The sequence below is a fragment of the Lonchura striata genome, chromosome 5, assembly GCF_046129695.1.
Source record: "Lonchura striata isolate bLonStr1 chromosome 5, bLonStr1.mat, whole genome shotgun sequence".
Lineage (NCBI taxonomy): Eukaryota > Metazoa > Chordata > Aves > Passeriformes > Estrildidae > Lonchura > Lonchura striata.
This window is the reverse complement of record NC_134607.1, coordinates 65,453,270-65,575,165: the sequence shown is the minus strand read 5'-3', so window position 1 is coordinate 65,575,165 and position 121,896 is coordinate 65,453,270. Positions and strand designations below refer to the sequence as shown.

General features: G+C 38.6%; 1 long non-coding RNA gene across 1 annotated transcript; it reads left to right on the top strand.

The window, feature by feature from the left end:
• Nucleotides 1-11,380: 11,380 nt before the first annotated feature.
• LOC144246345 (uncharacterized) lies at nucleotides 11,381-64,735 on the top strand. Its single transcript, XR_013340043.1, has 4 exons — nucleotides 11,381-11,523; nucleotides 14,253-14,317; nucleotides 62,009-62,056; nucleotides 64,714-64,735. It is a non-coding gene; the product is annotated as an uncharacterized LOC144246345 (long non-coding RNA).
• The last annotated feature ends 57,161 nt before the right edge of the window (nucleotides 64,736-121,896 follow it).

Genomic DNA, 121,896 nt, shown 5'->3' with positions numbered 1-121,896 from the left:
GACGTTTGGCCAGATGAACACCTCTGTAGGTGCTGTAATTGATGATGTCTGTCTGGGCCCTGAATGTGTCTGAGCCCTAAATACACCTGGAGAAGGGGTCAGAGGGGTCTCAGAGGGCTCCCTGCGGCAATGCCCACCCTCTCTTGATGTCACCTCAGCAGCCCCATGGTTTCCAGCCCTGTAACTCCCATAGCACAGCACAGAACCTTCCTTTCCTCTGCAGTGCTGCCAGTGCTGTCAGTCACTGAAACTGAGAGGATTAGAAAAGAATAAAGAAAATCCCTTCTGCTTTTTGCCTTGGGGCAGCAGAGGACTGCAGGAATGGACACGCCAGCATCACCTTGATTTATAAAGTTGCATCCTAGTTGTTCTCATTTATTTAATCTTTTTGAGCCAGCTGGAAGTTGAAAGGTCTGCACTGTAAAGTTGAATTGTATACTTATAAGTCTAATTAAAAATAAAAAAAAGGAGATGCAAAAAAAGGTCTGGTTAGGATTTGTAAAATCTAAAATCTATTTTCATGTGACTGTAGATATTTCTATAGGAAGTGTGAGAAATAACAATGAAATGGGAAATAAAAGATACAGATAGGATTTTTTTCGAGTTTTTTGTTTTATTAGTGTTAGAGAAATATCAGAAAATATTTTTGCATGCTGTTTTTCTCTGACACATTCATGTTCAAGTTTTAATGTTGCTAACAGCCATTCTCTCAGCAAAAAATATTGTTGTGAATAAATTCTGTTGATGTTATTTCTTACAGTGCTAAAAGTCTGTCAAATAATTATGTTAAATACATACCTGTGATAAAGGATGAGTGGGATAGAATGCAGGTGACTGCATGGAAAATGAACTTTTCAGACTTTCACTCATACTGTTTCCTAAAAATTTTCTCTCAGACACTAGTACTGTAAACCTCTGAGATGCTCCTTATACAGCAAACACAGCAAAATAAAACTGAACACATCTCAAAAATAAGTGACTTTCTATTTAATAAGCATTCTTCACTTATTTCTCTGCCCCCAGAATGACACTTATCTCAAATGTAGAAAAAGTGAGATCCAGCACGACCCCATTTTACCCTATTTATGTTTATTTACACATGCTCCCCTACACAAATCCTTTCAGTTTCATACTGTCTGTTTTTAATGTGAAAGTTGCTACCATGGGAAACATGGTAAAATGGTATGACTTTATGATAAAATTTACCATTCCATAGAATCATAGAATCATTTAGGTTGGAAAAGCCTTCTAAGGTCAGAGTCCAACCATTAACCCAGCAATGCCAAGTCCTCCACTAACCCTTGTCCCCAAATGCCACATCTGCACATCTTTTAAATGCCTCCAGGAATGGTGACTGCATCACTGGTCTGGGCAGCCTCTTATTTTAGTATAGGAGACTTCTAATTATTTAAGTTTTTAAGGCCTTGACTTATTCAAATGAAATTAATTTTGTGTGTTTTGGGGATTTGGGGATGAGATTTGCAAGCAGATATTAAGGCTTTGAAGATATACAAATGTTATCTAATGCAAATTCCTCTGGTATTCATAAAATCTCATCTCACTGCACCTCATTTTGGATGTGTCTGGAACCTGCTGCTTCACAGTGTGGAATAAGCCTGGGGAAGCACCAATGAAATAATTATCTGCTTGCTAAACATTTCCTGCCTTAGCTGTGAAGCCTCATCCAAGTCTGCTTTGCCTGTGACCTTTCACAAATCCGTTTCTCCAGGGCTTTTTACACCTGATGGATGCTCCAGGGAGCTTGTGGCATGTTCACTCTGCACCTGCAAATCCTGCAGACAGAGAGATGGCAGCTCCCACACCACTGAGAGGTGCAAAGCCTGATTTCCCCCGGGTCCCTGGGTTTTGAGCTCCTGTTTGAGGACACTGTGAGAATAGGCAGGATTAACCTGATTAAAGACAGATATTTCTAATGGAGGCATATTTGTGAGCTACTCACCTGAATCTTCCTTTCTATGTGTCTGCCTAAGGATGAGGTGAAGAGACTTCTGAGGGTGCCTTTTCCTCCCCAAGGCTTCCAAAGGCAGCCTCAGGCAACCAGCTCAGGTTGAAATGTCTGTCCTGCAGGATTAGGAGAGGTGGATCCCATCTCTTCTCCTGTGTATGGGTCACTCTGTGGGGCTGCTCACATTTTCAGGGTTACTCATGTGCACCAGTGCTTCCTGCAAAGGCACGCAGGCAGATCTGCCCCTCTCGCTAGAAATGGGCTCATTTCTGCTGTGTTCAGGGCTGCTCAGAGAAATTGTGCAAGTCCCAAGCCTGGAAGTGTTCAAGGCCAGGCTGGGTGGGGCTCTGAGCAGCCTGGGCTTGTGGAAGGTGACCCTGCCCACAGCCGAGGGTTGGAACCAGAGGATTTTTAAGGTCCCTTCCAGCCCAAACCATTCTAGGATTCCATGTGGTATTTCCAATTTCTTCAGAGTGACCTTCCTTACTCTGAGAACTGCACAGAAATCTTAACCACCCAGAGCAGCTGCTGAATTTTCAGATTATATATTCAGTGCCTGATTAGATGTCTCAGATCTTGGTGTCCTCTTTCCTTTCTTGTCTGTCCCAAGATGATCCAATTTGACCTAGAATTTTGGGGCTTGCCTTTAAGGTCAGGCATTTTAAACTTAAGCATTGAATGCTTGCTATTCAAATCCCCCTGGATTGCCTGAAAACATAGTTTTTCAGGCTTCCCTGTAAGGAGTACAAAAGGTGGAAGAACTATAAAAAATGGCTCTTTTATATAAACTAGTGGATCAAACACAGCAATGGGTACATCAAAGTATTTGCATGCCTGATTTCTATTTCTCTCAGAACGAATGCAAGCAGGTAAACATTTTCCTAGATCTGGCCCAGAGGCTAAACAGATTTTCAAAGGATATATAACATTTAGGTGTTTTGTAAATAAACGGTCTTTATGTGCTGCTGCACTGAAGCAGCCTGTTTTTAATGTTCACATGTAAGAAAATTTCAACTCATCTTTTTAGTCACAACTGTGTGTGGTGGTAAGTTGGACAAGATGGCATCCCAAGGAGTCTAAATTACACAAATATTTCTAGTATGAAAGGCAAGTGGAAATAGAGCCAAGACACATCCTGGCACACAGACAATAAGTTCCAAAGTGACCTCGGAAGTTTTTTCATTCCTATTTCTGCTGCAGACAGAAACTATTGTGTTTAGATCAAATAAGGCAACTTAATGATATCTAATCAACAAAGAAGATAAGGAGCAGGCTACTGTACTCTTTCACCTTAAGACCTTTTTTTGATCCTACTACTGGAATGGAGAGGCCACATCAATTCGACTTAGTCTGGGATTACAAACTGAGTTAGTTCAAATTGCAACATATTTCTACCTTGTCCTTTCCCCTGCTCCGTTTGTGGTCAATGGCAGCTGTTCTTCATGGGCCTCAGCAGAAAAACGACTGTGTCCAAAAGCCAGCACACCACTTTATCTGTAGAATTATTTCTTGACACTTTTGACTTTAAAGTTTTGTGTGAATAATCCCCTATTCTGTACAAGAGGTTTCACAGGAAGTGTCTGAAAATGCCAGTACCTAAACCCTTATTTCCTGAGTTTTATTCCAAAGCCTGAAGTAACATTTTTCTAAGCACTCACCAGAGTGAACCTGCCTCAGGTCCTTCACTCTTGAGATGAACTGTTTTGCCAGGGGCTGTTTTTGCTATACTTGCAGTCAGCAGCATCCCAGGCTGGAAGAGTGGCAGCTTTCCAGGCTTCCAGCATGGATGGCTACACCTGATTGTGCAGCCTGTTTATAGGGAGGAGATGAGCTCCTAAGAGGTGTTTTTCTGACTGTTTGCAAAACTCAGTGATGGGAGGACTCATTTCCTAGACTTTATGAGTTAATTTGACCTCCTTTTGGAGGGGAGATATCTGTTCTGAATGTAGGCACCTGGGGTGTCAGACACCCAAATGCAGGCATGGAGCTGTTATAGGACGCATGAAAGCACGACGTGAACCACTGCTATCGCAAGGTGAAAAAGAGGAAGTTTATTTTTTGACTCTAGGATTTCTATTTTTCCAAAGGTAACAGTGGATTGGAGAGCGAATGTGTCACCTCTCCAGTGACATTGGACAAACTACTAATCCATCAAGTTTCTCTGCCTCTATGGAGGAATGCAAAACAACAGGTTGTTTATAGAAAGCTGTATGAGAAAGTCCTCTACAAGAATATAAACTTAGGAGGCTTTAGAAAATCCTAAGAATCAGGGCAACATGGAGCGACCTTTCAGATGCCCCAGAGCATCTGAACTACCTGCTTATATGCAATACATAGGAATTATCAGAGTCTAGAAGCCAGTCAGAATACTACAGAACTTTTTATTCATTCATTTGATTTTCCCCTTATCCTGCAGATATAACTCACCTTGAAATTAGTCAAGAGGAATCCTTGTGCACCTCTCTACAAGTTAGAACTATTATATAAATACAAAAATTAACTTCTGGTGTTCTTTTAGCAATGGAATGGACAGATGCTTTTGCTTTGGTTTTGGGATGTTAAAAAAAAATAAATCTCAGCCAACCAAAGGAGAAAAGCTCTTACCTATCTCTTTCTACCTAAGGCCTAACTCTTGGCTTCAGCCACATATACTGTTATGCCTTTGGTAAAAATCAATGAAGTCATGCCAGTTGACTTGATGGGGATATGCCCAAAGCTTAACTAGATCATTTACCTCAAATACAAGAAGACAAGGGCTGCATCTGTATATTTCAACCTTAAGTTCCCCAAGCACTAAATTAAATCATACAGCGACTAAGAATAGTTGTGCCATTAAAAATGTTCAGAGACAGTTAAAAACCCAACTGCTACCCATGACCCAAATTCAAAATGGCTTTCAAATTTATTTTAGGATGCAATATGATGTTTTTGATTCCCCCTTCCCTTGATCTGTTGTGTAAATTAGACCTGTGGTGGAGGAGCAGTGGAGATTTTGGTGACAGATGATGTTCCCAGAGAAGTCTCTGGGGTAAATTTCCCTCTAACTTCTAATGGTGTGACGTCAAAAGTAACCCTTAAACCAATTAATTGAATTACACAAGTAAGCTACATTTATATGGGAGTATAGCCTAGTCAAAATTACTTCTTAAATTGCACCTGGATAGCAGTGTTAATGAGGGCAAAAGAAATTTGTGGTACTAACAAGGGAGAAGCTTGATTAATAACTCATCCATAAAATGTGCATGCTATGAATGATAGTGAATTCCTTACAAAATTAAAACACAAATAAAAATTCCTCTATCTCTGCCCTCAGGGATGAGACCCATGACATTTAATCTATGTAATTGTCAATCTACCATGTAAACATTCTTTTAAAAGTCTTTAAATTTGAATTTAATTGCTACCAGCTCTTGATTACATAGAGACTACATAATCTATCATTGAATCAAATAATTATTATTACTGTTGGGAAACAGGGAATTATGCAAGAGCCTGAAGGAGAACTGCATGACAGGTGAGAAACAAACAAATGAGGGTGGGGTAATCAATCTCTGTACCATAAAATGCTAATGTTGTCCTAATAAATATGAATTTTCTTCCAATGCTTGATATGCTCCCTACCAAGCATGTCACTTAGCCTGTGGCATGCTTTAGTTTAGTTTAAAGTGGCACTACTATTAACACTTTAGCAAAATTATAATAGTTCCTTTTCATTTTCATAAAAGTAATTAAACTTATCAGTTTTCTTGTTATGCAACAAGCCAACCAATAAATGGACAAAAGAAGTTCAATTTGTGGTATTTTCGAATTAGCATCCTATGCACCAGGGATTATTCAGATATGAGATTCTGAATTAATGATTTTTTAAAAAATAAATTAAAAAAAGAAGAAATAAGAATGATATTGGAAGACAAGCATTCCTGTCAGTTCCTGCATTGATGAAATTATATTAACTATGCGATAGCTACTAATACTTCATTGCAAGCTCACAATTTTTTCAGATAAAGCTAACCTGTTGACTCCAGAAGGAGACAGAAATTTAAATTGCATTTAAATAAACAAATACCTTACCATGGTGAGGAGTAAATTGTGTGCTTGGATGGACTGGACTTTTCAAGGTACACTGAACCTAGAGGATGCACTGAATGGAAGGCTTCGTTCTTCTCGTGGAATGCAAATTAAAGAACTCTGAAAAGAACTGTGCCATGAAATCTGCTCAGAGATAAAGGAATGAGTGGGGAGAGGAAATAATATTCTTGGTGATTTCATAATTCATACTGGCCAAATTTCAACCTCCTCATGAATAGAAATGCTAAATATGTTTTAAAACCTGTCCTAATATATTATTCAGAGGCAAGCGTTGAAGTCTGAATTTGATTTATGATCACAAAGAATGAAAAGACAGAACGATAGGCAGCCCCCAAGGCTATTTTGTCCAGGCGATACATACCCCAGTCTGACTTGTAGTGCTCCATATGATGAGATTCCCTATCCTTTGAAGGTCAGGCTGGAACAAAAGTCCAGCAGGGATGTTCTGCTTATCTTCCAGCCATATGCTGGCCTGCAAGGGGGACACCTGCAAACTCAGCTGCCCCTCTCTATAACCAGGAGATGAAAAATAGAGAGGTGTGTGTTAAACTCTGTTGATTTCACCTCATTACACCTTGCTGCCAGAGGGGTTGGTTGCTCAGATGTGCTGTCCCTGTCCCTCTGCTGGCAGATTAGGGACAGGGACAAGGAAGCTGGGAGGTGGAAACCTACCAAACAGTATTTCTGATCCCAAGCTTCTGAGAGCTAGGAAAGCTCATGTGAATGTTGCCAAGTTTTCTGAATAGATTCTTTAAGACCTTCTCACTCAGGAAAGTGATCAGTGAAGATTTTCATTGTAGCAAGAATTTATTTTTCCTTTTTGTCCATGACTTTGTCATAACTCTTGATAGTGCTGTGGTAAGATGTGATATGGGTAACACAATCTTTCTTCTGTCACAAACTTGGTCTAGGACTAGATAGTCATAAAGGTTTAGACCTCTAAGTGTATGTTCCACCAAAATTTTCAAGTCTACTAGCTTGAAGTACTTTTACATCCTTGAATTTATTCAGGCCTGTGTACTTTAGGTGCCCATATATATGCACAATTGGACATCTCACAAGGTGTCTATTGGCCTGCTTTGCCCTTATTTTCTCAGTATAACAGCTGTTTTTAGCTGATCTTAGTCTTTAGAAAATGAGCAGGATAGAAATGATCTTTCTCTTTTTATACACATATGCAGGCAACACAGCATGAACAGGCAACAGGGCTTCTGTCGTTAACAGTGAACACAGTTCTTACACTTAATTGGATGATCACAATAATTGAAAGCAAGATTCTCTCCAATCAATACAATTTCTAAGCAAGTATTTTCTACTGCATTTTCAGATTTAATGAATTGGAAATGAAGCGACCCCTCTCCTTTGGGGATCTGCGATCTCAGTGAATACTGAAACAAAAGCACACGAAACACTTAACTTTTAAAAACCTTTATGGAGTAAGGCTTTGTTTTCACTCTCTGGCCACATCTGATGGCAAATTGCATTTTTATTAATTTATGTTCTTTAATATTGTGGGCAGGAAGACAAATAACTGTCTCAGTATATAAACACTTTCCTGGAAATGAACAGATGAACAGATTTCAAACCCAGTTTCCCTCATGTTCGTCTAATTAGCTTTCTTATATGAGAGGCTGTGGTATTTCGACAAGTGAAAGATGCTGATTTTCAAGAGAAAGTTTTCAGCTAGCTCTTAAATAAATCTGTTATCTTGTTTTGGAGACATATGTATCAAACTTTATAGTCACCCAAATTCCTTTAATTCCTCGGTATATTTAAACGATATAATCATTTAGGTTGTAAAAGACCTCAGATAATTAAGTCTCAAGTAGCTGGACCCGTGTGACTCATGCAAAGTAACACATGAAGACAGAATTAAAATCTGGATTTTGGAATCCTAGTACAGTGTTTTACTTATCAGGAATCTTGGCTTCTCTTTAAACCAACACCTGGGTTTTTCTGCAAGCCTCTAACACCTCCCAGACCTGCAAAAGTGTAGCAACTACTGCCTGTGCACTAAACTGAAGTGACAGAGAACACAATCAAAACAGCACATTGTCAAAGAAATATTTGAACATTTTGCAATATTTTAAGAGAGCAAATAAATCTGTTTTCCCACAGCTGAAATGATTACTCACCCCACCACAAGTTTTGATGTCTGTTTTAGTGATAATCTCTGCTGCTTTGAAATACACAAAATAATGAACAGCTGCTCTGGCTGATGAAATGCAGAAGCAAAGTTGAGGTACTAATCTCTCACAAAAAATGTTTATTGCATCTGGAATAAAAAAGAAATAAGGGATTATTGTTGATGCAGAAAAAAACCATAATAAAGATAAGAACAAAGTAAATGCATTCATCCCCCTCCTTCCTGAAATCTGATGCTACCTTTGTAACACATTTGGATGGTATGCACATCCACGTGGTTCTTGGGGGAGGTTGAACTGCTTCACTTTCCAGTGCTGTGTTTTGATGCAGTGCCTTTACCTGTCCTGGTTTCATCTGGAGAACAGTTAATTTTTTTCTTAATAGCTGGTCCAGTGCAGTGTTTTGGGTGTAGAGTGAAAATGATGTTGATAACACACTGATATTTTAGTTGTTGCTCAATTGTGCTAAATTGAGGGCTTGTCATTTTTCCATGCTCTGCCAGTGACCAGATGTATTAGAAACAGGGGAGGAGCGTGGCCAGGGCAGAGAACTGGAACTGGAACTGGCCAGAGGGATGTTCCATGCCATACCACACCATGCTCAGCCTAGAAACAGGGCGAGTTGGCCAGGGAATGACAATTGCTGCTCATGGGTGGGCTGAGCATTGACTGGATCATGGTAAGTAATTCTATCATTGGTCACTTGTTCACCTCTCCATTAATATGTCATTATCATTACTATAACTACTAGATTTGACTTTATTTCAATTTTTAAATAATTTTTATTTCAACTCATGAAATTTACCTTTTTCAAAAATTTTCCTCCCCATCCCACTGGGGAGCCAGTGGACAGCAGGGTGAGTGGCTGCATGGTACTTAGTTGTAGCTAGGGTTAAACCACAACTCTGGACTCAAATTACCTAATGGCTACGTTTTTTGAGCTACAAGTGTACTATGTCTGTTTTTCTTTTTATACCCATTAATTATTGTTATTCTACCCAAAGCTTGCACACTGTTGAGCAGAGGAGTGTGCAAATAATCTGCAAGGAAATTACTTGAAGAAGAAAGAAAAAGAAGCAAAGGCCTGTGAAATTAACCTGGCTGATCTAAGCCACTCCTCATAAGGTTTCCCTTTCCAACCCTTCACCATCTTGGTGGCCCTCCTTTGGATATTCTCTAATAGCTCAGTGTATTTTTAATGTTGTGGTGGCCAAAACTGCACATTGGCCTTGAGGTGAGGCCACCTCAGTGCAGAACAGAGAGGGACAATCCCCTCCCTTGCCCTGCTGGCTCCCCATACAACCTGTCCATACAACCAGGGTTTCCCTGTCCCAGGTGCAGAATCCAGCACTAATCCCTGTTAAACTTCATGTGGTTTTAAAGGGTCTGACACCCTTTGTGGAACAAGTTCCTGCTCAGAGGGCAGAGGTTACAACAAACTCAAGTGCTGAAGTGAACACACTGACTCGTAAAACTCTGCAGACATTTCCTTGCTCAGATGCAGGGCCCAGATGGATTTGGATTCTTGCTGATCTACAAGAAATTCTCACAGTTTTCAGCTGGCAAAGGTACACTAGGTTCTTCCTGCCCTCACAGTTTGCTGGGAGAGGTGGAGGTAAGAGATGGGCACAGTGCAGATCCTTGCCATCCTTTTAGCTGGTTTAAGAGTCTGTTGGTGTTTAAGAGTCTTGGTTAGTTCATGCTGAGCAATCAATTCAGGCAGAGGGCTGTGACTCCTCTCTTTTGCTGCACTGAGCAGGAACTGGCTACAGGGAAAAATCTGTCTTGTGGTTACCAAGCCAGGGCAGTGGAAGTGAATTTGCAAATGATGACTACTTTATTTGAGAATTTGATTTATAATCCTTTTTGTTACATTGTTTTAAAGAAGATAGTTCACATATAGTTCACGTATAAATCTTTATAGAGCCATGAATGTCCTCTAAATCATCTGTGTACATTATGAGTCCTGCAGAGAAACAGATACTTTAAGACTAACGTCAAAGTTCCATTTAGAAAGCTCTATGTGCATATTTTATACCCTTATACCTACTGATTTATTTGAAAACAATTGAAATAATGTAAGAAAGAGAAAAAAAATAACACCAATGCTTTTTAGAATAAGAATTGACTATAAAAATATCAAGAAAACATTGTTAAACTTGATATTTTATCCAGGATTTTAAACCCATCAGGATTTAACATTTATTAGGGATTAATGGAAGGATAAGGTGAAACATGATGGTGATTCAGCCGGAAGCAGGGCAGTTGTCAGAGGATGCTCTCTGTGCATGTGTGTAACACATCACTTCCTAGAATCAATCAAAAGTGAAGGCCATGAAAAACCAAATCCCAAATAGCATGGTCTTAACTGCAATAGGGCTGGGACAGAACCACAGGTTGTGCGAATTTGCAAAGCTCAGTGATTTGCTGAGTTACAAAACCAGGGGGGTCTACCTATTTGCAGATTATTTTTTAAATATGTATTTGCAAATAACAGAAGTGCTAAGTTAAGTGTGCCTGATTTTCTTCTCACTTATGTCAGTGCCAATCAGGGATATCTTCACTGAATTTACTTAACACACTTCTTTCTGCCCTCTGGCTTTCCTGTAGCTAGTCCTAATTAGAATTGTGCAAAGGGCTGGCTGGGCAACTCATTCTCTAAAAAAATAAGATTAAAGAAATAATAAGAAATCTTAGATTGAATAAAGGAGCTGAGATGCCATTTTGTGCCAAAGAGGTCTTTGGCTTGCAACTGAGAACATGTTTATCTAAGTAGAAAAGACTCAAATTACTTTCAGGTTTGAGTGGTGTAAGCAGAGATTCAGAGAGGTCCTGTCTGCGCTCCAACTCAGGTAAGAAGAAGTTTGCATTGGATCTCCCAGACCAGACAATGCATGCACCTCCAGCATCTGAGTTGTATGCAAAAACTGGGAAAACCTGCTTTGGTTTTATTAATAGCACCTATTTCTTTACACGTTGTCTCCCAGAAAATAATGTGTTATTGTGGAAATGTCAGAACAAAATATTTCAGTGTTCTAAAAAGATTTTTGCTTCTGTTTGTCTGGGTTTGTTGTAGCAGTGATGGTTTGGTTCATTGAAAACCTCTTTCACGTAGGACAAATAAGTAATTTGCTAGGGCTGTGTTTTGTTTTTTTTTCCCTCCCCCCCCCCCCCCCCCCCCTTGAGTAATAGCAATTTGCATCTGTGTAAAGCAGAAAAAAAAAAAGTCAGAGCAATGAGATTATGCTGACAAGTGCCTGATACAAACAGGAGGAGAATGGGAACTGACTGACTGATGGAACCAGACAGTATCTCTCAGCTCAAGTAAGTAACGGTCTATTATTCCTGGGCTGCTGCATCAGCAAACCAATTAAATTAAGGAATTCTACAGACTTCCCACATAGTTAAAAGGAACTAAACCAGATTGAATGTAGAGCATTACACACCAGGGGAGGAGAATAAGAAGGGTGGGGTTAGAAAATGAAAATCCTAGCGTACAAAACAAAGAGAAATAAAATGCTCAGCCAAGGAAATTATTATTATGATAGTGAAAAAGAAATGCTATTATTGCTTGGAGGTTTTCAATTCTATTTTATGAACCCTGGTTTGTATTTATGACCTTCTGAGATCTCTGCTAAAATAACTGTGCTCAATTCTCCATGTACCATGAAGTGTTTTCTTAGACCATTTCTGCCTCTATGGTTTGAATCTGTTGTTGGTTGTAAGGGTGGGGATACAGAAATATCTGGCTGTTCCATAAATAAATACTGTACTCCCTGTTTGTGAGGACTGACCAATACCAGCTTTTCTCTTTGAGATGTGAAGCTGCAAGTGTCTGCCTTCAAGCTGCATGACTCCTTCTGGGACTTCTCTGAATCCAAGTAATCTTGAGCAATGGATTCATTTGATGGTTAACAGTATTTCTGCCAAGAAGAGATTTGTCATATCTTTAGGCTAAGAGGAGGAATTCTGCAGTACTAGCTAACTCCTCTCCACAGGGAAAATCAGCATATTCTTCTGGATATGCTGCAGTCCTATAATCAATATATTTGTTCACATTTAATGCTACATGTGAAAACCAGCACGGTTTGAAAGCAGCTGCAAGCAAACAGTGACCTATATATAGGATTTGTCTTCTTTCCAGCTTTATTCTTAACATAGTTCATGTGGAATTAATTGTAAATAGCTGGATTTGAAGGTGTCTTTTTTTTTGTTTTGTTTTGTTTTTTTTTTTTTTTTTTTTTTTTTTGAGGAAAGTTGACATTTAAATCTTATTCTGCCTAGCTAGTCAATAATAAGCTTCTTAGCTTCTGAAACTTGGACAGATCTATAGCTTCAGCAAACTTTCACATTGCCATTTTTAAATTCACATCATATATTTCACAGATCTTCTCAACAAAATTTTTAGACGTGCCAACGCGATTTAGAAGTCTAGAGTATATTTAAATATGACTGAAGCATTTGAAAAAAACAAACCCCAAAGACTTCCAGTAAGATTTAGACCATCCTCAAGTTAATTTCTAAAATGTCACATGTGCTTGGATGTAAAACTATCCAATGCTCTGATACATATGACAGAGATATTAATCTTAAGAGACCATGTTCTTAAACTAGTGGATGATTCAAGACATTGATAACTCAACTTACTGCTGCAAGAGCCTGTCTATATGTGTAACAGCACATATATTTGTGCTGTTCAGTATATGAAAAATCACTGAAACACTCACAGTGTTTCAGGAAGATCCCTGAATCTTGTGGCTGCACATCACCTGGGGTAGCAAACAGAGCACAGGCGTCTAACCCAGCCCAGTGTAGCAGCAGTTCTCACATACCCACATACAGGGATAAGGAGCAAGAAAAAGAGTGTTTCTGTTTTCCAATAGCTTGATTGTATTCAGATGAGCTACAAAGGTTGTTCAGGCGCAAATGTCCCCATTTGCTGGGAGAGAAGAACTTAGAGCTGTCATGTGTGAGGAATTTTCAGTGCCATCAGGAAAGGGATCTCTGAACTCCACCTTCTGAGGGTTGTTTGCTGCAAAAGGGACCACTAAGAGATGACTGAGATGGAAATAAAAAGCTGGGAGAAGCCTTCAACTCAGGTAGATAAAGCAGATCTCAACAGAACCCTTATCCCAAAACTTGCCTTGGGGATGGGGATCAGTCTTTTCACAAAGAAGTCGAGTTTGTTTTGAGGTGTCTCTTCTATCTCCATTGATGGTTTCCAGGCTGCTTGGTTAAAGACCACCTCCAGTGAGTGCTGAGCCAGGGAAATTCTCCTTCAGAAATATTTTTTTTTCTTTTTTTCACTTCTTTTGTTCTTTCTTGTTTAGGACTTAGCTTGATGAAGGTTGGGACTAAACCTGCAAGCTGTCTGCTGGTCAGTTCCACAGCTGCAGTAAGACCTGTAAAATGATCAAACATATCAAATTTCTCGCAGTGTCCGCAAAGACTGCTGAAGCTCACAGCTCTTGGAAAGGCTTTCAAGGACCCTGGAAGTCCTGAAGTTCCTTGAATGGAGCTAGGCTTTTAGAGTGAACTGCAGAAAGCCTCAGTGGCTGCAAGCCCACTGAAACCTGAAAGTGCCTTTTTTGCTAACTGCTCCAGACTCTCAGATCCTGGGAGTCTGTCTCATGGCTTCAAGCCACAACAAAAGAGCATAATCCACCTGGATGTTTTAACAAAGCTGGCTGTTTAGAAGTCACAAGGTCTAGGAAGACTGTCATATTGAGCTCTAGAGGTTTCCTCCTTACAACAGGATGTTTGGGCAAAATTTCTGAACCTCAGTGAGTACTAAAAACCTATTTAAACACCAGGCCCAACATTTTATGGTAAAACTGGACTGCATCTAAATAAGTTGCAGCTGCCTCTATAATGCTGCCTGATGTCTTTCATTGGATGTTTTCAAAACACTTATTCCAATGGAAAAGAGTTGGATATATACAATGTGGGATGAAAAGACTGTAAACACTAAGCTGACCTCCTCTTTTAGTTACCTTTGTAATTTATGCTTAGTGCTAATTAGTTCTAAAAATTCCCATATTTTTTACCTGCAGGATGTTTTGGAATTCCCTTTTCCTGTAGATATTTGAATTGGATGACTACTCAAATTGACCAGCATGTAAGTCTCTGAACTGTTCTGAATTAATGGGAATGTGGACAGAAATCTGCACTTATGTTTTTTGCTCAAAGTTAATTTGCACAGCTTTTATCTTCCTGAGATCTTTGCTGAATTTAGGTTTTAGAATCACAGCTAATCCTGTAAATAATTTCAGATACAGTGAAGATGACAAAATCATTAGGAGTAGTCAGCAAGACATCACCAAGTCATGCTTGCCCAACCTCTGTGGTGAAGTGGCTGACCTCTTGGATGAGAGGGAGGCAGAGGGCATTGCCTGAACTTCAGGGAGACCTGTGGTGATGCCTCCCATTAGACCCTCACAGAGAAGATTTTGATGTACAGACTGGGGGAGCGGACAGTGAGTTGAAAACTGGCAGAATTTCTGGGTCTAGGGAGTGGTGATTCACAAATCTAGCTGGAGACAGTGGCTAGCAGAGTTCCTCAGTGACCAGTACTGGGTCCAGTCCTGTTAAACCTCTGGGTGATGGGGCAGGGTGTAGTCTCAGCTGGTTTGCTGGTGATACCAAACTGGGAGGAGTGGCTGTTACACCAAGGGTCATGCTGCCATCCAGAGTGACCTCAGCAGGTTGGAGAAATGGGTCAACAGGAATGTCATGAGGTTCAACAAAGGGAATTGTGAAGTCTCAGACACCTGGAGGGATCACCCCCATGCACCAGTGTATGATGGTGGCCTCCTCAGGTGAAAGAAGCTTGCCAGAAAAGGACCTGGAAGTCCTGGTGGACACCAGGTTCAACACAAATCTCTCAGTATCTAAGTAAATATCTGTACAGATTCCAATTAGGTATCTCTTATAAATCCCACATTTTTTTATAAGGTAGGTGTAAATTGACCTGAGGGCCATCATTCAGTTCCCAAACCTAGTTAATACTGTACTGCATCTTGGGTTTCATATACAGCTCTTCTGAATTGGCTGTTAAGTCCTCCTACAAGTTTTTAGAAGAAAGGACCTTTTCTTAATAAAAAAATACTGATCTGAAAAAGTTTCATAATATTTTTTAGGGTAGAATAACTTCACCTGGGCATGTTCCAAGGAAAGTCTTCTTGGACGAGTTTCACTTTTTAAAGTGAAGAATCTCAGTGCAAATCTGTTTCATCATCTCAAATTTAAAGACCATTTACATAAAGTTAATCAGGGAAAGGACAGAGTGATCAGGATTGCAAGTGTCTGAAAATAAAGATAAGGCCAGATCTAGATCTACTGGCGTGAGCTTTCTGTGTGGTGCATCTCAGACGACGGAAAGCAGCTGTAAAGTGGTACAGCCAGCATTTGTGATTCACTGCGTCAGTGGAGCAATGCCAACGAGTTCTGGTGTGTCAACAAATCCAGGGCAAAGTGGCAGCTGCATCCTCCTAGACAGATAAAGCTTCTTCTGCTGCAAGTAGTGTGAAGGAAACATTTGCATGTACATAGAAGGGCGTTTGTTTGCATGTGTACATGCATGGGTGTTTACACGTACACACGCACAATTCTGGGAGTGTGGTGGGCCTGGTAACACCATCTGGTGTTAAATTTACCCATCATCTCTGCTGATAAGAGCAGTTGCCTACAGTCTTGCTAAATGTTAGTCAGAAAGCTGAAGTCCTCCACATCATCAATAATCCTTTTTGGACTCAGGCAGAATAAAGGAGGAAAATTACAAACAAAACAAAACAAAATCCAGATGCACATATTAGGTAAAAAATTCTTGTGTGTCCGGGCATGTGGAGGATTGTTTGGGCATGTGGAGGATAGACTGGAACAAATTGTCTCTAAGTGGATGCTAGGACTGAGAAGTTGTGTAAAATGAACAAAGTACCATGAAGGGATGGAGATTCAGGGAGTGGGACAGTTTGGAAAATTGTAGCAAGTACATTTGTTGGTGTACATGGAGGTAGCATGAAAATCTGGACTATATATTGATAGGATGGTTTAGGGCTGCAGATAAAATGGAATAAGATCTAACATAAAAGCACAAAAAAGAAAGATCTTAGGGCAGTAGGGAAAAATACAGTCATAGCAGGGTTTCAGGCAAAAAGATTGGCCCAAAAGACCAGGAAGGAGAAGGAAGTGTGGGGGTAGGTCAGTACTGGATGGGCCTATGGTGCAATAACAGCCTTCAGTTGGGTTCAGATATGTGAGAATGTACAAAAAGAGAGAAGTCTCAAGGAAGAGTAAAGACAAAACTGACTGGCCAAAGAGATAGGAAGTGTTTGGGTCATACTTGTTTGCTGTGTGGGAAATGATGGAAGGGACACTGAAACACAAATTATCCTTGCTGGAACTGAAGTAAGCTCAGGAGAGAATACTGCTGCTAATTTCAGTTGCTAGGCTCAGAACAATCTCTCTTAATCATACATGAACTGTTGGTTCTTTTCTCTGAGACTATTAATTTGATCATCTCCTTGTAGATTTTCTTATATACACTGAGTAGAAGAGACCAAATTTCAAAACCCTCCACAAAATATTCTAGAACTATCCAGTCTTTCTAAAAAATACGTTCTTCATGTTTCTTTTCCCCCCTCATATTGAACAACAGTATTCTCAGCACAGGCTTAGCTGTTTTGATCTAAAGAAATTAGTTCTGACTCTGCCTGGATAGCCCTAGCAGGGAAAAACCCTTAATCAAGATGTTTAGCAAAGTTATGGGAGACTAATAAAAGATCCTGAAAGGGGGAGTATCAAACATCACTAATTACAGGAAATGCTGGAATATTTATAGACACATACAGAGATATTTGTAAAACAACCTCTAGGCTTTAAACTTTCCTGGCCTAATCTCAGCGGAGAGACCCTTTCAAGTGATAACCTAAATATTTTGGTTCAGTATGTTTATAAGCAACCCATGGATTTCCTTGAAAAAACTTAATGGATTCTGGCACATACTTGGGGTTGTGGCTGGCTGTACATTTTATTCATTAGGGAGTATATTTTGCTATGAATACTTTCTTTATTTGTTTGGAAAAAACTGCATTTTGACTTTGATTTTTGAAAGATAAAGCTGATGGAATAATTTACAGTCAAGTTTTATTATCTGCTGGAGCTTCAATTAGTGCCTAATCCAATGATTGCTGGAAGCATTTTTGATTCAGAAACAATTTATTTACTCATATTACCAACAGTGTGGCACTTTGGGGAGTTCTTTATAGCAGCACTCAGAGAAGTCACACTAGAAGAAAATTTGGCTTGATTTAGGTTTTTGAGCATTAGAATCCTTCACACTGACCTAACAATTATTCAGGGTAATTCAAAACATATTCAAAATAGCTGTAATTTCACATTCAACCCTAAAAGCTGCATTTAGGTTTGGTGTATGGTATGGAAACACAAATCACCAACTATGGAAAGGCAGTGATATTGTGGTGATGACCAGGTGTTTAATGAAACAGTAGTTTACAAGCAGAACTCTTATTCACAGAAATTACTTTCATTTTTCCAATTATATAAGAGCTGGAAACCTGTTGTTTTAAACATTAAATCTTATTATAGATTACAGTGGATTACAGAAAAAAGAGCTTGCTTTCCCTCTACACTCAATTTGCCTTCTGGTAGGAAAGGACTGCTGTTACTCACAGACATCTAAGCCGTGATTATGATGCCCATGGATCTGTAAACTCCTGTTCAAACCCAGGCAGCAGGAAAGGGACTGTTTTCATTCATCTGGCTGCAGGTAAAGGCTATACTCCCTGCTCTTTTTTGCACATCAGCCTGTGCCCTAGGAACAAACACTGCAGCTGGAAACAGCTTCAGGCAAATACTCCAGACTTTGACATTTACTGAGGTCTTGAAATGACCTCTTAGGTCATGAAACCTAGGGATAGAAAAAAATATCCAATATTAAAATGCTGCCTTCTTGGACAGTCTTAACCACTCTACTGAACTTTGTGACAATGTCTCTTTACACCATCTGAAATCTTGGACCGTGGTCTTTTAGGGTGGGCATCAGTTTCTCTAAATTGATTGCTAAGAGGAAGCACAGCACTAGATTTGCTGCTATTCAGCCAGGTATTTATCATGATACTCTACTTCAACTGTGTCCTGCTTCTGCTTGGCATCATCTGAATACTTCTTTCTACCTCAGATAAATAAATTGCTGTCATCTTGGAGATTTAGTTGCAACTGCAGTTTATAGGTAAAAAAATAATACCTTGCAAGCAAATTTTTTTAAAGCAAACAACCCCCCTAAACCCTTATAACACTCTCAGATTATGAACCTAAGGAGAAATTTATTAGAAATAGTAACAATTAGCAGTAGTGAAAATACTGCATCTTGAAAATATTATAGGTCCCCTACTATTATTTAAGTCAAGCAAGTATAGGAAAAAAGCAGGTATTGGTGTTTCTTTTACTGCTTACATGAGCCATAAAATAAAATGTTTGGAAAATACCCATATTAAATGACAAATGAAGTAATTTAGAGCACAAATAATACTTTATTTATCAGATGTGAAATAATATAAATCAACCCTTACAACTTCTGTATCAATCTGCTCTTTGGAGTAAATAGAAAAATAAAATATTTCCTTAAAAGCACTCAGATGATTTGTTTTCAGGGCTCATAAACATCTTTTATGAACAGCAGTTTAGTAATACCTAATGTTAAGTAATACCAGTGGTGCTGTAACTAATCTAGACTATGCATGCCAAAAAAATAATGTTTAGAGAGTTTTATTAGACTGATCTAATTGAAAAATGAGATTTGCTGTGGGTCACAGAAACAGGGTGAAGCTTGTCTACTTTTTTCCAAACTGATGTGATGCTATTGTATATACTGCTTTAAAAGGCACAAAAATGCCAAGGGCAAGCAAAATGTCCCTGGGCCTTTTGAGGCTGGCTCTTGCCTTGAGCTCATGTGTGCACCCAGAGGATGCCACAGCAAGTTTGCACCCATTCCCAGGGGTGCTGGGCCACCTTCCCCTTGCACAGTGCAGCTGCACACGGGATGAATCTCCTTCCAGGAGATAGATTCCAGGAAAAGTGAGTGGAGTTTCTCCTTTCATGTTGGTGCTCTCAGAGACCTGAGTGAGCAGGGTGGGTAGATTGAACCCCTTCATGCTTGGAGGAGTGCAGTATTTGAATATCTGCTATGCCATTTTCTGATACTTAAAACCACATTCTGTCATGATACACACATAGGCTGGTTGTAGTCAGACTTTTTATGTACTGTGGTAAAATTTCATCATTAACAGAATCCCTTGCTACTCTACATTCTCCTGTCCATCTACTGATTCCTGCCCTACATCTTATCCTTTATGCTTGTCAGCATCTATACAGCAGTTATCATGCTGAAATCGGGGTCCATGATTATGTTTCTGACCTCAAAGACTTAAAAAACAGCCCTAACACTGGTTTTAAAGGCACTGTGGTGGTTTCAATGACTTACTGTGCTGGAAAGTCTGAAGCAAAAAAATAGCCATGCTACCCAAGATAGGTAGACTGTTACTCTGGGAGTAGGATTCAACTCATTTTAAGACAGATTAATAGTACGAAAGATGAATCACATTCAAAACCTTTCTCTCCTCTCCTCTCCTCTCCTCTCCTCTCCTCTCCTCTCCTCTCCTCTCCTCTCCTCTCCTCTCCTCTCCTCTCCTCTCCTCTCCTCTCCTCAGTATGAAAAAGATGTTTAAAATGTGTCTTACCTAGATGCCACTGATATCTGTTGTGTCTTTTGTAATTTATTACATACAGAGCAACATATGTCAGCTCCAGCAAACAAGATATTTATTTATCAAATAAATGAATAAATATATCCATCACTCTTCTTTGAAAAATACTGGGACATTTAAGTCAGGCACTTGAAAGCAACATTATAGTAACAGAAACTGTAAGCGATAGCAATAATGCTGGAAAGCTTTTATCAAATTAAGTGAAGGGTTTGGATCAGCTCCCAGCAGCTGCAGCTTCATTTCTCAGAAAGCAGCAGCTGGTTACCTGCAGCACCTTTCCAGCAGAGTCCTCATGTCCTGAATGGATGCTGGGAATTGCTTCCAGGCACTGATCAGTCCTGTAGATTAAGACAGTCTCACACAGCTGGGCATGGGTATGGATTAATCCTTTCATTGAAACACTGGGATTTAAAATAGTAGCTGCTAATTTTGGTTGGCAGTATCTTGGCAGAGAGGAGATAGGCAGATCCCTTCTCCTCCATTAGTTCTTGTTTCTCCTGTTTTATTAAAACAGCTCATCATATTTGTAAGCTTCAATGAACAATTCTTCTTAACATACTCCCACACAAGGATCCATTGAACAACTTGAATTGTCTCAGCTATTTTAAGGATAAACATTTCTTCAGGAGTGCTCATGAAACCTACAATTGCTGAAGTTTTCAAACCAATAAATATCACCTTCTTCAGTCCATTACAGGGGGTAATTTCTTTGCTACTAGCACAGATATAAGTTAGGAGGAATAATTTAAAAACAGTGTCAGAAAACTAGGGTAGTATAGTAAGACCTTGGCTTGGGAGTGTGTTAAAAGTTGTGTTCATTCCTGGAAGGAATATTAAATTAAAAAAATATTAATCAGTTACTAATGATACAAGTAACCTTCAAATTGAAGGAATCACCTTTCTCTGGATTTCTTATGAGTTCCTTATTTTTCACACTACTTAAGCACAAACAATATTTATCTAAATCAGACAAGATGCTAAAAGAATTATAATGGATAATACAGTGAGAATTTAGTAAATAATGATTATGTAGAGACCAATTTCCTGAAGTGCTTTGCTCCCTCAGGCTTATTCCTGCTTTAAAATAAAATTCAGGGGTGATTTGGGCTTTTGGGAGCCTTGCATCTCTAATAATTTGTGGGAGTAAGGCTCCTCCATCTCTGAAACTGTATTGCATTCCAGCTGCCTTAGGTAGCTCTAATGTAATTTGCTTGGATGCAAAAAGGAGTGTAGTAGGTTTGCATGGCAGTTTGCCTGGACTAATATAGCAACTTCTAGATGTTAATTAGTCACAGTGGAGCTCCACAATACAGCCTGTTTGTTAAGCACTTGTTCAGGTATCTTCATGCTGCACGGCTTTATGGCACATAGGTATAAACCTGGGTGCTTCTAAATTTGTAATTTCTTGCCTGAGAGAAAACTGATGTAGAAATACTCACGCAGATTCCATGTTTTGTAGCTGCCTGCTGATTTCCAGAGCAGGTGCTCTCAGTCAGGACCAAACCTTCCCTGCAACACCTCACTCCATCAGCAGGGAACTTTTGACAGGACTGGGTGTGAGATGAAACACTTTTTAGTTCTTGCCATACCATGCTGTTAAAATGAGAGTCATAAACCCCAACTCTGTCCTACATTGCTCTGTTGATGTTGCAGAACTAACTTATATGAAGCATAATTTAAACATATTTAGAGGAAAGGTTGCCTTGAGTAAATGAATCCCAGCAGAAGCTGTAGGAAGAACCCTCCATAAATCCTTTCTTTGTATCTTATAACTTGGGGAATACCTGTAGGCTTCCTTCAGGCCTGTGCTCAGCATCCAATTTGGTAGCAGAGCTGCAGATACTGTGGGAAGCTGTTGAAATCAGGCTGCATCCAGTTTTATTCCAGTTCAGCTGTGTTTGGGGTGGTTCAGTTAGGAGTTCAGCTTCTCCACTGGAGTTATGGTTAAATACAAACTCAGAGAACCAAAAAGTGACCCACATTTTCCACTCCTTTTTTCAGCTTCCAAAGGCCTCATCTGTTGCCTTTCCCTGTTCATTAAGCTATGAATAATAACAGGTGTAATGCTTAAAAAGACAATATTTTGAGAAAGAGAGGGCAATTTCTATTTGGCCCTTTATCTTGTGTAATTCCACGTTTCTCTTCTCTGTGTGTGTAGCTCTGGTGAAAGGTGCCAGACTGACATGCTTGGGGAATGAATAACTCTTTTTATGCACAGTTGGTGTCTGAGTACATCAGAGGTTTTGGGTTAGCAAATCTTCTTAATCCTAAGAAGTAAATCGCTAAAAGATGTTGTTGGTAAATATTAATTATTTTCCCTGAGATGGAACTCAAAATCAGAGAGGATGGAGATAAAGAAATATGGGCATGCCTGATAATTCTGAACATATCACCAGGAAAGGCCTCTCTTCCAGGTTGATAAGGAAGTGCCCCGATCTCTCATCTTGATTTGAATATGTCTACCAATTTCCTGTCAAATGTCACAGCCTCCAACCACTCTGCAGCTAACCCATGCAGTACAAACACACAACTGCAAAAACTTAGCCTGCAGCTCCTTGGTGGTGCATTTCTTTTGAAGACAAAACAACTGTGACAGTTTTTCTTAAAATGTGAATTTTCTACTCATGAAAAACAGCAGTTCGGATTTCTAAAAATAGCTGTCAACTTTGCATGCCAGAGCTGAGAGGTCTAAAGGAATGTGCCAATTAATTGACTAGGGAACTTAAAAATGGAAGCCTGTCAGATGGATGTGTCTGGACCATAGATCAGGAGGAAAGGAAGATGGAGAGCAATGTGTGTGCTGGCATTTCTAACCAATCATGCAGCTTGGGGTGGGCATTCTGAGCCAGGTGATACTAATGGGGAAGGAGCTATTGCTCCCCATCCTCTCTCCTTTCCCAGTCTTAACTGACTCATTGCTTTGGAAATTCTTGGCTAACATATTCATTCATTTCTCACAGAAACTAAGTGTTGCAGCTAGAAATAAAACAGAAGATGGCTAGTAGTGACATATCTGTGGAGAATTCATAATGCATGATTTCACGTCTCAGAAACTTCAGAAAAGTTATAATTTATTCCTTTTCCTGCTCTGCAATATGTCTAATACTTCTGGTATAAAAACCTACGTGATCCAACTGCTCATGTTGACAGCACTATTGAGAAATGTTTAGTGGTTATGAACTCTTCACCCCAGCATGCATAATACCCAGAACACTGGGACCAGCTGCACACCTGATAGAGGAAGGATGGGCCACCCTCAACACAGCAGGGAGTATGAAGATTGATTTGTTTGGTGTCTGTGCCCTTAACATTCTCCCTGTGCAGCTCACACAGCTTCTAGCTCCATCCCGATTCCTCTACAGGTTGGAACAGATAGTGTTAAGTGGCTCTGGCTTCCCTCTCTCCCAGTGCCTAAGAAGCTGAGTTTTACCATGGTGGTGGATCTCTGAGTCTCTTACCTAGCTCTACCAACATTTTTAATCAAATGCTTGTAAATCTATCCTTGGACTAGAATACCACTTGTACTCCAGTAGAATTAAGCAGCTTTTTAGCAGACAAATTTAGCATCTCATGTATTAGATTAATGTTATTCTGAGCAGGTGCCAGAATGTTTTTTTCATGTCAAACACTTGGACAGCTTAAGACTACCTTTGGTGACGATTCATTGTCTTTCAGCCCAGAAAATCTCCAGCACAACAATTTCTCCTTGCAAAACTGACTTTTTAAGAGAAGCTTTTTACAATATGCATCTACCCTAGATAGGTAGCTTTGATATCACCTCCAAAACAAATTCCACATCAACCCCAAATATTTTGAATGCAAAAATTCTTTACGCCAGTAGTGATTGATGGTGTCTGAATGCAGGTACCCTTCTTCTCTATGTCTTCTTTATGTTCAGGTGATTGCATTGCTGACCTCAGCTCCCATAATGCACAATTCTCAAGAGAATAGGTTTATGATCTCTCACAGGAGTCAGTTTGCTCTAAAGAGATTTTTTGCAGAGGAGAAATGTACCAAGAAGAATTAAGGAGTCACTTCCCAAAAGGCACTACAGGAATATTTCTGACAAGACCTTTTTTCTTTTCACTTGATGAAAGTATTTTGAATTTTGGGGGTAGACCCATTTCTGATACCCAGCCAGCATATTGGTGGATGCTTTTCATATTAATTATTCAGTTTTCCTGTGCATCCTTCTTGCCAACAAAACTCTTAGGTTGGAGACAGATATCTGAATGCTTTGAAAGGACAGTCTGCACCGACAGCACAGAGAGCAGGATGGAGTCAGCCAACTCAACCAGCTGCCATAGTGCTGAGCTGTCCACAAACACAGAAGCATTCCAGAGATGGAGTTATAACTGCAAGAGTCTCACAGTCAGCTTATAATTTGGTTTAGAGGAGTAATGTGTCTGATGCCATATGGTGGAGCTAATCTTGTTTATCACTGCTTCACTGCCCTATCCTTTTGGATTGTAGTAGGAATCATAACACAAATAGCTACTGCTGAGACCTTCTGCAGAGACAGAGATAGGTGTGAGTGGTCTGGGGAGGTCTCAGGAGACTGCAGTTGGAGGCTGAATAGAGAGAAGAAAGCTCATCCTTTCTGAATTGCGCCAAAACACCCAGCATGAGGTAGATAAATAGCTCAAATCTGAGAGAGACTGCTAGTGGACCTAGTAAATGCTTTTTTTCATTTCATCTCCAGATTTCTAGATTTTAATATAAATATTTTATTAATTATAAAAGGTTTATCTGTAATTAATTTTTTTACAAATTCTTATGCACTGATGCATATTGAGTCCACTCTAATTCCTTAATGATTACAGGTTTCCTATTCATGTCTGTCAGGTTAATTCACAGTACAGTGATTATGTTACCTCATCTCACCAATAACCTGCCTTTGTTATTTCACTGCCCACCATGGGCATCTCTGCTGAATTTGATGCTCACCTCAGTTATCAGCAACAGAAGATTAGCCACTGACCACAGACATTGCCTGTGAAATGTCCGTGCCTTGACGTATTGCTTGGCAAAGTAAATGCTAGACTGAGTATGGAAACAAAAGATCTTTCTGTGGGACTTGACAAGTCTTTGAACACACTCAAAAGGGCCAAATGGCTTTTTGATACAGTCTTGAGCTGGCAGCAGAGTTTCACCCTCTACAATTTTGCTATCACCTTTTTATTCTCATGTATTTCAAGAGGTGCAGGATGCTCCCAGTGTGAGTTTGTCTCTGACTCCACTGAGAGCAGGCACTTGCCCTGTGTGGCTCAGTAATCATTGGAAGAGCCTGCCAGGGTACCTGCCAGCAGAGGGATGCCAGCTCCTTAGTTCCATCAGGAACTTCTGTATGCAGCAGCTAATTTACTGCTTGAACACCTTGATTCTGATGGGTGAACCTGTATAAAACCTTTCTTTTCACACTCCACTGTGAGTCATGTTAGGAAGACTGCAGGGTGCCAGCTTTCTAGTGTCTGTGAGAAGCAGAGCAGTGCTTACACTTCCCAAAGCATTAGTCATTCAAATCCACCCTCAGTCTTTCTCATGTCACACATTTTATTTGTGCATGAGCAGGTAAGCTCAGAATAAGTTAGAATCTCTTCTTGGAAAGAAGCAGACATGGAAGACAAGTCTGCACAAGGTTTAAAATAAAAATCCTGCAGCTCCACTGTTGTCTGTTTCACTTCTACCTGTGGCACCTGTAAAGCTATTAGGTTGGAAGAAACAGCAAAAGCTATTTGCATGCTTTTGAGAAGTTTTCCTTCTCATTCTTCTATTATAAAGAAGAGATCATCCCAATATTTGAGAGACAAGAGGATAAAGTTCAACCATGCAAACCCATCCTCCTCTTTTTGGCCTTCTTGACACTCACTTGGATTTCACTCCTGAAGCTTAGTTACAGGCTGTGTAATCACTGTGCACAACACACTAGCTGCAAAGAGAGCCTGGATAGATGCTCTTGTCCTGTGCCAGGACAGGGTGGAGGTCTGGTGAGGAATAAGAAACCCAAGAAAAACACAGTTGGATGAGGAGGACATTTTGTTTCTCATGCCTACAAACAGTGGCTCTCATGTTAAATCCCAAGAGTGAACACAGCAACAAGTTTATGTCTGTGGTGCAGCCCAAGAATGAGCAATGCCATCAAACCTGACTGCTTTTGGGTCTGCTCCTGCAGGTTTTACTTATGTGTAAATATACATGAGCACATGTATATCACCTGAAGACAGTCAACATAGTAATAGATGTGCAGAGACATGAAGGGATATATCTCATTCCACATTGTTTGGAATTAGACTGTTAAGGAACAAGGGTCAAAATATCTGCATAATCCCCAACCCCAGCACAAGGTTAAGCAGAAACAGTAATCATTTCTCTCTCAGCACAGAAATGCACAGAAAAATAAAAGGACTGGCAGTACCTTGCCAGAACAAGTGCTTTGTTGCTCAAACTAGTTTTTGGAAGAAAACAAATTCCAGAAAAAGGAGATTAATTTCCTCCAAAATTAGCTTTTTTTTTCCATACACACACTGACAAGAAGTATCCTGTGAACAGTATACTCCAAACACAACAGTAAAATGAGGAACAGAAGAGTAACATCCATTATTTGGAAAGATCAAAAGGTGAAGGAGAAATTGTATCTTCAGCTTTCCCAAATCCCTATCAAAATATGAGGAGGACAAACTCTTCTGCAGTTTCTTCCCCCTCCCTCTCTGCAGCATTGGCGTCACAGAAAGCAAGCAGCTATGATGTCTCATAGACCCAAGATTATGTTGTGCCCTAAACTTCCTCCTTCCCACCTCTGGAAACTTTGTTGTGCTGGCTGTGCCCATTCTGGCACTGAGTGTTTTTCCTGAGACATCAGTGTCTGTGAATTTGAATGAATGAATGAAAGTTTGCTCTCATTTTCTCAGACATGCATTTGAGAGACATTTATTGGACAAAGGAGCAGGCAGGACCCAAAAGATGCAGCACCAGCCCATCATCCTTCCCCAGCTGACAGCTGCAGAGTGGTCTGGTGGTGGGAAGAGGCAGCCCCTGCAGACCATGCTGACTGCCAGTTATCCTTGCTCTTGATCCATTGCTTTCCCAGCTCCAGCCTGCACACCAGCTGTCTCTCACCAGAAAGGAACTATTTTCCTTGACCTCAGTGACGTACTTCAGTGATGAACAAAATGCCACATTGCTTTTTTGTTTTCCAAGTAACACAAAAGAAATGTGACAAGGTGGCTTAAAACTTTGTCAAAAATCTTGTTTTCTGTGATTAAACTTTGGTGCAGAGGCTCATTGTAATTTCAGGAAAATTTAGGCTTATTTAGCTTTACCAACCATAGCTCTTTTATGACTGGAAGCACCCTCAGAAAGTTTCTCCTTAAAACTGTCTCTCACTGAGGACTACAGACAATGAAGTTGATAGTTGTCAAAGATAGTTTTTGAGTGTCAGATGCTATACAGCTCATTGTCTAAGCCATATCTCCAAGTTTTGATTACCTCTTGGCTAATAAGGATTTCCTCACAGAAGTAAGCTAAAGAGTATTGCATTAAAGAGAAAAAGGCTGAAATAATTAGCTAAAAAGAAGTTCATGGAAATGGTGTAGAACTTCTATCGTGGGACCTATATTTTTTTTTCTGAAACACATAAACAAAGGAGAAAAATAGTTCTGGCTAAAATAATTGCAAAAAGCTCACTCCTACAAGTGCCAATGAAAGAAAATGTTAATCTCTAGATTCAACCTCCATTATCTGACAGATAATGGAACTATCTGCAGGAAATGAAAAACCCAATGAAGATTAAATGTGGGATTCACCTAATATGACTTCATCTCCTTGAAATTCAGGTGAATAAATTAAAGCCATCCTCTTGGCTCTCTATATTGAGTACAGAGTGGAAGAAATAACTCCAAAGATAAATTAATATTCTGTCTTCTAGTCAGCTGTCTTACACAGGTATAAGTTGCCTTCAAGAGGGGTGTCCATCTCTGCTGACTACTGAAAAAATCCTGACAGGCTTGGTAGAAAAGTCTTGACTATGAAAGGCCAAGTATGCTCTGTCCCATGGGTCAGAGAGTGAATTGGTCATCCCCAGGGATAGTGAAAGGTTTGCTTTGACTTGGAGAATAGCCTAGGACAAGGCCTAATACTGATATCAAGGCATCAGATACAAAACACAAATAAATTTGTGTCCTTTCTCTGCTACTGCCATAAAATATGGCATTTTTTGCTATTAAAAATGCAGTGGTGTTGTCTTCAAAAACAGTTGTCTTTATGAAAACATAAAGAGAAGTTCTAAATGCAAGTACATGGATACTGAGGGGTTTTCTTTCCCCTTAACTCCCTGACTTCATTTTTTACTGTGAGTGGCAAAGCAAAACTCCTCTGTAGAAACATTCACTCCTCCAATGTGTTATGGATTTCCAGTGGTGAACTATTAGGTGTTTTTGCAATTAACACAGCATGAAAGAACCATCACTTCTATGGATTTCTGAGTTCACACTTTCCTCTAATGAGAGCCAAGATAAATTGTTCCAGTTTCAGTGTATTGGCTACCAAATTGACCCTGATCCATAGCTCACTTCAGGCTTCGGTAATTCCAATAATCTTGCAGTATGTTTGGATCCACCAATTGAAAATGTCTAAAATTCAGTCATGCTACTCTAGAAGCTAAAGCCAGAATAAAACCACATATATTCTGCTCAGGTTTAATTTTTTTTCTTCTCTTCCTGTGAAATATAACACCACTTCCACATCCATTTGCATTGGTATTTTTCCCAGAGATTAAATACTGGAGAACCTGACCTAGTGCCTTAAGGCAATTCCTTAGTGATGGAATTATCTTTATTAACAGATGACATAATTTCTCTTCTCAGAGTGCAAAATGCAGAGTAAAGAGAGGTGAAGGGATAGAGGCAACTCTCTTTATGCCCTCACCATATTTAACAAACCTTGTCCATAGAGGAGTCTGACAGTGCACTTTCTATTCTGGGTCCATTTGTATATATCCTTCAGAAGAGGCAGCACATGAATAACACTGCTGATTGTTGATGTCTGTGTTCAAGGTGGATGTTGAAAAAGAATGGATATTTCTCTGCACATCAGCTCTTCCCAAAACTCACCTCAGTGACTGCACACTGTAAAATGATTGTGCTCATGCTGGGTATGTAGTGTGACGTGTGGCATTCCTGGGTTAGAAATCTTCCTTAATAGCTATGGGACAGGGCTCTGGGAAGTTTTGAGGCTGTGGGTCATGAGTTTCACAGGTCCTGTAGAGCATCTGGTTAAAGTTAGGTTCTGAAATAGTGACTGTGAATAAAAACCCAAAAGGTGCTTCTACCTGAGTTCCTAATCCTGGTGAGCAGGTATGAACTGAGTGCCACCCACATGGCAGGAGCTGTGAGCAATGATTGACATAATGGTCTGTTTGTGCCCTCCCAACTCTCCTAGGAGCAATTCCATATAATGAGATCCATAACACTGGTGAGGTGCTGGAGGTCAGTTTGTACATGAGCCCTGTCCTGTTGAATAGCATGGAAGTGCTACACCAGTGGGTTTTGGTCACATCAGGGAAAGAGTCATCAAAATGTTGGAGGATGGGAATGGCAGATCAGTCCATCACTGGTCTCTAGTATCTGATGCTTGATAAGTCTCCTTTTAGAGCCACATTAAAAGTGCTCAGAGCACCCTTGTTCCTCCTGGAGGTCAGACCTGGCTGCCAAGGCTCAGAGTCCCTCATGCTCCAAGGGGATCAGGAAAAGCCCACAGCAGCCTTTGGGGAGGTTACCATGAGCAGACTCATCCCATTTCAGGGAACCTCTCCTTTATCTCCCACCTGTGCCACAGACCTAGCCACATCACAGTAAAATATTGGGCTGTAAAAGGAAACAATTAATGAAGAGCTGTCAGAAGAGATATATAACAGACAGACAGTATTTTAAAATTACATAGCTAGCCTTTTTTTCTTTTTTTTTTTTGTAGTCAGATTCTTCCATATGTTGCCAGCCTGAGGCATTTTTGTAGGAACTTTACTCAAACCAGGGACTGATATTTTAAAATTTCAATCTTGCTTGAGACACACCCCTCCTCTCATCTCCCCTCCCCCAAGTTTATACTATGTATTTTCCTTTGTCTTGCTGTTTTAAAGTTACATTCTTTGCTCTTGAGACACTCGTGTATTCTCTGCCTGGGGTATGCACATGGAGCCAAGGGGTTGGAGACAAGAGCCTGATTTGGGATGTAGCATCCCATTCTCCTCTTCAGCCTCCATCTTCCACTCAAGGAAAACAAGATCATTGTGGCAATAACCTGATTCCCACCAGTGCAGCAGAAATCACTTGCTTCTCTCATCTCTGTGAACTGCAATATCCTCCACATATTCAGGCATCACTGTTGGATGACACAAGGCAGGATTCCTTTGCAGAAGGAACTTAATGGGTAGGAAAAATAGTGCCTTAGTGTGTAGCTTCCCATTGATTTACAGTGGTATGTGACTCCTCTCAGGATGCTTTGTCTCTGAGGCAATTTGAATAATCTCTGTTCATGCTAATTTTGATGTCTACTTTATGTTTTAACACACCAAGCAGAGTTTGTCATTTGTGTCACTGGGAGCTGGCCAACAGCTGGCAACTTTGCACAATTGACCTCCAACAGAAAGGAAGCCAAATTCAGCTGAAGCTTGAATAGCACTTCTTGGAGCATAAGAAGTAAGCAAGTTTTTTTCTTCAACTATAACCATTAGATGCTTGTTTAATGAAAAAAAAAAATTAGTTAAGGGTGACAATTTTTCATACACGTCTTTAGAAAAAGGGTATACATATCAGAGCCCATGATCTCATGTATCATAAATCTTCTAAAAGCAAATCTGGGAAGGATTTTATTTAGCCTCTTAATTCCACACCCTGCACTGAAAAAGGCAAGTAATATGTACTGAGGCCACCTCTAACAGATATCTGATTTATAATCTCAGAGAAACCAATTCTGCAGCATGTCTAGGCAACTTGTTGTAGTGTTTCCTTATACTTAGTTAGGAAGCTTTCCCTAGTATCTAACCTAAATCTTTGTTTCGGCAAATTAAGACAATTACTTCTTGTTTGAGCACTATTGAACTGTCTGAACAATTGATCGTTCTTCTGTGGTGTTACTATAAAAACAAAACAAAACTACTGGAAGAGTAGAATCATATCTTTGTTTAATCTTTTCTAGATTAAATAAATCCAGTTTTTTTAGTATGTGCTCCTAAACCTCTTATTGTTTTCCAGTCACCTTTAGATTTTCTGTAGATTATGTATTATCTCGATCTTTGTCACACTCTTGCAGATTAAATGCCCACATGTTTATTTTATAGTCAAGTCTTTAATAACACCTCACATAGCAATATGCCTTTTTTAAAATCATACAAAGTTTTCCTCCTTAATATGTATGTGATTTGCTGTATTCTTTCAGATATTATATTGGGTTTTAGCTGAAGGTTTTTTTTTTTTTAACTCAGTGCTGGATTTTCTTCTTTCAAATGGAGCATCCTTCATGCTTTTATTAAATTTCATTTGCTGATTTCAAACCAAACCTCCAGTCTACTCAGATCACTCTGTATTTTGTCATCTGAAAGTACTATTTCACAGATGAAATGCCTTCACATACTGCTGTGAAGCACCACTGACCTGAATAAGTCTTCATTTCAAGGGCTTTGTTATTGAGATTCTGGATGAGGTCCAGGTATGAAGTCATTACATGGTCAATTATTTTCCAGTCTGCCACAGCAGTGTTCCAAGCACATGTACTGGTACTTTATGTGTGTGGGAAATACCAAATCTGACATTTCTGCTTTACCATAATACTTTAGAAGAGTTTTTATATTTCCATTTTTATTTATATATATATATATATATAAATGAATGTGTGCACCTAACATTGATTTGCCCATGTGCTATCTGTTTAGGGTTGTACATGTTTCTGAAATTAAACAATCCTTCTCTTCTACTTTTTGGTTTTCATAGGCTGCCTCAGGGGTCTCTTGCACATAAATAATATTTTTTCATATGGTCTTTTTTCTTCTCCCTGCAATTATCTCTGTAGACTAATGAGTACTTGAAAGTGAATTGTATTTGAAACCAATGGAGGTCAATAGAGGTGACTCAGTATTATGCTAATTTAGTTCTTGGCTCCTATTATATATTGTCCAGGTCCATTCAGGTTTAAGAGTAAAGAACAGAAGCTTTTGTGTTTCAATGTTTACATGAGTTTTCCCCTTTTGCTGAAGTATAATGGTTGATATTTGCATTTAATTAAGGTTTAACTCAAAGGGATACTGGATTTGGCTTCATTAGGCTTGAAAGATGTCCTTGACACAAATAAATATTAGCATCCTGGCTAAGGGAGAAACCAAATAAAATAACAGTGATGAATTAAAAAAAAAAAAAAAGAAAATAAGAGAGAAATATCTTTCACACATCACAGGGTTTTCTCCAGATTTATCACAAAAATGAAAAGCACTTTGAAGATGGGAAATTGCAAATGCAGAAACTGTGTCTTCGTATCTCCAATACGTGTAGCCACATGCTTCAAATGAATGTGACTGATAGAAGTGTTACCAGAAAACTGCAGCCAAGAATCAAAAAGGGATTGCTGGATTTTAAAATGTGTGATTCATTTTCATGCCATTAAGACAAGAAATGTGTTTTTTCCCCTTCTCTCTCTGGTTTTTGAACCATTCCTTCTCCTTTCTCTGGAGTCATATTGAACCTTTGGTATATTTTATTGTGCTCAGACATCTGACTAGGAGAGGAAAACCATGTATTTTCTTTCTTTAAATGCCAAAATGTCATAAATTCCCACCTCCACGTATTGTATCCACTTCTGAAGATGTTAGGGGAGATTTTCTTCTGAATGTTTTTCTAGGAGATCTGTGCAAAAATGACTGATTTAAAAGCAGTAAGATATACTTACTCTGGTAATGGAAGACAGTTTTCAGAACTTTGACAGTTACAAGTTTGGCAGACAGTTTTGCCTTCTAAAAGATCCTGATTTTCAGAAAATTCTATATTGCAATAAATAAATTCACTTCCAGGCAGCTCATATTAAACATCAAAACTGAAGCATGTAAAATCTGAAGCTGCATTCACAATCCTTAGATGCAAGATCTCAGTCATAATCCATTTTGGTTGCCAAGGTCTCAAGACCCGTAGTACATCTGATCAAATTTTCTGTTCGTGGGACAAATTTCCTTTGATGCTGTTGTTGGTTTCCTATCAGCTGACCCGTTTTCCCAAGGAATTAATCAACTGGATGACATTTAGAATAAGCTTCTTGGCAGCCTGGTATGAGGTAAATAAGTGTCAAATTGAAACTATGTAAAAATTAGTATTTAATTTGATTGAGATTAATAAAATAATACAAAATATTTAATCAGTATAATTTTTATTATTTATTTCACTATGTTTCTTATATTTTATAATTTTATGTATAATTTTAATTATGTTTTTATTTATTCATAATTGTTTGATGCTAGCAACAGATCTCAAGTTTGTGTCAGAGTACCCAATATTTAGAAATCCTTAGAGAGGAAATATTATAACAACAATTGACTAATTTATTTGCTATGAAGTAGAAGGCATTACATTAATCTTTACTGGACTTTAAAAAGATAGTCTTTGTTCTTGCAAGCAACCTGAACAATCAAAGAATGAAATGCAAAAGTTCTGAGTAGAAAGCTGCAGTCACTACTCAGCAATGCAAAGTAGAATGACACATGCAAATTAAAGTCCATACGGTATTTTTCAAGCTCTAAATCAAATTTGTTGGAATAAAAATGGTGAGAAAAAAACTTCAGACATGCTCAAATCCCATTTTCTGAATTGATTTGAGAATCACGAGGCTTGAATCTTCATCTTAGGTCATTGAAACTTAAGAAACTGAAGGTCAAAATCCAAATGCCATCCCCTGTACTTCCTAACACCTAGAAATGGCAAATCCAGGCTTACCTGTGATGTTTCACAATGACTCAGGTCACCTTTACTGTCTCTTTCATGTCACTGCAGAGATTCTGTACCCTTGGTGAGAGTCTTTGGTAAGGGGACAGCTGATGAATATGAATGGAAAGACAGCTGACACAAACCAGCATGTCAGGTACTGCATCCAGCTGGAATTCATCACACCCTACTTTGAGTGGGTGCCTGGAATGGGCATGATAGTAGCAGACCACTAGATCATCAATTAAAATAATCTTGACATGGTCCTGAGCTGTCATAGGGTTTGTTGTGGTCTCTCCAGTTATGATCAAATGACTGACTCATATTTCATTCAATGGCCTGTCCAGTGTCAATTTGATGAATGAATAATAATTAACCATGGTTAAACATAATCACAGAATGCTCTGAGTTGGAAGGCATCCACAAGGATCACCAAGTCCAGCTCTTAAGTGAACTGCCCATATAGGGATTGGATCCATGATTGGTGTTATCATCATACTCTCACCAACTGAGTTAACCTCAGGGTCATGGAATTTATTTCTGTTGAGTTATTCCTAGTTTCTTGTTTTAGTTTCCAGATGATATTTGTCACAGTCACTAATGAGACCAAAATTTGCTTAGCCAAAGAACTACTGTGACTTTAAAAGACATTTTAAAGAAGGCATTTGTAGACATTTCTGCTTACCCTGAGGTTTCCTTAGCTAGCCTAAGCATTGAGGGTATTAATGACTTTTATTTTAAACCACTTTCATGGCAATCATATTTCCAATGCTTATTAACACTGATGTTTCCCCTGAGTAACAAAAACACACAAAATTTAGTTTATATTCTCTAATGTTTTTATGGTGCCCATCTAGATATACCAGTCCTGGAGGCAGAACTACCCGTGACTGCATGCAGACAACTTTTATACCTCTTCCACAGTGAAGCAGCTGATTTCTAATGATCCTGTGATTTTTTTTGTGCGTGTGTCCCTGACCTAGGTGAAGCTGGTGTTGTTTTGCTACCTGCTAGAAGAGGAGAAAATTTTCACATTTCTAGATGGTGCAGCAACAGTGATGGAACTTGGAGGTTTGAAGTACTCAAAACTTATTTTTACAATGGATATTTGCTGAATTTCCATGAATGTTAAAACTCTTCTTTGAATCTCCAGAATATTGAGGAAGATTTTCCATTGAGCACATGTTTCTGTCTGTTGGTTTTATTTTAAGAATACGGCAGTGGAGAGGATTGAGTAAAGTGAAGATGCAAATACAAGCAAGGGACAAGGAACAAATCACAGCAGCAAATCTTGGAGGAGTGTCTGAGAAAAAGTTTATTCCACAAAGTGGCAGCATTAATGCGTCAAGAGTGGAAAGGAACCTGAGACAAATACCTTGGATGGTGGGAGGTGTCTGGAAGCCCTTGTGAATGATGGTAGACAGCATATGGTGTGTGGGTGTCCACTGTGATCTGTTTCCCCCCAGCAGCACATGAACGGTACCCAGTCTCAAAGTCATATTTCCTCTTAGTCATAGTTCTAACTTCTCTTCACTTTTATCCTTCATGCCCTCCTGAAATCATACATTTGAAATGGTTTCTGCTCTGTTCTAAGCATTTAATTCCTGGAAAGATATCAACACACCAGAGGGGACTTTTAAGAGGAGTGAGAAAGAAAAGCTGTGGAGGTGATTCATAGTAACAATGGTAATTGTGATAACAGTGGTTGCTGCCCATTGCCTAGCAGCAATTTCAACATGTGTCCTCACCAGTATCTATTTTTAAGAGGACATTCTTTATTGTGTAACAGTATGTTTGTGTATTTAGCAAGATATAGAAAGGAGAAGGGGGAATGACTGAAGGTCCTGATAGAGCTTAGAAAAAGGAGAGAGGAGGGGAGGAGATAAAATGTTTTAAATACATGTGTTCAAGAATTATCAAAAAGAAAAAAAATGTGGGAGAAATATTAATATTAATATTATTTATTAAATCCCTTCAATTTTGAATGTGGAAATGGTGGATGAAAAATTACAGTCAGATTAATAAAGTCAGCTGGGTAGAATAAATCCTGAACTACAATTCTGCAACAGCAGAATTTTCAGGTCTTGCTCTCTCACTCTTACATCCTTCAGGACAAAAAATATGACAGACATTTATCCTGGTGTTACTGACATCACATTTTGAGAACAATGGTAGAATTGAAAAGGAGATTAGGTCACAGTTTGGCTAACACAACCTCTGTTGTCACTGGTGTTGTGTCAGAAAGAAAGACCCCCTGTCAGAAACCAAAGTGGCTCTGAGTGAGTGGCTGTGAGAGAAAACTTGTTTTCCATTTGTGTGATGAGAAAATCAAACCTGAGAGTGAGAGAAGCATAAGTAGAGTAGAGCAAATAAAAACCCCTCATTTTTTTGTAGATTCACTGTTTTCTGTGGGTACTAAAATCCTGCTATTAAGATTTATAATTGTTCAAGGCTTTATTGTTTAGACACTTAGAAGTCATTCACTAACTCATATGTTTTAATTTCAGAGTAATCAAATACAAACTAAGAAATCTTCATGAACTAAGGAGCGCCTAATCTCAGAACATTAAATCACAGCAAGAAATTTTGATTTGAGCATTCACATCTTGAACTGATCGTAAAACTCTTAAGAGATCTGATGATATGGTCTTTACTCCCACCCAAGAGCAGATTCACATAGTTACATTTGTGTTTTTGTACATAAAGGGTTATGGTTATAGATGACCATGTACTATATTGTAAAACATAATTAACTAACAGAGATTTAGGGGGAAAATAATGAATTTTTATGGATTAATTATTACTTCAGGTGATATAACTAGTGTAGAAATATAGCAAGGAATTGACTCTATGCTTCTGAATTCATACCTGAAATTGTCACTAGTTTACTGAAAACACTTAAGTTTTACTTGCAACCACTGAAAGCAGCAGACAGTATGTTTGCTCTACTGATATTTCCAAACTGTGCCTTTACCACCAGTTGGTTTCTAAGCCTTTCCTTTAGTATTTGTTCAAATCTTGAGATCAATGCCTATCAAAACAGGAATGACATTTCTGGGCAAAACTTACTGAAAAAATCATTTAGCACTGTCATCATATATTAGAGAGTAAACTTAAGTTTGTCAGGTAGCAAGCCTGCTAGAAACACAACAACACATTGGGTATGAAAAACAATTTCATATAAACGATGTACCTAAGTTCATGACTATGCATTGTGGAAGCAACATGTGCTTTGTGCCTCTATAGAGTTTTTACTCCAAAAGATGCAGCCTGTGCCTTGGCAGGGTGTGTGTATCAATGTGTGGAACACTTGATGTGAAAAACAATCAGTTGTGACAATCAGCCAGTCAGCAATCTTGAACCCTTTCCATCTCTGCTCCATTTATGGGCATCAGTAAATAAAGCTCTGTTCTTAAAGCTGTGTTTTCATTTATTTTTTTCTGCCAGCTAGTGCCAGGCAACTTAGTGGAGCCTTCCAACATTGCCTCCGTATGGAAATAAATTGAATCAACATTGTATTTTTTCCCCCAGCATAAAATGTTCCCTCTCTCTTTCATACTCCTTTTGCTTCATGAGAAAACAGCTTCAAAATAAACAATTAAAGGGCCCTTGTAAACTTTGCTATCAGTTACTTAGATTTGGTTTTGTGTTTATTTTTTAATAAATAGTTACATTAAAGAGGAGAAGAGGGAGAAAATCTAGTTCTACAGCTGCTGGTCCTCAGTTCATTCTCAGAAGAAAACTAATGGTCTCCAGATAAATATTACAGCTGTTGAAACTTTGAGGAGATGTTCTTCAGTCTGATCCTTGCAACTTGAATTTGGATTTTAAAATGGTCTCTTTTTTTCTAATGTAAATGAATACTTGTTTTTTTTTTCTTTTCTGTGTAATTTTCTTCTTGATTTACAGCTGGGTTCAAAAAATCCAGTGGATGACTTTGCCCGTGTGACCTCCCCTTCTTTTCTTTCCAGTTCTTTCATGAAGAATGACATTTTCTGTCCATAAGGGTGTTTTCAAAGAATCTCAACATCTGTAGAAAAAGCAAACAAAACCCCCAAAATGACAAGAGCAACAACAACAACAACAACAACAAACAAACAAACAACAACAACAACAAAAAAAACCCAAGGACATTGTGGAAAACATTCTGGGCTGTGGGAGAGAAATCCTATAGTTCATGTCCTTCCTTTCAAATGCACTTTCATATGTGACTTCAGGCAATTTACTTGATCTCTCCAGCTCTGAATGTACATGAACTCAGCAATATTTTTAATATATGGATACACAGGAACTAGCAGTCTTATCACTGCTTCTCTACTCTGTTACAGTTTAGATAAACCTATCTTTATAAAGGTTTAATAGTGTTTAAGACAAAATGGATTCTATACACAAGTTACATTTATTGCAAGAAAATAAATGGAAGAAGAAAATATCTGTGAATTTTCAGCTTATCTGGACAAAAACTTTTATTAGCTGTTTCCTCAGCATCTTTTTTGCAAGAAACCTTTAAAGATAACTTTGCTTTTGTGAGTAGAGAATCTTGAAATATGACAAAGGCTACTGACAAAGGCTACTGAGAAGTCGTAATACAAAGGCACAATGTATCCCAAGAAAGTTTTCATGATGTCACTTCAGCTGAATCTCTGAGGAAAAAAATACTCTGCAAAGAAAAGCACACCAAGAGAGCAAAGACAATCAGATGTATTAACACACAGAGTTAGCAACATCAAAGCAGGGAGGTCCTTGTTTGGTTTTGTTGGATGTGCTTTGGGTTTTTTTCTGAGACCCTGCACTAAGCTCAGTAGCATTTCTCTTCAAGAGCAAGAGGGAGCATTCTGCCTTCCTCCACAGTAGCATTTCTGAAGTAGATTAGATGTGTCATGAGAGATGATGCAGGGCAATTTGTAGAAGGAGATGATACAATCAACATCCACAAATAGAAAACAGAAGCAGTCAATAAATATTTCTGTTTCATAACTGTAAACAGGCAAGAATAATGTACTTGCACGACACAAAGATAAAGTACCTTTCAGTTCACACACGATATCCTCAGGATAAGCAATGAGGAATTTGTGTGACCCAGATGACTTGCACATCACAGCCCAAACTGGTGATGACAAAATTTTGACAAATTGTGAGAAGAACTCAGAAGGAGCTCAGAAGGGTTACAATGTTCTGTAAGAAGTATTCAAAAGGGACATTTCATGAAAATTATTTGCATGTTTCTAGGCCAAAGGAAAATAATGCAATTTGATTACTGAAGATTAAAAGGTTCAAATTTAAGTAATGCCAGTGTACTTTATGGTTGCTCAAAAGAAAAAGGCAAATATTTTTGAGGAAATTAGTTTTTGGATACCAAAAGTACCTGGATTATTAATGTAACAATTAATAATTACATTAATAACTCTAAGTTATTAATGTAATTATTAATAATTACATTAATTACTTAAACTTCTGTAAGGATTTAGAACCTCGTGACATTTTAATTAAAAATATTGCACTGTGAATTACCGGGGACGAGCTGATGAATTGTGTAACTGACAAATTAAGGATAATAAATAGGGAGATTTTATTAATGGACAACTTTCATTACAGGTTTTCCTAGTGGGCAAAATCACCATGGAAAATCTACTTGATACTGCTCAAGATTTTTTCCATGATTTAGTAGTAAATACATCATCACTGTCAATAAAGTATGTAATTGGCACAGAGGGTAGAGGAATGGTGAGAAAATGTTGAAGTAGAGCAGTCAGACACAATGACCAAGACTATCTGGTGAAATTATGTATTCAATCAAGATGCTTTTTCAGCTCAGATAAATGAAAAATTTTATCCATGTAAGTATAGGGATTGCAGATCATTTCCTAGAGCAGAAAAATTGGAACTACAGAAGACATTTAGAATATATAGGGATAATAGCAGAAAAAGAACCAGTGGTTTCTGCAGTGGTTTTTCTGCATCAAAAACACTCATTCCAAGTAGGAGCACTTAAAATAAGAAACATCTTCTTATATAGTACTGAAGAGATTATTTTTTATCATATCAATAGTTCTAGAGCTTACAATTTCAAAGGACTATTAGAAAATTGGAAAAGAAATATATTCTAGTTATTAAACACATGGGGAATATACATTCCAGTGAATCCTACTGGGGTTTTCAGCTTTTTTTGTCTAGCAGGGAAAGCCCACATGGATGTTTGAACACTAAATGTCATTCAGTTGGGTCAGATAGCTTTAATACAGTGATTATTTAATAATTAAAAGCAAATGTACTTGAGAAATTATTAAAATTGTGCTGGATTCTTCTCTCCTCATTTATTCATACCAGAGGGTATATTTTGGTCACAGACTGTTGCCTCCATAAAGCAATAATGTGGTGAATCATCAATATCTGAGATAGGAAGAAATTTGGATGAGATGAAGATATATTGCCTACCACAGAAAGACATGGTGATGGGAAGGGGAAGCCTGGCACTGGTGCCAATACAACATCTTTGCATCAGATCTTGGCTGTGTCAGTTTTCAACCCAGTTTGAGCAGTTTATGATTGTGACAAGATTTGAGTCTGAGTAGCAGGGCAATAATCCCCAGCAGCCTATCAGCATTAATGCTATTTCCATTTCAACAGGGATAATACCATGGAGATAATAGAAGTTACATTCATAGAAAGTACATGTTACAAATTCCTCCCTCTCTACTCATTCCATCAGGAGGAGAGCTGTTGGTAGCAGACCTTTATAGCTATAACTACTGGTGTTTTCTCTGTAGAGGTACTAAGTTAAATCCCAGCAATGTCATCCAGCAGAGCAGTTATCACATCAGCTCCTATGCTGGTAACCAGAAAATTTTCTTTATAGAACTCCTGAGTATATATTTTATGTACTAAAGCTAAGAAAATAAATTTTATTCCTTCTTTAGTAACCTCTTCCAGAGATCATGCATCAACTTACATATCATATTTCTTAAATAATTATCTTACAAGGAAATTTAACTTGGTGTAAAAATAAAATGTCAATCCCATTTTTCTTCTACAGAAATGTCCTTATGCCAAGACAAGATGAAACTTTCACTATATGCTCATAAATGAAAGAGAAAATATGTTAACTAATGGTTCTTTGTTAGCAAACTATTCTAATTGATTTATTTTTCTTAGTAATTGCACTGCTAGAATGTATCTGTGCTTAAACTGCCACCAGCTCTGTCTAGCATCTATTTGAAACACTGGGCAATGAATGCAAATAATTTATCATATCATAACAGATGATGAATTGGGGATTTATATTTCTAATATTGTCTAAAACTATTGCACAATTAAAAAAAAATCTTAATTCTAAAAAAATGTAAATATTTTTAGAGACTGGTTATTAACCCAAAAGACTGGAATAATAAAGAATGAACCCAAAGTACTTTCTTTTTGTCCTCTTCCTGGTTTTATGAACATATACAAAGAAGTTTAATATTGCAGATACTCATATTATTCTTGTTTCAAAACTGTGTGGATGATTTTTTGGGCTGACATTCCCTAAAACAAGGGCTTGAATATCAGACTATACCAGCAAAAATTGAAATAAGAGAGAAAAAAGGAGGGAGGCAAGATTGAAGTCACAAAGGAGAAAGTTTTGCTTTCAAATCACCAGGACAAAACTTATAAGTTACGTGGCCTCCAACATTTATCCCATAACTTGTCTTATTCTAGTGTTCTATAGGAAAGCAGAGAGGAAAATCTGTACATTTTCATGTGAACAACCATTGTTTGTAAAATCACAGACACTGCTTTTTGCATAACAAATGAAATATTAATACGTTTCATCATAGGAAGTATTAAATCTGAATATAACAATGAAGTTTCATGGTATACTGAGAGTTAAGTTTAAAATCATGGGAAGTCAGACAATATTTTGTTCCTTGTACTTTCATGCTTGTGGAGGACACAGTGTGGCATGTTACCACCTCATCATCTCCTCCCATTCCTAGTGTCTGCTGCAAAAGTGTCTTCAAGATCCTGGTCTTCAGTGCAGCTGCCCACTGAGCTGGAAGGATTGTTATTCAAAAGTGTCAATACTCAGGGAATGTCCCAACTTCATTATAAAACAGGTCTCAGGGAATATGTTACAAATGTGGATTATGGAAAATTATCTTTTTCCTGAGTACAGCCATGATCTATGCCAGTTATTAACAGTCTCCATGGACTTTGATCAAGCACTTAAACCCTTGTCAATTTTTTCTTACAGCTGGATCATATTGTCCTTATTTCCCATCTGTGAGCATTGCTTATTTGGAAGTTAGAAAAATCTTTTGATGGATTCCTGCTGGAAAGGTCAAGCCATATATCTCCATCTAATTTTAATCACCAAGTTTTATGTAGTGAAAATGGATGGGGAATCACATGTTGGAAAAAATTGCTTAATAATAATGGCTGGAAAACTTATATAAAGCCCCATTAAGAATGGATCTCCTGCCCTGGTGATATCCAGACAGCTGTGTAACATGACTACAGATTGTGACCTATCATTCAAGGTGTATAATTCATTATTCAAAGAAACCTGCTTTAGGCATCTAGGAAAACTGTTTTTGCTGTCAACAAGGCAACAGCAGGAAAATGATAATTTGAAGAACACATTGAAGTTAGCCATGAAAATGGCTGTATAAAGAATCAAAGAAGAGCAGAGTGTCAGTTTACCAGCTGCTGGTTGTGAATTTTCAGTATTTATCTTCCTTGAAGCACTCAAGTTACGAAGGATCTCTGGCAGATTTGTAGTTCAATGCTCAAAGCAGAGCAAATTGCAAAGTTAGATCAGGTTGTTCAGGTTCTTGCCCAGCTGAGCAGGCACAGTGCCCCACTACAGCCCCTACAGGATATCTCAGATTGAGCTGGGATGGGGCTCTGAGGAACCTTGTGTAGTGGCTGCCATCCTTGCCTACGGCAGGGTCTTGGAACCAGATGATCCTTCAGGTTCTTTCCAAGTAGAGAAGGAACTCAGGTGGATTAAACCTAACTGATCTTAGTAAGTCAGAAGTAGAAATTAAGAATCAGTTCTGGTCTTTCATGTTCCACAAATCATGTTTTTTTTCAATGCACTAATACTGGACCGTGTTAATTCTTTTGTTTTATTCTTTTAAATTTCTATTCAAGTCCATAATTTACAAAACCATCATGAGAATAACTTATTAAACAGAATGAATTAATAACCATTTCTCATTAATTTGGAGTTTGAATTGATTAAGTCTCAAAGAATCATTGGGAATCTAGCTTTAAAAGTGTTTAATGTATTTTAAAATCCTCTATAATTTTTTGTCTCTTGAACATGAAGAATTAAATAGTCCTTTCCATTTCCATTTTTCCAAGACTTACCAAGATATCATGATAATTGAGATTTTTAGTCCCCATCTTTCAGACTGAGATATCAAAATTTTAGCACCTTGATCCTATGTCAGTATTCAGAAAGCAAGCTGATTTTCAGATGTTTGGCCATTCACTTATGAAAACATCTTTAATTTGCCTGTGTCTCAGTCAGTTAATTCCCCTGACTTGTTAGGAAGAGACTGAAGCTAAGTGTGGTTTTCAAACAGCTTTCTGAACAGCCAGCAGACAAGAGATACATCTTTGCTCTGTGAACAACCTAAGCCAGATATTTTATGTGTAGCTTAGCAGTGAATGGCTCCATATTTCATTAGCAATCTCGAGTAAAATTCTCTTCTCCTTGTGCCTTTAGCAAAATGCAAGAAATTACAAGGATGACATGAAGTGCAGGAGAGAGGAACATTATAAAACAAACTAATTAGAAAGTGAGAAGTGGCAGTGCTCACTTGCTTAATATTTGTATAAAAACCTCTCTTGAAGATGAGAGGAATAGAATCATTCTGTTTGTATTTTTTTTTTTTTTTTATGCATTGGTGTGTTGCAAATCCTAATTGAAACTTGTGGAGCAGAAAGCTGATCTTGCAGTAATGTTTGTGGATACAATTATGGAAATCTTTTGAGTGTGATTAAATTATATAGTGCCTGGATATTGAAGTAGTTTCAATACTTATGTCTGAATTAGAGTCTGTGGCAAAGTATGAGGTGACACCTACCAGATCAGGAAGGACATAATGTGCAGCAGTTTTCCAATTAGCAAGTTTTTTCCAGCAGCAAATAACATCCATTTTTAATGCCTCCATGTCTAAAAGAGTCAGCTCTTCATGGTCTATTGGACAAATTTAAACATAAATTATGTGAGGACATCCTCGAAAGATCACTAAGAAGATATGATCAGTAGAAAATGGTCATGTAACAGAAGAAAAGGCATGTTTTAATATTAATGGGATTAATAAAAGTTTTTAGTTTATTATTCATTGCTAAATCTAGGTCTTTTAGTTTGGGCCTTTTACAAATCTAGGTTATAGAACTTGGTAAAGTTATTTGTTTGAGATGCAGTAATTTATCCAATATCACAGAAATATAAGTTGATTTAGTTCTTCTTGTTCATCTCAAAGAGGTGACTGATTTCTTTTTGTAGGTAACAAATGTTTTGATTTATTATCTGTTGTGAATACCTGGGCAAGAATTCAAAGATTCAGGATTTGTTGTTAATAAACAAAACTTGAGAGTAGAGGAAAAAGTATTTTGCACAGAAAAAACCTTGAAGTTCTGTCTAACACAAAGATATACTTTAAAAATAGTGTTTCCTTAGAAGAAATACGGTCAATTTAGAATATTAAAATTCAAATGCTTAACAGTTCTGTTTTTATGAAAGATCAATTAACTCCAGAACAGTGTATGTTTTTTACAATATTCAGGCTCTTAAAATTCACCAAAAAATAGTCAGAATAAAGTCTGGCTTCCCAAAGCACAAATGTCCTTTATCTGCTTCTTCACTAATAGAGACATTAATTTTTAAGGCCATTATCAATTTCATCATTTTCATAACTTAGGGCTAGATTTTACCCAGGAAGTGTTTTTATCACCCGGATAACTTTCAGTTCATTGCAAACTCACTTGATTCTCATTTTGGGTAAGAATCACCTGTGGCCTAAAGGCTGTGGAGGAAGGCATATATGCTATGTCTATTAGTAAATGGTTCAAATGGTTAAGTATGTTCCTGATAAAAAATTGCATCTCATTTCTAGTTTGAAGTTTTGGCTCTCAGCCACTGGGTCTTGTTATCATAGATGAAAGAAGCCTCTGATATCAGGCACTGCTCCCTGCGTAGGTGGAATGTTCCCCATGTTGTCCATGTTAATCTGATTCATTGCTGCTACTACATTATCTTTCATCAGTTTTTCTAACTGTCAATTTTCAAAATAGTGCTGGTTTTGATATGCTGCTTGTTTTTGTAGCTGAGAAGCTATGAAATAGCTGCAGAGGACTTAAAAGAGATCTTCATCTGTATGAATTATTACTGATGGGGAAAAAACATCTACATCTTTGAAGGATGTCTTACACTTCGAACTACAATTTTCTGGCAACTTTCACCACAGAGGTCTTATCCTTGCTTTAATAAATGACTGAAGGGCCCTGACATTTATTTTTCTGTGCCTGGTTCCCAAAATGGAAGCTGGAGTTCCCATGGTAGGCTCCTTAGCTCAAGTTTTTATGGCCTAATTTCCATCAATATCCTCATGATTCCTACTAGCTACGTGCCCTGTGCACATCTGGCCAAGAAGAAATACAAGGGAGGTGGATTTACATGGAATTTATGAAAGGTCTCAGTGCCTGGAAAGTGTTAGCCACTGCAGAGTAATCCATGCAGTGCAGCAGATAGCCCTGAGAGCTGACTGTAAAGCTCCTTAATATAGTGGAGTGTCTGAAATTCTTCCCCTCCTCTGCAGCTTAGCTATATGGAATAGGGATCATGGAAAAGAGATGGATTTCAGTATCCAAAAACCTCTAATGTGAAGAAGTCTACAGAAACACTTCCCAGGAACTCAGGAGAGATTGAAAAAGAGACATTATTTTCTCTTTTCCCTCAAACCTTCCAGGAGTTTCATGCATTGGCCTAGCAAATGGGAAAAGAGGCTGTTTTCATCTGATTCTCATGGGCAAACTCCAGAAGATTCTGTGAGCAAAGGGATGAGGCCCTTTTTTTTAAAGGTGTACAACAGCATCCAAAAATATCACTTACACATCTCTCAAGTTCCAATTCACCCCTCTTTCTCAAAAATCCAGGAAACTGCACAATCATATTTACTACATCTACTTTATTTTCCTTTATTTTTTAAGGGACTTACTGAGCCATGACAAGTATTTTTTTTCCAAAATGTAAGAAAGTTTTTTTATTAAGAAGCATTTACTAACAACTCAAAAAACAATAAAAACTACAATATTGCTGTCATACTTGTATTCAAACAGATCCAATACACATTACACCCTTATTGCTGTGGCAAATGTTTATCTTCTGTGAAAAACTTGTTTTAGAAAGTAATGGAAAGACGGGTGAAAAGAGTGACTTGTCAGAAGCTGTGCTTCCAAGCTGTTTGGAAAAGGGAGAAAGTTTTGGCTGGTTGCTTGCCTTGAAATTTTTCAAGATGCTTTTTGCTCAGATGAAATCATAAGTAAAAGCTCAATTTAGATGTACTGCTGGTTGGTTGAAGTTATATTGACAATTGCAACAAAGAAACTACCCAGAGGCCACAATGTGGCTTCATTTCCACCTTGGAATATAAGAAAAATTGTTGTTTACTCTTGAAAGATGATATTGAAGGATTAAATAGTGCCTCATTATCTCACCTAGTTTTACTTCTACTCAGATTCTTTTCTTGCCCTTATCCCTGTCACTGACCACACTGAATACCCTTCTAACTGAGAGACAATTAAGATGTGAAAGGAAGCTCAAATAATGTGTGCCTCATCTAGAGCTGGAGGGTGACAAGACTACAAATGAGATTAGTCTGGGGTTTTACCTCCATAGAGACTTCAGGGAAATGCAGAGAGAAAAAAACAAAACTCACTAATTTTGAATGACCTCCAACATTTGAAAATTTGATTATTTTTTTCACATTTCTTTTTACAGACTTTGAGGCTACTTACTGAGGTAGTCAGAAACTTTAGAATGTAAATAACAGAAAGAGTTGAGAGTGAAAGAAGTGACCATTTTTGGCTGACAGGATTCTGGGGCTCTTAGAAAAATAAAACACGGCCCTCTGAGTAATCTTGAAAACACATGAGAATGACCATGGAAATTTAGTTCCTCTTTAGGGATCAAAATAAGCAGCAACTTTATCAGGATACAGCATTCAGAGCCTGGTATTGGACAGCATATTGTGAACTGACAGCCTTTCCAGGGAATTTTGAGGGTTTGGGTCTATCTGCAGTAGCTTCACATTTCCAAATTTGGCTCTGAACACCAATAAGAGGCATTTAGCAGAACCAAATATTGGATCCAATTAGCTGAATTAAAGTCCATAAGACCATCCTTCTTCCTAGACTGAGACATTTTACTAATAAAGGACACACAGAAGACATCCCTGATACCTTTTCTCAGAGTCTGCATCTATTATACTCTTGTCATGAAGAAGGGAAGCAAAATGTCAGAACAAAATAAAGGAAAATGATCAGTTGATAAAAGAAAAAATATCAAACCTGCTTGCTAAAGTAAACAGACAGAAAAGGCAAATTATTAAAAATACTTGTTTTCTAGCAAAGCTGCTGGGAGAAATAGAAGGAATATGAGCAAGTAAATACACACAGCATTCCTGGAGGAGAAATAAATAGGGATCCTATTATACTGCTGTTTATGCACAGCTTGGAAACTTCACTATATAAGCTGCAGGGAATAGAAATACACTGTATGCAAGCAGAACATTCTTGGACTGTTTATGGCACTACATGTATGCCATACCCTGAGGTTCCTATAAAAAACTTATTATTTACCAGTTCAAGCTGTTTGGCTTAGCTGTGATTTGGGTAATATTTTCTTCACTGGAAGAAGTGCTATGCTGCTGGTATAGGCTGGAGTGCTATAGCAGCATAGCCTCATCTTTCTCAGATTGTCATAAATTTGCAGGCCGCAGTTATTAACCACAGATATTGTAAACTGCAAGTGACTCTGCCTGTGGATCCATGCAGCAGGGAATATATACCAACATTTCAAGTTCATTTGCTCCTCCATTCGCATGGCTGTGTATTTCTTCTCACAGACTTAAAATGCATTAATTTACCCAGACTTTGACATACATGCAGAAGTCTAGGGAGATTTCTGTTAATTTCAGGGCAGAATATAACACTGAGTAAACCCACAGGCTTTTCTGTGCAAACCCAAGGTTTTTCTTGGTTTTGTTTGGAAGGATTTTCAACTACTTTAATCAAGAAAACATTTGTAAAAGGACAGAGAAGGAAAGGCAAAACAATGACAAAACTTGAACTCTTTGACAGAGAACAAGAAAGCTTTTGATTAGGAGGAAGACAATTTGAGAATACTTTCCTTTCCTGAGGCTGCACCTACAATCAAAGGAGGATATCAACTATTGCAAAATCCTGAGTATGGAAACAAAGGAGTTCTTGGTGAGTGGACCAGGATGGGAGAAATTCCTTGGGATATATCTGTAAAATCTTCAAGGACATAGAGTCTGGAGCAAGAAGGGCATACAGAGAAGCTCAGTCCCAAGGATAAATCCCACCTGTGTGAGGCTGGAAGGGAGCTCTGGAGAGACCGAATGCAGTGTGTGTTAAACCTGTCCTGTTAAACCATGCTGTCCTGCACTGCTTTGGCAAGTCACATTTCTATTGCAGGATTGCCTACTCTGCCTCTGTCACCATGGGCCAGACCTGGGCACACACAGAGCCACTGCAGGACTCGGGGGCCATGAGCAGCCTGAAGGCTCAGTCACAGAAGGGTTGGGTTGGTGACTCCCACCTCAGAGTGGCCAAGCCATGAGCTTTTTACCTTTAAGGCTACCTCCTAGGGATTTAATAGCTTAACTGCCCATGGGAGAAGAACTCAAGGGGAATTTGCTCCAAAGGAGTTCTTCTCTCTTTTTCTTGTGATATTAAATATTCTCTCAGAGTAAACAATCTATTTGATGATTTTCCACTGACTGATACTTAGCTCTGGGAAAGGACAAGCTCATTTTGCCAAAATTGCCTCTGGATTAGGGTGTTGCATACCCCATTGCTAGGGACATGGCCTACTGAAGAAAACATTACAATTTAATTGTGCTGGTAAATGCAATATTATTTGTGAAATAAAATTGCCTTTTTCTCATATTTAGCTTTCTTGAATTTTTAGAGAATCATTAAACAAAGTAATTCCCTATTACCTCAGTGAAAAAGAATTAATGAAAGAGCAAAGTTACAAGAAAGGTCTGAAAGCAAATGATTATGAGTTAATAATGTTTCAGGCATTTAAATGTAAAATTCTGCTAATAATCAGAAGAAATAGCTATGCGGGATCAAACTATCATGCAGAGCCTCCTACAATGATTTATTCATTAAAGAACAGCAAAATTATTTTTGATTACTCCAAAGACTAACCTCACAGTGAAAAATAAATTGGCATTTATAGTGTTTTATCTCCAGAAGTGAACAGAAAAGATATTTGTGACTTGCAAATAAAAGATTAATTTCTATTAAAAAAAAAAAAAAGTAGTTCAATTCACTTTCCTGGATACCCTTTTCTAACATTTTCATACATTATCCATCTGTGTGATAGAAAATTACAATTTAATCATTTAGGATCATGTAGCATACTCTAATTGAAAGCTTTGGAATTATTCCAGTGTTTTGAATGGTCATTTTCAGCTGCATGCAAATTTTCCCCTCCTATGTGGCTAAAAGATCCTGGTAAATAAATTTGGGTTTAAAACTCTGAATTTTTCTCTTATTCTTGAGAATTCTTGGAAAAATCTCTTCACAGTCTGATGTCAGCATATGGGAAGACTGAGAGACTAATGTGTGATAGGCTGTCAAAAATGGAATAATACAGAACTCCCTTCAACTAGCATGAAGTAAGATAGCAAATTAATCTCTTTGGGTATTCTGCATCATCTGATTTCAGTTGTCTATACTTAGATTTTTACTGCTCCTTGAGATATCCCAGATTATTCAGGCTTCATCAGACAAATACCAGAACTCTTCCATTTTGAAAAGTAGCTATTTGGGCAATTAATTTTGGGACCTGGAATTCCACCCCTACATTTTTAGGTGTGGGGTAAGTGTCTGAACTTTTGTCATAGATGGACGAGCTCTAACCAGGACAGTCCATGGGGCCTGCAGAACCTTTTGGATGATCTTGTCTTAAGAACATGGCTTTCCTATAGCTCCTGTGTTGTGTGTGCCAGGTGAATGGGAGCAAGGTTCAGATGGGGTACCAAGAAAAGTTTTTTTCTCCAATCAGGGCAGCCAAAAGTGAGACAAATTACTGGCAGGTGGTATAGTCTCCATTTGTGGAGTTTTTCAAAACTGAGTGAGACAAATGACCCAAAGAAACCTAAAAGAACCCCAGGTCTACGACCTCACAGATAAACAGAAAGTTGGAACAGAGATCTCCTGAGGCCTTTTCACACCTGATTTATCCCATGATCTCCCAGTCCCTGGATACTTTAGAACCCTTCAAACAACACTAACACCAAATGTTGACCTTCTGCATTGAGTTCTTGAAGAGCTCTGGCAGTAGCTGGAGTTTATATACCCAGACCACACGTTGGCATTTATATATTGCCTACTGAATTTGGATCCTAGTTATGAGATTATGAATCCTGCTTTTCACATGACAGTTAAGTATATGTAAAGAAAGGCCGGGTTCATCAGAAATATATTTTTCCCATTTAATTCACAGTGTGCTTATCCGTGTGTGAATGTGAGACACATCATGCAGAGATACTAGAAAATACTATGCCTGGTTTTCTGTGTCTTTTGAAAAAAAAAGTTTATTTGTCTTCTGTGCAATCAATTTTCTGCTATTTAAGCCTAAGAATAGACTAGAAGATAAGTGTTCTTTTATTTAAAAAACAGAGTGAATAAACTCTTTTGGTTAAAACGGCATCAAGGGGTGCTTTATAGTGAGGATTTAAAGCATTCAAGTTCTGAAGCTCATTGAAGAGAAGGCATAAAATTGCTGAATACTCTATTCCCAAGTAATTTACTCTAATTATCAAGGAAAAGGGGAACAATCTCTCCTAAAGATATTTTCTTCAGAAAAGCTGTGACTGTTCTTCACATCAAGTTTTTAATTTGGAAAATTGGAATAGAGGTGATTTTAGAAGCTTTCATTTTGACTCAGTTCTCAAGTACTTAGTGAAAAGAATCAGAGTGCTTTCCAAGCAGTTTATCTGATTCATAAACCCAAGAGCTCTGAATTATCAGTGGAACACTGAAATATCAGTGTTGGTATTGAACTTTCCATAATAGTGCCCCTCTAGAACTTTACTGCGACTTAAGGCAAATCTAGAAATTATATAGACTGTGCAGCCAAATCTCTTTTCCTTTGTTTGATCAACTCTTTGGCTGGGCTACTGAGTAGCAACTCATATATAGTAGAAATTTCTGTGGCCAAAACTGCTAACTTTGAGAGATATAAAGGAAGCATGAGGGGAGAAATTAATTTTAGTAATTGTCTTAACAACACTCCTGTAAGGAAGCCAAAAATGTTTTCTAATTGTACAGAAGAAAACCAAAGGTGCATAGGTTCTCTCTTCTGAGCTAGTAATCTAGGGCTCATATATCTTAAAACAGGAATACAGTGTCAGTTGAAATGCCCTCACAAATCCATTCTCTAACTGCTGGTCTAAAAAGGCAAACTCTCCTGAGGATTTGGTGTCGTATATTGATTCCTACACAGACATCTTGGATTCTCCAAAATACCTACCATGTCACTAGACACATTGTGCAGTTAACTAAATAATTGAATATTTAATCCCTCCTTACAATCAAAAGAAAGTAGTAAATAACTCCAAGATGCAGCTCATTACCTTGTTCAGACATTTTAACTGTTCTGATTCATTAAAACTGTAATTCAGTGTCTTTGATAAAGCTATGAAAGACTGAGTAGTATTCCATTCATATGCAGCTACAGTTATTTTATATTTCTATTATATCAGATGCTGAATTTAAATCCAGTACAACATAAGTGTGGTCCTACTAAGGAATTCTTCCTGTAACACATGCACCACAACACTGCATTTTTTTCCATAGGAACATGAAGCTGCTGAGTGTGATCGAATGCTGGAAGTGAGGCAAAACACCAGTATGGCGAATCATTTGAACTTCTCCAAATGTTTTGAAATCTTTCCTAAAAGAATATTTTAAACTGTAGAGAAGAATCACAGAAGTTACTCTGGGATGCTCTTCCTGAAAAGAGGCTGTTGTGAGCTGAGGGTAGGTTTCTTCTGATAACTAACAGGGGATAGGACAAGGGGATATGGTCTCAAGTTGCATCAGGGGAGGTTTAGTTTGGAAATTAGGAAAAAATTTCTTCACTACAAAGATCATCAGGAACTGGAACAGGATGCCCAGGGAAGTGATGGAATCCTCTTCCCTGGAGGTGTTTAAAAGATGCATAGATGTGGGGACATTGTTAGGTATATAATTGGACTTGATAATCTGGAAGTATTTTCCATACTAAATTATTATTCTTTGTCTTCTTTTTAAGGCTCTCAAGACACCCACACAATCAGAAAGCTTCTGTGTTTCGGAAGGCTCCCATTTTGCCAATCACAGGGAATGCTGAGAGCTGACATTGAATGAACCTACTATAAAGGACAGACATTTGCCCATAATTATGTGCATCTGTGGTATCTGCTGGAGTTAAATAAAATCTTTTCAATTCTCTGCCTTTATCACATATTCACATAAATAATGGATTTTTTTTTTTTTCAATTTTGACCTTACCTTTCCATCATTACCAGCTGTTTCTAAATTAACAGTTTTCCTTTAAAATGAAACACATGTAAGTTTTATTGATTATTTTCTCAACAGAGAAAGTTTCAATGGTAGATTGTCACATCAAATATTCCTAACACTAATGAAAAAAATTACTAATGGATAATATGCTCTTTATTATCTAGAGAGCAGAGTGTCACCTTAAGTAGATTAATTTTATTTAAATTATGTGAACTGCAGGACAGCTCATCTAGACTCTGATATGGACAAAATTAAGAGAGGTTTTGAATAAAACAACCACTAATTTTAATTTTAATGATCACCAGTGATCTAAAAATGACATATAGTTATTTTGTTTCATCAGAAACAAATATTATTTTGATCTATGATGAAGCTATAGCCTTTGAAAAAAGGAAAACAAATGAACAATTTAGAATACACTTTTGAATTAAAATGATCTTTTTAAAAAGAAGGAATTATTTACTCTACTGCTTCAGTTTTTCTCTATATTCAGTACAAAAAATCAGGAATGTGAGAATTTCACAGTTTTAGTGCCATTAAATCAGCACTTCCCAAATACTGACACAAACCTTTAGACAGAAAGGAGCACTGAGTTTAACTTTGATGACTTCTAGCTCTCAAAAAAACCCCTATCAACAGACTGTGATTGCAGTCTCTTGAGTTTATCACTGACTTTTATAGTTGCTCACTTTCCAGAAGGTCTTTGTTTCAGCCTTCCAGATCTTATCTTTACAGGAAGCTCTATTTAATTGAAAAGGCTGTTCTTCTGCAACGCAGTTTTGTATGAATCCCTGAAATCCACCTGGCACCTCTGGTTTAGAATCACAGGTGTCCAGTTGTACATGGGTTTTAAAATGTACTGCATCATGGTTTTTTTACAGCAGAGTTGTCACTTTTAGGTACATAAAAGCATCTCAGGTGCATTAGCAATGTGCTTCTCTGGGGCTAACTGGCTAATAAGTGTATAAGCTATCATATAACTACACAGATTTATGCACTGTGGATCAAAAATAACACTCACCTGTGCATATCACTGTCCTATTTCACGCTCTGGACAAGAGTGTGGCTGTACACTCCTATGATCAAGATCATGGTAGTTTTAATGCAAAGGACTTGTGGATATTTCCTATTGAAGTTTTGCAGGAGCAGGCAGGTGCTGCAGTTTCAGGACTGGCACAACAATAACCAAATCAAGTCTTACCAGTGCAGCTGCTTAGTTCAGCAAAGACTTCCAGGTATAATTCACCATAATGCACCAGAAGTCTGCTCTGAGGCAGTGTCATCCTGGGTGAATTTGAGAGCCTTGGAGAGTTTATCCCTTGGAACTAGTTTGAGAATGTTTTGGAAGATGGTTCCCAATGAAGAAAATTAGAAGAATCATCAATATTAAAATTCAGCTCCATTTGTAAGTACATATATTTAGCTTATATATAACATATGTATTGTCCAGGAGCAGGACAACACTAAATCAACTTGATCTTAATGACAATGATAATCCAAATAAAAAAAGATTCTGGAAAGCATATGACAGATGCAGAGCAGAATTTCTGTCTGGCAGAAGAGAGCTCCAGTGACTGAATATACAGCATCCAGCCCCCTACACAATTTTGTGTTTTGAGAATTATCAACACCAGAATATGACACACATATACTTTTAAGCAAAAAAAAAAAAAAAACAAACTCACCACAATTAGAATTTATGCTGTTAATTGCTGCTTTTGAAAATACACAAAAAATTTCCTTTTTGCCAAGCTCAGAGAAATGAGTGACCTTTGCAAGCCACTGCCCAAGCAGCCAGGGAAGGAATTGGCAGCAAAAAAAAACCAACAAAACAAAAACAACAATCTCTGCACCTACCCTTACAACTGTGGTGTTTTGACAGTGTAATTTTTTATAGTGGCTGTTATTATTGTCATTATAGAAAAGCACATATTGCCAGTTATGCATATCTTTTTATTTTGCTACCATGCATAGTAAATATTCTAATCAATAGTTGACTACCACAATCATAGCAATTACTATGCAGCTTTAATACTGAATCACTGCCAAGAATATTTTTCAACATCAAGACTGCCCTACTCATCTTTCTGTAAACATAGCAGTATGTTCCTCTCCAAACACTGCAGACAGGGACAATGTTTGTCCAACTCCTCTCCCATGGGATTCAGCAATTTAGGTCAAATGCTAAACACGCATAATACATAAAAATAAGAGAATGCTGGTAAATCCTAAAGCTTTTACAGACTGAAGTTACAAAGAGATGTCAGGACAAACCAAGAGATGAAAAATATAACTTTTATTATTTAGTTAGCATTAAAATACATTCTAGTAAAAATATATATAATCCTGCAGTAATTCACACATATGCACATATAGACATATACAACTATTCACACATGTACACCCATACCCACAGTCCAGCAAAAATGTATGCATATATGGACACAGATAAAAGTTTTTGCATTATAGTAAATCTAAACTTTCCATTTAAAGATATTAAACCTGAATGAAAAAATAGCAGAACAAATTCTTGTTTCTGAGTGCATCTCAGTAGGTGTATATTTTCACTGTAGGACACCCCTCTCAAATTGTTTTGACAGAGATAGGATTACTGCAAAATTGGTCATGAAAGAAACTAATCTTTTATTCCTACCCCAACTGTTAGTATATTCTTATCTGCATTGGCAGTGTTAAATCTGTAGGCAAATATGAATTTGCTGGCTACAGTATAGCTTCAAAAGATCAGCATCCTGACAGGAAAACCAATATAGCCTTGATGCTAATCTTTATTTCTACAGACGGTTGCTAAGTATAAATACACTCTATCAACTATGCAACTCTAATCTAAAGCTGTTTATTGACACAACAAAATAAGGAGTGGAGTAGAAAGAGTTTGAAAGCAAACCTAATCTTCAGAGGATATGTTAATGATTGATGACATTTTCTTGTCAGTTGTTATTTGTATGAACAGATAGCACTATTTTGGAAAAGAAAATCTTTAAAAATGCATAGGGGTTCTATTTGAAAGAGGAGCATTTATGCATTACGGGGTCATATGTGGTAAAAGAGATGGGATAAAGAGATGATATTTTGTCCAGTAACAATGTCAACACTCAATAGAGCAATAGAAAGAGTCCAGTATAGTTCTGCCTTCAGAGACTGGTGACTGCAGGTGTTGGTTCAGGTAGAAGTATACCAGGATGACTTTTGTGATACCAGGGTACAATTTAAACCACTTTTTTTTAGAAAATTTTTAAAAACATTTGGAGAAGTTTTAATGCTGCTGTAGGCTGTTGTTTAGTCCCACTGTCAGCACCAGATCACACTCAGCAGATCGATGTTGCCATGGCAAATGCTGGGGTGTTGGACCACATGCATTACAGGAAGGATCCCTTAACAACAGATATTCTATGATTCTGTGGTGAGCTGGGGACCACACTTATATGTTCTGACTTTAATTTCAGTATCTGATTTAGTATATGAAATAACTAAAGCTGAATATAAATGAAATATTAATCAATCTTTCTTGAATTTATTGAAGAAATGCCAGCTAGCCTTATTAAGTTCTATGGAAACATTTTGAAGTCTTTGGGGAAAAGAACCAATGTATTGCTGTTTCTTGTCTCACAATGTTATGCAGACGGGACTTCATCTCATTCAGTCATGAGATCTAGGCTACAGAGCTGGGCAATAAAGAGCTGCATGAAATTTAACAAGAGTAAGTGTTGGATTGTCCACCTGGGATGGGACAATCCTGGTTACACACACAAACTGGGGTACCGGGACAGAGAGTCTGAAAAGCAGCACCATGGAAATAAAGCTGAAGATTTGGGTGGATGGAAAATTGACTAACAAATGACTAATAAAAAGGCTAATCTTATCCTGGGGTTCATCCAGCACAGCATCCATCACTGGCTGGTCGAGGGAGATGATTGTCCCCCTCTATTCTGCACTAAATTGACCTTGACTAGAGTGCTGTGTGCAGGTTTGGGCGCCTCAGTGTAAGAAGGATGCAAAGTTATTGCAGAGCATCTAAAGGAGGGGAATCAACATGTTGAAAGGCCTGGAGGGAAATTCTTGTAAGGAGCATCTGAGGTCCCTTGCTTTGTTCAGCTTGGAAAAGAGAAGAGGCTGCACCTTTCTCCGAGGGCTGATCTCCCTCTGGTGACCAGTGTCAGGACACAATGAATGATGAAATGCAACCAAGATGCCTCAGGGGAAGTTCAGATGGGACACAGGGAAAAGCTTCTGCATGGTGGTCACTCCCTGGAAGAGGCTACCCAGGGAAGTGGTCACACATAAAGCTAGTCAGAGTTCTAGGAGGGTCTGGACAATGCTTTTATTGTATGGTTTATTTTTAAGTAGTTTTGCAAGGAGCAGGGAGTTGTACTCGATGATCCTTAAGGCTCCCTTGCAATTTGAGATATTCTGTGACTCTATGATTTTAAATCAGATATTACAATTACCACAAATTTGCTGGGGGCTTTCACTGCCACTCTGCAGAGGTTCATTCTTATACACTCAGCCTTGTTTTGTTCAGCCTCTGCTGCAAAAGAAGATGAAGTTTCTTTTAACTTTAGGGGTAAAAGGCCTTTGGGGCACTGGAGCAGATTCAGCTTTAAAACTGGGCTCCCTAAATGCTCACAAAATGAATGCGTGCATGCATGCTAAGTTCCCCACAGAAAATAATCTTGGTCTCAGAGATCATGTTTCACATATTCTTCCTTACTATTTATGTTCTGCTCTGAAAGTAAATGAATACTAAATTGAATCAGCAATTCAGGCTTGCTACATTTCATTGATCTATGACAGATCAGAGCTTGATGCTGAGCTAATGTGGCCCCAAGCATCAACCTTTACCACTAATATGGTTTTAAAATTCTCTGCTCGAGTCTATTTATTATGAATGTAATCTGTTTTAGAAAAGCACGTAAATCTCTACTAATGATTCATTCAGATGCATGCACTGTCCTCATTTAAAATGTCCAGGTTAACCCCGCTTTTCCTGATTATTTTAATAGTGCACATTGTTCTATATTACCTGGTTTGCTTCCATTCTCACACTGTTTCAGATATTTTCTGCCTGACTCCCACAGATGACAGACTGGAATGATTTATTTCCTTATGCAACACCCTTTGTATTCTATAGTTATTTTTTGCCACAGTAACACTTTATTACCTTCCTCTTCCAGCATCTCACTCTCTCAGCCACAAGTAAAATTTAGGGAAGTTTTCTGAAATTTCTTATGATCTGCCAGCCAACATTTTTTCTGGGATACTATACTCCAGATTCTTAACTCAAAAAAAATTAGTTCTGGACCTCAGTGATTCTCTAGTGATTGTCATCCATCAACACTAACAGGAAAGTGAGTGAATTCAGCCTCCTTATGTCAGCATATAGAGTTCAAAAACATTTACATTCATCATCTAGATTGTCACCTTTGATAAGTCCCTTCTTTATTTGATCCATGGCATCCCCTTCAATTTCTCCTTACTTTCCTCACACATGCTTATTCCTCCTAAACACAAAGCAGGGAAATGGGTGGTTTTGACTTTTTGCTAAATGGAAAAATAAAACCCTGTGTTCAGCTGGAACAGTTATATTTTGGTTCTTCATCTAAAAGGGCTAAAAACAAAAGCCAAAAAAATCCTTAATATATTTTTGGTCTTAACACTACTTGTAAATTCATTGTACATGATAGTTCTTTGGGTACTCTTTATTTTATTTTATTTTATTTTTAATTTTTATTTTATTTTATTTTATTTTATTTTATTTTATTTTATTTTATTTTATTTTATTTTATTTTAATGTCCCTTAAGGATTAGTTAATTTGTCAAACAAAATGCCAAGACTACAAAATCTAAAATAACATTTCCTTTTGAAATCCTAATATAATCATTATATAATTTCAATATTTTACAATGGAATCCTTTGTTGAAAAATCTTGGCCATAATTTGGCTTAAACTGTTTATCAGTACAACTTGAATTAATGAAAATATGAATTTTTTCAGTGAGTTTACTGTCCATAGAAAATTTGTGGCCATGTCTACATACAAACAATAAGTAACAAGACACTGTTAGTCCTATTAATGTTGTATGCTCCAGCTTAAAATTTACACTGTCTTGTTAAAATAATTTCCAAATATATTCTGATTTCAATAAATGCCCCTAGTGCTTCTGATGAACAGTGCATTATCTGCAATCATCTTTGAAATTTGAAGGCTTTGGATTTAATAGGGACATTCCAATTAATTCAATGTTAGATATATCTATCTCTCTTGTGGAAATACCTTCCATTTCTTAACATTTCTCATAAAAAGGCTAAAAATAACAAAGTAGATAATCTTGCAAGATCTCTGGCCGATTGGATAGGAGAAATATTTCCAGGCTGGTTGCTCTCTTGAGGTTTTGTTTCATGGGAGATTTCAGGCTCAGCTCAAATTTGCCCTTAAACATAAATACTGTTCACATTTGACTGTACACCTCAGTTTTATTTTTCTGAGTTCTGGTAAGGCAGCTCATTGTTTCAGAGGAGTTAAAAAAACCACCTGAAAAGTCATGTGCATCTCAGTTGTGCATTTCTTCTGGTTGTCAAGGAAACCACCCCAGGATTCCTGGCAACAGACTTCATCTCAATCGGTAATGGAAACACCACAGGTATTAGCCAGTCAGTCACCTCCCACCGGCTGCTATTTTGGGAACGAGATCCGATTCTCCTCTCCCAGCAGCTCTGCAGCTGTGTGAGAGTTTGGCGTGTGCCTTTGTCTCAGTTTTTCTGGGCAGAGAGCCATCCTAGAGGTGGGGCTGTTAAGCACTGCTATCAAGGTACAAAAAAGCCTTCAAAGCACTATGGTAAACGTGTCTCTAACTTTCCTAAAGTCTGGAGTGAAGGCTAAAAATTATCAGGGAGAAGAGGGTAGTAGCCTTTGCTTCAGGTGTTTCTCTTCTCATCACTGTTTCTCTTCATGTACCAAAATTGTAAAAAAAACCCAGTTTACATTTGCAGCCTTAAAAAAAAAAAAAAAAAAAAAAAAAGCATATTAATAATGGATACATATTTAGTCATTAAATGTCCTGAAGATATTGACTGAGATCTCCAGTCCTGGGAATGGCAGAACACTGTGCTTATGGTTCTGGGGTCACCTGTGAATGCTACAGGCAGTCACACAGACTGAGAGTCAAAGTGCCCCTGCTACCAGCCCATTCCCAAACTGAGTTTGTTCAGAGAGCATCCGGAAGGGTAAAGTACTTTATTTTAACGAAAAAGAAAGTAAAGCTTTGGGTATGATTGGGGATGTTCATAGGAAATGACAGAGCAAGCTGGAAGAAGGTTACTTGAATGCTATAGGGAGAAAACAAGACAGCATAATGGGGAAGAAAAGTAAAACTGTGATGCACATCTGAAATGGGTATGTAAAACAGGTATTGGAAACCTGTGGGGTGAAATGAAAGAGTGATACAAAATGTCAAAATGTCAACCAGGGGAGAAATGGTTGTGGACAATTGAAAAATCAGGAACAGGGAATTTATGGTAATAAACAGGACACAGTCACAGGACTGCAAGTTGTTTCTGTGTGTGAGGGCAAGATCTGAGGTAACCTCTATGCAATTAAGCATTTTGGAAGGCAAATCTGAGGTAATCTGTAGGGACCAGAATGAGCACTGAGGGAGATGACCCAAGTGATGCTGAGGCCATAACAGGTCACTCGGGCCTGAGTGTGTTGCTGTCCCTTGGCAGAAGCTGTGGGACAGTGAGGCGATAGGAGCCAGAAGAGGATGGGCTTGGAGCTGAAGAGGGGCACGAGAGGCTTTCTGGGCAAAGGGCATTCCTGGCATACCTGGGCACCTTCTCCGAGCCAGGTGACCTCCCTGTGTGCAGGGCTGGGTCTTTGCTGTTGTTGGCCTTTTGCCATTGTGCTCCCTTGGCTGCCTGGAGAGAGGGGCAACCAAAAAGGAGGCTGAGATCCCCTGATTCCACACGTGAGGGAGGAAATGGCCCCCAGCCCACCCTGTAAGCAGGCCAGGGCTTTTGCCCAGCCGTGGCAGCTTTCTGCCTGCTGCTGGCCTCTGCTCACTCTGTACTGGGGGTGGGTGACAGCCTTTGTCCCTGTGCCACCCCCGAAGCGCCTCAGTGCCCAGGCCCTGCACTCCCCACAGCGCAGGGCCGGGCTGGGGGCTTTGCTCTCCATCCCGCAGTGCTGGTGGCTCTGCAGCACAGGGGCACCACAGACCTTGCCCCCTCTTCTGGGACTGTGCTCGGGGCACGTGTCATGACCCTGTGGAGTCCTCAGTCCCTGGGAGCTGCCCGAGGTTCCTGTTCACAGAGAATGGATTGGAGGGAGGGGAATTAAATAAAAAAAGAAAGAGAATATTCTCTGGGATAGTAGCATTGCCGTTAAGAGAAATCTAGTCTTAGAGTTTGGAGAATCATCTCTTAGTTTCCTCCAATGCCAACCTCATAGAAAAGCTTGTGCCAAAGTTAAATGCTCCCAGGCCTAGATGATCTCAGGTAGGCTACTGGAAGTCCCAGAGTTTCTTTAATGGGTGAAAAGGAATCAATTCATTAAAAGCTCTTCTTTCCTCTGGCAGTAGCCTAGGAGAAGTTCTCTTTAGAAACATGTAGAGTAGCATCCAGTCATGTTGGTGACATGTGTTCTTCATTCTTTGTGCTTTTTGCTCTCCATGTGGGAAAATAAAAAGTATAGTAGTGTTGAAATACTCAGATAAACAGTGATTAAAAAGGGAAACAGAATAATCATGGCACTACTAGCAAATCTTTGCAAGGAGCTTTACAACCAGTTGAAAGGTTTGTGGAAATCAGTTTGTGGAAATCAGTTCAAAGTTTGTGGAAATCAGTTCCTGGAAGGAAAAGTTAAACAAATAATCACATTCACCTGAAAGTCATCAACAAAATAACAGCCATAAATAGAATATGTATAAATAATACCAATATAAACCAAAGTTAATATTTTTTAGAGTAAAAAGATGTATGCATAATGTCCTACATTACATACCTTAGCTTCAAGAGCAAACTATTTGATAGTCTTCCACAGTAATTAATAAAAACAGAGGAAGGAAAAATGTAAGAAAGTAATTTAGTACATAGCATAGGGAAACATGCTTTGAAAATGATGTGTAATTATGCAGTATTGAAACTTAAGGATTAATTTAATGTTGTCCCTTAAGGACCAGTTTTGAGTCTGTTGCTATTCAGTATTATCATTAATGAGCTATTATGATCTTTGCAATTTTGCAGGTGGCATTGACTGGAGAGTGCCTGAAGTACTGGAGGGCAGGAATCCAGGTGATGCTATGGAACTGGAAGTGAGAATTGATGAAAATGATGATACTTCATGACTGGGATACAGATACTGTTCTTAGGCAAAACCAGTCAGGCCTCCTAATGCAGGATAGTGAAGAAATAGTTGGGTTGCAGGTTTTTAGAAAAATATATTCTTATTACTCACAAACAACCATGAAACACAATGACAGGTTGTAGGAGAAACCTCACAAATTTCAAATAAATCCGTATAAGCAGGAGTAAGCCTCATAACACAATCCTTCTCTCGACTCAGAACTGGGGAGAACTGAGCTGGAAATCTGGGCCCAGTTTTCTTGGACAGCTGGGAATATTGAATGAACAACCAAACTCACCAAAGCAAAATGTTGCTCCAGCTCAAATTTATGATACCACAGATATATTTGACAAAGTAAAAACAATGAAATAAAAGAGGAGAAAAATGACCTGTGCAAAGAGTAATGAAGCAAAGGAAGAACTGAAAATTGTTACTGTTGAGATTTGCTACAATAGTCACACAACAACCTAGTAGACCTTTCAATTGAAAAATTAAAATTAGATGGGAGTTTCTATTTGAGAAGGATAATTGTCATTATAAGAGAGAAAGACACCATTTCTATTAGAACCATTGTAATGGTTCTAATGAAACTCAATGCTACATGATCTTGAATGTTGATAATTCTGTTTTCTAACAAACCCAGGAGGAAACATGTTTCAAAGACACAAAGCTAAATTTGCTTGCAAGATGGTGTCTAAACTGCAGGAAACCAGTTTGGGAGATACACAGGCAATATATAATAATGTGTATGCTTGTGCTTACCGATGAAGAAGAATTCTATGGAAGCCTTTTAATTTTCTATCACAAAATGGGCAGGGCTCACATAAAGGAAAAATCTTTTGTATTGAGTACATGTCAGTTGGCTCCATGATTGGCCCTTGGTAGTTCCCTGTAAGGCAGTGAGTATGACATGGTTGCATATGCTATGCCAGCCTTGATGTTTAACCTTGCTGCTTCAAAAGTCCAGCTAAAAAAAACCCCTCAAAAATATTGTTTGAAGTAATAATTGATAACGACAAGGAAAAATTTACAGTTAACATAGTGAAAGAAAACTGGAAAAATTTTAAAAGCTTAGCAAAAGAATGAAAGCAGCTTTCTACACTCTTATAATAAGAGTCCCTTCTAGTCAAAAAGAACAACAGTTATGGAAATACAGTTAACTGCATTAGATAAAAGCTCTGGAAGAGCATGAATAGAGAAATCAAGTCTGTGTAAATGAAGCTGGAAAGAAACTTTGCTCTTATTCTCTGTCTATTCCCCTGTAATTTTAAGAATTTCATATGTATAATCTTCTTTTATCAACCAAAGAAAAAATAGATTTATGCCTGTTTAAATTTATCTCTCCATCAACTGCTATTTGACTTTTGAAAATCTTAAATAACCTCACAGTTTGCTTGTGTTTCCCTGCAGATTTATGTTCAGACCCTTATTTTGTAGTCCCCTCATTATTGTTCCCTCCATCCATATCTTCCTACATGTCACCCTCCTAAGGAGAAAGTTATGGGAATTTTTTCCAACAGTGGGTTTCATACTAAGAGATGGAGATTTGTTCTTTTAAAGGCTAAAGAGAATTTCATGGTTATTAACATGCTGTTTTTTTCAATGCAACTTCTCTATGTGCTTATTCTATGCAGGGCTGCAGGCATCAGCTTTTATTAAGCTTATTCAAAACTTTCCATTGTAGCACCCAGTTTGCTTATAGACTTGAGAAAGCTTTGGTTATTTCAACCCAAATTTGTCATGTGCAGTTTGAAACTGATTTTATCTCTTTCTAGACTTGAAATGCTCCATTAAATTTTGCACAGATATAGGAAATATGGGCAAAAGAATAGCAGACAGAGAAAACAGTTTCACAGCTATGACCTTCATCTGTGTAGACCAAGAAGGAAAAAAAATAAACCTGGCCTGAATTTTTTGTAGAGCAAAGGAATCTTGATTAACCCTTGAAAGAGCAGGGAAATTACTCACCACTCTTACTCAAGGTAGGAAGCAATGCCAGAGAGGGTCCTAAGTGTTTTGAGGCTGGATATCCTTTGAGAAGAAAGGAGGAGAACAATCTTGGGTTAATCTCACTCAGGAATTGTCAGGGTTCCCAGAACACCTCCCTCTCACTATAACACGGAGACACATGTGTTTCTCTAACACAGAGCTTCAGGACCACAGGAAAAGAATTTAAATTCAGTTTTCCATAATTCATTTTTAAGACAATCAATAGATAGGAGGGAGGAAGAAATATCAGGGAACAAAAATGCTATGGAGTGGGAAGAAGACACATGTTGTACATCACATGTAAATCCTAATACAGTGTTATTCAGAAGTTTATAGATATTTTTGTCTTTAGCTACAGATGAACACGGATTTATAGGAAAGTTGAAAACTCTTGGCAACTTAAAACTCAATTAATTGAAAAAGAAGAATAGATTAGATCTGTCAGAATGATCCTAATGATAAAACAGAGCATGGCAAGAATATATTAACTCAGGTTAATGCATGGTAACAATGATGAATAAAATCATGGAGTCAGACCATGAAACCAACGCTGATAAGACCTCCATTAAACTATGTCCCCAAGTGCCACAACTGCATGTCTTTTAATTCCCTCCAGGGATGATGACTCCACCACTGCTCTGGACAGACAGTTCCAGTGCTTGACAACCCTTGCAGTGAAGAAATGTTTCCTAGGATCGAGCTAAATCTTTCAGGCCCAATTTGAGGTAAATTGAGCGCATTGCTGTCTTAAATTCAGTCACTGTCAATGAACACCCTCAGGGTCCTTTACCCAGAAGTTTTCCAGCCAGTGTGTCCCCAGCCTGTATCTGCATGGGGTTGGTTGTTTGTTTGCCTTATTGCACCTCATAGAAATTGCCTCTGTCCTTTAAGCCACCTTTCCAGAGGCATCTTCCTACCCCTATCAAATCAAAACTCCCACCTAACTTTTCATGTACAAACTCACTGAGGGCACACTCGATCCCCTCATCCAGATCATTGATAAGATATAAAACAGGCCTGCCCCCAAACCTGTTTTTTTACCCAGCAAACAGTGCACACATCCACACTATGGGAAGCCAGTTTCTCCAGGAGAATGGTGTGAGAAATTGAGTGTAAGGCTTTACAAAGGCCTAGGTAAACAACATCCACTGTCTTCCCTCATCCCCCAAGTGGGTCACCCTGTCAAAGAAGGAGATCAGGTTAGTCAAGCAGCACCTGCCTTTCATAAGTCCATGCTGGTTGTCCCATATGATGATCCACTCCATGACCTTCTGCTGTACCAAGGTCGGACTGCAATGCGTAGATGGCATACAGGCCCAATGGAATTTCCATATGAAGTTAGAAAATCAAATCGAATCTGATGTGCCCAGCTTAGACAGCATCAGTGATATGAGAGGTTTTGTACATTATAAGTTACTCTGATGAAAAGATGAAAGTTTTATTATTAATAGAAATACCTGAGCTTTTTCAAATCCTTCTGTAAGTCTTAGCTCCGTTTTACCTTGTGACAATGACTTTCACAGATTAATTACTTGACTAATAAACCACTTATTCTTCTCAATATAAAAATTGCCTTAAAACTGTATGACACATCCACATTCCTTTCTTTACTATCCATCACATCTTTTATTTGTCATCCATTGAAATGTGAATAGCCAAAAATGACAATGCTTTGTAAGATAGTTTTTTCATTATTTTAATAATCATAACTGCCTTTTTAAACATTTTTCTTTATTTGTTTTATTGTTCCATTTCTGCCATTTCTTGGGGGTAATGAACCTTAGAAAACCTACAAAGTTGTCCTTCAAACCACAGTCACTCTTTGCTACAGCTTATACTATTTGAGCAGCTAAAATGTTGCTGATAGTTTTATGTTTTCTCTCTCAAGTACTTTGCTTGCAGTTTCCATATAAATGAAATTATAGTTTTATTTTCAGATTTGATTTTTTTAGGTTTTTGGTGAAGATATTGCTTTATTGTCTAATTCTCTCCCAAGAGGCTGAATAAGTAGGGCCAGTGCCACGTCTCCCCAGTAATAACCAATGTTACTAAGTTGTCATTTCTTTAAATAACTGACAGAAATAGCAATGGACATTTGTGTTTATTAGAGTAGTCTTCATCAAAAACCTGAAAAATTCCCTGCATTTTCCCAAAAGAGAAATAAGGGATCAGGAGCTGAAACAGCCATTATTAATTAATAACCGGTTCCATGTACAACAGTCCAATTGCGTCTCTCATGTATCACAGACCAAAACATTTTGTTTGCTAATTTAGTAGGATATATAATTCATGCTTATTTGAATAAAATATATATTTTAGTTCCAGCAATGGTATTGTATTTGACTGCAGCAATGTAAAAACATATTTGGTCTTTATTCTCATCTGATGAAAGAATTAAAGTGTTGAGTAGTGGGGAGAACTTCCTTGAAGTTCTGATGGAAAAAAAATGCAAAGATTTTTAATATATAAAAAATCTTCTAAATTCAGTGTATTAAGCAGCACCACTCAGAACTTTATTATATATTACAGTAAAAAGTAAGAAAGTTTGCTGAACAAAGCAATCCCATTAAATTTTCTCATTCTCCTTCATAGTTTATTGACATGAAGGTAAAGTCATTACATTAATACTCCCTCTTGCAATTAGCCTCATTGTCCATGACAAGTCTCATAAAGACATAACACTTCATTAGTTTCAAGATGCATTGCTGTACAGAGTGTAAGGGAATGAGACCTGCCCCAAACTGCTGTAGATTCCACATGAGCAAGATAGTCCTACAGATTCATTATTGTCCATTATTGCCTTAACTAGGGAACTAGTTGAACAAGCATCTTCTTTCTAACCTTCAACGATTTCTGTATAAATTCAATGGTGTCACCACTTTGCTTGCTGCCTCCTTAGTGACTGATTGATATTGAGCAAATTTTTAAGTACTTTTCCCTCTCAACACAAGTGAAAGGTACCACATGACTGACAAACTCTCAAGTTCTGTCTGCATTAGATAAATTCCATCAGGAACAGTGGCAATGCAGCAAAGTCAGGGTAGCTGGTAAATCAGATGTATAATAATAGCAGGGCACTACTTTATTCTTTTTTGCCCACAAGTTATACAAGTGAGCAATAACAGCAGTGTCTTAAGGTGGAATAACACAGGCTCAAGACCAGAAAGTGGGATTTACCTCACTTATTTTGCTATTAAAAAGATAAATATCTGAGTGAGTTATATTTTAAAGTCAGTTGCAAATAGCAGGCAGTTCAGATGAATAACTCACCTGAATCATCTTAGATGCTTATTTTGAAGCAATATGAATTGCATTTGGTGCTTGGATTATTAAAAGTTGTCATGGTCTAAGCCCAGCCAACAACTCAGCACCACAAAACCACTCCCTCCCTCCCTCCCCCACCAGCACCATAGGGGAGAGAAATAGAAGGGGAAAAGAAAGAATATTCATGGGTTGAGATAAAGACAGCTTAATACAGGAAGGAAAAGCAGTCCACACAAACAGAGCAAAATAAGGAATTCATTCACCACTTTTATGGGCAGGCAGATGTCCAGCCATTTCCAGGTGATTTGGGAAGACAAACACCATAACTCCAAACTTCCCTCATTTTTTCCTTCTTCCCTCTGCTTTGTATACTAACAGTGATGTATGATCCGGAAAATCCCTCTGGTCAGTTTGGGTCAGGTGTCCCAGCTGTCTCCTCTCAAACTCCCATGCACCCTCAGCTCCCCAACCAGCATAGCAGTATGAAAAGCAGAAAAGGCCCCGGCTCTGTGTAAGCCCTTCTCAGCAATAACAAAACCATCTCTCTATTATCAATGCTGTTTTCAACACATAAACATATCCAACATATTTCAACACATCCAAAATATAACCCCATGCTGGGTACTGTGAAAAAAATTAGCTCTACCCCAGTCAAAATGAGTACAAGGGTGTAGGTAAGTTGCTTAAATTTGTGCATTCAATAGCAGCATAAGTGTATTGAAAGCTTGCAAAGAGCTGGAAGGTACAGCAGAGGAATTAGGGGAGGTATGGCTGTGTAGTGGACATCAAAATTCCAGTGTCTTCATCTATGAGCTACATCTTGCCCTTAGGTTAGAAGAAGCACTCCCAGAGTGATAAAAGAGTGATTTCTGTTTTACCTCTGTAGTCCAAAGTCTGAGGAAGAAGAGGTTTATCTCCACAGAGAGATATTTATCTCCTTTCTGAAAAGAAGTAGCCAGGAAAGATCAGACAACCCATGGCTGAGTGGGCCTTTCTCTCTCCATTGCTCAAAGCTAGAACTTGGGTCATTTAGTGCTTGTAAGTACTTCACTGCAAGGTAAAAAATATAATGAGAAGAATATAGGCTAAGAGTGAAACAGCAGGAGCCTGGCAGAAGCTGTTCCACCAGTCCTATTCAACCTGCACTCACTACAGCCTTTGCATAAAACTGCCTGTGCTTGGACAGCCCAGGAGCAGGTTAACAGCTAATATAAACCCCTCAAGTTTGTGCTGTAACATCTCCTAGTTTTCTTTCTTCTGACCCATGTTGTTTTAGCTAGAAAGGGATCTGTATTTTTCAAACGATAAATATACTGTGTACTTTTGAGCACCAAGATCAATCAAACTGTGATCACATCAGTAAAGCCCAGCAAGTGATGGTCAGCCAATATTCACAATTCACATAAATGGGAATGGTCAGACATATTTTTTTTTCTTTTAGGTTTATAGCTAATGAGACATTTCCAATAGAAACACATACAGGGTAGGATAGGTCCAGCCTTTGTGCAGGTTTTTTGGAGGGGTGACCTACTCTGTAGGGTTATTTAGCTTTTCACCTTCACTACTAGACAGAGTATCTAAGGCAAGTAGGTTCCTAATTAGATGGCTTAAAACTAGGTGGGATGAATCTGGGAGTATTTGTTAGGATACTCCACAATGCTTTAGTACCAAAATTAAGGAAAGCATAGCCACCACAAGTAGAGGCAGCACTATCGGGTTCCTGCTATTTACTAAGAAGAGTTAGAGCATTTCACTGTCATGCTGCAGGTATTTTTCTGTATTAATTCAAGAGAGAAAATCAACTGTTCCAGCCACCAGCTACAGAAGTTTGTCTCTTTATCTGAAGCTGTAGCATTTTGCATTTCCTCTTTAATATAGACAGCCATAAACTGAATATTATTAAGATTTCTTCACAGGAGGAATAAGAAAGTAGAACTCACTACAGTGTCCCATGTTTCTTTAATTTCACAGCTGAATTACCAGAAACTTGCTTAAAGAGGAAAGTCTTCAAGAAAATTCAGAGCTGCTGGAAACACGTATATGTACATATAAATATGTTCAACCCCTTGGGTGTTATTAGAGTGGAAATAACATCTAGTATATGCTAAAGCTATGTGTAGTGAAGAAAGGGGGTCATGCATTTTTTAATAGGAAATGACAGAGGGCATTTCATCACTGCAGAACCATGTAGTTTTTACTTAAGCTAGTTTTAAAATAGTAGTTTAGCTGGCGGTAGGGAAAGCTCAGAAGATGCTGAGAAAACTGAGCATTTGCCTTGTTTTCTTAAAGTGTGGTGGAAGGTGCTTCAGCTCACAGTGACCTCCACATGACTAACATCTGACCCAGCTGAAGCTGCTTGATAACTTATGATAGAAAAACCAGGAAGGATGTATTGAGGATTTGCATCCCAAACAAAACTTAAATGCTCAAAAGCTTACAACATTTGATTCTTTGACCACTGGTATGAAGCAGTGATTACTTGATTTTTTTTGACAGACACAGTCCTAACAGGTGGGACTGCAAGTCTTAGGCATGTGAGAACAAATGCCATACAGCTCATCCAATACCTTTGAAGACAAAGACAGCATTTAGCTTGCTCAAAGTTCTAGATATTAGAGACAGAATTGATTGTAATGAATGAAATTTGCTTAAAGCATTAAAGAATATAAGTTGATTCCTATCTGTGCTGTTTTCAAATTCACCCCTTATTGGAGATGATTATCTTCTGTCAGCTTCAAAGGATGTATTCGCCATGGTTCTTGGGCAGAAGCACTTTTTCTGAGATAATTTGTCCAAAAAGGCAGTACAGACTGCTGATGAGAATCACCATTAAATAAGCACAAGTGGGCTTATTTCAGTCTAGTGCCATCCATACCTACAGTACAAAGAAAAGACAGTTGCCAGGGGATCTGTGAAGGACACAGCACTGGTTATGGCAGCAAGGGAATGTAGAAGGCTCTAACAACCTCCCAAAGATACTTGCCTGCCTCTCCTGTATGCTTAATGCTCCAGTGTTGTGGGAATGCTCTATTTTGGCAAGTTTTGCAATCATACAGCTGTGGTAGTGTGAGAGGGTATACTGAGGAAAATCAGCAATTGTCTCTCAGGTTTTGGTTTCTCACATTCTGCATTCTTCACGGCAACACTTGTGATTACACTGCAATGAGTTGTGACCCAAGACCTCTAGTGACAGCCAGGCTTCACAACAGTCCTACAAAAGAAAAGGGCTCCATGAAAGTGTTTTGTCATCTCATGAATCCTTTTTGGTGCTGTTGCACTGGCAAACACAGTCTGAAAGTTATCTGAGTGCATCACTACTGTGGCTTTGAGTCCAAGCCAGTACATCTGTCTCACATGTGGTGCTCGCTGCACATTACAGGGCTTCTGTTGGTCTGGCCATGCTGGTTTTGTGTCTTTCTCTGGTAATACTGTATGGCCTACATTTCCCTCCCTATTTAATGCATTTGTGCCCGATTCAGCCCTGGCTCTGCTCCTGCTGCTTGCTCTCCAAATATCATTACTCCTTAACTAAATCTAGATGTCTAGAATTAAAGAGTCTTCCTCTGCTGATAATTATTTTATTTTAATCAGAGAGTAGCTTTCTATCTTTATCTGGGTCAGTATTAAGCTTAGCTTCCAGTGTTAATTTTCATGCTAAATATTCTTAATTTGTTCCTCCTTTATAAGAAGCTCCTTGATCCAGTAAATCTTCTTGTCCCTCCTACAGTGTCTCTAGTTATGAATTGTCATGATTCAGTGAATCTGCAGAGAAACTATTTTAATTATCCTCCCTTTCTCTCTCTGTCTTCTGCCAGGATGTCTAAGCCTCCTGTGGAGGGAACATTCCTATCCTCCTTTAGCTCCCCTGAGGCAGTTGGAAATTTTTCATGTCAAGTTCTTTTTGTCTCCCAAATCATTACTGGATAAGAACTTCTTAGTGCTGCAATGTTGATTTCTGTAGGGAGATTCCAGCTGCAGAGAAAGGAAGACATGATCTTGGGAGAGACTGCCAGAGAAAATGGATATATAGTTCATGTGAGACTTGGTAAAGCCACAGAAAGGCCTAATCTGCTGCATCACTCTCTGGACTTCAAGTGTCACAGACTTCTGCTTTATTCAGTGCAAGAAGGAAAATCATGTTTGCATGTTTTGTAGCTGGTATGTGTTTTATTTTTTGGATTCTGAACCCCATCACGCTTTTGGGGAGTGGTGGGACAACGGGATAGAGAATCTCCAGATCTCAGATGTATTGAATCCAGCCCAAATAGCAGAGCTGTCTTTGCTCCAATTCCAATAGTTCTGAAAACTGGTTTCTGGGCATCCTAAGATGACAGAAGAAAGCATCACAAACTTTGCAAACAATTAGGGCTTTGCTTCATTCTCTGACTAACAAGGCAATCACTTAGATAGTAGCTTAAGCATTGGTGCAGTTAGTTGAGAAAAATGACAAAAGCCTAGATAAAGTGCCTCCCTCTCAGGCTCAGCACTGTCAGTCATCCATTCAGGCTTCAGAATTTCCCTAGTGCTCTTTGTTCAGCAAGAGGCTTACTGGAAACACCACACACTGTGTCAAACTACCAGGAAATCCTTTATCAGTTCATCCTTTTGAAACTGCCATTGGAGTGTATGGACCTAAAGAGTGATAAGCATTAATAATACTGTGTTCTTTTTATCCATGTGTCGCAGTTTAGTCTTAGTTGGCTTTATCTTAAGCTCAGGATTTGCAGTCCAGGCTAGTCTGCTGCAACTCCCCATCTCCTTATCCTTTTAAAAATGGTGCTTAACCCATTACATTTGGATACATAAACCAAAAAATAATCAAACAATTTTTTATCTAAGTCAGAAGTTTATGCCTGTTTGTAACTTGGACTTCTTTTGGCAAGTGCATCAGCATCCTGTCCATGGTCCACTGACATAAGTCCCATAAGCATATAGCTTATCAGAGTGATAGTGTTGGTGTTTTGCTTGCTGAATTTTTAATTTTATTTGGGGTTGGTTTGTTTAGGCATGTCTGTTATTTAGCATTAATCAAAGAAGTAATCAAATGGAGACTTGAAACTGGATCTGAAGGATCCAGTTCATAAGGATTCATAACAGTTCCATATCATAAGGATCTGAGCTGTTTCATGGGCATTTCTCATCCTGGCATCATCAGCCCTTATGAGCATTCATACAGCCACACCCAGTCATGCAAGGAGAACAGGACCCAGGAGGATCAGCTGAACATCTGGGTACAAAACCCATTGCTCACTGTCCAGCACAGTTTCATTTCCCAGTGGTTTTACCTTCTCTTTTTCCAGGATTAGACCAGTATCCAAAAATGCATTTGTGGAAACCCTCTTGTAAAGAGAACCAGACTTGTGCGCCAATGGGCTGTTTTTATATGGTCTGAAGAATCTGAGTGTGTTTCAGCAATACATCAGGGATGTATTCTGTATGTTTCTGCCATAGAGTAGAGATGGCTTTGGAGTAGCTGTCATGGAATGACACAGAAAGGAAGATGTAGTTCCTGCTCTTGGAGGTAATAATAGATAATGTATGTGCTAATTAGAAATATGAGTGTAGACTTAGCCAGTACACTGCTAAAGTAAATTCATGCTGCCAGAGATTTTACAGTTTTCAGCAAGGTAGCTTGTTTAAATCAGGAAAAGAACAGAAGGATATAAGTGCAACAATAGACAGTTAAATTCTGAATCTTCAGAATTTCTAATCTGTGTTCTATAAACAGAAAAGTCCCAAATTACATAGAGCCTATATGTGCCCTGAGATTCTGTGGATATATTGACAGTTTGGAGCAGCTAAACACCCTGTTTACAATAAATACTGCCAGGTATTGGACTGGCTCTGACTGTCACATCACTTACCTCATGAAAAGCCTTTCTCCAAATATACACAATACTTGCTGCAGAGATAAACACAGGGACTGCAAAAAGAAAAAAAAAGAAAAATGTAAATAATTATGTTGGTGTGACCATGACTCTTTAGGGCAAAACAGAATTGAATAGAAAACTTCCAACTGGAAGTGACTTAGGACAATCACCTAGTCCAACTGCTTGATCACTTCAGGGTTGTTCAAAAGTTAAAGCATATTTTTAAGTGCACTGTCCAAATTCTCCTTAAACACTGACAGGCATGGTACATAAAACACCTCTCTAGGAAAGCTGTTCAGTGTTTGACAGGCCTCTCTCTAAGGAAATGTTTCCTAATGTTAAGTTTAAACCTCCACAGACACATCTTTGGGCCATTTTCATATGTCCTATCACTGGATACCACAAAGATGTGATAAGCATCTCCCTTCTCCCTCCCCACTTCCCCTCCTCAGGAAGATTAGAGGGCAAGGAGGTTGCCCCTCCATCTCCTGTTATCTCTCTCTAGTGATTTTAGTGCTTCAGTGCTCAAACATTTATCTAACACTGCCCATGAACACCCATATCAATTTTGTGGTGACCCTGACTGGATGCCTGGTACCCACCAAAGCCATCCACCAAAGCCACTCTGTAATTCCCCATCACAACTGGACAGAGGAGAGAAAAAAAAAAAGGGTTCATGTATTGAGATAAGGACAGGAAGAGATCATTTGTGAATTACCATCAATGGGCCAAACAGACTTGATTTGGAGATATTTATTGAAGTTATTGCCAGCCAAAATCAGATCAAGATAATGAGAAGCAAAAAAAATCTTTAAAACACCCTTACCTTACACCATCATTTCTGGGCTCTACCTTCTCCCTCCAGTGGCACATGGAGATGGGGAATTAAGGCTATGGTCAGTTCATTACACATTTCTGCTGCTGCTCAAGGAGAGGAGTCCTTGCCCTGCCCCAACGTGGGGTCCCTCCCATGGGAGACAGTTCTATATGAACTTCTCCAGTGTGAGTCCTTCCCATGGGCTACAGTTATTCCTGATCAGTTCCAGCCTGGGTTCCTTTCCACAGAGTGCAGTCCATCAGGACCAGCCTGCTTTGCCATGGTCTTCCCCATAGGCTGCAGGGGAATCTCAGCTCCAGCACCTGGGCCACCTCCTCCCCCTCCTTCTTCACTGGCCTTCGTGTCCGCAGAGTTGTTCCTCTCACAGATTCTCAGTCCTCTCTTGACTGGCTGTAATTACATCTGCACAGTAACTGTTTTCTCCTTAAATAAGTTATCCCAGAGGTGTTGCTGCCCTCTCCAATGCTCTTGGCCTTGGCCAGCAGTGTTTCTGTCCTGTAGCCCACTGGCAGTGGCTCTGTTGGACATGGGAGAAGCTTCCAGCAGCTTCTCCAGCAGCTGTAGCCTCTCCTCAGCTACCCAAACCTGGCCATGCAAACTGAACACAGACACAGGGCCACATCTCTAAAAATACTGAGCTGATTCTGAAACCAGTCTGAATGGAGGACTGTTCTCATTCCTTTGTGTAAGAACAATGGCATCATTGGAGTGCTCTTTTTAAAGAGTTGGAAACAAGCATAGTCTGAAGACTATGTTACAACACTTGCAGGAAAAGACCTGGTGTCCATTAAAGATACCACATGGATTACAGTAAGGAAGTAAACAGTGCCTTGAGGAAGATAAGGGAAAAATGGTTTTGAAGTTTTGTTTTCTTTTCAAGGTTATTGGCATGACTGAGGGCATTGGGAACTCTGCAGTGATTTCACTGCTTGACTTTTCCTTTTAAGGAAAGATTTTCCAGGAGGTAAAATTTAGGAACAGAATGATCTTCCCATGGGTCAGCTGAGAATGAAATATCTGACAGCATAGCCACATAGCCTCCCCTAGCACATGCTGACATACTTATAGAAGTTGGCATGCCTAAAGGCTTCTAATTATTTATTCTGCCTCTCCTACAGTCCCTGAAGTACAAATACTCAGAAAGCTATGAGGTCTTGCTATGCTCCAGCTCTTTTGCTCCCCCATATAACATTCCCTAGGGTAACCAAAGAACAACTTCTAGAACTCACAGTAGCATAGGAATTAATTTATATACATCTTATTGTTGCAGACCCTTGTCCATCCCCTTTAAGGATACTGGATCCTAGGCAAGAGAATATATTTCTGTATAATAATGCTGGGAAAGTTCATCAGGTTCAATGTACTATTATTTAGATTTTCTCTACCTGACCTAAAAAAAAAAATAAAAATAAATTTTAAAAAGTCATTCTATTTCCAGGCTGTAAAAAATTGTTAAGTTATTACCTATGTGGCAAACTTTAATATATTTAATAAATGCTCCTAGTAAAATATTTGCTTTAGCAATGACCCAGTTTTGGAAGAAGTGTAGTTCTAGCTACAAAGGTGCAGTCTGGAAGAGCACAAATATGCATGGCAATATTTCAAACAGAGGTCAATTCTTAATGAAATGTAAGGGCTTGTCTTTAGCCTGCAGTTATAATAATATTGAGTATTTTTTCAATGTATAAAATATGCTTTAAGAGCAGGAGGATTTTAAAAGAGGGTCTTATTTCTGAAAAACCCTAATTTCTGGGTCCTTGGGTCCTGCTTGTGAAATATAAGTAATATCTTCTGTAGTGTTTATGTCTGTGTGTAAAGATTTACTTACACCATCACTACCAACAACAGTTACTCCACAGTTTGGTGAAGCATTGATTTGCTGCAAGTCCATCTCAAAAAAGGCACCTTTGACTCTTCCATAGTGCATTATCTTGTCCCATGCTGAAGCTGATGATACCAGGGAACCAGAAGAAGCTGAATGGTACCAAGGAATGGACAGTTCTACAGTTCTTTCTCATACATGAATTTTCAGAGTGAATTGTTGTCTCTCACCAGCCACATTGTTGTGACTGGCACCACTGCAATTTTCATCTAAGTCAGGTATCTCTTCTGAAGCTGCTCTTCCATCTCCTCTGATGGATTTCCTGACCAAATACTCCTTCTCTCTCCCTCTTTCTGTTCTCACTGTCCTTACCCTGCCCATCTCTTCATGCACCCAGTCTTTTCCACTCTGCTGATGCATCTGACCCCTTGGTACTCATTCCCAGTGTCTTGTCTGTCCTCCAGGGTTCCACATTCCAGCTCTTTAGATTTATTTTTGACAGGAAGGCCTCAGTTGATCAGAATAATTTCTCATTGTGCACCTGCTCCCGTTTTCATGCTTACTGACATTGTCCTGATCTTTTAATTTAATTGTTTCCCAGTCCAGCTCCATCCCTATGTTATATCCCAGTACTCCTTCTCAGTCAGCTCTAAGCTATAATTCCACCAATTGTTTTGACAGCAGTTTTTCCTCAAACAGACACTGGAACTGCTCTTATCTGCTCAGTTTCTGCCCTTTTATATCATATTATCATACTCCAACTCTTCTCCCACTTTGCATTCACATCACTGATCCTGATATGTGTGGGGAGCCATATTGGGTGTAGAGAGACAGAAGACAGAATTCATGCTCTCCAAAATTGCATAGAAAAAAATCTTCCTTCTAGCCCTTCCTCTGAATAGACAGAATAGAGAGGAGCTGGATGTGAACCATCAGCAAAGATTTGCTGACTAATATTATTCCTCAGCAAGGTGAACATGAGGACAGTAAAAAGGCTGATATAACAGTGTCCTTCCTTGCCAAGTCTCTAATTCCTGTTCTACAGTGTAAGGACACTGGATCTTCTCAAAGGTTAGCAAAACTTTAATATGGATAAAACCAACCTTTCCCCATCGCCAGCTACATTCTTGGAAACAGCTGAATAAACTTGGTTATAATTACGAAAAGCAGCCAGAAGCAGATACCAGCATTGAAAATGTCACCTTGAAGAGTCAAATTTAAAAACATTTCAATTAGTAAGTGAAAAAATGGGAAATATTCTTATAAGAGGAGGTGGCATCCAAACCTAATTATAGATTATGGTTTTGTTCTTGATGTGATATGATTTAAATTCATTATCCATCTGTAGTGAGAGAAAAGATGCATTTCAATTCACATACCTCATCTAGCATTGCTGGGTTCAAAAATTGTGATAGATAGCAATGGATTAGAGGTCAGTCTCACCAGGAGGAGGAGGTAATGGTTATCAGTTTGGTGAAAGAATGCATAAAATAATTCCAAACCTTCTGAGAACTCTCTTTTGTAGGGAAGTCTTCAAACAATGCCATTAATTTTCAATAGAGACCCTAATTTAATAAATGCTCTTTTACTTCCTGAATGTTTTGCATATTGCTAGAGTTGTGTGTGATTACAATATGAATATCTAAAGGTCCTTAAATTCCTTCAGGGTGATGGTCAACTGTATTTGTTATATTTAAGAATGATGTTTGCTGGCCTATGTAGTTTAGAAAACCTGGATGCTCAATGCATTTGCTGAGGTATATAAATACTGTAACATTATTTCTCTCCCTCACAGCACATTTTTTTTGAACTGAAAAACTTAGTCTAGCTGCTGAAGCCTGTTACAGTTTCCACTATAAATTACTTTAGAGACCATAACATTTAGGTACTTTTAAAACTGGGTGAATGCACTAAAAGCAACATTGCATTAGCATCAGCTCAAACTATTGTTTGGAGGTTTTTTTAGCTATTTCAGCTAAGAAGCCTTTGTTCTTTTCTCATCTGCTTAGCTCTTCTCTTAGCTATCCCTCGGTATCAGCTTCTTGAGCTGATTCAAAGCATTAACATAAAAACCAGACTGGACTAAAGCAATGTACAAACACCCCTTGGAGATTTTTAAACTTCTGTAATGAATTTGAGTTTCAGAATGTACTACATATAGTCCTGTACCACAAATGTCACTTTTATGTCTTTAAGAAAATATTTTTTTTATAGAGGTACAAAATATTATGCAGTGAAAGCACATGTGAGCACAAACAGGCACAAACATGCAGAGTTTAATTGGCCTTTCAGTACTTAAAGGAATTGTATTCAAAAGCTGGAGAAGGACCTTTCACATGGTCAGATAGTGATAAGAAAAGGGGGAATGTTTTTAAACTAAAAGAAGGAAGTTTTAGATTAGAAATTAGGAAGAAATTACTTACTATGAGGGTGGTGATGCCCTGGCACAGGTTTTCCAGAGAAGCTGTGGGTGCCCTACCCTATCCCTGGAATTATTCAAGGCCAGGTTGGATGTGTCTTGGAGCAACCTGGTCTAGTGGAAAGTGTCCCTGCCCATGGCAAAGGGGGTTGAATGAGATGATCTTTAGGATCCCTTCCAACCCAAATTATTCTGTAATTCTATGATTTTACAGAACATTCTACTAGAGTTTATCATGAAAATCTCTATAATAGACAAGATATAGGAATTGACATAAATTCTCTTGTAGATATACTTACATCTGTAGTTCAGTGATGATTTGCCCTAATTAGACCTCTGACTCAGTACTCTACAGAAAATGGGAATACCAGTCTGCAGAAAAAACACAATACATGCCTTTATTCACCACAAAAAAGACTTAGAAACCACAACATCCAAAGTAAAACAAAACAGGAAACCCCCTTGCCCAAAAAAACCCCCAACCCAATATCCAAAAATTAACCACAAAAAGCTCTAAAAACTAACTAACCAACCACCCAGTGGCGGGGAGTTAATATCATGACAGCATCTTAAAACAGGAATTTGTCTATTCTTGCAATATAATGTCCTTGGATCTGAGCCTTCGTTACCCAGTGCAAATGAAAACTCAGAACTAGTAGCTATCCAGTAAAGATCTAGACAAAGGTGTACAATTAGTCTGACACAGGTTTCCATCAGAAACAATTGTCAGGCCTCGAATGATACTGGGCAAGTAAGGACTTGAGAAAATAAAAGGGATTGTGGCCAAGCCCTTGTCTGTTTAATTGAGCACAAGATGAAGTGAAAGATGCAATATGAGCCGGTTGCTGCTCAATTGCTGTTGAAATTTTGTTAAATGAGTTGACTGCTATCTTATTTACATAAGAAAATCTCCACTCAAGCTTCACTGAGCCTCGGCCAGACCTTAATTGTGAATTTATGGTTGAGTTCTCAGTGGAGGTGAAGAACCGGAACATTAATTCCAGGTGCAGCAGTTGGCCTCAATTCAGTCACACATTCATGACCCTGATGAGCAGTGTCCATTCATGCAAAATTCCTGTAACAAGCCAAGCCTTGAGCTGAAATTAGACAAATAGTTGCCTATAGTTTGAAGCCAAGCTTGAATGCACTTGGATTTCACTGTATTTATAGATACAGCAAAATTACATTTTCCCTAGCTTTTCTCTGGCTCACGTGTGGATGCTTGTACTGAGAATTTTTTCAAATTAAGTCAATACGTGTTTTGGAAAATTGTCAAGTTTGCCACATTTACCAAAGAGAAGGGAGGTGGTTTTTTTACTGTCTAAAAGGCCACACAGTTTGCCCTTATCTGCTCTGCTTTTCACATATAAGGAGAGTTTTTTCCAAGGAGTGGTAGAAGGACTACTTATCTCACTGTGGATTTTGATATGCTCAGGAAGTTCTGTAACCTTGTTGATAGCTGAAGCATGGGATTTTTGTGTTTAGTTCTCTTCTGTGGCAGTATTTTCCTGAGTGATCTTTGGTAAACTATTCAAGACCAGAACCCCACTTCCCTCCCCAAAGTCAGTAACTTTAAGGACGTGCGTCAAAATGGAAGCAAGTTTTTAGGTTTTAAATATATGTAAAAATTTGTTCCCTAAAAAACTCATTGGAATAACTCAATCTAAATTTAGTCTTCAGCATGCAACTGCTCACCAGAGAGCCAAGTTTTTATGGGCCCTGCAGCTGTTATATTTGGGGCTGATTTTTGGCTCATCAGAAGATGAGTGGTGCTTTCTGGGCTCTGCTGGTGAGGGGCTGGATTCAGTTGCCTGAACACATGCTGAAAGGTTTATGTCTTTTTTGCTGTATGACTTTCTCCATCACAAGTTTTCAGTGGTTAAGGCTAGCAAAACAGCAGACACATACGTGATACCTGATCCCAAGCAAAGCTTGAAACAGGGCCATAATATAGAAGAAATTCTTGCAAAACTTTGGGCACTCAAACTTTTATCTTCTGACAGGGTATTCCCAAAATTCCCTAGGAAGCTAAGATGAAAAACACATCTGGAAATACAACACAGAGGTCCACTTTGGAAATAACTGAGTTAATGAGATCAAAGAGCAGAGCAGTGAATATAACAGAGAGAAACACAGAATCTTCCCACTTATGGTAAAATTATTGAATTTTCCAAATATTCCACTTTTTTTCCCTCAGAAATACCATTTTCTTAGCAAACCTACCATACATAATTATAGATCTTAGTATTCCTTACCAGCTAACATTAATACTGAATCTACAAACTTTTCCTAGTAAGCCTGGTGTGTAGTTCACTAGAATTTTATTCTTAGATCAGCAGCTTGTTATGGCCCTAAGACAAGTACATCTTCCTCCATCTACTCCCTGAATGATCTCACCCCATGCAGCAGTCTGTGCTCCTGTGTCCATCTCTGGGGCAATCTGTTCAGAGCTCAAGTACCACAGGAAAGCTCCAGGCACCTGCAGAGCACAGGTGTTCTCTAAGGTGGCTATTTGTTTTAATATTTGAAGGAAGCAGAGATAAGAAAAAAACAGTGGAAGAAAGCTGACTTTTGTGATTTCAGAAGGTTGAGATTGCCTTCCATTGTCAGTGACTGGAATAATGCCACATGTAGAGAGACAATTGAGTATTGGCTTTTTAGAACAATTTAATTAGGATTTTCTATTTGCATGGGGTTGATTATGTGCTATATGATGGGCAGGGAAGAAGTACAGAAAAAAACAAATAAGTACTTTCCACCCTCCAACAAATTTCTATGGATGTACATAGGTTGAACCTTAGTGATTTCTCTATCCTTGGGGATACATTATCTCTGGGGATACCTCAGTCCTGGAATACTTTGCTTGGATATCCACAGTACTCACTGGAGCAGTTCTCTTGAGTGAGGAATCTGCTGTCCTCACAAAGTTGTACTCAACCCTGGTTCTGCAAGTTCCAGGTCAGAAATCCTTCCATATTAATTGAAAAAACCTCAGGTAGTGGGAAGTGCCTGGGGTTCTGCCCTAATTTTTTGCTCACATATCTATTTGGTGCCTTCTATGCCTGACTATCAGTTATATCCATAGATTAATTACTGCTGGAAGAATCCTTATGCAGCATCCCACCTGTCACAGCTCATGTCATCCACGTTGGCACTGCTGTGAATCTCACAGCAGCCATGCATTAAGAATAGGGAGCAGAAATCCCAGGACTATCACAGCCTCTATGGTGAACTCCACTGAATTCACTGATACCTCAGGTTGCATCCTGAAACAGCACTTCTGCATTGGTGGAGCATTGCATTCACAAAATAATTACAATTATTTGATCAGGTTTTGTAATCAGTTCAAACATCTGCACCCATGGCATAGAAGTTCCTTCCAGCAGCTGAATCTTATACACAGTTTTCAGATCCAGTTGCTCAAGGTCTGAATGCAGCTGGTCCATTCACCAGTGCAAAGAATTTTGCCTAAATATTGAGGGCATATGAAACTGAAACCTCTTTGACCACTGCTGTATACCAGGGCACAAGGATCTCCTCCAGAGACCAGTTCCTTCAAAGCTTCATCAACATCTACAGATGGAAGCACAAATTTCACATTTCAGTTCCAACATTTAAAAAGGCAAGCTGCCCCTGGGAATTGTTTTGTAGAATGTCGTATGTGAGAGAAGAACAAACACCAAAAATTCCCTGCCAGGTGCCTTTCTTTTAATTGTAAGATTTATACTCCAGAAGGATTTAGTCCTGCAATATCATCTTGGCATTCACACAGATATAACCCATGAATCTTACATCATACAACTAATACTCTCAGCTTTGATCTTCAAGGGGTGAAAAATGCTAATACTTTATACTACATTATTTGGGGGCTTCCTAGAGTTCAATATTTAACACAGTCCTGTTATTCAGCAGTGAATAGATTTCCTCTTTAGGAAGGTTATATTCATCTGTGCAGGAAAGAATGTAAGAAATAATCCCCATCCTGTCAGGCAATTAAAGCAGTATTATTCCTTGCAGTTTTAGGTTTTAATTTACTGTATGAATACCTACACTATTAAGTCAAATAATTTTATGGAAAAAATCAGTGAAGTTCCACGCTATAATGTTAAAGCCTAACACCTCCTACATATTCTTCATTATGAGCATATTATGGTCTGGCACAAAACCAATGTACTTCAATATTTAAACTGAAATTTAGGAAATTAGCTGTATTGTTCTTATAGAAAATTAATTACTTAAAGAGGATTATTTTATTGACAAAATTTATAAAAGGTACAGTTAAGGTTAAAATATCATTTTTGTTCTATTTCCCTGCTTTTTATGGTTTTATTTCCAGTCATACATTTCTAAAATTTTGAAAATTAAATTGTGAACTGAAATTTTCCAGTCCTATTGACAGCTCAGCAGCAGTTCTTAGAAGGTATGATGATGTGTGTAAAATTGATTTAGATGCTTATGACTTCAAACCAAAATCCAAACTACATTTTCAGGAGACTCAAGAATCAGCAGATTGAGGTACCACAATCTTGAGTAGGTTCCTTTGATGACTTCATGGGTTTAAGCATAAAAAAACATTGTTTTATAGACACAAAGTATAATTTTATATATGGATTTTAAAAAAAAAATATTTTAAGCTCTGTTTCAACAAAGTGCAGAAGTAAATGCAACTGGTATTTTCTCATTATATAGTCATACATAAAAAATACACGTTTCAGAAAGAACACACCAGTTATGAAAAATTTTGTTCTGTCAGAGAAGCTGGTAAGAGTTTCCAGTTTAGAGGAGTGAGAAAGGCTATCATTAGCCTTATTAAGTAAAATCTTTGCCCAGTGTCTATGTCTGAATGTGCAAGCCTCATCCTTCTCTAACCAGTAAGAGAAATGCTGCTTCTAAGGCATGAGTCAGATAAACAAAAAGGAGATTAGTAAAACCACCAATTTCCCATCATCAGTTTAAAAAATGAGGGTCAAATTACAATGCAGGTGTTTAAATTGTATGTGTGGTTTGGGTCAAATATGCCTTCCAAAGATATTTCCATTGTCTGAAAATTTATTTGAAAAACAGGGCAGCAAGTGTTCAAGTCCCTGTTTCAATAAACATTTTATGTGCAAAGAGGATCAGACTGACAAACTCCAAAGCAGCTGGATATGAATAATGCTTATGTGGAAGGATCAGGTTCAAAGAAAACATGCAAGTGGATCAGTCTTCAGAGCTCCTCTGCTTCCCTTGGCCACAAAACACTTTGAGTTTGCCTGAGAAGTGGTGGAAATCCTCCCTGATCTTTGAAAAAGGGAAGAGGGAGGAATGGGATTAATACAATATAAATAAACTCAGATGAGGTGATATGGACAAGAGCTCTCCTAGTGATGTATTAGTGATGTAAAGACACTGGAAAATGGTGCAGAGATTTTTTCTTCAAATGCTGGCTTCTCTTTTTGACATTTATTATGAAATTCTGCATTACAGTGTAGTCTCCTGCTGTGCTTACTTATTTTGAAAATGTTTCTACCTCTCTATTAGGGTAAATAAAGTGAATTTGCTGAAAATGTTATACCTACTTTGGCACACAAAGAAGGAAGACCTACAAAATCGATATATCTGTCATTTTAACTTTGAGATTGTGATAGATACAAGAACAGACTGTTAAACAGTCAGTAGGTAAGAACCAAGAGCAACATGCAGTACTTGAAAATGTCCAGTATGAATGTATCTAATGAAAATCATGTCAAACCTATCTAAGTTCCTTCTCTGATAAATGATAATGCTTAGCACATGGGAGAGAAGCTGAAAATGTGAAATGTTCTGTCTGTATTAAGCTTTTAAACATTCTATACCAGCAAAATTGGAAATTATTGCCACAGTGTATCAATATTCAACTGACTAAAAATGGCACTTAGGGAGTGATTTTCATTCATTTCTGTATATAAAAAAAGAAGGTAGGTTTTGCAGGGCACCCCCAAGATCTGCCTTGATCTCAGACCTAGTTAATCTTTATATTTGTGGCATAAATGAAGGAGCAGAGCACAGGTACAGAAGTTCTTGGGTGAGGAGGGTGGTGTGTACTTTGGAGGAACAGATCAGAATTCATAACGACGCCGTTAACTGCAGCAAGCGTTTGAACCACGAGGATGAAATTCAATAACGACAAGTGCCATGAATAGTAATGCCTGTGGAGGAACCTGAAGTGCACAAATACAAATGGGAGAATAACTGGAGGAACAGCAGTATGGGAGGAGAGGTCCAAGGTCATCATGGCTCACAAACCGCGTCTGAGTCGACAAGATAATGTGGTTGCACAAAAGGCAAATCTCATGCTGGGCTGTATTAACAGCATGACAACGGAAGTAATTATTTAGCAGCACTAGGCAGTGATGAGACCTCAGCTGGTGCACCATTCCCCAGTCTGAAAACAAGACAGGTGTAAATAAACTGGACAACCTAAGGAGAGAGAAAAAAGACAAAGAAAGAAAACACAATTTATGTCAAAAGGCTGGAAGAAGTCTACTTATTTAATGAAAACAATATCAGATGGAAACATAAGGATATATGAAATGGAATTAAGTAGTTTTAAGATTATGATGGCCTTTTTTTTCCCTTCACATCCATACATGTGTTGCAAGAAATGCTGACTTAATTAAAACCAAAATGTTTGAGGCAGAAATTTCAATATAAAGTCATAAGAAAGAGATCAGGAAAATTTGTCAGCTTTGTGAGACCTTTGAACTGAGCTTTGGTTAAACTATTGGGTCTCCTGTGCTGGAAGTTTATAATAAATATTGGAGAAGTTTTTTATAATATTGCATGGATTTATATTTTTCTCCTTCATAGGGAGAGAATAAAGAACTAATCACTCAACATTCTGTAATTCTAATGTATCTATAAAAATATTGCTTAAGCAAAAATTATTAATTTATTAATAATTATTAAATTATTGATTTAATTTATTATAAATTAATAGTATATTTAATAAGTCTGTATGCTTTGGGTTTGTACCTGAAAAAGAACATGGAGAATTTTTCATAGCACAAAGAGGGCTCATGAAAATTATGTTAAATTTGCACTTTGAGATGACAGAGTAGGATTACATTTTATTAGAAAATGTCAGTATAAACAAACAAGCACACAAAACCTCCAAAGAATAAATTGCCTTTTTAAGTAGAAATGTCACATTCCCCAAACTTTTTTTTTTAAACAAAAAATAAAAGGCTTTTGTAGAAACAGAAACTTTCCTGCAATATTCAGTGGAGCTGAAAATACATTTTTGAAGAGTTTTATCTGAAAAAGTTTTGAACAGTTCTCTTTAGTAGTGAAAAAATTGGTATTTGCAGTCATGATCCTGTGGGGCAAAGCTTTTGCCCTGTTTCCAACCTTGCTGCCTTTGAATTAATAGAGCACTTTGTTCTTTCCACAATCCTTTTTTCTCAGTTTTTTTTTCTTTTGCCTCATACTACCCAAAATCATTCTCCCTCTAAATGGCAAAGGGAAATTAAAGAAGACAAGTTCAGACAAGTAGATAACAAGAAATCATGGAACGCTTCCACAATGATGCCCCTTTGTTACAGCACTTGGAAATCTGTCCTTCACTTCCCAGAACATCCCATCACTCTCAGCAGAAGTGATGGTGCTGGGGCAGTTACACTTTGTGGTGTGAGGTACTGAGAGTAATTCAGAAACAACAGAATAGCTGAGGGTGACAGAAAAACACCTGTCAGGGAAAGGATCAGAGATGTTGTACCTTGAGTCAGAGTAATAAAGCCAGATGCCAGATGCCATAAATTAAAATCTTGCTCTTGCATCTTTTGCAATCTCACTGCTGTCTTTATAATCTCAAATGAATCAGTTCCCTCATTCACAGTAAATTATTTGCAATAGAGAAAATATTTTCAATATTTTATCAAAATCCCTGCTACATTGTCTCCAGGCTCATTAAGAGATTTTTGGTGCTCCTGTAACATGAATAAATATTTTTGAATATATTAATTTTTTAAATTCTACATATAAATATATGAATAAAGTTTAATCTCATCAGAGTTACACTAACTTGAAGTGGAGTAATGCATGAGTGACTCAATCAGAGACTTATTGCTAGCTCATCTTAACAGCCTTTGTCTTATCATTGTTCCCATTTTTCTGTGTCTCTTGTTACATTTGAAAAATTAAGAGTGACCTCTTTTACAATTTTCAGGGGTGCAATGGGCTTCTGAACCCCAATTCTCTCAGCTCCAAAACCCTGATGGCTGACCTGGGCTTTCTCCTGGTGTTTTTTTGCCAGAGGCTCCTGGTCAGGCCATGCTCCCTGGCCATTTTGCACAGCTTTTTCTGTCTGGACCAGCTCAAGAGCTACCACACAAACTGTCTCCTGTTTGAGATGCTCAAAGGCATCTTGTTGCTCAAGGGCCCACTCAAACTAGCTCTTTTGAGTCAGAAACCAACTATAATCTGGAATATCTCCAGAATCCCATAAAGCCTAGAAAAGCTAAATTCCCTTAGCTGGTGGAGACATTGTTACTACACTGTTTATCACATCCATGTGCATGTTACATCTGAAGGGAATTTATTAGGATACTCAAATGAAACCTGGTCCAAAAGATGCACTCCTGAATAAATGGAGCAGTTTTATAAAATGGGCCAGGCCTGATTGTTGTGCTGAACCTCTGGGGGCAGATTGTAGCAATAGGTGAACAACTCCCATGCTTCAGCCAAAAAGTCTTGTTTATGTTTAATTATCCCTCAGCAGGATAAGGTTCTATGATTTTTGCAAAGGTGATTTACCATTTGTTTTCATGGCAATGTTGCCCTGCCAATCTGCACATCTTTTAAATTTCTACCATGTTTATATTTACACATATCTGATATAGGTGAAAACATTCATTATACTGCTTGAGTGATTATGAACTTTAAAGCCTAGACATTCTCCATAAAAAAAATCATTTCTGAATTCTGTTCATTTGGAGAGTAAACAATTCAGGTTTTAAGTCATGGCTGGTACAAGTTGAGAGATTCTTGTTATCACTAATTTTAATGCATTCATGAAAACTGCAGCTACTCAACAATATGGCAAAAAATGATTCAAAATGTAAATCTACTGAAAAACAAAGTTTTATCTAGCTGTTAAAGAACCATTTGATGACATTCATTCTGTTTAAATAGCAGCTATTAAGCTTTTAATGGTTTTATACTTTAAAGAATGATAAAAATCCCACCAAATAGTACTTATGGACCGGTTTTAAAATCAGCTAATCATGTATGATTAGGATGATAGCATCTATCACTATTGTAGCTGGTGACAGTAGCTCTAACTGTATTCTGCATTTTCAATGTCTATCAAATCCTTAGAAAACACTATGAGATAAACAATGCATCATTACACATATTAGAACTTCAGAAAGCTGCTCAACAATGCCATATGCCTCATGTCTCCAACATGTCACTTATTCTTATGATTCACATTTGATATTTTCTAAAAGCCTGAGTATTTAGAGACCTGAATTCTAAGATATTGTCTTTTTTATGCCAGAAATCAAACAAGTAGAATGATAAAGAAAACCTTAAAAATGTGAACTTCACTGCATAAAAGCAAAAGTATTAAATCTTTTTATTAGGCATGAGTAATAATAGGGTATATCATTTTCATACAAGTTAATGTTTTTGTGGCTTTAAGAAAGATATAAATAACCCAGATTTTCACAATAACATGAACAAAAGCAACAAAAATGTTGCTTATTTATTCATGTCTAGCATTCCATGTAGTTTTCAGTCCAACACAAGTTATACAATGTGCTTGAAGACACACTGTCCTGCTAAGCATATCTCTTTCATCTATTCAGTTTTGGATATGTCTTGGGTAAATGCTGCATTGCAGTAGCTATAGAATGAAACTTTAAATCTATGCTGCTAATTCAGGAAGTGGAAAAGATGTTAAAATGCTTTAAAGACAGAGAACAGTGTTCGAGCTGATTGATTTTTCTACTTATATTAAAAACCAAAAGAAGCTTCTAACAACTGCATCCAAGCTGCTAACAGCTATGGCTAATTTTCTGTCTCAAATCCATTGGGCTTTTCCTCCAGAAGAGAGTTTAATTGCAGTTATCCACTTGCTTAGACAAACCTCAGTTCGTGTCTCATGGCACTGCACAGAGTCTTTGCATCTTTGTGATTGATGAGAAAGGTCTAAACAATGTATATTTATTGTCATGCATTTTTACACAGAACATTGAAATGAATTCTTGCAGAGTTGGCTTGGGTTGGCATAAGCTTATTCCCCATATTCTGTGGAAAAATAAATAACTCCATATCAATTTTAATCCAATTAGCTGTTTAGACAGGAAGCACAAGAACCACAACAACACAGACACCAGAGCAGGCAGCAAAAATGCTGTCCAAGGAGTATAGAACGTGTTCAAGAGGGCATTTTGCACATGCTTGCACATTGTCACAGCCACCTTGACAAAGACATGCATTTGGGGGTTTTTACTATGTGTGGCTCCTATGCCATCCTTAGATCCTACTTGAAGGCAATCAAGTTGAGGGTTTCTTATCAGCTAAGACTGACAAATCTTGTAGAGCCTTTTATTCAAGGGTGAGCAAAATTGCCACCATCAGGTAATAAATCAACAAGCAATCTTTGTAAATGGTATGGCTAATGAATGAGGATAAACAAGTTTCTGTGGCTGAGATGCTGCTGCATCACTGCCCTCTTCATTGCACATTGTAGAAGGTGGTGTAGAAGCACTCAAGCCAGAGAGGAACATGTTATAAGCAGGAAGGGAATAGCCAGATACTCACACAACTACGACCTTGCTAATGAGCTCTGATGAGTTTCAGAGAGGCTTAGGTTCTGGGTTATACTTGCTTGACATGCTGCATTCAAATCTGAGTTGGCTTCAGCTCATTTGGAGTCACTAGCTGAGGCTGGTGCTGGGTTTGGGGCTCTGCAGTGTACTCTGCTGCTTGAATTAATGATTTCTGAGCACACTCCCTCAAGCTTTAAATTTCACTTCTTCTGCCTGTCTGAGAGGGGAATATCAAGATTCTCCCTATTACAAACTGAAACCAAGGCTCAGCTTGTAGCTTCAATGAGATATTGATACATAGCACTGCAGTTCCCTGGTAGAGAAAAGAAAAGCAGTGAATAAGTAAGCAATTCTCTTTTTAAATGACAGTTTAGGAAAAACCAGTTTCCAAAGGACAGTGTTTTTAAAATAAAACTGCAGTATTTTGGAACAGAGCAGAAATTGGGAAAGATCTTTCTTATTGCCTGTTCTAATCTTACAGTTCACTCCAGCATTCTTGGATACATCACCAACATGTGCACCTTGTAATGGATAAGGTTATACTACATTCAGTTTGAAATTAGCAGTTGTCCAAAGTACCATAAAGATGACTGTCAAAACACAAATATACTTCAGTAACTGCTCTGAATGCCACTGGCATAGCTACTGTACCCTAAACTGATCAGCAAACAGCAACTAAGAGGTGGTTGTGAAAAGCAGAATAAACTCAGGCAGCTTAGTTGCACCTTTCTTCCATGACAAGCTGTTCTTTTTCAGTTAAAGCCAAATCAGACATGTTATGCGATCTGCAGTCAAAAAAACATAGAACCCCAGACCAGTGGTATTATTGCTATGTCCTTTGTGGTCTCTCTGAGGTCTGACTTCACCAGGTCTTGTCTTCTGCATGACTGGGATTTAAAACAAAACATCTCAGAGCAGCTGGACAAAGCACTGCTGGTGTCAATGAGCAATGAGTCACATTCCAAAGGACAGCGTGCTTCCCTGGGAGATAGACGTGATGCTCTACAGGAATTTCAGGTTAAAGTCAAGTATCCTGCCTTTCAGGGCTGCTAGAGAAGCAAAATATTCACTTTTGTGCATCACAATCAGTATCTAACTCAAAGTATGAAAGAGAGGGGGAACATTTGTGTGGATTTCTGTCCTGATTTGGCTCCTTTCCTCTTCTTTCCCTTGGAGTTAATACAATAGGCCAGTTAGAATGGGAATAGAGAGAGGGTAAATGATTGTAAAACTGGAGTTATTTTGTGGAGAGAGGAAATGAGTGGGCAGGCCTGACTGCTTTTTGTAGAATGTAGGCATTCTGGAGAGTCCAAAAGGTGACTGGAGAGGAGGTCTGGAGCAAAGGTGGGGCTAGGACAGCTAATGGTAGAGGCATTAATTAGTGGGAAAAAGAGGAGGGACAAAATCTAAAACATTTGACATTAAGTCCTTCTTTTTGTCTTGCACAGGTGTGGCATACACATGAAGCCAGATTTTCTCAAATAACTGGACCTAGTTGATCTTGCTTTGCTTGTGTGTCTGCCCCTACTGATGTTTTTTGAATTGATTAATTTTCTCTTTGGCTGAGGGGGTGAAAATCATCACAAAGTTAACATTTTATGATGGTATATGAGAGGTGATGGCCAGGAGTGACACAAAGCTTCATAGTGTCCTGGAGCCTCCAAACTGCCTTCAAACATTATCAGACCTCAGAGAAACTGCTCTGGATGCAGTTCATCAAGCAAAGCCTGAACCAACACTTGTAATCAGCCTTATCTAGCTTATTCAGTTCTGCTGCTCTTGTTAATGTTTCCTAGTGGGACAGATCTCCCATTCATTTGTGTAATCAGGATTTGTTTTTCCTCCTGTTGCCTACCCATTCTTTCCTTCTGTAGAGGAGGTCTCTTTTGTTTGACAACGAGTGATTCTAATTAATAATTTTTTGCTGTTTTTAAATAGTGCAGCTCTGATTAATTTGGGAGACTGGCTATAGGATTGAGCTGAAGTGGCAGTGAGTTGTGAATGCAAGTTCTTTTGTCTTTAACAGCACGAAATCCTTGTGCAGAGTGTTTGAAAATTTAAATATTTCTTCTGTAATATGCTATGCTTGCTTAAATCTTTCAAAGCAATGTTCCTATTATGTGCAATGAGAGGTTACCCAAAAGTTAAGATGATTACTCAAGCAATGAAGCATTATAAATCAGAGGCTAGTCTACCATTATTTCAGTCTTATTGAAGTTTGGCATTATTATTATTGTTATTAATACTCATAGGACAAAATTAAGAATTTTATTGCATGCAGGGACTGAATATGATTTCATAGCCATAATGCTGGATCTTCCTAGAAATTTCCTGCTGTTCCAGTCCAGCAAAAATTCTTTTCCATTTATGTAGACCTGCCAGGATAACATAACATATGAACTCATATAAATCATCTAAGTCAGGTACTGTTAAAAGTGAACAGTTAATACAAGAGGTGTGAGTCCTTGTAGGTGTAAGAGCTATCAGTATAATTTTTATGCCTTGGTTCAAGTCTGATTATCTAATTCTGACTTTGTACCAAAGTACACCGAAGTGTGTATCACATACACATGTATAACTATCCAAATACACATACAGAGAAATAAGTACAAAATAACTACAGGTAAAGGACCTTTTCTCAAAAGGGACGTGAGCTTGAATGTGGCACTGTACAGCTGTGTGGCTGCTGCTGTGGAAACTGGTAAGGGATATACTTTCTCCCTATATTGCACTGCTCCCAGCTGTATCAGTGAGGATAAAAGGGAAGGTTTTCCCTGGTAAACATCCAGCTCTTCAAGCTCTGACTTCTCTAGAGTAAGAACCTTCTTAACTTTTTGAAGTAGAAATGTCTCTGTATGTGCAGTTTATTCTGGTGCATAACTGAAATGTCTAGGGATTAACAGAGTACAAATGCTAATGAATAATGAACCATGAAAAGTAAACAAGATAACTTCAGACATCATAAAATCATAGAACATCCTGAGTTGGAAGAGCCCCATCAGGATCATCAAGTCCAACTACTGGTCCTGCAGGAGGCACCCCAGGAATATCACCACGTACCTGGGAACACTGTCCAAATCCTCTGTGAACTCTGTCAGGCTCAGTGCTGAGAGCACTTCACTGGGGAGCCAGTTCCAGTGCTCAGCCACCCTCTAGGTGGGTGAGGAAATCTTTCCAAACTAAACCTCCCCTACTCAGTTTCATGCTTTTTCCTACAGTCCTGTCACTGTTGAGAGAGAAAAGATCAGAACCTGCCCCTTTGCTTCCTCTCTTGAAGACATTGAAGACCACAATGACCCAGATCATCTCTCTGTGTTTCCCTGATGGAGCTTTGCACACCTATGGCAGTATGTAAAATCTCCTTTACTCCTCAGACCCCATGTAGAATTTGGTTTTAGTGGTTGTCATGAACTCAAACTTCATATGTTTTGAATGGAAACATACAAATAATCAACTGACATATTTTTTTCTTGGCTAAATGTTGTTCTCCCATGTGAGCAGCTGAGGTAAAGGTAAAGGTGTCAGGTTGACTCAGGAACTAAGGAAATAGTGAGTGGCTGTGAGGCTGATATCAACATAAAGACTTCTGGGATTTTACTATCTTGACAATTTATGATACTTTCCTGACAAAGGTCAGCAAGCTGGGAGTTTGTTTGGAGACATGCTGCACAACTGATGAAAAGTAAATGGCATCTTTGTCTCTGAAGTCTCACATTCTTATACCATTTTTGAAATTATAATGCAGTTTGTAAAGAAAGAGCTTAAAAATATCCAGATAGATAGATAGCAAGGAACCAGAAATACAAATCCTTGTTTCATTCTTTAAAGGCATTAAGCATAAAATGACAAAATGAGACATTTTCTGAATATCTAAAACTCACTTATTTTCTATAAATGATCTGCTGGACACTTTCAGTGTAAGCAGACTTAGAAATATCTGGAATGATTTTGTTGGCTTCAAGTTTGTTACAGGGCTCTCCTGCTGGGTCAAGAATAGGGTACAAAGGAAATTACAGAGTTGCTATTACTCCATGTTAGTATAATTACTATTAATCTAATAAATAAATAAACTATTTTTGTATTTGACAATAAGGAAAGATTAACAACAAAAAGCAATGGTGTACAGGGAATAATAGGATAATGTGGGTTGGAAGAAACCTCTGGAGGACATCTGGTCCAGTCTTTAGCTCAAAACAAGATAAATTTTGATCACACTAGAACAGAAACCTAAGCGGAACATGTTTCATGTTGCAAAGCATGTCTGTAGTAATAGTACAGGAAAACATGGGTCCAGATGACAATTCCATTGCTCTGTGTGGCACTCAGGTCCCTTTGTGTAGTCTTGAAGCCATCCTGCTAGACTGGCCCCCATGCTTTTAGGCAAATTGAACCCTTGTCAGATGTAAGAACTAGAATTGATTAGGTATTATTCAATGAAACATTTTTGGTCCTTAAATCCCCTTTTTAAGCTATTTGAGGACCAGGATAGAATTTCTAGTGGATAGTTGATTGAATCATCTAGTACACTTCAGTAGCACTTGGAGAGAAGGGGAACAAAGAACAGTTGTCACTCCCTGTGTCACTTAAGTAATAGAAAAAAGTGGAAACAGCAAATGTTCAAGGAACAGAATCTGTTGAGTAATGATATTCTGACCTCTTGTAACTCAAAGGAAATTTTGTCATTTAATTTCTCTAGGACTTTGCTTCTCCCTTCATTTCATTTGAATAAATATTCATTTCATCCTTAATAAATCTTTAAATTAAATAGTGAATTTGGCAAAAAATGCATAAGGTGCAAAATGTAGACTCATCTGTTCTCTACTGATGTTACTTGCTTGCCCAAGCAACAGAGCTATTTTAAAACTACATTTTTCCATCTGTGAAAGGATTATTAGGGATCTCTAAAAATACGCAAGGACTGTCATATTTGCTGGTTCAGTGGTGTTCAGTCCTTGTTCCACTGAATGTTTGGCTAGCATTCATGTAAAGATAATTTTATTGGTGTCTTATGTTTAATGTGCATGTAAGACAGCAATTTCCAGTCTATATAAAAGATATGAATATATCAATCTTGCTAAAATAAGTATGAAACATTCCTTCAAACTAATTTGGGTGATCTCTATGGGTGAAATTATCTTTTTATGAAGTGTCTTTAATTATGAGTAGGGTTGAATTAAACAATATGGCTTATAATATCAGTCTCCATCATCCTAGAGAGGAAGCTGAGAGTCTGTTCAGTTTCCTCCCGAGTATTCAAGCTCCCTCTCTGCAAAGTTGGTGGTATGGTTCTGCATGGTGTTCCTTGGTATTCTATTTTTTTTTTTTTCAGACAGAGAAATTCAGACTTCTGAGATGGAGCTCTGAAATACTCTGTGGGAATGTGCCCCTCTCTTCTTTCTTTGGACTATGGCAGTAATTTAGCATGACTGTACTCCTGATCCAGAAATCTCCCTTAGCTGTCCAAAGGAAAGTGAGCCTTTGAAACTACCCAGTGAATGGCTCCAGAAAATGATGTTGATTTGTTTTCCTTTTCAGAGGTGACAGAATAGTAAAGACGGTTCTACTGAAAAGGAATTGTAAAATCTCTGCAGTTAATGAAAAAATATCTTTATTTTCATAGGATCATGCAACTGAAGTGTTGCTGGGGCAGAGTCATTATGATGCTTGCTATAGCACTGTGAGAATAAAAGACTTTGAAAGGAAAGCAGTGTGTAGACTTTTGATAAACACTGTGAAACAGTTTAAATCCAAAGAGTGCAAACTAATAAAGGTAAAGAAATATACTGGTTTCACAAAAAAAAACCCAAAAAAACCCCCAAAAAACCCCAAAAACCTAAACCCTAAACTCCTCCACAAAGATTTTTAAAATACTGCCCTAAGCTGTATTCAAATAAGATGCAGAATTGAAGTGCTGCAAAATGAAAACATCAGGAAGATTAGCTCATAGGGAATAAACCATTTAATTACTGCAGATGAGAGATTGTGGTTGGTGCTCCTTGGTTTGACAACCCAGCACAAATCTCTTTCCATGAAGAAAACTGATCAAAAAATTGGGATCTAGGGACTTTTAAATAGTGGCTACTCCTTGTCAGATCATGAGAAGGGGCAGCCAGAAGGGAGAAGGGTGGAAACAGTGGGTGCATTATTGACCAGTTCAGTTTACAATTAGCAGCTGCAAGCAATTTGTACAGAATTTATAAGTGGGAATCCAGGCTCAGCAAATGAGCTCAGATTAAAACCAGATGAGACATATAGGCCAGTAAGAAAGAAAAGGGATATATGATCTCAATATAAGAAGTAAATATGGCTTTTTAAAGCCATATTTGAGACTTTTTGGGTTAATTCCAATTTTCTCCCTAGATAAGTGAAATTATTTTAGAAATGGGGTTTCCTTGCTGCATATTTAGATGTTCAGAGTGGCTTTCTTGTTCCCTGAGCTCTCTAAGATTTGTTTTCTGTCTTGCTTCTGACATATAAATGCTTCAAAGCAGATGATCCAGAGCTCAGCTCTGCCATTTACAATCAGTCCTCAGGGAGAATCCCTTTGGCTCACAGCCTTTGGCTGCCACTGAAGCACTGGCAACCCAACCAGTGCTTTAGGCAGTAGATCCTCAATTTTCAATGCAAAAGGGGACATTTGACTTTTTCCTTCTTGCCTGCAGCATCAGTTCCCTGCAATTGATATCTGCCTTTAACATTGTCTGAAATAAAAAAAAAAAACCCTAGATTCCAGTTTAAGATAGATGCCTGCATTAGATAGATGATGAGAGATAGATGTAATGCCTATATTAATTAAAAGGTAATATGATAAATTGCAAATTAACATACCATATGGCAGTTTGATGTAAGAGTGGGCTAAATTTCACATTCAGTGCAGCTGATTTGTACCACTGCTGATGGAAGCAGTTTTCCTTTTCCCTCTGGGTCTCAGCCAAGCACTTGGTCACCCACTTTCCTAAAGTCAGGACATGTGTTTGGTTAGTCAGACTGGGGTGTTGGAAGTGTGGCTGAAAACAAACCCACTTTTGTGGATTTGTGAGTGTCTTTAATCAGATGGCCTTGTGGGAAGCTCTGGGAACACACAGCTGAGAAGGGGTGGAGAGGAAGACACACTCCTTTTTCCAGGAGCCCATCCATGCACTGGGTTAAAGTAGTCATGGAACTGCAGCTCCAAAGTGAAAAGATTAGCTAGCCAGCTAACAAAAACTTTATATTTAAAGAAGTCATGTTCTTAAACTCTAATGAACTCCCAGGGATTTTGATGAGAATTTAATCAAACTATGCATCTTGAATCTCTTGCTCTAAGTTATTGTATCATTTTTCTCTCCTACAAGGCCTGGTCTGATAAATACATTTTATTAAGGAAAATTGGCTATAATATATCAGTAAGACAAATTAAAAAATGAAGTGATTAAGTTATTTACAGCTCAAAAAAAATAAATCCAAACCAAAGACAAGGACTTTTCTAACCTGTGGGGAATGGTGCACATTTAGTTTTGATGTAGCAATATATTTTCTCCTTGTGGATCTTCAAGCAGCTACTAAAAAAATACCCTGTAGTGAAAGATAACCTTAAATTTGTCAGACTTTTCTTTGCAATACCTGGAATGTAACAGCACAGGCAAATAGAAAAACACAGTATTTCTGTGTGGTTACCTTTGCTTTGGACTGGCACTTTGCAGCATATTTAGCACATAAATAGCACAAAATCTTTATGGTATTATACTGACACCTTCATTCCTGAATGCTGGGATGCCAATCAGAAATAAAGACATGAGTTAATGTATTCTTTTTTGCCTTACATGCTGAAGAGACACAGAAAAGTAAAGCTGATAACATGGAAGTACAATTGCAGGAACTCTGTTTTGGTTTAACTGTTAAAATTCAGGACACATATGTGACATAATTTTAAAATAATTCAAACTGAACAAATACTCTGAATAGTTGAAGGATGTGTGAATAAGATGTGAGAGGAGAGCTGCTATTAGTTTTATTCTTCCATGGCTGGCCTTAGACCTTCTGAGTGTACACAGCAGAGCACATTCTTACTCCTAGGTATGGGAGTTAGCTGTGAAATCTATATATAATTGGAGGCTATTGGCAAGGGAGAGACCATCACACAAAGATTTTTTTTTTACCACAAAAATACAAAGTATAGTGCAAGGTCTTTAATTTAGAGATTCATTGAATTATTTGTTCTGTAGTGGTTGGGTAGCAACAAAAGAAATTAGATAGCTTTAGGATTCCTGTTGCTCTTGAGACAAGTGTGAACTATTAGGATGGTGAAGTCATGCAAAGATATAATACAGCTATTGGATGTATCAAATTAGAGCATTTTTTTACAACAAGAAGTAAGATTTTAAGTCTACAGCATAAACCTTAAGATGGCTTGATGTAGAACCATGTATGTAAATCACATATCAGAGTCTATCAAAGTCCCTTTGAATGATTGGGGAAATACAAAACACACTTTAAAAGATTAATCAGCAGAGCTTGGTTTATTTAATTATGTGAGAGGGGAATTAATTACTTAATGTAAGTAACTACATTTTGGCATGAGAAGAAAACATTTAACAGTAGCAATAAAGTAGAAATATTTCTGTTAGATGATGATTCTGGCAGGAAATCATATATATACAAACATCGCAGATATGTTTACATGAAAAATTAACTGACATCACAAGCATTGAAATAGCTTCCCAAATAAGACAGATAAGGTCTAAATTCTGCATTATTCCAACATGATGCTACTTAAACTTATGGGGGAAAATTATAGGAGAGAGGTGAACCTAGAATAAAAAACTGAGGTCTCTGAGAGGACGTTATGGATTTTTAATGTGTTGATATTCCCCAAAATGCAGGCAGGAGGATATGAAAGGATGCATAACTGTGATGTACATGGTAAATCCAAATTACTGCTGTTTGTCTCCCAAGGCCAAGATTATTTCTTCTTGTGAATAATGTGACTGCCATTAATTTTTCCATTCCTCCATTAGAAAGAAGATGAGTGACAAAGCTAAAGACAAGATACTGAGTGAAGAGTCCTCCTGCTTTTAGTGCAAATGAGAAGTGTTCCATAATCACAGTCAGCGAGATTACCTCACAGTAACCTTGTTACTCACTGGATTTTCCCACCAACAGACTCTCTAGTGGTTTTCTTGCATTTATTTCTATGAGGATCTCAGTTCACCCTACAAATGGTTGGTGTTACTGTTGCAGGAGTATAAAATGTTGATGATAATAGCATAAGAGATATAACACAAGTCTCTTAATAATTTGTCTCTCATAGCACCAATGGATGCTTAGTGAACAAGGCATGAAATGTTTCCCTAGTTATGTTTAGGAGTTTTCTGAGGAAGGATTTTTATTCCACAATAATTCTAAATGGTTATATCCTCTATTGTCTTTGAATCAGAAACACCATAGATTTCTTAGGCTTTTTTCCAGTTTTGGAATACAGTGTTTTGTATAATTTAATCTTTTGTGGTCTGATGACTGTGAAGGCAACAGGGGTGAGAAGGACTTGGAGTAGATGTTTGAAAGACTCATCAGACTAAAGACTGCAAGTGTGAAGGATGAGCACTGACAATCTATGAGTCATATTCATCTTTTGTTCTTGCCTCATTTAAATCAGTCTTGAGGCCACCCACAGCTCTTTGTTTAATAAGTAGTCAATAATTAACTTAAAGAAGATCAGTAAGAGAAAAATAAGGACACAGATTACACTCATAAACATGTGGCTCAGGTGTAATACTTGAAAATTATTTTTTTTTTGTATCTTGCCAAAAAAAAGCTGTGTACAAGAGATTTGATTATAAACCCATCAACTCAGTAGCTGATGCTGTACATAATAAGAAGTGATGAAGTGTGACGGCAGCATATCTGGTACATTATCATAGTAATTTGTAGACACACTGGCTGGAGAAATGCATTGAGTTACAAGGCTGCCATATCTGAGTGAAGAAAAGAGCTGTGAGAGTGTTTAAGGGTGATTAGGGCTTTTGGAAATCACTGCCTTTTCAAGGCTGCACAACAGTGTGATAGTGGATCTACACCAGTGTGAGCAAACTAGCACCAGTGATAACTATTAATTTTCCTTCTTTCTTTCTTGCTGAACAGAAATAAATGTCAAGATTAGTCTTTGCCCAAAATGTACTGTAGTTAATACAGTAAAATATTTAGAACATAACAAATGAAAAAAATCCTTTTTTTATCTTAAAATTACAGTCCTTTTCTTCTAGCTTCATTTCGCCCCTTGAATTCCTAAGTTCTGAGGAAAAGTAGGAAGGTAACATTATCCAACAATTCCCTGCAAAAATATTTCACTCTTTATTATTGCATGTTAAATGTCTGTGACTGAAACAAGTCTAATGGAAGTGAAGCTTGGCCACATGTCCCTCCAAACCTAGTCCAGATATTGAAGATTAAACAAGGTATAAAAATGGCATATTATCCAGCTTGTTTTGTACCTTCTCATTTAACCTCATATTTTGCAAGATGTCTGGAGCATGCTGTTGTCTCTTCATTGTGAAGCAACCAATTTTTTAGGCAGAGTTGCCCCAAGTTTTTTCCTCTGTATGGCTCTACAACATGGTACAATAAAATCTCACCAAGAGAAAGTCCAACCAGTAAAGATTTAGCAAACACACGCTGTCTCATCTGTGCCCAAAAGGCTCATGGTGCCCATCAGTTCTTAGTTCATTTGAAGCCAGCTCCAGGAGGAGAAGCATATGGCTTCTACACTGCTGATGTCAGTGAAGCTAGTCTGTGTTTACATTCACTCCAATGAGATCAGAACTTTTTCTTAGTATTCCAGAAGTGAAAATCCCCAGACCTCATAAATAAATTTTCTATACAAGCCCCAAGTACCTCAGAATGCTTCATCTCAATAAAACACAGGGATGAATTTCAAGAAATGGCAGATTATCACAGTGTCTAAATAACCAGTTTAGGCCCCAGCAATGCTTGTCTCCTTAGGGCGAGTTTCTTTACTAAATGCCAGTAAGTAGATTACCATAAGTCCTGTTAACTGTTTTAGGAACACTATAAGGACCAGTTAATAAATCACTGAGCCCCAATTCTCTCTCTCATCTGTCCCTTTTAGAACACTGCTTGTGCTGCTGGACAATACTGTAAGAAATTAGCAGAGCCCTTTAAGTGGTTCATGTGAGTAAAAGGCTTGTCATTAAATATATTCACCCAGAAAAATTGTCAACTGGAATATGTGTGTGGTGTCCAAGGGGAGAGCGGAGCAAAAGAGAACGAACAGGAAATGTCAGGGGTCTATATAGACTTTGGACAGGGTGGGCTTCCCTGGCTCTCCACCAACCCCGTTGGGTCAGGAAGGAGGGGTCCAGGGTTATCTTGATCAGAGTCACAGGGTCCCAGGGAAGGGGAAATAGAGTGCCCATGAGCTCACTGTAACATATGTGCATGAATGAGACAGAGGACCACAGGCAGAGAAAAATAGAAAAATTTGCCTAAACCTATGCTACAGGTTTACTGTATTTACAGTTCATGGTAGTTGGTGCTCTAACTGAAGATATTGAGGACTATTTTGACCATTTAAAACTCACCAAAAAAGCTGGTTTTGTGGGGGAAAATAAAGTGTTTCAAGGTCCTTGGAATCTTTAATTTATATTGTCCCCAGGCCAGGAGACATTTTTTTATTTCAATATCACCAATTCTACTTTTGTTAATGGATAACAGTTTTCTGTATTGAAAGCTGAGCTGAGTGCAACAGGAGACAAGTGGCAGGAGGGAAAAGGAAAGGGAAAGGGAAAGGGAAAAGGAAAAGGAAAAGGAAAAGGAAAAGGAAAAGGAAAGGAAAAGGAAAAGGAAAAGGAAAAGGAAAAGGAAAAGGAAAAGGAAAAGGAAAAGGAAAAGGAAAAGGAAAAGGAAAAGGAAAAGGAAAAGGAAAAGGAAAAGGAAAAGGAAAAGGAAAAGGAAAAGGAGAGGGCGAGTAGAGAATGGGGAGGGAAGATGTGAGGGAAAAGAAACTGAGAAAAATCTGGTGTATTTTAATAGTATAACAGAAGTATTACTCCAGAACAGAAAAGGAGTCATGGTTTTGACCTCAGCATATCTGAGGCTTCAGCAGTCATATCTCAGCCTTTAGTTACTATAAATACTCATCTAATGCCTTAATCATAAGACTGTTCTGAGAACTTATTTTTCCCTTAAAATGTTGTTCTTTCCAAAGCAGGTGAACAGATCCTTTGTGACTGCCATGGTTTGACACTGGCACAATGCCACCGCCCCCACGAAAATGTAACCTCTCAATTGAATGCTGTGAAATGCGATCTAGAACAGAGCAAAGCAGGCCTAAGCTTAATAACAAAGGAAAAAAAAAAAACTTTATTAAGCTACCACTACTACTATAAAAGGAAAAAGAAAGGAAAAAAAACCATACATATACAAAAATAAAAATTAAAACCTTTCAAAACATTTCTTCTCCCACCACCCAACTCCAACCAGCCACAGCGAGACACATTTGGATCCTTAATCAAGTCTTCACCCTTCCACATAACCAATACTGAGTCCATCACGGGAGAGAGGAGTCTCCCTTTCACCATAGACCCCCAGGAAATACAGATGCCACCTCTTGTGTTTCCTTTCCATGTCACACATGGCACTGCCCAGACACACCAGCCAGTGTGACACTCCATGTCACAGTGCTCTCACCACCGTGCATGGACAGAGACTGCTTATAGGGATCCTTTAAGGATGCTTTGCCAAGGACCAACAGGAACAACAGTCCAGGGTCTCATTTTGGGACTACAGGCCTCCCCATTTCCCCCTGGGGCCGAGGGTCCAAGAACAGACATCACCTTCTCTTCTTCTCTGAAGACGGAGGGCATCCTCACACCTTCCTCCACTTTTCTCTGTTCATTCCTGAACTGGTAGTTGCTGAAGGAGTCTCTTGGCTCACCATTGCATCCCCCTAAAATGCAGTCTCTCTTGGAGAAGTTGGTTCAGTCTATGGCTAACAAGAAGAGTCCAGCCAAAAGCCACTCCATCATCTCCCTGCGAGTTTCTTTCCCTAATATCTGAGGTCCCCGGCTGTCTCTCTTTCCTTCAAATTGAGGAGGAGCAATATTTCACAAAGCCTTCATTTCCCAGGAAAGGGTTAAAATTCCCGGGCTCTCAGGACGGCTGATATCTTGGCACAGGACTCTGTCTCCCATCTCCCACACTGGGCATCTTCCCTCCCCTCCTCCTTCTCCTCTGCTGGCAAACTCCCGGGTGTCTGCAGGCTCTCTATCTCTTTCCCTCTAGGCGGGGGTGGGGGGAACAAAGACATCTCAGACATTTTCCACCCTTCCGTCCTCAGGAACTGACCCAGCTCGGTTCCAGACCCTTCATCCCCTGGCCTACCTCCCCAGGCCACTCTGATGACCGGAACCAAAGAGAGCGAGTTCTCCTGGGAGTTCTGCTTTTAACCCCTCTGTGTTCTCAGAGGCGTGTCCACCTTCAATTGGTCACCCCAAGTGTCAGTATCCAAACCTGACCCCTGACTGGATTGACCTCTTCCTTCCAAGAAAATTCTTTTCCTGTGTCAAACCATGACACTGACTAATTCACATTTGAAAGAAAAATAAATTTGATGCCCTTGCTCTGTTTCTCCATGTTTAGTTTGCCCTTGTTACACGTCCTTCCCACGTGCAAAGTGGTACCATCTAGAGGAGGTATTTGTATGTTGTCAATTGCAATCACAAAGCACAGAACAGGCCTTCAGCTTATTAACAGTAGTTAAACATGGCAGACTGAGGCACAGAAAGGCCAGATGTTCCCTTTAGAGGGATTACACACATATGAAGAAAGAAACATGTCTTCCAATCACTCAACTCATTGCATCATCCCCTTCTTGTCAGTGGATCCCATGTTTTTGTAAGCTGGTTACAATCTCTGCCTCAGTTTTGACCTCAGTTTACAGGCACATGTGCCAGAAGGTCAGAGATGTTGGATATTTCAGAGTAGGGACTGACAGGTACTCTAAAAGACATACCTAAGAGAAACAAAGGTTCCAGATTCAGACTGAAAATCTACCAATACTCTTAAACTCCTATTTTGGGAAATTAAAGTACAAACTGACATACTGCCCATGCAGAATTGCCAGGATCTGAGCTGCTTAAGGTGTGTTTTGAACACTTGTTTTATAGAATCTGCAGCCATGTGTGTACTGCTGTGTTAGATCTGTCCTAGAGTTCTGCCTATGCTCTGAGATGTCTAAAATTTAGCTCACTCTTATCTGTGAATCATTTAGCTGCATTATCATATCCATTTCATGTGGAGAATTTAGTCTCTGCCCATGGCAGTAAGAATGAAATGACTGTGCCTGCAGAGGAAAACAAGGATGCAAATACCTCTTACACAGGGAAATAGATCCCTGAATCTCCTCCATTTTTCTGTTCATGGTCTCAGTAAATATTTTCGGCTTGTTTGTTTACAATCTATTCCCTGTTTTGTGCTTTTTTGGTTTTTTTTTCCTTCTCTTTTCTTCCCCGTAGTCTGAATTAAATCTAGTCTGCTCCAAAGATTTGGTGTGTATCTGCATTTTTTGTTAACATATGTTGCCTGTGGCATCACTTATTGCAGGCACAGATGAAGGCTAATACATCATTATCAGCATATTGAATGAAGAGGCCTACTTGTGGAATTGTCTAACTGATACACCTGCTTATTTATATTGTAATAAGGCCTGAAGACAAAAACCCTCCAGGTCACTTTGTCTGAGTCTTTGAAGAATGTTAATATGCTGTAATGAATTGCACCTCGTACAGGGATGCACTTGGCTGCAAACCATTCAATTACTTCTACAACCTTTAGAAGCCAAACCCCACCTGTGCCCTTCCAGAGGCTGTCAGTGTCTTCACTGATGTTTGAATCAATGACATATATACCATGGGATACCTCAGTGATGGAATTTTTAGGACTATGTTTATTCAAAACACTGGAATTAAACCAATAAAACTCTGAATGCCGGGAATAATATGACACAGATGAATGCAGCATTGGGATTAATTTGTCTTAATTTTAGGCACATAGATTGTCCACAGACACGCCTGTGATAGTTGTCTGGATTCACTTTTTGTCAACTAATGGAGAGTCACTGTTCTCATCTTCTCTTGACAGCTGAAATAGGCACAACAAATTACACTTTAGAAGTGTCTATTTGTGTCCACTGAGTGTAAAGGAGTCCACAAAACCAGCTCTAATTTAGACACATGCATTGAAACCTTTTGGAGCAAGATGGGACTAACCCCACTTCACATCTTTGGAAATTAGACAGGCACCTAATTTTTTGCATTTCTTCTGTATGCTATCCAGATAATTTACTCTCTACAATGGATGGGACTCATTTCACCTAACTTTAGATAAGCCTGGTGTAGACATCTATCTATAAATGGATCAACCCAGGCTACAGTTTTCATCCATGAAAACAAGTAGATGCTTGCACTTCAGATATTTGGATATGTCAGATGAATTGGACACGTGGAGTCTTTAGTTGCCTTCTCTGTCTGTTGAGGTTAGGCATCCTGAAAAAACTAATGGGCAGGTAAGTGCAGATTCCCACAACATAAGGTTGAAGAACCCTAAGATGGTGCCATGCACTCTGCATGAAGAAAGGATCAAGAGGCACGTGTCAAAAGTGGCAGCAAGTGAAATCCTGGTTATAAATAAGAAAAAAAAATGCTTCACTGAGGACATTTAATCTAGCCTGAGAGGTTCACAGAAAATAATTTGTCACTGGCGCCAAGAGCTTTTCAGCTTTTTGTCCTGCTGTGCTGGTGAAGGGGCTGGGGGTGCATGGGACGTTTTCAGGAGAGAGCCAGGACAGGTGGCCCAAACTGACCAGAGAGCTTTTCCTGACCACATGACATTGTGCTCACTACAAAAAGTGGGGGGAAGAAGGAGGGACATTTGGAGTGGTGGTGTTTGTCTTTCCAGCTCACCATTATGGGCCCTGCTCTCCTGGAGATGGCTGAACACCTGCCTGCCCATGGGAAGAGGAGACTTAATTCCTTGTTTTGGTTTCCTTGTGTTCACAGCTTTTGCTTTCCCTATTAAACTGTCTTTATGTCAGCTCATGAGTTTTTTGTCTTTTGCCCTTCAATTCTCTCTCCAGTCCTCTGGTGGGAGAGGGAGCAAGGGGCTGTGTGAGGCTTGGTTGATGCCTGGGGTTAAACTGTAACAGCTGCACTCTCACTCTTCCTGAGAAAAATAAAAACTGATCACAGAGTCTTAATGCACAGGCTCCAGGAGAAACAGTTGTGTTGTGCCTCAGAGAGTTACTGGGCACAAGTGATGCTCTGTATTGCTGCTGCTTTAATTGGTTTGGGGTTGATAGTAGGAAAATGAGATGCTCTAAAGGGCATTAAGTTCCAGTTCATCCAGTGCTTGTCAGATTTATATTCTATTTGCACCCTGCTGCTATTTGCTGCTGGCTCCTGCCCTGGGCATCCCCTCTGAGTACAGAGTTACACAAAATGTGAGCTGGGGCATAAGGTTGCCCTTTGCTTTAAGGGCCACATGAACCTCCAGCCACTGAGGTTCAAAGCAGCATGAACTACTTAGAGCATCAGGAGCTGCTGGCAAGGGAAGGGATGGGTTGTGTGCAGCACAAAGCTTTATTGTTATGAATTCCAGGGACTGCTATTCATCAGTGGGCAACCAGACAGAAACCTCTCTTTTATCTTCTGTTCCTGGATATTGCACAGGAGGTGAAAATGGGAGTTGGATTTGCCTGACTTGGCAGTGCTGGGTTAATGGTTGGACTCAGTGATCTTAAAGATTTTCTTCCCAACCTAAATGATCCTATGATTCTATGATGCAGAAAATCTGATTTGTTTATCAGGAGCTGTGAGAAATGAGGACTGTAATTTGTGCACTTCACCTAAATATGCTCTTTTTCAAGGGCATTGACTAGTACATTTTCACACTGCATTTTCAATCTCCCCTCACTAAACACACCTGAACCTTTAAATTCAGATGATTTTTTAAATCAAGAATTACATCTTAGGGATGATCTTGTTGGGAAGAAGGCCAACCCTGTTTGAACAGAGAACTTTGGCTGGAACTCAGGGAAAATAGAGTTTATGGCCTTTGGAAGAAGGGGTAGGCAAGTCAGGAGGACCACAAAGATGTTGTTAAGGCTATACAGGGATAAATGTAGAAGTCTGAAAGCCCAATTAGAATTTAATCTGCTGTAAAATAGTATAAAATATTTTTCTATACATATCTCACCAGCAAAAGGAGAGCTAAGGAGATTCCCCATTCTTTATTGGATGTGTCAGGAAGCATAGTGACAAAGGATGAGGGAAAGGATGAGGTGCTTTATGCCTTCTTTGTCTCAGCCTTTAATAGCAAGACCAGCTGTTCTTTGGGTACCCAGCCCCCTTAGCTGTAAGACAGGAACAGGGAGCAGAGTGAAGCCCTCATAATCTAAGGAAAAATGGTGAGTGACCTGCTACACCATCCATGGGGCTGGATGGAATCCACCTGAGGGATCTCCACTGAGAGAATTCGTGGAGGTACTCACCAAGGCAGTTTCAAACACTCACCAGCAGTCCGGGTGAATCAGGGAGTTCTCGGGTGACTGAAGGATGGTATATCTACAAGAAGGGCCAGAAAGAGGATTTGGAGAACTACAGATCTGTCAGCCTGACCTTAGTGCTGGGAAAGGTCATGGATAAGATCTGAATTCCATCACACAGCACGTGCAGGACAACCAGGGCACCAGGCCCAGCCAGCAGGGCTTTGTGCAAGGCAGGTCCTGCTTGATCAACCTAAACTTCTATGGCAAAGTGACCTACCTAGTGGATATTGTCTACCTGGACTTTAGAAAAGCCTTTGACACCATTTCCCACAGCATTTTCCTGGAGAAACTAGCTGTTCATGGCTTGGATGGATGCACTGTTGTCTGGGTAAAAAACTGGCTGGTAGAGGTGGGGTGTTGCAGCATGGCAGGGTGATAGAAATGCTGCAACCTTCTTCAAAGCATCTCCTTCAGAAGCTGCTCAGAGTAAGGCCACAAGAAAAGCTATTTCAAGTCCATGCACACACACATGCCACAGATAGCTCAGCAGAGGAAACACAGGAATTATCTTTGTATGATGTATTCTAGCAAAGGTTTATTCCAAAGCACACCGAAGGGATCAGGAACAGAGAAAAAAACATGTGGTGTGCACAAGCTTAAGTATGGGATCAGTGACCAATGACCTGAGGGCACAGGGTGGGTAAAGGACAGGGCAAAGGGCAATGAGGGATGAATAATTGGGGTGGGCAGTGTCAACTGCCCAATGGGAAAGAAATCTAATGCAGATTGTCAGTAGTACTACAGAGCATCATGGGCTGAGTCCTCTCTATCAGCCTAAGTTGAGAAAATTCTATGAAAACTCTATATTCTTCCAAGGCAAGACTATGGAGATTTCCCTGAGGGGGAAGGATTCAGAGGATTCCACAGTGGGGAATGCTGCCACATCCAGTTGCCAGCCAGTGACTAGTGGGGTTCCCCAGGGCACAGTACTGGGGTGAGTCCTGTTTAACATACTCATTGGTGACCTCAACAAGGGGATTGTGTGCATGTGACACCAAGCTGGGAAAGAGTGGTGACGTGCTGGAGGGTAGAAAGGGTTTGTAGAAGGATCTGGACAGGCTGGATCAACGGACAGAGGTCAATTGTGTGAGGTTCAACAAAGCCAAGTGCCAAGTCCTACACTTGGAGTACAACAACCCTGTGCAGTGCTACAGGCTGGAATTGAGTGGCTGGCAAATTTCCCAGTGGAAAAGAACCTGAAGGATGCTGATCAACACTGGCTGAACATGAACCAGTTTGTACCCAGGAAGCCAAGAAGACCAGTGGCACCCTGGCTTGTAACAGAAATAGTGTGGCCAGCAGGACCAGGGCAGTAATCATCCCTCTGTGCTAGGCCCTGTGAGGTTGCACCTGGAATTGTGTGTTGAGTTTTGGGCCCTTCACTCCAAGAAAGACACTGAGATGCTGGAATGTGTCCAAAGAAGGACAATGGAGCAGAGGAGTCTGGACCACCAGCCTGATGAGCAGCTGAGGGAGCTCAGATTGTTCAGCATGAAATGAAGTTTGGAGGCAAACTTTTGCTGTGCAATTCCCTGAAAGGAGGTTGTAGCCAGGTGGGGGGTGGTATCTTCTGCCAAGTAACAACTGGCACAACAAGTAGAAATGGTCTTGAAAAGGAGGTTTAGATTGGATATTAGGAAAAATTCCTTCACCCAAAGAGTTATCAAGCACTGAAACAGGCTGCCTGGGAAAGTGGTGGAGTTATTGTCCCTTTTTAAAAGCTACTGTATAAAGAAAAGGTTCAATATAAATAAAGCATTTAAAAGATGTGTAGATCTGGCACTTGGGGATGTGGTTTAGTGGTGGACTAAACAGTGCTGGGTTGCTTTGACTTGATAATACTAGAGGGCTTTTTCAACCTAAATGAATCCTTGAATCTATCATCTATACTTGACCAAGAGATTATAATTTCCATAAATCACAAAAAATGGAATGAGATCTACTCTTTGAGAAAATATCGTTCAATGAGGCTATATAGGAGAGGCTGATATTAAAGAAATTATAAAAATCTGGCATTTCTTTTTTATTTCAAAATAGGATTTTATTTATGGAGGGTAGAATTCGATGTAGAGGGACAGCCTGTTAGCTTCCCTATCTACATATCCCTCTCTGCCTCTGATCCACCAAGAGGAAAAAGTCAGGGGTTCTGTTCCCCTTACTGATTTGTCTGAAGTTCTAGAGCCTGAGAGAGGAAATCTTTTTGCCCTGTTCAACAGTACATGAAATCCTTGTAGGAAACAATGAGCAACCTATTGTTTTTCACAGATGCCTTCTTCCTACATAAGCCCCTCAGTAATTAACTGGCAGCATCTTCAGAGCAGCAATGTGTGAGATAAACCAGAAGGAACAGGAATGACATCATGATAATACCCATGTGTTTTGATGCAGAAATGACATGGTAGTAGTATCAAAACAGTTCATCATCCTTTATGATCTTGCTGGCATTTATTCAAGTTTCACAGGAGGTATCTTGCCACACATGCTTTGTGTCCACTGCATCTGGCTGTTCCCAACACCACACTGCTCTCTCCCCACTGCCAGGATTCAGCTGAGGGCATAGGGAGAGGAGAGGAGAGGATCCTTTTCCCATTGAATCATAGAAGGCTCTGGATTGGGAGGAGCCTTAAAGATACCTAATTCCATCTCTCCTGCCATGGGCAGGGACACCTGGTTAGACCAGGTTGCTCCAAATCCCATCCAACCTGGTCTTGAACACTTCCAGTGAAGGAAGTTCTCTGGGCAGCCTGCTTCAGTGCCTCATCACCCTCGCAGTAAAGAATTTATTCCAAAGATCAAATCTAAATCAACCCTATTTCAATCTAAACTATGACCCCTTGTCCTATCGCTATGTGGACTTCTGAAAAGCCCTTCACCAGATTTCCAGTAAGCTCCTTTCAGAAACTGGAAGGCTGCTCGAAGGTCTCCCTGGACCTTACTCTTCTCCTGGCAAAACAATTCTCTCAGCCTGTGGTTGTTGGAGAGGAGATCCAGCCCTTTGGACATCTTTGTGGCGATCTTCTACAGCAGTTGGTTCTTCATTTTCTCCCTCTTTCTCCTACCTTGGCCTTCTACAACTTGGGCAGTGTGGCACTTGCCAGTGAACACTGAGGCAAAAAAGTCATTGAACACCTCCGTCTTCTCTGTATCCCAAGTAACCAAGACTTCCATTTCCTTCTGGAGAGGGCCCACATTTTCCTTAGTCTTCCTTTAATCAACAGTGTACCTTTCCTTGTTGTCCTTGACATCCCTGGCCAAATTTTACAGATTTAAAGAAGATAATCTAAAGGTATTTGTGCTCACTGAACAAGTTAAACTGTTTCTGAAGCTATACAGCTTTGTACAAAATGTTCATAAGAGGATATTCCCTGCACAGCTTCCCTCAGTGGTGCAGGAGAAAAACAGACATCAATGTGGTGAAATAACACATCCTAAAATTAATGTATTCTGTGTCTGTTGCTCTTGACTCCTATTTATCAGAGACGAGAATATCGACATATTTAGGTCCATATAAACCATATTAATTAAGTATACATACTCAACAAGTTTTCTGGACTAATTTTTATAGCTTCTAGATCAAAAACCATAGAGAATATGGGGCTTACTGAGTTTTCAAGTGGATATTATGTCAATTTAATATGTAACGATGTTCATATGCTTTATCTTCCTTTTTCCACATTTTCCTGAACTCCCTTATCACCAAAAAAACATTTGTACTGACAGACCATTGAACTATCTTTCCATATCTTACTGAGTTTACATATTGGTTATATTTCTCCTCTCCATCTCTCAGCTGGAGGATTGGAAGTAAAATCCATTCTGTACCCATTTTGGGGAAGAAGGCAGTTAGATCAATAATCTGTGGTAGCTTCTTGGGAGAAAAAAACAGACACATTCACAAAAGTATTGATTCCATTAATCCATGTTCCACTGCAAACTGCCAACAGGTCAGGTCAGTCACATTTCTCCTCTTATTTTATTGAAAACAAATTTAGAATAGATTGCAAGGAGTAAGGACACTTGTTAAAGCACCACAAGAAGTTCAACCACAGGATTTGTGTTCCCCCAAATCACAAGACTCCCTTAAAGCTTGTGATATTTAGACTTTTGATAGATAAATGGTGTCCTGTTTTTGTGTATGTATGTTTGTCCTCTGTTTAAAACTTTCTGGGTTTGCATATGTCACTTTGAGAAACCATCAGAATAGAAAAGATAAATGTCAGGCTGAAAACCCACACATCAAATCTACACTGGAGTTTGTATATGGCTCTTCCTTCTCTCTAGGAAATTCTGAATCTGCATACCTTACTCTGGCTCATGGAAAATATTTTCTTTCAAACATATGTGCTTCTGCCTTGCCCTTCAGCTTACACTCTCCCAGTTTGAAAGATGAGGTAAAGAAATGTTCTCCTAAAGACGTGCAGTGTGTTGCCTTTCACCATCACCACTTGCCAGTTCTCATTATTGCTGTGCCTATTCATTGCCTGGAGCAATATTTTTTTTAATATTCTGTTAAAAAAATCCCTTGACATACTCCAGGAAAGTAGAGTCTAAATGATAACAAAGTGCATGTGTGTATGAGCATGTGGAAATTTCTTGGCAGCCTTTGTGCCTATTGCTTTACTTCTGATCATGCCAACATTATTTTCCCTTCAAGCAAAGTGCTTTGATGTGATGTCTCCCTTGCCAGGGTGAGCCATTGACAAGCTGTCAAGAGCAGACAATAGAGAAAAAGAGAGCCATGTCATGTGTGAGGGAGCTGTGCCACAGCTTTGGCTACCAGCTGAAACTCATAGGGACCATCCCATGTGTGTGAAGGACATGGTGGTAGCATCAGTGGGAAATGCTGAACTGCCATTTGCTGTATAAAAAAAATATTCTGTTTATATATGGAGAAAGCGAATGGGAATCAATCAAACAAAAGGTTGAAATACAGAAACTGCCAGACAGAAAACAAATGGCTAAGAGAGAAACAGATAGGTAGAAACAACTGAGTAATTATTTTCTCTTAAAATTTAGAGTCATAGAATCTTTAAGGTTGGAAAAGACCTCCAAGATCATAGAGTCCAATCATTGAACTGTTAACCACTACTGATGGAGCTGGCAGATCTTACTCCTTCATGGATATGTCATGATTGGAAGCTTCCTCAGAAAGCGTGAACCCTTGATTCTCAAGGAAATCACAAAAAAAAATTAATTTATCCCTTTGTAATTCATTTTAAATAGAACATACTGCACTTTTTTTGCCATTTCATTTGAATGCTAGACAACTCTTTTGTTATACAAGTGGCTTCTATTCCTCTCAGAAAGAGGTTATAAACCCCCCAGCCATGCTGCAGCAGACAGCTCCTTATGACAAGCAATGGATCAAAGGGGTACCAGCCCCCTCCATTTCTCCTGTAGCACCTGAGTTATTTCTCAGATTACTGCCCAAAAATTAATGACTCCTAGGAAAAATACTAGATCAAGAAGCAGACAGCCTTACTTCATGGTTTCATCTATTTTATGACAGAAAAAAGAAATAGCACCAGAGCTTATGTCTGAACAACCCCTAGCACAAGCACTGGCTCCTTCCCTGGGCTCAGGGAGGTAAATGAGTGAAGAAGAGATTAATCCTGCCCACCGTCAGGCACTAAGCAGCTTGTAGGTTTCATAGCTTTGGGGATTATTGCAAACCCGGGAGCTGAAATGTGGTCACCCGAGACATTTCTGCAGTCACAGAGGTCCCTCTGGGTTTGGCACTGGTGATTTTGTGGTTCTAAATTTTGTACTTTCACAGCTAAAGTGACAGATAGGCATAGAAACCTTCTCCGAGGCATTTCAGCCTGGGCACTCCAGTTAGTTGTCAGCATCCTTTCTTCATCTATTTACAGGAGATGACACAATCTTTGTGGCAGGGAAGGTCCAGATGATGAATTTGTCTTAACACTCTACACAGAGAGGCGTGTAAATTTAGTTGGTACAATAGAATTAGCATAATTCATGAATTAGGTCAATTTTGGTTACTTATGTATAGAAAGTAGATTTTCTCCTAACAAGATGAATCTAATTTAAAAATCCCATCACATCTCTTTTTTTTCCAAGAGATGGAAAAATGGGTCTTTGCTGTTATCAGATGTGTGAAGCAACATCACTGTATATTTTCACATCTAGTTGATTACTCAACCATCTGTTCTCTTCAACAACAGAGGATACAAGATGGGAGGAAGAAAGGGGAAGAGAAATAATGGAAATATCACTGTGATTGTTTTGTAACCTATCTCTTAATTTTTCATTTGATCCATATATCCCAGGGCAATTTTTTTTTACAGTGGTATGTGTGTTATAACAAGGCTTATATATATATATATAAAAACAAACCTTTTATAACTCTTCCTTCTTTGTTTGTTTCTTTCCCGCCTTCTTTTTTTTTTTTTTTTTCGTTTAATCAGAATAATGTAAATGTATCACCACTTTCTTCATATCCTCTGTGGATGACTATAAAATAGAGGTGGAGGGAAGAGAATTTTGTAGGCAGAACATTATGAGCATTAGATAAAAATCAGTTATTTAGTAGCTCATACTTAAAAATATTCACAATTAATTTAACTCACTTCATTCTCTAGAAAGAATGTGGGTGTGTTAATCTTTTGAGTTGATAAAATCATTCATCTAGATGGACAGTTTAGAAATTGACTACCAATTTTGATTTACCTTTGTTCTAATGTGTCCTCCTTGGCTTAAATTTATTTTTCACACATAATTTAAAAAAAAAAGACCCCCCCAGACAGATTTTATATATTGGGTTGAATTACACATTTTAAGCTATAGACCTTGCAATTGTTAAAAAAACACACCAAATAAACTTGCAACATTTTTTCCTTGACATTTTCACTGAAATACAAAACCAGACCTCCTTCATTTTGATAGCTTTGTCATGAACAAGTATTTTGCCATCCCCTACTATGTTATTTTCCTTTATAATTATTAAATCAGGTTGCATATATAACTATGAAAAAAAAAAACAAAACATAGGAAATCTAGAGATAGCACAAAGGACTCTGTTATTACAGAATCTCACTGAACATGCTTAATAATATAGATTTGATACAGCATCCTCTGAAACAAGCATTGTGTACATCACACACACACACACACACACACACATATATTTGTGTATACACACATATATGCAACACAATTGCCAACTTCATAAATAGCCATTAGAGACTCTCCAAACCAAAAGCAGAATTTTTTCTCATTTTCTTGGCCCACCAAGTTAAGAAATTTGAGTGCAAGTCAGAGAAAAAAAAATTATGGAACTCACATGTGAATCATACAGAAGCATTCCTTGAAGGAATAAAAGTTGTTCTAGGTTAAAAGACTGACAAAAGCTAATGATAACTGAGGTTAAGGTAAACCTGAATTAACTGGGTTTTGGCCCTTACTTAGCTCGTCAGATCTGCCTGACTCTTGCAGCTTTGTCACAGAAAATCACCATCAATCAAAAGTAGCAGCAATTTGGGATAATGTAAATTTCCAAATGGTGTTTCTGGCTTGAGTGACTGGGGAAGTCATAACAGCAGTGCCTGGTGAGCTGCCTGAGGTTTTGGGATGCTCAAAGCTCTGTGGATGTTCAGAAACAGCAAGTTTAATGCAAGAGAAAGGGTTTTCTTGGTGCCTTTTTGCTCACAGCTGTTTTCTGTCCACATAAAATGAAAGGAGTGGGTGTGTGTGGTTTCTCTTTACCTTCGAGATACTGAACAAATGAGGTGACAAAATCCAGGGAGATTTTGGTTGTGACTGTATGGGCAAGATGGGTGGGAATCACAGCAGGGAAGATGGGAAATAGAAGAGATTCCTGGGAATAAAAGCTATCATGGAGTGTTACTTACAACCCAGGAAGTCATTGCATTAACTGAAAAAAATCAGAAAGTCAAAGCTGTATCTTGGGGGAACAGGTGGATGGGAGGGAGTTGTGTTCAAATCCTGTTCCTTTCTTTTCTTTCCCCTTTAGGCACTTTGATGGCCTAAGTGAATATATGCAGTAAATCCTATAATTTGTATTTCCTTGAAAGCTCACTTCTGAGAAGGTCTAGGCAGAAGCACCTCAAGGTTTTAGCAAATATCAAATCTTTCTGTATAGCTTTGCTGGAACGGACCAACAAGTTTGATGTCATATTTGTGACACTGCCAAGTCCAACACTAAGCCATGTCCCCAGGTGCCACATCTATACATCTTTCAAATGCTTCAGGGTGGTGATTCCACCACTTCCCTGGGCACCCTATTCTAATGCCTTACCACCCTTTTGGTAAAAAATTATTTCTGAATATCCAATATAAACCTCTCATTTTTCAACTTGAGTTAATTTCCTCTTGTGCTTGGTACATGGGTAAGAAGACTGACCCCCCCGCCCCCCCATCTTATTACACTCTCCTTTCAGATAGCTGTAAAGAGTGGTAAAGTCTCCTCTAAGTCTCTTTTTTTCCCAGCATACTGGAAATTAATGTACTTTCCTTTAGTTCAAGATATTGTATGATATTTCCTACATGTTTTGAACTGGAAGACCAATTTTAGTTTCAGCTTGGTGGATTGGGAGAAAAATTTGATTAGTGGGTTTACCTATCAACCCTGTCTGAAAATGCCTGTGCTTGCTTTGCATTCCTCCAGGTATAATAGTTGGAAAATAATACTTCCAAGAGTAATGGCTGGGTTTTTCTTTCCAGAAAACCCCTGCCACAAGTCTGTGGTTTAAAGCCATAAGTTAGGTTGCAGCCCATCATGTTTCAGATCAATACACTACACAGAGCTGACACAGATCCTGCATAAAGACAGATTGCACTTTCAAGGGAATTTCATGCCATTTAAAAATGGAATTAAGCAAGATGGAAATGCTAAAAATACATGAAAGATAAATTTTAAGCCACTAAAGGAAAACCCTGAGTGTTATTCTGCTTATTAAGAGACAACAAGCTGCCACAAAGTAAATATTCCCTACTAATTAGCTAATATTTAATCAGCACAGTGCTCTCTTCTAAAAAAAAAAAAGCTTCTGCTGGCCACTTTTTGGTGGTGGTCCTTTAGTCCTTTAAAAAGGTAGACAGAAAACTCAAGCATGCTGTATTTATATTACTTTTTTTTCTTCTTCTTCTATGCAATGAATCAGGAGCAGGCTCTAGTGCTTCTCATAATTTTTATTTATGACCCTACGCCCTCAATCTCAGAGAAAATGGAGGTCATGCTTCTTCTTATACATGTTGTCATGCAGATATGTGGGCTTTTAAATGGGGTGTTTACCTCTAAATTTCAAGGTAACATATATTTTCTAATGACTTCCACTTTGGCTTGTTTTTTGTTATGTTGGGTTTTGTTTTTTTTTGGTTTTTTTTTTTTTTTTTGACTCCACAAATGGGACTGCTGATGTTTGTCTGACTCATTGAATACGGAAAGGATCTGTCTGCTGAATGCATGAGATGTTAATGTGCTGGGCAGAGTTATCTGAATCTATTGGCACCTCAGGGCTCAGACTCCACCAGCAGATTTCTGCAGAGGGAGTGTAACAGTGGAGGAGGGGCAACAAAACACACATTGACAAGAAGAAAGGAGATTCTTCCAAAGAGCTGCATAAAGAGTGATAAAAACTGGCACAGTGATAGGATGAATTTTGATAAATTGCCTTTCACTTTGGCACCTAGGTCTTTCCCACCTTTTCAGGTTTCAAATTGATCTCTCTATGAACTTCTGAAAAGCCAGAAAATGTCCAATTTCCTATTTACAGCTGTGAGTGGTGCATGAAAGAGTATTTCAAGCTGTGCTAAATATCACCACCTGGATAAAATTTACCTAACACTCTCCCTCTGCAGTATACTTTTTTCCCCACAGCAGGCCAAAACTTTAATGTTGCTTCCCTTGCTTTCAGTGGATTTTGCACACCCCATAGTATTTCATCAAGGATGAAAGGGCTCTAGTATGTTATTTTACCTTTCAATAATATTCTGGAAACTGAATTAAGGATGCATTTGAAAGCACAGTTGTCATTTACTGCATAGAAACAGAGATACAGTGGTGTGCAAAAAAGTTAAAGGTCCTCCACAAGTATTGATGCAACAAGATCACTCTGGATGCTGCCTTTGGGCTGGAATAGGGTTCTCTGTGACAGTACAGGACATTTCTTTTCCTTCTGTTTTGTATCTCATCCTTCATCCTGGGCAGCCTTCCTTCCTCCGAGCACAGAAAGTCTTCTTAGTTTGCATTTCTTAAGAGCAGATCCTTGCTTATTTTTGGAGCCTTTTTGTTCAATCTTCTGTGAACTACTGGAGGATTTGGTATCTTTTGGCTCCAGCCAGCTTCCTTTGAAAACCAATTATTTGATCCTGAGCACAGCTGTTGAGTTTTATGATTTCCCATTGTGTACAGACTTGGAGAAAAATTACATTTTGCCTTGTCAGAAAATGCTAAATTTAACATGCCCAGAAAGGAGTCTGGTGCTACAGCAGTTTTTATAGTGGTGTCTTCTCATTAGCATTTCAATTTCTTTGCTTTTACCTAGACAAATTCATGAAACTCTTAACACCAGTCAAAGACAAAAAAGAGGTTATAAGGTCAAAAGGTAACATATTTGTAATTGGAGGTAAAGTACATTTGTGTTCCTTCCCTTCTCTAGAAGAATTTTTGCACCTGTACTAATATTGTAGGTCACTGGCACTAAGCATGTTCAGGTGTCACTGGGAATAACCATGTTCATGTCTAGGAAGTAATTAGAGAGGTTCAAAGTTGTGCTGAAACATGTTTGTTGCCTTCAGGGTTGTTTTTGTTGTTTTCAGCTAGAGATTAGAGATCCTTTAAGTTATAACTTGACCAAGTATAACCTCCTGGACATGGAAGGTCAGATGTGTTTTGGGGGTGATATCAAGATTGTTTATGACAGAGGAGGTGCAAGGACTGAAAACAGTGAGATTTGAGATCCTCTGAGAGCCTCCCTAACCTCCAGCTGATGCTTTAGAAGAACATGATCCTTCTAGAGGTCTGTTATGTCTGCTGGCTCTCACCAAAATTTCTCCACATTTCCACATAAGATAGAAATAAATTGATGTTTCTGTTTGCATAACTGAGTCCTGTCCTAGGTGTCTTCCTTTATGATCTGAAATGTTCCCTAGGCCCCAATTAGATTACATTTACTAGATTTCCATCAGTTATAATGGAGCTTAGACAGTCTACTCATAGAATGACAGCTGCAGGTAGACACTTAAATTATGTCTTGTCTTGCACCAAGCCCAAGCCCAAACCAGTCATCACAAGGAGTGAAAGCAAGAAGTCAGCTACAGTCAGGGAAGGGCTGTACAAATATTCTTTCAGTTTTTTCTCTTTTATCTGTTGCACATATTTTTAAGTTTGGTGAGTTAGTTGTCCTAGCTTTTACTCTAACAGAGCCTGGATTTTTTTAAAATTTAAAAATCTTGAAATATTTTTTTTAGGACCTCCTTATAGAAGACTGTCTAGACTGTTGACTTCAACATTAGATCAATTGTATATGTGAAATGTGTTTGTACAATGGACCCATGACTCTGTTCTCAGCTTCCCAGGAGTCTGACTTCTATGAACACGTCAGGCAGATGTCATTTCAAAGAAAAGAGGCTGGAACTGAGGCATTTCCTGTCCACAGACCCTGTCTTGGGAGCAGTGGGATTTTTGGCTTTTCTAGATGATGTTGGCTTTTGGAGCCTCTCTAGTTCATCCCACTAGACAGAGCTACAGCTTTTTGGCTGATCCCAATTCTTACAGCCACTAGCTCCTGCAGTAGTGAGTCTGAGTAAGAGCATAGACTTTCAGGAAATAAGTCTTCTCACTGCCACTTGATATCCAGATAAAAGTACTCTTACAGCCTTTAGAGTTTCATACAGACCTGGATGTTTTAACTCTTTTTTTCCACTTCTCTTTAGTGTACTGACTGAGATTTGCTGTGTAATGTTCCTTGTAATTTTTCTAGTTTATTTTCAAGTCTGCACTTTTTCTCATGCATGGAAGGTTGCCTGAACTCTCTACCCCTTTGACAGATGATAATCTTCAGTATGTGCACTGATTCATAAATAGTATTACCTCTCAAATGCCTTTTGGTTGAGCAAGCCTCCTTGCTAAGCAGGGTACAACTCAGCACAAGTTGTGGGGTTAGAATAAGACTCTTCAAATGTAATTATTACAGAGGTACAAAGCAGGCTGCCAGATAAGACTGAAGACCACTTATTAAAAACCAGCTAATCTACTTAAATAAAATTTACCCACTTTGGTGCTTAAATAGGAATAAATTCCCCTACTTCATTTCTGTGACTGTTAATACTAGCACAGCCCCTGTTATGGGCTGTGTTAACCTATTATGGACTAGCCAAGAAAGCAGACTTGTTGGTGAATCACTTAGAGACAGATTAAAGAGTAATGAACTACTAAATTCACCCCACACAAGTAAGGAGGAGACAGTAGGTAGGATTCCCCCCATAATGGTACTCACAGCCCCAGGCATGCTGCAGTCACACTTCAGAGGATTAATCTCAGCAGTTGTGTTGGTGTCAGAGATCAATAATTCTGGGGCTTTTCTATATGATCTCTTAACTGAAAAGTTCTGTGGCTCAGCTCATGTTTTTCTTTTTTCTGTTCCTTTGTTCCTGTGAACTTTAGTTGAGAAGTGCAGATAGAGAACATGCTCTAGAGACATGATGTACCTTGAAACTCAGGATATTGGGGCACTGATTCTAAGCAGTAGTACCCTATTGCTTTTTCCCTTTAAGTTTGTTTATTGCATTGGATCCACAGGGAACTGATCTACATTGTCTGTAAGCTAGAAAAAGTATGCTGGCATGTGTACAAAAGTGATTACAGGTGGGTGCAATGCTTTGCAGCCAAATGAATTCCCTGACACAGCTGAAGAGGTGGCAGGCATGCCCCAGGACCAAGAGCAAATGCTATGGTGGAAGGAAAGAGAAACTCCTTTAGGCAGTGCTGCTGCTGCACCTTCTGTGTTTTAAACAATTCTGACATTCTTTATTCAGGAACAGCCATAAATATGAGAGATCTAAAGATTCTTTTTTTAATAAATACAATATACATGCAAAGGGATTGCATTACCTGTTTGCTAACCAGCTACAAGTTGTGCTTTGGGATTTGACACACACATCTGCTTTCCAATACCTGTACTGTTTGCATGTTTGGATCTCTTATGACTTACAAATTTCTTTCTGAAGTAGATTTTAGAGGGTTTCTGTCCTTAAATTGAGGTTGGGGAAGTTAACCTGCAAGTCCCTTGTTCATAATTTGATTGTACAGATATTCTAATACAGATTTATTTAGTGTTTAGTTACCCATCTAAGAACAAATTGCTGGAGCAATTGAAGACTCCTCTGTAAGTTGTTTCATACAGTGTTTATATTTGCTGGTTTTGGCTGTGGTAGAGTTAATTTTCTTCACAGTAGCTGGTATGGAGCTATGCTTTGGATTTGTGCTGAAAATGCTATTGATAATTGGAGGATGTTTTTGCTACTATTGAGCTGGGCTTACGTAGTCAAGTCCTTTTCTGCTCTTCAGCACCAACCTGCCAGCAAGGAGGCTGGGACAGCACAAAGATTTGGGAAGGGACAGAGACAGGACAGCTGACCCCAGCTGAACTAAGGGATATCCAGACTGTATCATGCCATACTCAGAATACAAAGCAGGGGAAAGAAGCAGGAAGAGGAGACCATTCAGTGTGATGATGTTGCTCTTCCCAAGTCACTGTTATGCATTGTAGGGTCCTGCTTTCCTGATGATGCCTGAACACCTGCCTACCCATGGGAAGTGGTGAATGAATTCCTTGTTTTGCTTTGCCTTTCTCTATCTATTAAACTCTCTTTATCTCCACCCATGAGTTTTCCCACTCCTCCCTTGTGATTATCTCGCTGGTCCCACAGGGTCTGGGCTGGAGTGAGAAGCTACATGGGGCTGAGTTGCTAGCTGGGGTTAAATCAGGACTGTTTGCATGTTATTCGTAGCTGTATGATGATAAAAGAAGGCAAGCAGTAGTTGCTGAATATAAAATGTGCCCTAAAACCATCTGGAAAAAAAAAAAAAGATAGATACTATCTAAATGTATTTGGCATAACAGAGGAGGTTGCTGACAGAAGCAGTACCAATCTTATTCAAGGCTTATAAAGGATTTGTTCCTTGCAGAGGCTGCATGATAAACTCTTGACTTTGCAAAGCCAAGAACAGGAACAGCTCCTTGGTCTCAAGGTAGGCTCTGTTATTAGGTGGTTTTCAGCTACTTTAATTAAGCTATCTGCAGAGGAATGCTTAAAAAAGCATGTTGATGAAGAGCATGACTATTTACAACATACTTAATAAATAGAGCAAGCACAGCTCTTTAGAATGTGAATGCAAAATGGGATTCTGTACAGTCTTCTATGAGCCAAGATTGTTTACTCATTTATCCAAAAGTAAAGATTCAGGCTGTGTAAAACAGCCTGCACTGAATTTCCATTGGTAAAAATCTTTCATCTCAGGTGGGTGTCCAGTTACAAGGTTTAGATAAAAGAATTGTTCATGTGTCATTGCAATATCCACTGGATGACAAGTCGGTTGCTCTGGTAGCTCATTATTTAATGTTTGAATGGTGATATAAATAGAATCACAGAATATCTAAGTTGTTATGGTAAGTGATGTAAGAGATGCCACCAAATTCAGTTTTGAGATTTCTACAAAGTATAATATGTTAATGCTTGTGTGTGTGAGAAAGAAAGGGCCCAAAGTCCCTTTTTTTAACAATGCAGTCCCAATTCAGGTAATACTTTGAAATGACATCTGAAGAAGTATATTTCATACAGGGTCACAAGAAATTAAAAAATAAACAAGCAAACCAAAAACTGTAATTTCCTAAAGTAATGGAACCTGTTAGAAATCACAGAAACAATGCTCTCCAAGACAGCCTGGATTTAAAGAAAAACAAATAGCCCAAAAGTTTAATTTAAAAACTAAAACACAAAGAGTAAAATAGATAAGTAGTAGAAATGAGATCTTGAGTTCCCATTTAGTTTGGTTTGGTGAAGAGCCGGGTATAAAAGCAAGGAAGAAGAAAGAGTTTTAATAAATTTTAATAATAAAATGTGCTCACCTCTCAGGATGGGTGCATACCATGATAAATTATTTCAATTGCTAACCTTTTTAGTTCTCCATAAAATTGTTCTTTCCAGACAAA